This window comes from Nelumbo nucifera, chromosome 1 (assembly GCF_055504915.1).
Source record: "Nelumbo nucifera cultivar China Antique chromosome 1, China Antique-T2T, whole genome shotgun sequence".
NCBI classification, from domain to species: domain Eukaryota; kingdom Viridiplantae; phylum Streptophyta; class Magnoliopsida; order Proteales; family Nelumbonaceae; genus Nelumbo; species Nelumbo nucifera.
The window spans coordinates 113,412,262-113,556,440 of NC_142649.1; the positions used below are offsets into that span (position 1 = coordinate 113,412,262).

At 38.5% G+C, this 144,179-nt stretch overlaps 3 protein-coding genes and 1 pseudogene across 4 annotated transcripts; 1 reads left to right on the forward strand and 3 right to left on the reverse strand.

Moving 5' to 3' along the window:
- The first annotated feature begins 43,287 nt into the window (after positions 1–43,287).
- On the forward strand, positions 43,288–72,312 carry LOC104588186 (NEDD8-conjugating enzyme Ubc12-like). Of its 2 annotated transcripts, none has more exons than XM_088892792.1 (6): positions 43,288–43,456; positions 57,630–57,743; positions 71,112–71,220; positions 71,447–71,525; positions 71,637–71,753; positions 71,844–72,312. In XM_088892792.1, exons 2-6 carry the CDS (start codon positions 57,635–57,637, stop codon positions 71,979–71,981), a joined length of 552 nt encoding a protein of 183 aa, XP_088748918.1. In that variant the 5' UTR covers positions 43,288–43,456; positions 57,630–57,634; the 3' UTR covers positions 71,982–72,312. The 2 variants fall into 2 exon arrangements, with proteins under 2 accessions (XP_088748918.1, XP_088748923.1); XM_088892797.1 differs by lacking the exon at positions 43,288–43,456 and adding an exon at positions 57,517–57,567.
- Positions 54,723–57,440, reverse strand: LOC148803713 (mitochondrial import inner membrane translocase subunit TIM17-2 pseudogene; annotated as a pseudogene).
- A 2,578-nt stretch (positions 72,313–74,890) lies between the features above and the next one.
- LOC104588192 (aminopeptidase P1-like) lies at positions 74,891–102,084 on the reverse strand. The gene is made up of 13 exons (XM_088897269.1): positions 101,848–102,084; positions 101,420–101,483; positions 93,054–93,193; positions 91,345–91,474; positions 85,351–85,486; positions 83,003–83,069; positions 82,330–82,464; positions 81,727–81,807; positions 78,723–78,787; positions 78,491–78,582; positions 78,307–78,378; positions 77,320–77,444; positions 74,891–75,289 (listed from the first exon to the last, which is right to left on the reverse strand). Exons 1-13 carry the CDS (start codon positions 101,941–101,943, stop codon positions 75,128–75,130), a joined length of 1,365 nt encoding a protein of 454 aa, XP_088753395.1. The 5' UTR covers positions 101,944–102,084; the 3' UTR covers positions 74,891–75,127.
- A 1,077-nt stretch (positions 102,085–103,161) lies between these two features.
- Positions 103,162–112,996, reverse strand: LOC104588185 (putative NAD(P)H dehydrogenase (quinone) FQR1-like 2). The gene is made up of 2 exons (XM_010246025.3): positions 111,960–112,996; positions 103,162–103,642 (listed from the first exon to the last, which is right to left on the reverse strand). Exons 1-2 carry the CDS (start codon positions 112,502–112,504, stop codon positions 103,414–103,416), a joined length of 774 nt encoding a protein of 257 aa, XP_010244327.1. The 5' UTR covers positions 112,505–112,996; the 3' UTR covers positions 103,162–103,413.
- Positions 112,997–144,179: the final 31,183 nt, after the last annotated feature.

Below are 144,179 nucleotides of genomic sequence, written 5' to 3' on the forward strand. Positions count from 1 at the left end.
GTAGGAACTATATTTGTCACACCTTTAGGGGAGTTGATTCTTTATTAATTCTCCGTAACATCATTATGCTCAAATAATATTGCTGAGTATGAGGCAATTATTGTTGGGTTGGAAATTGCATGGGAGATGAACATTGAACACTTACAAGTGTATGGAGATTCCTAACTGGTTGTTAACTAGTTAAATGAGTTGTATGGGGTTAAGCACTTGAATTTAATCCCTTACTTCAGAAAAAGTCAAAGAACTTGTGACTCAATTCACCAACCTCTCCATTGGTTATATACCATATCAAAGAATGACAAAGTAGATGCATTGGCCAAGTTGGTTGCATCACTAATTTTTCCAAAACAAAAAGAACTGCAAATCACTTTTGGTGAAATATGTATCCTTCCATCTATAAATGAAAGAGATAAAGAAGTGGAATTTGTGAATTTCGTCACAATACAGTTAGAACTTAGAAGTAGAAACTACAAACTAGAAGGCACCCATAATCAATTATTTGCCATATGGGATTATTCCAATAGACCCCAAAAGGAGTGCTAATGCATGACACCAAGTTGTTCACTTCAGGTGTATAAATGGCACTCTATATAGAAAATCCATAAATAGAATTATCCTTAAGTGCTTGTCTGAAGTTGAAACTTTGCAAGCTCTCAATACATATAGAAGATTACAATGTACATCAAGATGTCCCTAAAATGGTAGGACACTTGGAAGAGTTAGGCTATTACTAGCCCACTATTATATTGGATGTTATATGCATCCTAAGGAATTGTGTCACTTGTCAAAGGCAAAGGAACTCATTACAAGAAATTGCAAATGTGAGCATGGTCATAGTTTATCAAATTCAGGAAGATACAAATTGGAGGCAATCTATCATTGAATATTTACAACATGGAAGGTTGCCTACTGACCCAAAGAAAAGGGTTGACATACGATGGTGAGCCCCTCGTTTTACATATTTTCGTGATACCCTGTATAGAAGATCCTCTGAAGGAATCCTATAAAGGTGCTTATCCGATGAAGAGGCAAAAAACGCATTAAATGAAGTCCATTCTTGCACACGCGGAGCCCATCAAGCTGGGCCAAAATTGGCAAGGCAATTAAAGAGGTTGGGTTATTATTGGCCAACCATGGTTCGAGATGCAATAAAATTTGCATCCTCCTGTAAAGTATGCCAATTACATGGAGATTTCATACATCAACCCTCTTCATCCTACCACTCTATCATGGCCATTTGAAACTTGGGGATTAAATGTGATTGGTCCTTTTAAACCACCATCTTCTAAGTTACATTCATATATTTTGTCTGCCACGGATTATTTTTCCAAGTGGGCAGAGGCAATTCCATTAAAAGAAGTTGGGGCAATAGATGTTGCCAACTTCATTCAAAACCATATCATATACAGATCTAGAATTCCCTCCAAAATTATATTGGATAGTGCCTCATATTTTAAGTACAAGGCCATGATAAAGTTAGCTGATAAATATAAATTCTTGCATGCTAAATTTGCAACTTATAACCCCTCATCAAATGGACAAGCAGAATCTTTCAACAAAGTTCTTTGCAAAATACTTAAGAAGATGGTATCAAAGAATAAAAGAGATTGGCATGAACGCCTCCTTGAAGCACTTTGGGCATATCGAACAACAATGTAGACAGCCATTAGATGCACACCCTATAGTTTGATACTTGGGGCAGAAGTTGTTCTTCCTCTAGAAATTCAATTTCCCTCTTTAAGGATTGCAACACAACTCATACATCTGGAAGAAAATGTAAAGATAAGGCTTACTGAACTTGAGGCTCTTGGTGAGAAGAGACTCATAGTTCAACAAAGACTTGAAATTTACCAATCCCAAGTTGCAAGTGCCTTTAATAAAAGGGTGAGATATCGGTCATTTGCGGTGGTAGATTTAGTGCTAACCGTCAGAAGGACTATCATAATCACAAGGAAGAATTTAGGAAAATATGAACCCGAATGGGAGGGTCCATACTGTTAGACAGTTTTGTATGCCCTTAGATTCAATCAGAATGATGTACTTTATGAGTTTATTGTAAATGAATAAAAGTGCATATTTGATTCATGTTCCCTTGCTATGTTTCTGTGTAATACCCTTAAACTGGACATTTAATGAGACTCGTGTTAGTTTAGAATGTTCACAGCCAGTGGGTCGGTCTGGGGAGACCTATCCTGATAAGGCTGACACTGTGGTGCCACCAAGTCGGTTGGGGTGCCCTGTCTTAGCTGCCAGGGTAAGACCCTAGGCACATACAGTGTAGAATAAATTGAATCTTTGAACAGGACCATATTTTCAGTATTGCCCTGGACCTTGGAGATTAATGGGCAAAACTAGAATGTAACACCTGACCCCTAGACTCGATTATGATACTGCACTAGGTGTCGGATTGGGCTGTCTTTGATGTACCAATCAGTGAGATCCTTACAGGGGGTCAAAACCTGGGTATGTTGAGACAGTCTAAGAATTCATCTGAGTGGGTGATCAAAGTGACAGGATCAACCCCTTTGTCGGACAAAGGTAATGATCGGGGATGCACTCTCACTGATGGAAACCAAGACTGTCGGCAGCCGATTTCAATCGTTGAGATTTGTTTTGCAAAGTATATTTTATATGAGATATAAAAGTATATATATTATGGTTTCTAAAAGGTTTGCAAAATGTTTTAATTCCCGGGATCCATATAAGAAGAGAGTGCAACACTGTTCCTTGCAGCTGAGGGAGAGGTCCTCTCTTGTCGGGCAGTGTATGATCATTATGGGCTGAGAGGTTATGTGTAAGACCATTGAGTATAATACCTGATGGGCTAATCTTGCATTTGCCCACAGTCCCTGGGTGTTACAAGGTGGCTTGGCTCAGGGACCACTTAGGGTAAGTGTTGGGCCCATAGAGCCCATTTGATGGATTTCAGGGGGTGCACTGTCCATAACAGTGTATTCGGCCAGGCCTTGTAACAAAGGCTGGGCCGAACCCATGTGGCTGATGTGTAGATCAATGCTTGGGTCCCACACCATACAAGGAAGCCCAACTGGGCAGCAGTTAGGAAGGTTAAGTGAGCACATAAGCTTAATGGGCCTAAAGCCCATTTCAAACTGGGCTATTTAATTAGTTAATTATGGGGTGAATTCTGAGATGGATTAGCAGATAGGATAGGGTCTTGACCCTATCCACTCAGAGAGTCCAGATCTGAATGTGATTCAGATCTAGAAACCTCCTAATGAGATTAGGAGAAAGCTAATCTAATCTGCAAATAAGATAAGGGTTTATCCTTATCACCTAAAGAGAGGTCTGATCCAAATATGATCTGGATAAGCAGCTCCTAATTGGATTAGGAGCTGATCCTTTGGGTTCACAAAAGAAGGAAGGGGTGGCAGCCTTTAGTAGAATGAGATATTCACATCCTCTTTAGTGCTGAAAAACACAGAAGAAAGAATTAAGCAACCCTGCAAAGATCTTTCTTGCTGCCTCCTTTCTACAGCCGCCAGACATCCAGTTCGATCTCCAGTTGTGGGAGAAGTCAAGATTCGATCTTGACATCAGTTCTTTGAGAAAGAATTGATAGCAACTTGTGCTCACGTGCCATCATGTTGTTTCTTGCGAAGGACAGAGTTCTTGGAGAAAAACACTGCTGATTCTGCTCAATCCTACACTACGCCATATTTAGTGGGAGCAGTCTTTGGATCCTTCCTTGGGCGTGAACACCTTCGTTTGGATCCTTCCTTGCAGAAGGTGTTCTACCCGATTTGCGCAGATATGGGTTCTAGGAAATTTGTTCCCAAAATTAATGGGTGAATAATCTGAAATTAATTTTAAATAAATCTGATTATTATTTAGAACTGTTCTTTATGATTTTCTTGATTTATGGGCTGTTCGTACAAGAAGAGATCGAAATCTTGATTTGCGAAAGGAACCTACGATTTTGCAGATTTTGGATTGCTTTATTACATTTGGTCTGTAAAATAATTTTTTTTTTATTTTTTTAGACTGAATGTATAGGTATTCGATCTGATGTAATTATTAATAGAAATTAGGATTTCTATTTATTTTATTTTTGGATCGAAGATGCCAGCGCAGAAAAGGAGATTTCGCAGAGAAGGAGATTTCGTACATGGGAGAATTACAATATGCGATTTGCAGTTTATGAAACTACAAACTGTGATCTAACCTCTGTTTTGAAGGATGGATTGTGCAAACAGCCCTGTTTGACTGATTCTTGTTTTTTTTATCAGTTTTTAATTTTAGATTATTTTCTTGAATTAAAGATTTAATTAAAGATCAATTCCCACTAATGGGCCTGAGGATTGATGTTTAATTAAATGGTTAATTTGGCCCAACATGTAAAGACCCAATTTAAAATAGTTAAAACTGCTAAAAGCCCACTTAACTCTTAAAGCTATATGGGCCGAACCAATCAACCCTAATCCGGCCCATATACCTAGATAATATTAATGGTTAATATTATGGATTCAAAATGGGCTTCAAATGGGATTTACACTTTGAGATCACTATGTTGGCTTGATCCAAAATGGGTATGTAGGCAGCCTAATATTTAGGTCCAGCCACATCCTTATTAAACATACCTTTTTTTCTCTTTAATTCATTGTAGGTTCTATATGATGATATACACTTTGAGATCACTACAACCTTTGATCAGTTCTATATAATAATCTATGCATTTAATCATCCATATTCTTAATCATTAATCATTATTTCCATGGATTTTTTTCTTAATTAAAGAAAATAAAATTCCTTGATTTTGTGAGTCTTAATGATGATCTTCACTTGGAGATCATCAAAACCTTTAGTTTTGATCATCTTCAAATCTTTGTTAATCACAATTTGATTCTTGATGGGTTATATGTGATGATCTACACTTGGAGTTCATCAAAACTTGTACTTGATTTTAATAATTTTTTTCGAAAATGTTTTAAATCTTTCTAACCCTTGATAGGTTCTATGTCTATATTATCAAAACTTTCAATCTTTGATTGATTTTGATCTTTAACGGTTCTATATAATGATCTACAATTAGAGATCATCAGAACCTATAAGTGATTTTAATCATTTGTTACAATAATTCTTAAAGTCTTGATAGGTTCTATATGATGATCTGCACTTAGAGATCATCAAAACCTGAACCTCAATTAATCTTTGAAATTCATTCATCTTGATCATTTTTAGCTTTGATGCTAATGTTCATTGGTTCTATGTGATGATCTACACTTGGAGATCATCAGAACCTGTACTTGGTTTTAATCATTTATTTCAGAAATGTTTTAAAATCTTTGAGATTAATTTAATCCTCGATAGGTTCTATGTCTATATTATTAATACTTTCAATCTTTGATTGATTTTGATCTTTATCAGTTCTATATAATGATCTACAATTAGAGATCGCCATAACCTATAAGTGATTTTTATCATTTGTTACAATAATGCTTTAAATCTTGATAGGTTCTATATGATGATCTGCACTTAGAGATCATCAGAACCTGGATTTCAATTAATCTTTGAGAATCATTAACCTTGATATTTTTTTTATTAATATTTGATGCTAATCGTCACTGGTTCTATATGATGATCTACACCTGGAGACCATCAGAACCACTAATCCTAATCATCTATACCATGATAATTATGTGGGTTTTTAATTCTCAATGAGATCATCAAAACCATTAAAGTCTTTCTGATCTTAAAGAATTTCTAATCTGATTTTCACTTTTATTTGTGATCTACACCTAGAGATCACTAAATGTCTTGAGCTAAAATAATTTTACCCTAATATTTTAGGGCGACCTTGAACATTCTCAGGGAGAATGGGAATGTTTGTAAAACAACCCCAAAGTACAATGTTAAAGATCAAATTAATTTTATTTCATCAGTGATAAAAAATCACAATTCTAAACATTAGATAAATAAATACAACTCCAGGATTAGGGGAATATAAGAACTGAATAAATTAAGTCTAAACATTAGATAAATAAATTAAGTCTCTTTCATCAATGATAAAAATCACAATTTTGTTGTTGACAGTAGTTAAAAAAAAAAAGAAAAAAGAAACAGAATCATATTCAGCCTCTTGTTGTTAATAGCAGTAAAAAAAAGGGAGGGCAAAATCATATTCGGCCTTTCTTTTTGGAGCCTACACATGAAAGGGATTGACTCAATAAGGCTGAGTCTCTTTTTTTTTTCTCTTTTGGTTGGAGTAATGAGCTAGGGAAGTTAGAAATGTGCTAGGCCTCTTTAGCTCCTATATTTATCTAAATAGAAGTCCTTGATGAGAGTAGAATTTATCATATTTTTATCCCCAATTATTCTATCTTTTATACTAAATTAGCATCTAATTGGACTTATATTTCTTGTATTTTGATCCAAGGTATGAAAGAAGGCATCAAGAGCAAAGAAAGACAAATCGGATGATTTTTCATAGTTTCGACATCGTTTAGTGATCTAGGCCTAATTCGCGTCTCCAAACTCCGAATGGGCTAGTTCAAAATCCACTGGAAAGATAAGAGAAAAAGCCACAACTTTCATGTTTTGGGATTTCTCAGATTCGGCCTGCATCAAAGTCAACTCTGGGCCTGAAGTCACGAAAAATTCATAGGAAGGCCCAATCTGCAGCTGAAGCCCAACTCGCAGAAAAGCCTGGCTGAAGCCCAATTCGCAGAGGAGGTCTACTATGAATCCAAGAACAAGAAACTAAAAAGAATCCTTCTAGATCCAAATTCTTGATGTAATCTTCGAGTGAAAAAGGGATTGAGTTCAAGAGATAAAGAGATAAGATTAGAATTAGGATAGGACTTTCTATTTTCTGTAAAGATCAACTTCAAGAGAAAGTAGGAGACCACCCCCTCCCCTTTAATCTATATAAAGGAGGGGGCGAACCAGCTTTAAGGGGGACTTGATCACTTGATCACTGGATGACTGAATCATTCAATCATTCAACTTCTTATCTGAATCAAGAAGCAAGGAACAATCAGTCAAAAAGGGTTATATTTATAGCTATCAAGTTTTTGGCGCCATTGCCGGGGATTTAATCCTAAAATAATATTAGAATTTGTTAACCTTGATTAAATTGGACCTTTTATTTCTATTTTTATTTTCTTTTTATTTCTGTTATTATTTTTATTTTTGTTTATTTGTTCGAAATCTTGCTGGTTCAGATTTATTAGTGCATGACATGCACTAGAAGAGAAAGACTAGCAAGATTCGATCCTGAAATAGAAAGAACCCTTCTTTATTTAAAGATATGCTTAGAGAGTATTCTCACCATGGAATACCATTTTGGTATCAAAATCAGACCTTTTATAATGGCATTACCCCCCCTAATCAATCTATTATTGATGCAGCCGCAAGTGGCACTATCATGAGAAGAACACCAGAGGAAGCCTATGACCTATTAGAGGAGATGGTGTCAAACAGCTACCAGTGGAGCAATGATCAAACTAATCAGAGGGGAGTACACCACATTGATTCCTTTGCATCCCTATCTGCACAAATTGCCAACCTAAATAAGAGACTGGATAATTTTAGTATTGCAGCCATGATTACACCATCTAGCATCTCATGCAATTTATGTGGTCAAATAGGACATACTAATTCTGATTGTCAATTAAATAGTCCTTTTATTTCCCATGAGAATGCTAATTTTATCTCTTATGCTGGCATGTCAAACTTCAACCAATACTCCAATACATACAACACAGGGTGGAGGAATCACCTGAACTTTTCATGGAGTAACAATCAGCAAAAGGCACCCATGGGTTTCCAACCGCAGCCACCCCCACAAGAAAAAAGAACAATCTGGAGGAAATGATCTCTAAGTTCATTAATGCCACTGAAGCAAGGTTCCAAAGCCATGAAGCATCGATTAAGAACTTAGAAGTTCAAATGGGGCAGATTGTGCATATGTTGTTGGAAAGAAAAGAGGAACGGCTGCCCAACAATACGGAGAAGAATGCAAAAGAGCAAGTAAGTGCCATAGCTTTAGGAAGCGGGAAGACAATTGGTGAGACCCAGAAGGATGATAAGGAAGCTGATGTGGCCGATCTGCAAAAGGAGATCATAGGGAGTACACCTAAACTAAGTTTAGATGCTATTAAACTTCCTCTCCCTTACCCTAAAAGAGTTTTGAAAGATAACTTGGATGAGGAAGTTAAGAAGGTCCTGAACTATTTGGAGGACAGTCAAGAAGGACAAGGTAATGCTCATTATATTATGTTGTTGATTTCTAATAAGAGACCGTTACCCTCTGTTTTGTAGGCCCCTGTTCCATATTTAAACCCACCCATGATGGATGGAAGGGGAGCACACCGAAAGCTGAAACCATGAGAGTTAGAAGATCTTATTCATGGTAGGGAAGTTTGTTTTTTTTTTTTCCTTTTTCTTTTTTTACATTTCTAGTTTAGTTTTGCTACCCTTTCTTTACATTTAACCTCACATTGGGGACAATGTAAGTTTTAAGTGTGGAGGGGATTTTGGATTTAGGTTAGAATTTTTTTGATTTAGGTCATTTTTTTTATGATTCATACAAAAAAAATCAAAACCTCAACTCTTTTGAAATCAATTGAAACAATGTTCTAGGAAAACTTTTGTGAACCTAATAATGAGGTACGCTCAAGGGGTACATGACTTATCTAAAGCCATTTCCAGTTAATCTAGTCCTAAATTCAGGTTTAAGTAAATGGGGTATTTGTTTTACCATTGCTACAATTGGTAGGATGGAGCATAAAATGCACCTACCAACCAAGCAATTCAATAGTAGGATGGAGCATAAAATGCACCTACTATCCAGCAAATTCAACAGTAGGACCGAGCATAAAATGCACCTACTGGTCGAGTGATCCAAAAGTGAGACAGAGCATAAAATGCACTCACTCCAAAAAAAAAAAAAGAGAGGTTTTCCCTGATTTACTACCTGGTTTGCAGTAGCAAGAATTGGATTGGCTGATAGATGAGTTGAGTATAATTTGGTTGTGTTGATTTAATGGTTTGCAATAGTTTACCTAAAATATTTGTGGAGAAAGATGAAGGAGAGTTGAGTTTAAAAATCGGTAGGAAAGTTAGTTTTTTCTTGCTTTATTTCTTGCTTGAGTTTTGTCTTGCCCGAGGACGGGCAAGAGTTTAAGTGTGGGGGATTTGATGAGAGTAGAATTTATCATATTTTTATCCCTAATTATTCTATCTTTTATACTAAATTAGCATTTAATTGGACTCATATTTCTTGTATTTTGATCCAGGGTATAAAAGAAGGCATCAAGAGCAAAGAAAGACAAATCGGATGATTTTTCACAGTTTCGACATCGTTCAGTGATCTGGGCCTAACTCACGTCTCCGAACTCCGAATGGGCTAATTCAAGATCCATTGGAAAGATAAGAGAAAAGGCCACAAGTTTCATGTTTTGGGGTTTTGCAGATTAGGCATGCATCGAAGTCAATTCTGGGCCTGAAGTCACGAAAAATTCATAGGAAGGCCCAATCCGCAGATAAAGCCCAACTCGCAGAAAAGCTTGGCTGAAGCCCAATTCGCAGAGGAGGTCTACTACGAATCCAAGAACAAGAAACTAAGAAGAATCCTTCTAGATCCAAATTCTTGATGTAATCTTAGAGTGAAAAAGGGATTGAATTCAAGAGATAAAGAGATAAGATTAGAATTAGGATAGGACTTTCTATTTTCTGTAAAGATCAACTTCAAGAGAAAGTAGGAGACCACCCCCTCCCCTTTAATCTATATAAAGGAGGGGGCAGACCAGCTTTAAGGGGGACTTGATCACTAGATGACTGAATCATTCAATCATTCAACTTCTAATCTGAATCAAGAAGCAAGGAGCAATCAGTCAAGAACGTTCAAGAAAGGTTCAAGAATTCAAGAAACTTGAAGAAGAGGAGATCTCAGCACTATGGGCGAATTCAAGAGTTCTTTCTTCCCCTTTGTTTGTTTTAATTCTTCCATTATGAACTGATTTGTTTCTTGCTAGGGCTATGGAAAGCCTAACCATGTTAATGAATATATTTTTATCTTTTTTATTTATCCAAGATTGTGATTTCCATATAGTCTATGAATTATTGTGCTTAATGCAATTAAGAGCTTAGCCACCTCTTAATTGATTTGGGTTATGTGAATGAATTGAGAGAGGAATTCACATAATTGACAGAATAATTCATAGTGTGAATTGAATGGTATATAGAAATACATATACATGATTCATCTGAATTTAATGGTTTTCTTGGACTTAATGCACTTCCATCTTGAGAGCTCTACTCGAGAGATCGAAGGGTTACCTGATGGGTGTAGGTTTAGTATATATCTCGAGAAAGAATATTAAATAAATTTGTGAAAATCGCAGCTTATGGGAATAACAATTAGTCTTAGATAATTGGACCCATCAATATTCATTGCATTGGTTAGGTGAACCAAAAGTCCTAGCGATTCCATCATTTGCATATTCGATTAGTGATCACCCTTGTTTTTATTTTCTTCATTCCAATTTTTATTTTCAGTAGTTCTTGTTTCTTAAATCTAAATTTCGACTGTCCAAATAATTAGGGAAGACTGTGATTCTAATACTTATTTTGTTAAATCCTCGTGGGAACGATATTATTATACTACTTGATAACTAGTGCACTTGCCAGAGTTATATATTCATAGCTATCAGTTCTAATCATAGTAGGACTTTTGTTTACCTAACTAATGGACAGTTGGCTGCCTTTTTAACTTGTTAGGCCTTTCTTTTAAGCCCATAAAGACAAGTGTGGAGTATGGGACCACACTTTAAATAATGGTCCACACTTAATTATTTAAAAGCTTTTAAGTCCCGCTAACATATTACTAAGGCCCATTTACCTTAAAAGCTTGTAGGCCCATTAACACATAACTTGGGCCAACTTCAATTTAAAACAAGGGACCACACTTTATGTATGGGTCCACATTCATAATTTTCTTAAGCCCATTTAATTATACTCTTTAAGCTTTATGTAAAAGCTTCTTGGGCCCATTGGATAATAGGCCACACTTAAGTCATACGGGCCAATAATAATAATAATAAAAGAACGCCTAACAATATATGTGTAGGCCCTTTTCTTTTACAATTTCTAGCCCATTGAAGGGGCTTTTATTTTCCACTTTAAGTCCTAATTAAGTCTAATTCAAAAAAATCTGGCCCGATCAATTAAAAATGGCTTGAGCACTACAATCTCAAGCTATTTTTTTAACTCACAGTGCTCAAGGGGGCATTGTTAAGTCCTTAAATTTGCTGGAATGGGAGTAGGTTATTAAGATACTCCTAGACATAGCTTAAAATAATAATAATAATGAAAAAAAAAGGGATTTCTTATAAGCCCAGTCAGTCTTATTGATGGGCTGAAACATTTTAGTATAGAAAGGGGCACACAGTCTAGTTTGGTGAGCAATAGGCCCCAAGTTAATTGGGCTTGCTTGTAATGCAATAAGCATTTAATGGGCCTGCAGTAGAGCCCATTTAATGGAACAGCAGGCCCTAAAAGAATAAATCTGTATTAATTAATTTCTTGTGACGTGTCCCAATTATTTATAAGGGGATGTCAATGTCCTATTCTAACGAGAGGACAATTTTCCCTCCTTTAACCACTTGAAGGGGGGGGGGGGGGGGGAGGACACATGTCACCCTAGGGGAGAGAGTTACTTTCCCTCCTCTAACCACTTTAAGTGGTGGGGGGGACACGTGTCACCTTAGGAAGAAGGATTTATATAAACCCCTCTCCTACAAGGAGAAGAGGCTAATGCCTTTTTGCTGGCTAATTCTATTTAATTGATAGAATTTACAGCAACAAGAGACAAACCAAAGGAGAAAGAAGAGAAGATTGTGGTGTGGAAGAAAAGAGAGAAGAGGAGAAAGAAGAAGGTAGGGATTGCCGTATTCCTCCTCCACCTCTTCATTATGATACTCCTACAACTTCCTCTATTAGACTTATGTCTTTCCTTATACTCCTTTCACACACTTTCCTTCTTTGTTCTTATTATTTCCTTTTTTCTTCTCCTTGTCTCATTATAATCATATGTGAGGGAGACAACCATCTACAGCCTTGTTCATTAAACTTGGCAGATTATGGTTCCTCACAAGCTATTAACCTATGTGTGAGGGGGAAAACCATCTACAACCTTGTTCATGAAACTTGATTGATTATGGTTTCTCACACCATGATAAATGCACATAATCACATTTTAAAGGCCATTTGTAGCCTTATTGATCAAATATGATTATTTATGATACATATTTACTTGTTATGTTTAAAAAGTTTGTTTTTTTATTTGCTAGTGTTTTTCTCAAACAAAGTAGGAATATAAACTATAATTTTCAAAGGAAAATTCTGTAGAGAAATGATACTTAGTTTAGTCTATTCATTTTTACTTCTGAATTAGAATCAAATGGTTTTCTCTGCCCCTAGCAGAGATGTAATTAAGGGACTATCTACGTCATTTCCTGAATGGGCTTACCCAAATAATAAAAAAAAAAAACTCAGTTATTAGTCTAATTGGGTGAATTATGTTATGTGAGAAATTATACTAAAAAAATTCCACTAACAACAGTGTTTGGGTCTTTGTACCGGCTGTAGTGAGTAACACTATCTAGACTGAAAGAAAAAGCAGGCTTTTCCAAAGAGCAATGGAATTCCACTAAGTACATAGTAGTGGTTAGTTTAAAAGAGTTTATAATTCGGTCTCTTGTCCTAGTGTTTTATGGTTTAAATGATGCATGATGAAGTGTGAGAATTCAGGGCTTCTTATGATAAGACTTGAATGGCATTTTTCCCAGAAAACGCCGTTCACCTTGTACTGATCAAAACAGTCCCAAAGACATGCCTTTAACAGCTCCAATAGGCCGATTTGAACACTCAAATAACAGTCTTAACAACCAAGAATGAAACTTTGCTTTGATACCATGTCATACAACCAGTTCGTACAAGAGAAGAGAACACTGTTCTGGGGTATAAAACCAAAACCATCAACTCCACCCCAAGAGCTAGGAATTATATATCTGAAATATTAGATACTTACACAGAAGTCCTTATAGGACTAAAGAAGAAAATAAATATTTACATAAAAGCCCTCGTAGGAAATAAACAAGAAGGAAAATACAGTACAACAGGGAATACAGAGTATGATACATCATTGGGACTCTTAACATGGGCAACATTCAGCTATTGGGAATAGGTCTTCGTGACACTATCCCACACTTCCTTTTTTTTTTGAGAGAGAGAAAGTAAGGAATAATTTGATTAATAAAACCAAAACAAGAATAACAAGTTGTTGTACAAAGGGGAAAACACAGTCGATGCCCATACATGAAGGGATGAGAGATCCATCGTATGGATGCCCAAATCTTGCGAAATAAGGTGGGCGAATTTCAAAAAAATTTCTCTCCCTTCAATTGGGAATCGCATTCCCTATTTAGAAAATCATATTTTCAACGATCAATCTTGAACCATGAACTGAACCAGATCTGAACAAAAGCAATAGGAGAGGATTATACTTGATACGGAGAAATAATATCTCTCAACGAAGGTGTTCACGCCCAAGGAAGGATCCAAAGACTGCTCCCACTGAAGATGGCGTAGTGTAGGATGGAGCAGAATCAGTAGTGTTCTCTCCAAGAACCTAATCTTTCGCAAGAAGTAGCAGGATGGCACGTAAGCACAGCTTCCTATCAGTCCTTTCACAAGGAACTGATATCAAGATCGAATCTTGATTTCTCCCACTGAAAAGGAGGTCGAACTGGCAGGTGAGGCGGCGGCAGGAAGGAGGTGGCAAGAGAGAATTTTCGCAGGTACGCTGAATTCTCTCTTCTGTGATTTCAGCTCTAAACACTTGCAGTAATCTGATGTTCTTGTGTTGTCTAAAGGCTGCCACCCCTTCCTTCTTTTGTAACCTTAAAGGATCAGCTCCTAATCCCATTAGGAGTTGCTGATCCAAATCATATTTCGATCAGCCTTCTCTTCAAGTGATAAGGATAAACCCTTATCTTATCTGTAGATTAGATCAGCCTTCTCCTAATCTCCAAGGTCCAGGGCAATACTGGAAATTTGGTCTGGTTCAAAGATTCAATTAATCCTACACTGTATGTGCCTTGGGTCTCACCCTGGCGGCTGAGACAGGCCACTCCAACCGACTTGGTGGCAAATCAGTGTCAGCCTTATCAGGATAGGTCTCCCCAGACTGACCCACTGGCTGTGAACATTCTAAACTAACACGAGTCTCATTAAGTGTCCAGTTAGAACATCCAAAGGACCATCCTTTACCAGCCTTGTGTTCCGGTCAACACCGATATGGCCAAGTCAGTAATACCACAGGCACGTGGGGTTAAGTGTATCACATACTCTTTTCTTGGGGATTTCAGCCGATGTAGTTTCGATTATGTTAGTTTCTAGAGAAGGATGTAGAATATAGAGACCGTTCTCTAGTTCCCCGTATGCGATGAATCTGTTGTTTCTTTTAATAGCAATTGTATTACTGAAAAAGACAAAATAACCATCTGCACACAATTTTGAGACAGAAATCAAATTTATTCTTAAATTTTGTACACAAAGACAATCTTTCAGTACAATAGTTCATTCTCTAAAAATTAACTCCACAGTTCCTATGGCCGCGGCTACAACACTTGTAGAAGTCCCCAAATAGAGCGTAACTTCTCCTTCACTCAGCCTTCTACTTACCTTGAACCCCTGCAATGAGTTACACGCATGAGTTGAAGCCCCAGAGTCAATACACCAGGACACAGAAGCTACCAATAAGTTGGTTTCTATAACACAAGATTCAAAATTACCTTTCTTGGATTCTAGGTAGGCAGGACAGTTCCTTTTCCAGTGGACGGTCTTCTTGCAGAAGTGACAGGCATCCAATGCTGTCTTTCTTCTGCTTCTTACCCTTAGTGGCTTTCTTCTGAGGCTTCCTTGCCTTTCTCTTTCTCTTGCTTGTTTTGCTAGCTTCAACAAGCATAGCTACAGGCTCATCCTTTTTAATCAGTTCTTCTACTCGTTGCAACATATTGCTGAGCTCTTGCAAGCTGACATTCAGCTTGTTCATGTTATAGTTCATGATGAACGGATTAAAGGAAGGAGGCAAAGAATTAAGGATGGTGTTTATCTGGGTCGCAAGGTCCAGCCCGGATCCAAGAGCCTCCAGTTCATTGATGTAACCCATCATCCGAAGACAATGGTCGTGAACTTGTTGGCCCTTGGACATCTGCGCGGTCATGAACTGTTTCAAGACCTTCTGCCGAGTAGAACAATTCTGCTCTATGTACATTGTCCTGACACTGTCTAATATGTCCTTGGCAAGTTCGATCTGATCGAACTGCCTCTATATTGGGTTGTCCATTGAAGCAATGATATAGCAGCGGGCCTCAGAAGCCCTATCACCCGGATGCTCCAGGGCAGGATTTTTAGCCACTTTGTCCAACTTTTCAGAAATCAGGACTAGCATAAGGTTCCTGTACCAGTCAGCATAGTTTGGGCCTTTCAGCTTGTTGTCATCAAGAAGCTTTGCAAATTGTCCATTTGCCATTTTCTAATAAAAGAGCAAACATCAGTCCACAACCTAATTTGATTCATGTTCATTACATAGATATGGCTTTTAATCTACATTCCAGTCCCATTTATTCATCTTTGAGATTTCCCTCCCTTCTCAGTGATGGAGACTGCGAGTTGTCTCTGGAAATGTGGGAAATCACATAAGGTGCATGGAGCCAACTATTTCAGCTACAAAACCCCACCACCTTTCTAGTGAAAGATCATATCCACTCATCATATGAGTTTTCCCTTTGGCCTCTGTCAGACAAGGTTCAGAGTCATTTTCAGGTAAACCTTTCTGTCCAGTGAGTGCTTACCCATCATATTCATGAACGCCAAGGTATCGTGAGAGAGTTCCCATTTTCTGGTGAAGCCCCTCCCACATCGGTCTATGACGCCCCTATTATCTTATGAAACACTTAGACAAGCTCAACAGCAAATGGATAGCCCATTTTCTGGTGCATTTCCTCATTACTGAAGGACCCATCCTCATGCAAATGATGGAAGGCCTTTAGAGAATTCATCATATGAATCTCCATATCACATGCACTCATATTAGCTGGAGGGAACAATAAATTATGCCCTAGTTTAGTCTAAGTCAAACCAAAGTGGCTCCCACTGACTTTCATAAAGCCAGATTTCGGTGGGCCCAAATCGGCTAGGGTTCCACACGTAACCTCTCCATGAGGTGTGGGGCCTACCACTGAGGGAGGTCATCTAATGACCAAAAGGGACACCATGGCAATGATGTGCATTCAGCCATGGTGTGCGCAAAAGCCACTATCGATTGAGCATGGGCCAAGCACTTATGGCCCATGTACGTAGCACATCACACATCCATACATCACATGCAAGGATAAATTGATCCAATCAATTAAAAATCTGTAAAGCCCATTTGAAGCCCATTTTTAATCCATAATATTAACCATTAATATCATCTAGGTATATGGGCTGAATCAGGGTTGATCGGTTCGGCCCATATAGCTTGATCTGCGAAGTGGGCTTTTGCAGTTTTAACAATTTAAAATTGGGCCTTTACAGGTTGGGCCGAATTAAGCATTTAATTAAAAATCAATCCTCAGGCCCATTTTGGGAAAAATTAGGGCTGACATTCAACCTTGATCGAACCCTAGATTTGGTCCAAACAATTTGAACCAATCTTGGTTCAAATGGGTCTAGGGTTCGATCTTTAATTAAATCTTTAATTCAAGAAAATAATCTGAAATTAAATACTGATAAAAGAAAATCAAGAATCAGTCAAACAGGGTTGTTCGCACAATCCATCCTGCAAAACAGAGGTTAGATCACAGTTTGCAGTTTCATAAACTGCAAATCGCAGATTGCGATCTGCGAAATCTCCTTCCTTGCGTTGTCATCTTCGATCCAAAATAAAATAAATAGAAAACCTAATTTCTATTAATAATTACATCAGATCGAATACCTATACATTCAGTCTAAAAATAAAAAAAAAAATATTTTACACACCAAATGTAATAAAATAATCCATAAACTGCAAATCGCAGGTTCCTTGTGCAAATCAAGATTTCGATCTCCTTTTGTACGAACAGCCCATAAATCAAAAAAATCATAAAGAACAATTATAAACAACAATTGGATTTATATAAAATTAATTTTAGATTATTCGCCCATAATTTTGGGAACAATTTCCCAAAACCTTTATCTGTGCAAATCGGGTAGAACGCCTTCTGCCCATTTGTGCAGGTTCAGATTTGAAAAGAATGGGTTTAAGATTTGAACCTGGCTCTGATACCACTGAAGGAATGAGAGATCCATCGTATAGACGCCCAAATCTTGTGGTATAAGGTGGGTGAATTTCAAAAAAAGTTCTCTCCCTTCAATTGGGAATCGCATTCCCTATTTAGAAAATCATATTTTCAACGATCAATCTTGAACCATGAACTGAACCAGATTTGACCAAAAATAGTAGGAGAGAATTATACCTGATACGGAGAAATAATATCTCCCAACGAAGGTGTTCACGCCCAAGGAAGGATCCAAAGACTGCTCCCACTGAAGATGGTGCAGTGTAGGATGGAGCAGAATCAGCAGTGTTCTCTTCAAGAACCTAATCCTTCGCAAGAAGTAGCAGGATGGCACGTAAGCACAGCTTCCTATTAGTCCCTTCACAAGGAACTGATATCAAGATCGAATCTTGATTTCTCCCACTGAAAAGGAGGTCGAACTGGCAGGTGAGGCGGCGGCAGGAAGGAGGCGGCAAGAGAGAATTTTCGCAGGTACGCTGAATTCTCTCTTCTGTGATTTCAGCTCTAAACACTTGCAGTAATCTGATGTTCTTGTGTTGTCTAAAGGCTGCCACCCCTTCCTTCTTTTGTAACCTTAAAAGATCAGCTCCTAATCCCATTAGGAGTTTCTGATCCAAATCATATTTCGATCAGCCTTCTCTTCAAGTGATAAGGATAAACCCTTATCTTATCTGTAGATTAGATCCGCCTTCTCCAAATCTCATTAGGAGGTTTCCAGATCTGAATCACATTCAGATTTGGACTCTCTGAGTGGATAGGGTTAAGACCCTATCCTATCTGCTAATCCATTCCAGAATTCGCCCCATATTTAACCACTTAAATTAGCCCTGTTCGAAATGGGCTTTAGGCCCATTAAGGTTATGTCTTCACTTAGCCTTCCTAACTGCTGCCCAGTTGGGCTTCCTTGTATGGCATGGGACCCAAGCATTGATCTACACATCAGCCACATGGGTTCAGCCCAGCCTTTGTTACAAGACCTGGCCGAATACACTGTTATGGATAGTACACCCCATGAAACCTATCACATGGGCTCTATGGGCCCAACACTTACCCTAAGTGGTCCCTGGGCCAAGCCACCTTGTAACACCTAGGGACTATGGGCAAATGCAAGATTAGCCCATCAGGTATTATCCTCACTGGTCTTACACTTAACCTCTCAGCCCATAATGATCAAACACTGCCCGACAAGAGAGGACCTCTCCCTCGGCTGCAAGGAACAATGTTGCACTCTCTGCTTATATGGATCCCGGGAATTAAAACCTTCTTGCAAACATTTTGGAAACCGTAATATATATGTACTTTGATATCTCATATAAAATATATTTTGCAAAACAAATCTCAACGATTGAAATTGGCTGCTGGCAGTCTTGGTTTCCATTAGTGAGAGTGCATCCCCAATCATTACCTTTGTCCGACAAAAGGGCTGATCCTATCACTATGATCACCCACTCAGATGAATTCTCAGACTGCCCCAACATACCCAGGTTTTGACCCCCGCTAACGATCTCACTGATTTGTACATCAAAGACAGCCCAATCCGACACTTAGTGTCGTATCATAATCGAGTCTAGGGGTCGGGTGTAACTTTCCAATTTTGCCCATTAATCTCCAATGTCCAGGGCAATACTAGAAATCTGGTCCAGTTTAAAGATTCAATTAATCCTACATTGCATGTGCCTTGGGTCTCACCCTGGCGGCTGAGACAGACCACCCCAACCGACTTGGTGGCACATCAGTGTCAACCTTATCAGGATAGGTTTCCCCAGACCAACCCACTGGCTGTGAACATTCTAAACTAACACGAGTCTCATTAAGTGTCCAGTTTAAGGGTATTACACAGAAACATACCAAAGGAACATGAATCAAATATGTACTTTATTCATTTACAAAAAACTCATAATGTACATCATTCTGATTGAAGCTAAGGGCATACAAAAACTGTCTAACAATACATTCCTACACCCCCACAACCTGCTTTACAAAAAGATTATCAAATATGAAAAATGAATTGAAATTTCTATCCCTACAAAGTTTGTTCATAGCCATCTAGGAAAACAATTTCCCCAAGATTTTTTGAAAAACCGAGTCTACCAATCTGCTTTTGTTTTTAAAAATCCTTGAGTTTATCTCCCGCCATACACACCAAAAAACTACTGCAAGAATAACGTTCCATGCTACCTTCTCCCTCTTATCATCTTTCCAGCTTTGTATGAAGTTCACCATCGATTCTGTGTTACAGGTTTGCACGTCGATAAATTTCCAAATCCTTGACCATATCTCATGGGCAAAATGATTATGCAACATCAAGTGGTTAACTAATTCGACATGCTTGTCACATAACACACAATTATTGGACTCTAGAGGCATGTCCCTCCTAGTCAAGTTATCCCTAGTTAGAATTATGTTATGGTAAGTGGTCAACACAAAGAAGGCTACCTTTGAAGGAACATTTTTACACTAAATGATGTTTAATGGAATAGTCTACTCTGATCTGGAAATGTAATTAAAGATTTGACTGTAAAAGTTCCAAATTTCTCCCATTTCACATCCTTCTATCACTACTCAAACTTCAACAAGTAGAATTTCAACTTGACTCAAAAAAAAAAGACTTGAACTAACATTAGAATTATGTTTTTCTTTTTAATGAGTTTTACTTTATTTTACTCAGTGAAAGATTGGTTTTCTAGTTTCATCTGGTTTGATCGGTTATTGGTGCAACTGGTTTAAGGGAATGCTGAATGTGCTATGCTTCTGTGCTTTGTCAACACTCTTACATCATATCCTGCTTTTTATTTTAATTGATTTGCCTTTTTGTTACAAAAAAAAAAATTGGGGTTTTTAGGCTGCACTCCACCTCAGAAATCCTAGCTCCACCGTACAGTTGAAGGTAGGTGTCAGCTCGGAATTGATGCCAATTCACAGACTGGTATGAGTTTTATAGGTGGAATTGTTTATAATTTTGAATTGTTGGACGTCTGTAGTTCAAATCAGATTTCTGAGGTGGAATGCAGTCTAAAAATCAATATTTTACCACTCCCATATAGTTGAGAGTCATATCCAGAAATGGTGCTTTCTTTTGAATATCCTCCTTGCCTCTCTTCATCACCACAATTACATCCTTCTTGTTTTTAGTCTTCTAGTTTTCCATTACACTGGTTGAGATGCTTGAGCTATCTTCTGAAGGCCTTGCCTCTTTCTTGTTGCGTTGTTAGCACAAAAGTATGTACCTGCATTTAGAGTAGTTTGTCATTCACTCTTTTATGACATGAAACATTTGTTGCAACAAATGTTTAGGCTTGCATACCTTTTTCCAATTAACCAAACTATATTTATTATCACCCTTCCAACCTCCCTTTAAGAAATCTCTCATTTCTTTTTTATTACATTTGCCACTCCAATTTGAATTGGGTATAACGATATTTGTAATATCCATCCACATGTAGTGCTGACTAATATGTAGTTGCATGGAATTTACCAACCAGCCTACTAATGTGTAATTCTCCTACATCCACCTCTCATAGATAGTATCATCTACTGTAGGTTTCTTCTTGCTCCCAATGATGTAACCCGATTTCCCTCTACTACACACATGTATTTATATAGACTAAGACCACACAAAATAATTAATTAGTTCCATCCAATTCTACAGTGGTCACTGCCCCTAATAGAGTCTCCACAGGCCCTCCGTGTCCAAACCCGAAATCTATGGTATATTTGATTTCTCCTTCAATTTGCTCCATTAAGTAAATGAATGCAAACAGAAATTAAATTAGGGTTTTACTAAACTAGAATTGCTAACCCAAGCAAGAAGCTACTCTTCACCCCCCCCCCAAAAAAAAAAAAAACTAGGGTTTCACAAGACCCAACAGGATGGGAGAACAAGAGAAAGTGCAACTGCTCCTACTAGAGTTTTCAAAACACTGTCCAACATAAATCAGCCTTAAAGGAAATCAAAAAGCTTCCCTTTGATCTCCAAGTGCCAACTTTAAACTATCTCTAGAACCCGTTGCAAAGTTTCTCCAGTTAATAGAAAGAATTGTCAATAGACCTCTTTAGACAAAAAAAAATATCTACATAGTGTTTATAAAACAAGTGTTTTTAACTAAAAATATCTATATAGTGTCTATGAAATTTACCCCTTTAGACAGAAATTTAACAGAAAGAATTTACTCATTTGGACATAAATTTACGCCATTAGACATATATTATTAACTATATATAATCAGTTTGAAATAGAAAGAAGCGCTCCTGAGCTAATTATTAATCGAGACCCAAGCCACAGAATGAGAACTGGCATAACTGGTTTTGCTGGTTTAGTTCTGTTGGATACTTAGCTATACCCGACTAGTTGATAGCTCTAATGGTTTCGAAGAACCTACTTGAGTTTTGAAAAAGCTGCAATTGTAGGTTGTATTAATTATTTGAAAGGCCTAGAAGAGAATATTGTTCTTGTGAGATGAGGATTGTATCTGTTGGTACATATTTAAAGGATTAGTTCACCATGCAAGGCAAGACAATAACTTTCCTTTGCTAATCAAGGGGAAGAATTCGTTTGAGAGGGTAAATTCTGGATATTCCATTTATACCACATATATTTATTTAATGCTTGCATTCCAAGGAATTTCTAGAAAACATCAGAATAATCATGCTTTATGTATGGGATATTGTAATTTGTAAGAGTAGATTCATCCTTCTAACTATGATTTTGAAATCTATTACTATATAAAAGAAAACAGATGCCCACTTTCATGAGAGGCTTCGATATATGCGAAAAAGAAAAGAAATGCATAAAGTGGGTTTCTTCTTTTTCTATCTGATATGAATATCATGTGCAATAAGCATGCCTTTCCCACTTGTAGTAATGAGGATAAGTAGAAAGGAACTAATGGCTTGGGGGGCAATTGTTAGTCTCTAGGTAGAAGGATTCTCACATTGCTTGGTGTAATGGTAAAATCTCAGGCTGATTAGTGTGTGATGTGATTTTGAATCTTAGAATGATCACTTTGTGGAGAAAATGCCAAAGGTAGGTTTGAACCTTAGAATATGCTAACCGTGGATTGTTAGTACCAACATTTGAGTAATGGCCCTTTTTATAAGGAATGAGAGATCTTTTGGACTACTTAAACTTCAACAAGTAGAATTTCAACTTGACTCAAAAAAAAAAAAAAGACTTGAACTAACATTAGAATTATGTTTTTCTTTTTAATAAGTTTGACTTTATTTTACTCAGTGAAAAATTGGTTTTTTAGTTTCATCTGAATGTACTATGCTTTTGTGCTTTGTCAACACTCTTACATCATATCCTGTTTTTTTATTTTAATTGATTTGCATTTTTGTTACTGATGAGACTAAAAAGTACCCTATTTTTATCCTCAAATATTCACTCTTTTTCATTAATTTATCACTTAATTGGTCCCATTACTCTTGTATTTCGATTCAGGGCAAACAAGAAGGCAATTGGAAGAAAACAAGGCAAATCGGATGATTTTGCACAATTTCGGCACCATTCAGTAATCTGGGCATAACTCTCAATTCTGGACTCCGATTTAGATAATTCAAGAGGCATCAGAAAGATAAAAGAAAGGCCCAAAACTTTTATGTTTTGGATTTTGACAGATTCGGTCTGCATCAAAGACGAAACCGGGCCCTAAGTTGGAGCAAGTTCATAGTAAAGCCCATTTCACAGCTGAAGCCCAATTCGCAGAAGAGCCTTGTAGCAGCCCAAGATATTAAGGCAGCCCAACTCGAATTCAAGAGCCTAGAGTCCCAATTTCGAATGTAACCTCCAGAAAGAGAGTCTTATTAGATTTAAACTTTGAATGTAATCCTATAAAGGTAAGAAGATTGGATTAGATCACTAGATAAGAGATAGGATATGATTAGTTCAAAATAGATCAAGACTTGAAGTTAATCTCCTAGAAGGAGTTGGAGAGAGCCCTCTCCCTCAGCTATATAAAGAGGGGGGTGGACCAGCTCTCAGCATCAATCAAGCATCCAAGAAATCATCAAGCAACTCAAGCTACCAAGAAGAACAGTTCGGCCTACTAAGAAGCAGAGCATGGAGGGATCGAAATTCATGAGCAGCTAAGCTTTTCTTTTCTTGTTCAAGGGGGGAGGTTCGATTGTGTCATCGTGAGGTTCTGTATTTAATTCAAGTTCTTACTTTTTAATTCAAGTATTCATTGGTTCTTGTGCATATTCTGATTGGATGTTAATGTTAATTAGTCGGACAAATTAATTAATGTTGATTTTCCTACTACTATCCATAGTTCAGTGATCCGTAATTGTCACGAATAATGGTACAAGTAGCAATTAGGTTAATATCTTTCTGGGTCAATTGTTCGTGACAGCCTTTGACCAATGTATTGACATGTTTTAACCTAAAGGGAATCGATGGAACAGAATTCGATAATTGCAGTTATCTCAATTATTGTTATTTTGGTTTAACTGTCTTCACAAAGCTTAATGCTATCACTAATTGATATGGAACGCTATCATACCCAGTTGATTAGTGATAAGTGTTGATCGAATGCTAGGTTTGGTCAGTTGAATTAGGAAAACACAAGGTTTATTATGGCTATCCTAATAAATCTAAGGTTAAATGCTTGAATTGCAAGACTACCGAAGTCTACCTATGATCGATGACCAATTGACTAACCTGAACCCTTGAATCAGAATTCGGTAAGACTGATTACATCTTGTTAGTTGAATTTGCTATTGCTTTCTTATTCTTTTAAATTTTAGTTATTTAATTCTCCCGCTCAATTATATTATTCATTCGGCTGAGAGATTATTGTTTAGCTCCTTGTGGGATTCGACCTAATACCACTATTACTACAAAAATTTTATTGTGGGACTAGCATTAATTTTGAGGGCTTCGACAACCCGTCAGTTACCAAAAAATATTTTACCACTTGCATGATGTTGAGAGTCATATCCACAAGTGGTGCTTTCTTTTGAATATCCTCCTTTCCTCCATCACCACTTCCTACACGCAAAGACACCGAGACTATGAATGCTCATTTTGATTGCCTGATACATTATCAAACATGAGTTAGTCAACTTCTACTCTTAGGTATCAATTAATGAGTATAATCTTATTACTAAAGAGGTAAACATCTTCATTAGCATTTCATTATATGATTCTTATAATATTCTAAACTAGTCACCATTTTTTAAGGGAAATTGAGGGAAAATGAACCTCATAATAATTATATACATTGCTGATGTGTCATGGTGTAACCCGTTTGACCCCAACTATTGAACTATTGGCCATCAACCCAGAGGCAAAAATGGTTCAGCCTTTGGGTTGGTTTCTAAAATACTTTGTTTATTGGTAAATGCATAAATAATAACAATAAATGCACAAATTAGTAAAATTAATGTTAATTGATGATATTCCTATTAAATAAGAAGAATTAATTTATCATTAAATTTAAAGGTAACTAAATTGATCCAACCCACAATTATTGTTCATAAATAACTTATCAATTAATGAATTAATTAATTATCAATAAATTCCATATTAATCAGTAATTTCTAGAATTCTGTAAATTCCATATTTATCGATATTAAATTAATTATAGAATTTACAATTAATTTATTGATATTAACTTACTAGTAATTTATCAGTAACTTCTGTTAATTACTGATGTTCTTGCTAAGTAGCATTAAGGCCCCGTTCACTTTTTAGTAAGTTACTTACCCGGGTAAATGTTGTTACCTGGGTAAGTTTTTCTTGGGAAACACTTACCTAAGTGTATTTACCTATGTTCTTTTATTTCCCAACTAAGCAAGTTTCCCATTGACCAACTTTCCCCCTCTCAAAATCCAAAAAAAGACCCGCCCCTTAATTATATTTTTTCCTACATTTAAAGTTAATTAGATTGAGTTAACATGCAATTACTATTAATGAATAGAAAAAAATATAATTAATCAATAATTAACAATTAATTCTATTTATTTTATATTAATAAAAATTATATAACATTTCATTAAAATTAATTTTTTTCAATTTTTAATTATAACCTATTAACAAAATAATTTAATGATAATTTAAATGGGGAGGGATTGAGTTAAATTGCACGAACTTTCCCAATGGTTATAGATGTGTATCCAAAACATAGAAGAAATAAATAACAAAAAAAAAGAATAGGGAAAGTGGCAGAGTGTTACCTTGTACTTGTAGTGGAATCAGGTCTATACCATATGGTTTATTATATCCAAACAACATAAGAATGTGGGAGTTAGGCTTATATAAGGGAAAGAAAATTAAGACCATAGAAAGTGGCATCACCTTGTTGACACCTCCCATGCTTACGACTCCTTCTGGTCCACTATATCAATCTTTATCATCAACATCGAATCAATGACTGAGTTCCCATTGAAGTTATGGTTAGCCATTTTTATAATTTATACTACTACAAATGGGTAGAGTTTTGATGGTAATAGAGACACTTAGTTTGAAATTCGAATTTAACCTTCGTCAACCACTTGGGCACATCTCACCTCCGCCATTGAAGCCAGGTTTGGTCCTTTAACCTTCTGTCAACCACCAAGCCTCCTTATTCAAACTCTACCAAACAACAACCGTCTCCGACTAACAATTTCCTAGCTTCCCCGTGACAGTGAGTAATAGTGACCAGCTCAAATGTTTCGGCCAATGCACCACAGTGCCCTTGGTCATATAGAACTTTGCCTTCACTGTCGACCTTCTTTCCCATCGTTGGGGCAAATATGATCTTAGGAATTCAATGGTTAAAAACCCTGGGGCCTGATACTACATATCACAATGACCTAACCATGGCTTTCACTCTCCATGCAAAGCCCATTAAGTTGTTTGGTCTCTGCTCATCCACTGAGCCAACCCAAATCTCCATTGGTCAATTCAAACGCATCCTTCAAACACAGGCTGTTATAGCTCTCTTTTGATTGAAGCTCAGCCTCCCAATTCCTCATTTCCCTCTCTACAACTCGACCCATTCACCCCACTTGATCTCGTCAATCTCCTTTAGTGTTTCTCTTTTGTCTTCATAGCACCAATAGACCTTCCGCCTTGTAGTCCCATTGACCATCAAATAACCCTTCATCCTACGGTGGCTCTAGCGAATGTCAAACCTTACCGCCTTACCGCTATCCCCATTTCTAGAAGGGTGAGATTGAGAAACAGATACAAGAGATGCTATGATTGAACATTATCCGTCTTAGCACCAATGCCTTTTCTGCTCCAATGCTCCTTGTAAAAAAGGATGGCTCCTAGCATTTTTGCATAGGCTACCGAGCGCTCAACACAATTACAATTAAGGATAGGTTTCCAATTCCAATGGTGGGCGAGCTTCTGGACGAGCTTCATGGAGCAAAGTTCTTCTCCTAGTTGCAGATCTTAGTGTGCAGTTTTGTTCTTCCACCTTGGCCTCATCCAGTTGGTAGGATCATCTGATTGTGTCATTAGTTTGGAACACCTTGGATCAAACAGCAACACATGTGTTGTGGGGTTGTGGAAATTAATGGAGAATAGTGGGAGAAGCAGGGAGAAGCAGTGGTGGTGGCAATATGGCAGAATAGAGAAACCTACTTAATAAATCTTTTAAAAGGGATCAGTTTCAACTTTCATGTTTCAGTAGATTACATGGAGTGGTCGAATTCGAAATTGAAATCATGTTATGTCTCATTGGAAAGAATTTCTGTGTCACTTGTCCGATAGGAAACAAAAAGGGCGGTGTTGGTGAGGACAAAGGGTTTCTCGGTGAAAACATGAAGAAGATGACCCATGTTATCCTCCACCAAATTTGTTTCTCATGGCTAGGCTAGATGGTCAAAACTTCTTTTTTATGACTAAATTTATAAAATAATTAAATAAATGAAATGGGCATCTTGAAACATCCGTTAAATTGTTCACACATGTGCAACACTCATAATGTGTGATGCTGATATGTCGTGAAGTTGTGTAGAACGGACTATGCAGGAGATCCGGATTCCTGTGGTGATAACCTAATAACTTTGTTTCACTATATTTTAAAATAATAAATGACTTCATGCCTCTTCCCAGCTGAATGGTACCTTAATAAAAGGTTTTTCTATTCTTTTATTGGTTGGATAAATATATAAGATTCCACTTGCCCCAAGATCGGGAACTAATTATTACCTTATTGGATCTATGTACAAATAGGGGAGTCAATATCCAATCCAATGAATATTTTGGATTGTCCAATTTAATGTCTGAACCATCCAATCTGTTCAAATTTGTTTTGATTTAGATTGGTTTCAACCCAAAACTAATCCATTAACACCTATATTCTTATCTTATATCAATGGACCAGATATTGGCTTAATCCAACCCAATCCAATATAAATTTATTATGGATGGACCAAGTCCAATCCAATCTAATAAATATTTTGGACCGGATTGGTCCAATCCAATATGCCTTGTTGGTCCATCTAATCCATCTAAATTGATTTTGGATTGAACCCTGAAAAACCAGTCCATTGACACCCTTATCTACAAATTAACATCTTGGTAGGTGTTTGGCATCATGTTGTTGCTTCAGAGATGTTTTCTAAGAAAATGGTGTTGTATGCACGAAGGTTTGTTGCACCTTTTTCTCATAAAATGGCTCCTTTTTTTTTTGTTTGGCATTGATGCTGCCACATAGGTTGTTTTCTGGGAAAATAGCACTAGTTTTGTTTGGTACCGATGTTGTATAATCGTTTTCAGCTGTGGACCAAGGTGCTAACTTACTCCTATTTTTGCTCCCATCACTTGCCAGTAAATCTAGTTCTCTTCTTTAAATCCCATAACCTCTCAACCCAAGCCGGCTATTAAGCATGAGCACAATTGATGCCATAGTGGGTCAATTATTTGGGTTTTCTTGAACAAATAAAAACCCAATATGGATGGATCTTATCTGAATGTGTTCCTTCATTCCAATCTCTCCATGCCTGCAATAATTCATATATGGTTACATTCATTTTAGTTGAATACCATATGTATTAGAAGTGTAAAACTGCCTCACAAATATAAAGTTGATGCTTGCCCTTGTTCTTGGTTTTTTGATGCAGGTCAGTCATACAAGTTAAATTGAGGGTTATTTGTTTAAAATATTAAAAAATAAAAATAAAATAGAGTGCATTATTTTGATTCATCCTACCCTTTCATTTAATTTAGTGTACATTCTTGTTTTCCTAATGGTCTGTTTGGTTGCCGAGAAAGGATGGGATGGGATGGGATGGGATGAGAAAGGATGCAATGAGAAGGGAAATTTTTTTTCTCAATCCTGTCACCTATGTTTGGTTACTGAGACCAGTTATCTTGCCAAATCTGTTTCCCAGTGCTTGATTGCTGAAAAAATTTTACAGGATTGTTGGATCCATTCCAGTTTGACAAATTCATGCATTCCTCAATTCCACATCACAAGACTTGTTTTGGGGACGACGTGGAACAATAGTATTTGAACAATGAAACATTGAGGTTGATATTGAAATTCCAATTAGTAATTAAATGGGTCCATGATATTCTAATTAATTTATCCTTTCAGCTGGTTATCTATTTAGGGCCTTTGTTTCAGCATCTTATACATAGTTTTTCAGTATGTACCAACAGTGTTTATTCTTTGCTGAACTAATATGTTTCTTTTATTTTGTTGTTCTGTGTAACTTGAATTATTGCAGGAGTTTGACTTTGGAAATGTGAGTGACATGAAATTGTTCCAAGGAATAATACGATTTTAACTTTCAAACTGGAGAAAACAACGGTATTCTGTATTCAAAAAGGATGATGTCCCAAATTCAAGAGATATAGAAAAGAGAAAATGGAATCAAGATGTATTACTAAGTTGGAATCTATATGAAACTATTTGTATTTTATTATCTCTTTTCCTCACTTGTGTAATTAATATAGTTATTATCAAATGAGTTTCACACCCATAAAACGCAACACATTCCCACCTTTCTCTGTTGGATCATTCAGGAGTTGCATTTAAGTGGAAAAACCAAAATCTTGGTTCCTAGAGAAGAAAGTATACATATTTCCTGCTCTTCTCAATTTCATTTCAAGTTATTGGCACCTTAACTGAGCATTTTTATCAATATATTATAGCTAAAAACCAAAAAATTAATATCTCAAGATGCCTGTAACCATTAAAAGCTATCTTACAGTTCCACAAAGAAAACTAGAAAAACCAGAAAATTAATATGGTAGAATAAATTATACCTAAACAAAGAATATGGTAAAAATTGGGTCGAACAAGCACAATAAGGTAAAGAATCAGATAAATATGTATTAGTGTTCAATATAAAAATAAGAAACAGAGCAATAATAAACATCAGTAGCTCAACAGAAAATTAAGAAATAAAGTAATATAAACATCAGTAGCTCAACAGAAAAATAAGAAACAGGGTAATAATAAACATCATTAACAGAGTAAGAATCAACATAAAAAAAACTGTTATAACCTTCAACAGCTTAACAAAAACCTGAGATGACTTGAAACAGAGCAATAATAAACATCAAACATCAAACCAGAAGATCTGGAACAATGAGTTCCCAACAACAAATCAAAACTAAAGTAGAATCACAATTACCGCTGATCTGGAACAAATAAAAAATAAAAAATAACATCAATGAGTTCCCAACAACAAAAAACGGTAGATCTGTTTCCCAACATTAATACTAGAGAGTTCCCAACTACAAAAAATGGCAAATCTATTATAAACACAACAAAAAATGCCAAATATGATGAGTTCTAACATTAAAATGCGAGATCTGGTGCTGAGATTTGGAACGATGGTGAGATGGCGCCAGAGATATCTGGTGTTGAGATCTGAAGGGGGATTTTGCTCACCGAAAGAAGATGAAGGGGGAACTCATAAAACGAAAGAAGATAAAAATGATACAAAAAAAGAAAGAAAATATTAAATGGATGCCAGATCTGAGCTAACTTTTGAAAGAAATCGTCGGAGATGGTGCCGGAGAGATGACTATTGGGCGGTTTGTAGGAAGAACATGACTGTCTTCGAGGTGCTCTCTATAAGGCTCTGTTTGGTTTGAGGGAAAGTTTGGGTGAGATGGGAAAGGGTGGGAGGGGATGGGATGGGATGGGAAAGTGTAAAAATTTACACTTCCAATGTTTGGCTGTGGATGTGGGAAAATAATGGGAAAGTGTAAAAAGCACTGTGACGAAGAGGAAGCCGTGGGGTGCTCTATTCATGAAGAAAAATAGTAGTTTGCCAGTGGAAAGCTCGTTGAACCCACTACTGTCATCACTATTTGCACATCTCGATCAATCGAAAGCTCGTTGAACCCAAATCTCTATAAGGACTGGGCGATATCCCCTCCTCCCCGAGTCTTCCTTTCACTCTCCTCCTCAAGATCCCGTAAGCTCCAAACCCAGCAATCCCGACAAAGATCAAGTTTGCTCCTACTAGCAGAATGATCCCAATAGCATAACCCAACAGCTGCAGTTTCTGTCGCAAAAACTCTAGCATTCTTCCATAGTTGTCATCTTTTCATAAGCCATCAGCTCCTTGTAAGGCAGCTCAATGTCGTTCCTCCTCAAAACTCAATGTTGCTCTGCTTCAAACCAGAGAAGTTATCGTCATTGCTTTGCTTCGAACCAGAGAAGCCACTACAAACAGGGAAGGTAGCCGAAGAAGAAAGAGAAGTTGTCGCCACCAGTAATAGTTCGTCGTTGGTTCTCTACTTCAAACAAGGAAGGTAGTAGTCTCTGCTCTGATTCTCTGCTTCAAACCAGAGAAGTTGCCGCTGCTTCGAACAGGGAAGGGAGGTAATAGTGATTTCTTTGTTGTTGGTTCTCTGCTTCGAACCAGAAAGGTAGCAGATTTGGTTCTCTGCTTCGAACCAAGAAGTCGCCGCTGCTTCCAACGGGGAAGGGGAGGCACCGGTTATTCGTCAACAGTGATTTCCCAAATTTTTCCACCAGGGTCGCAGGTTTTGGTGTAACCCCAAATCCATGATTTTAGGATCTGACATCTCACACTTTTCTCACAAATTGCCAAGTTTTCTTTTCCCAACGTATCGATTTTTGGGAACCCGCATCCCACCTCTTTCTCTCTCAATCCCAACTTTTCTTTCAAAACAAACACATGGAAAATGGAATATTCTTTAAAGATGTTTCCCATCCCATCTTTTTTTTAGCCAAGCGAACCATAAAGAAAGTCATTTTTTTGGGTAAATTAATTGTTGAAACCTCACCTGAAGTTTCTAACCATTGCTGAAACTTCACCTAGAGTTTGGTAATTGCAATTACCTCCCCTATACTTTTTGATATAATTGCAAATAAATCCCTTTGTTGGAATCCACTAATAAGAGGCACAAAAATGTCCAAAATACCTATCCAATTACTACTAAGGCTGATCTCTACAGAAAAACAACAACAACAACAATAATAAAAGAGAATTTAAAGTTGCAACTTTATTTTTGAACGTTTGATATAAAGGGCAAATTTGAAAAAAAAAATGAATTTCAGAAAAGAGATTGGAAGGATTTTGGGATAGAGCATAATTCATAATTTGAAAAATAAACATCTTGGTGAAAAGTAAATGCATGGGTTTTTTTTTTAAGATTTTCATGCCTCTTTTTAGAGGACTACATGATAATTTTTTGATGATGATAGTATATAATATATTTTTTTCAATTTTTTTATATTTCTACATCTATAAAAATTATTCTTATTTATCACATTTATTATGGTTCATTAATATAAAGATATGTCCAAATGAAATTCTTGCAATGGTAACGAGAATTAATAAAATTCTTATTATTCTTTATTTATCATTAATAAAATTCTTATTATTCTTATTTATTATGGTTCATTAATAAAATTAATAATTTTTATCAGGTACCTTCGTTAGAATTTTATTTGAATTTTTGTTACCTTTGCAAGAATTAACTTCTATATGATAAATCCAACTTCAGCTCCTTCAACTTCAACCATTGAAAACCTTACAATGAGATGCTATAAAAAATATCACTTACTCATATCTTTTCATCCAATGACGTGGGCTTTAAGTTAATGGAAATGAAAAATTAACCCACCATACGGTAGGAATAAAGAAGAGAAAACCATCTGCTAACTTAATGATCAAGAACTGAACCAATGAAAATAGTTTAAAGAATAAATTGCTCATCCATTTGCAAGTTGAAAATCTCTTCATGGTGGTTAATGTGGCATAACATTGGCTATGGAGAACATAAGATGTACTTTTAGTTTTTTTAATTTAAATAAATGAAAAGGTAAATTTCTAAAACTTCTCATAAATTTTTTTATCATTGTTGACCCCCCTAAAGTTTGGTAAATGCAATCACCTCCTGTGAACTTTTTGATACAATTGCAAGTAGACCCTCTGTTACAATATTCTAACAAAAAGCACAAAAATGTCCAAAATACCCATGTAGTTATTTTTGACCAAAATGTTTACTTTCCAATTTTTTCTTCATATCAATCACTACCTCAATCCCTTCTAATCTCTTTTTTGGAATTGATGTATTTTCCAAATGTCCTTCATATTGCTCAAAGGTAAAATTGCAACTTTAAACTCTCTTTTTTTATTGTTCATAACATTTATATGATTTTTTATGTATAAAACAACCTCAATAATAATTACATGGGCATTTTAGACATTTTCATGCCTCTTGTTAGAAGATTTTACAAAGGGAGTTTACTTGCAATTATGTCATGAAGTTTAGGGGAGGTGATTGCAATTACAAAACTTCAAGGGAGGTTTGGGCAATGATTAAAAACTTCAAGGGAGGTTTCAACAATTACCATGATTTGTTTTCCAATTATTGAAAGGGATTTTTGTGTATTTTCCCTATCAAGCATTAAATGGGAATGTTAAATAACATTATTGCCATTGACTTGTTTTACAATTATGAACAAAAAGAATGAAGTTTATGTTAAAATACAAAAACCTCCCTTGAAGTTTCTAACAATCATAAAAACCTCCCCTATAGTTTCATTTTAACAAATACCTCCCTTGAACTTCTAAGAAACTCAACAAAAACCTCCCTTCCGTCACTGTCCCAGATGGAAAACGTTAGATTGATGCACTGGTTTTCTCCAAATACCCATTCTACCCTTTTATAAATTATTTTACATACAAAATTAATTACTAAAATAACTCCATTTTAACTCAACAAAAACCTCCTTTAACGATCATCTCAGTAATTTTGCATACAAAATTACTAAAATATGTATTTTTGTTGAGTTAAAATGGGATTATTTCAATAATTTTGTATGCAAAATAATTTATAAAAGGGTAGAATGGATATTTGGAAAAAAACTGGTGCATCGGTCTAACATTTTCCATCTGGGATAGTGGTGGAAGGGAGGCTTTTGTCGAGTTTCTAAAAAGTTCAGGGGAGGCTAAAATAAAACTATAGGGGAGGTTTTTATGATTGTCAGAAACCTCAGGGGAGGTTTTTGTATTTTACCCTTTTTTTGTAATTAAATGAGAAAGAAAAGTCATTTCCTGACGGGAATTAAATGGGAAAACAAAATTACATATTCACCACTGCTCCTTCTATGATTCAAACATTAGAGATAGGTATTTTAGTCTAGTAAAAATTTCAGAAACCAACCACATAACTATTGTACTTTTGTAAATAGTACAGATTTTAACAAAAGGGGTCTACTTGTAACTATGTCATAAAGTTTAGGGGAGGTGATTGCAGTTATCAAACTTCAGGGGAGGTTTCAGCAATAACCAAAAACTTAAGAGGAGGTTTCATCAATTTACCCATTTTTTGTATTACACAACAGTACAATACCCATTGTAGGGGACTCTTGGTGGGGAGAAAGGAAGACTGATTTGAGGTCCACTGACCATACCATGGAGCCTACAGTTTTGCATATTCGAACATCCACTTCCATTTTGGAGGGGCAACGACTGGGCATCTCAACTATTGGGTCATTTGCAAAATATGTTTATTCTGATCAAAATACAATGGGATATTTATTTCAACCAATATTTCATGATTTCTTCTAATGTTTTGGGATTTCAATCATTTATTTCTCTTCTAAAACCAAAGTGTTATTGAAATAATATAGATTAATAATATAAAGGGTTCGACTATGATATGGAAAAGATATTATATTTGAAAAATTTATGACTAGTCAACTGAAATCATAAACGTGGTAGCCAATTCAATCAGGTGTTATATATCAAAATTCATGGGTGGATTTTGATTGATCAAAACTCTTCCCATACCACATCTTTTCTGCATCATAGATTTTTCCTAATATAAAATATAATCCTAACATAAAAATGCTAAAATATTTGATTACAAATTAGAATTGTAAAATAATCCCATATTTCTACATTTTTTGGAAAACAAATCATTGACTAAAGGGTACAAAATGAATCAAATTTCTGGAATATGATGCCGATATGATCAATTTGGGGTCTAGAAAGAGAAAATGGAGTATATCAAATATGGCTTTAATCAAATAAGGTTTGTATGAATTCTTCGTTAACCATATCTAGTCCAATGCTGACCATGATCACTCAGCATCCGACATGAGATCAAACTCATATAAAGGCTCTATGTGACCTCACGTGTACTATGCTCTATTCACACTCATTAATCTCACCGTAATGTATAAAAGTCCAATAACCTATGGCCAGGTTTAGTCGTACAGTTCCAAAGAAAAAAAAACTGAGGCATTTCATCATTTTGAGCATAAAATGAAAATGTAAAACTTATGAATTATAGCCATTTAGTAAAACATATTAAAGTTATCGAAATATTCTCAATAGGTACCTTGTACTTAGGGGTGGTTGCGAATCGAACTTTTCACGAGCTATTCGAGTTCGGGCTGGCTCAGTCCAGACCAAGCTTCGAACCGAATTCGAGCCTAAGTATCGAGCTCATTTATTAATTGAGTCAAGCTCAAATAGTATACAATTCGGTTCGTTAGGCTGGCGAGCCTATTCGAGCCCTATATATATATAATTTTTATATTTATATATAATATTCATATATAATTATACAATTTATATTTAAGTTTATTGGTGTACACCCACTTATATTGTGGTCCCTATTGTATTTTATATTTTCTTACTTTGTCTAATGGGATGGGAGGGAAAGAAAAAATCCTCATAACATTCGATTGAATCATGAACTGCCGAACTAGTTTGAGAACTTGAGAAGTGAGAAGAGAAGATTGAGAACACAAAAAGTCACAATCTCACAGACGAGCAGAGAGCAAGTGCGACTGTGCGAGTGTGCAACATGTGAAGATGCCGCCACCGAAGAGGATTGATTACCTATTGTTTGCAACTCTACGATTCCAGGTCTCCTCCTCCTCCTCCTCCTCCTCCTCCTCCTTCTTCTTCTTCTTGCAAGTTGCATCCACACCATTAAAAAGGTATTTGAAATCTGTAATTTTTAGTTTAGGGCCTTTAGGTTCAACCATTCATCTTATAGATTCTTCTGTAATTCTTATGGGTTCTACAGGGATTTCGGTTCATTTCACAGATTCCTCTGTAATTTTTAGTATTTAGTTCCCAGACTACAGACTAAAACATAGTATTCGAGCTCGGGTAAGCTTGGATTCGAGCTCGAGTAGGCTCAGTTCATTTCAAGCTCGAGCCGAACCAAGCTCGAATACAAGTGTTTTTTATTCGAGCCAAATTCGAACTGATATTTCTAGTTAGAATCGAGCTCAAGCCTGAATTCAAGCTTGATATTTTATTGTAGAGTTGAGCTCGAATAGTCAAATATTCGGCTTGACTCGGCTCGTATCCACCCCTACCTGTACTTTAAGTTGAGTGACAATTTAGTACCCGAACTTCCAAAATGCGACAATTTAGTACCTACCTTTAACCAGCCGTTAAGTATAATGGAAAAAGACATAAATGCTCTTCAAGTGTCATCTAATTTTCTTTATCAACCATCAGCAACAACTGTGTAAGAAATGCCCTTCTTGGTTTTTTCCTTCGAAGATTGATGAGTGCTGAGATGCGTTTAACTCAAAGACTGATGACTCAATGTTTCTCGTTGGCCTAAACTACTGTTCACCGCCACTGTTCATCCTCTTCAAGCTCTCGAACAGCGGCAGTGCATAGTGCTCACCACGGCCATTATTCTTCCTTCCTTTTTTTTCCTCTCAATGGGAACAGTTGTCGTTTTGCCATTTTATACCCTCATGGTTCTGGCACCTAAAGCTGAGCTGGTAAGCTTTCTGTGATTCTTCTCTCTCTGATTTATCAACAAATCTCTAATTTATCCTTTAATATTTACAGAATGGACCAACATATTGTATTTCTTCTTGGAGTTGTATTCCAAATTCCTTTTTAACTTTTGCCTTAACCAAGCCAATGAATTCAAGCATCTCTCGGGAATTTGAGCTGTCGGTATTGATGAAAAAGTTAGCATGAACTTTGGAAACCTCTGCACTGCCGACTCTGAAGCCTTTCAGTCCAGCCTTCTCAATAAGCTCCCCTGTTGAAACTCCCATGCCAGGAGGATTTTTGAACACCGATCCAGCAATTCGTTCCAGCACAGGCTAAGACCATCGCCTCCTGTAAATAAAACCATATCCCATTGGCATCTCTGAGGAGAACAATGAAGAATTCAAGAAGCAAAATTTGAAATCCTTGTTACTTCTTCAAATATGCTTGTTGATGCTCCTTTGTTGATGCTGAAGGCAACAGATGAAATGTTACAGCCACAATTGCTGTCAAATCTTGCATCGCTTGAAAGGGTGACATGCGGTACCCAAAGGCAAGATCACTTCTGTACAAAATTTGATGCCTCCCATCCACTGTAACAATCTCAATTGTATCAATGGCATCGACAATCTCCTATATAATAAACATATAAAAGATCATAGACCCTCACTGGTGTGGTTTCTTGACAAACAATTCCAAGCAGGTCGGAGAAGGATTACCTGTCCATTGTCTCCAACGTTCATGTAAACAACTCCACCTACGGTCCCAGGAATCCCAGAAGCAAATTCAAGACCAGAAAATCCTTCATTAGTGCACTGCACGCCTAACCGATTGAACAGGTAACCACTTCCCATTCTGTAGACGCCGGGTTTGATCCTCTCTAGGAAGTCAATCCGGTTCAGAATAACACAACCTTCAAACCCAGAATCATCGAAAAAGGCAATTGGAGCCATTACCGACGATAATTAAAGGGATGCAATGCAGCGCTCACAACAATATCTGTCGTTTAGCGTATGGTCTGGATTGTTGAGAGTTTGGGCTCTGTTTCAAGAAGATAATGAACAATGTGTTTTATTTTAAGGATAATTTTGTCATTTTCAAAAGTCTTAAATAACACATGAGGTAACGTGATATACATAACTGATGGTAGGTGCTAAATTATCACATTTTGAAAGTTCGAATACTAGATTGTCACATTTTAAAGTTTGGATATTAAATTAGCATTCAACCTAAAGTATAGAGTATATCTATCAGAAATTTTCCCTAAAGTTATTACACAGGACAAGTGATGAGAGGTAAGCAAACTGTAGCTGTTCGGAAGGATCAACTTGGGTTGTTTTGGGAGCTTTTTGTGCAGGCTCCACTCAATTTTTTTATTTGTCCTATATTGATTGTAAATACTCTTTTACCCCACGTCCTCCATGATAATGTGTAATGCATTACAAACATTCAAAAAACCCATTTTCCCTTGGAGTCCAGATCTGCTCCTCACAGAGCTTCAAACCAATCTCACAACTTATTCCAGTTGCACATTGGAAAATGGAAACATCTCCCATACTTTGTGTTATTGTTCATGGGGGGATGTTCTCAATACACTGTGGAATGGGCTGTGAGGTCGGTGCAAGGTTCAAAATATTGATATGTGGGCGTATCAGGCGAATCGATGCTGTTTTTTTTAGTTTTTTTTTTTATTTTTTTTCTGAAACCGGTTCAGGGGGCCGGTTTAGGTCTCCTCTATCCCCTGAACCGGTCAGACCCCCGATACACCCACTATAGGGGCATATTGAAGGGGTCCCAAAACGATACGTATCGGCTGATATATGTCCATACTTTGAACCTTGAATCAGTGTAATGTGGGCTCTATTAGGAGCAAATCTCGATTTTTTCCCTTGATGGTTGTGTAGGTGGAGTGAAGCACTATTATTGGAGAACAAATTAGCTAAACTTGATAGTTGTTTTCCAAATTGTGGGACCAACCATTTTTCTCTATGACAGACACAAATGCAAGTGAGAGATAGAGTGGTTGTGGGCCATAGGCTGTTGTGGAGAAAAATGATTGGTCCTGCACCTACGCAAACACCACTATCAAGTTCAGCTATTCCTATCTCTTATTATTGATTAAATAACCGCCACGCAGCCATCAAGTGCAGCTAATCCAGGTTTACAATTAGCTTGTTAATATTCAAGGTCCGTTTGATTTTGTGGTTGAATTTGGAATCACCTATTTTCCCTACGTGTCTGGTTATAGGAATTAGAATTAGATTTCATAAGATATGTACAACTCATAAAGAGAGTTAGCATCTAAGTAAAGAAAAATAAGGTTTGGAGGGTTTAAGTCACTTGTTTCTCATCACTTTCTTTCTGTTCGTTGAAATGAGATTCTCATTCCTAGGAGTGGGAGGATAGAATAGCCATTTCCTCAAATGGGGGAATGTCATTCTACTAGAAACAGGAATCAAAATCACATTCCAATTTTGATCCCAGACTCCTATTCTCGTTAAAAAGATACCACAAAGAAAGTGGCTAGTGAAATTGAGACCCAAAGATCCTCCTCCTTCACTGTTCACTTGGTTCCATTTGATAGTGAAGTTGATACTCAGAGATGACAATGTGCATCAAGGATTTGAACGGTTTCTATTCATTACTACAAACCTTTGATATCCAATATAAAAACATATAAAGGCAGTAAAAAAGGGGTTTTTATTGTTGAGTCCATCCATAAACTTTAGTATTTTTTTTTCTCATTAGGAAGAGGAAATAGAAGGAAGAGGTATTGGAATAGAAAATGTATCTCCTTGGAAAAAGCTGTCCATGATTTTCTAAGGAGAGGAAGAGGTTTTGGGAAAGGAAAGACTTAATGACCTAGCGTGTTTTGTTTTAATATATAGAAAAGCTTTATATACTATAGGTAAAGTAATAAAGTATGATAGAAATAATTTGAATGTAAAACCTTAATCTCTTTATAAATTGGGAAAATTTAAGTTTATTATCCGAATTTTAAAATGTGTCAATGCAGTCAAGGTTTTTAAAATCGACCCGGAGAACGAACCGGTTAGGGCACCATTTTTCGGTTTGGCGATTCGACCCGTGATGTTATAAATAAATAAAAAAATAAAAAATATTTATATATAATAAAAGATACCATAGAAATTTAAATAAAATATAAAATATACACAGAAAATATAGGAAAAAGAACAACATATGAAAAAAATAAAAATATCTAAATATAAAAATAAAAAATATATATAGAAAATTTTCCAAAAAATATAGAAAATTTTCCAAAAAAGCTTGGGTTTAGACTGCAAGTTGCCGCTGCAAGCCTGCAAGTGCTGGTGAGTCTTTTCGCCGTTGGACGCTGCTACAAGTGTTGGAGAGGGTGAGTCTTTTCGTCGGGCACCACTGCAAGTGTTGGTGAGGGTGAATCTTTTCATCGCTGCAAGCTCACCGGTTGTTGTCAGTCGGTGTGTGTCACCGTCGGACGCCAGAGGTGCTGGCCGTCATAGGTAGTTGGTCGGTAAGGTGTGAGGGTTGAGAGGAGGGAACTCGGGAAGGGTTAGAAGTTCTAACCCTAAAGCTAAAGGGAGTAAGGGATTCGAACTGGGTTGGGGATATACTAGGTATTTTATTTATTTATTTTTATTTAAAACATTGAAAATAAAAATACAAACCCGCGAACCGCTACTCGGGTCAACCGGTTTAGCAGTCCGACCGCCTGGGTTAGTGATTTTCTGACCTTTTCAACGTTTTTTAACAATTTCCAGTTTTTAGTAAAACCAGACACCGGGGGCTGACTTGTTACCGGTTTTTCCTGTCCGACCGTCTAGTCCGATCCGGTTTTGAAAACCATGAATGCAGTACACAAACTTTTTAAAACTATCAATTTAGTCTAAAATCATTAACAGACGTTAAATGGCATGTGAAATGACACAAATGCCCTTTAAATGCCATATAATTTTCTTGTCGCCATTCCTTTGTTTTCCACAATTCGAATCAATTCCAATTTTCCCTAATTTTCTTGTTTAGTTTTCTCCGTTTGTAATCAACCAAAGTTTTCTTGTATCTAAGTATCGACAATCTACTTTTTTAGTTTGGATCAACGTTTTTGAACTGCCGTTGACCCAGACAGTCAGACCATTCGGCTTAGGAACCGTCCAGGCAACCGGTTCCATTTTACCTCAAACCCGACATCTAGTAAAAAACCGTTGAAAAAGTCAACAAACCGTTGACCCGGGCGATCGAACTATCAACTCATTGACCCATTCAATGGTTTTTTACTGTTTTTTTTAATTATTTTTTAATTTTACTGTTAGAACGGGCTATTTATTCGAACTGAACAACCAGACTATTGACCCGGAAACCGATGGCAGAACAGTTCCGTTTCCGGGTCATTTTTTAAAACGTTGGTTTGGATAATGCAAACGGAGTTTCAACGAAAACGGGATCAACTTCAGCAGCAGCTACCGATCATGCTAGTGACTTAGTGAGTATAAGCTTACTAAATTACCCGATACTTCTTAGCAAAGCAACTCATCAAAACCTGAATTTTCACACAACTTACAATCATTCTACTAGTAAACCAACGATTTTCCTTCACCTTATTGCACTGACGGCCTGACGCAAAATAAACCATTGAAAACAGGAAAATAGGGTGAAGTTTGTAATTCTAATAGAAAGAAGCTAAGAGGAGACAATGAATCGGGGACGCTCCACCCAGTTGGCAGTTGCCCTACTCGAACCCTCTCTCATTAGCAGGCAGTTGCCCTTCTTGTTGCCTTGTTTGTAGCATAAACAACAAACATCAAATGAAAATGTGCATTTTTTTTTCTCTTTCCTAGGGAAGAAGGTAGATGAGCTTTCAATAAAATTCCAATAGAGAGAGAGAATAGAGTGCAGTAGAAACAAATTAAAGTAACGATAGGGTAGTTCAATGCCCCAAATTGCGACTGCAAAAGAAAGTGAGAGAGAAATGTCGCATGGATTTATTTAGAGTTTCCAGAATGGAGGACAATCTTCCTGTACATTGCGCCAAACACACCAAGAAATGTCTTATACAGTTTGGTACTTCCACAAAGAGCTTTTAATTTTGAACGTATTGAAACTTCCAAAACAAGGAGTCATGATCCACGCAAAAAAAGCAAATCGGACGGCCAGCAGCTACCAATCGTGCTAGAGAGTATAAGCTTACTAGCTCTTCAATTTTCTTTTAATTCAGACGTCTGAAATCATTTTCAGGTTTGAAATAATAAGACATGGGTTAGGTGTTGAATGCCTTCAAATACGTTCCAGACCTGACCAAAAGTCCAAAATACCCTTGAACTCCCACCTCTCTCTAGATCTCTCTCCTTTCTTCTTATTTCTCTCGCCGTTGCAACTCCTCCAACGAACCGGCAGCGGCGAGTTCTAACATTCTCTCTCTCTCTCTCTCTTTCTTTCTCTCTCTCTCTCTCTCTTCTTCTTCTCTTGCCACTGCAACCGAATAGTCTAATTTATGGGTAAAATAGTAAAATTATTGAATTTCAGATGCTGAAAATTTAATCCAACCAATGATTAAAGTATCGGTATCAGGTATTGTATCGAACAACTCAAATACAAATACGCTTTTGAAATGCATGGATACGGACAAAAAATATGAAAATGCGTGAATATGTTAGGAAAATACATACAAATTCCATAAATACAATAATATCATTAAATTTAAGATCAAAATAATCACAAATAGTATATAAATACATAGAAAACGTATATTTTAGTGATATATATGAAGAAATATATTATAATTAATATATCAAGATGCATAGATATCATATAATTTTATTTATAATGCATCAATCAATAGTCTAAGTCACTAAACATATGCATCTATTATATTTTAATTATTATATAAATTAATTTTCTTTTACTTTTTTTTTTAAATTTTTTAACTAACAAAAAGTCAACTAAACATTAAATTCTCAAATACAAATTAAAATATTAAATAATAATTTATAAAAATCTAATATTAACTTAAAGTATATCAAATTTGTTAAAATATATAATATATATCATATAAAAATTTTTAATTTTTAATTACTAAAATAATTATTCCTTTATTAATATTTTATTTATAATATTTTTCTAATGTGAAAAATAATTTTTTAAAATAAATATATATTAATGAATTTAATAAATTCAATTTAACTTTTCAAATTTCAAATTTTAGATTTAGACAATGTTTTTTTAGAAGGATTATTTTAGAATTTCAAAATGTTATTATATGTAACATCATTAACTGACGGAATATTCACAACGGATAGTAACTTGTAACACTACCGCAAAGTTCATGGTACTAAATTGAAAATTTTCTTTATAAATAAAAAATTATAGAAAGATGGATCGTAGAAGCTTCTTGTAATCTTGTTTGTTGTTTAGAAACCTGGGGTATTGTGCACATGGTTTGTGAGATATAGACACGTACTATCAATTATCATATAAAAAAATCCCAATCCAATGGTTTGTTCACAGAGATTATTCTACGACAATGTTACGTGTTAATGGATCTTGTTCTCAGTCATCACGTGGCGTGACTCCACTAATCTCCTCAGTCCTCAAGTCCTGATTGATGTCAGACCGGCGTAAGTGCGTTGCAGGCTGATGGGACACCTCCGTCATTGCACGTAAAAGGGAGGCGATCCTCGTCAAATAAAGATTGCTCCAGTGCATGACGGGACCTGTCGATTATCGAATATCGACTCGGATGGGATGATATCAAGAGAGAGAAGAAGGAAAGAAAGACAAAGGAGAAGGAAGGAAGAGAAATGAAAGCTTTTTAAACAGAAGACGCTTTCCAGAGTCATTCCCAAAATTTTCACCTTTTTTCTTTTCGTCTGCCGTCCGGAGGCTGTGATCATCTCCCTTGTTTTTCGCGGCTTTTCCTCGAACAGGTTAGCGTTATCTCCCATTCATCTCTGGTGCTCTGATGGATTTCTATTTGTTCATTTTTTTTCCTCTTTCATCGGTGTACTGAATTTAACATTTGTTCTATACGCTCGAAACCCTAAAATTTGACAACATTCTACCAGAAAAATTAGTCAGGTTTACATGTTCGTTTTAATAATTACTATCTTTCCTTTTCCTGTTATCTGCGTTTGATGGATCCTTCTTAGGGTTTGTGTAGCTCGATGTTGAGTTTCAGAGTTTCAATTTTAACTTTAATTAATTAATTTATTATGATCGTTTTTATTTTGGACGCTCTTCAGGGTCTCAAGTTAAATTTGTTATAATATTTAAGGTTCTCAAATTTTCATCTTCCTGTTTTGATTTGATTCCCCATGCGTTACTTTTTCTTCAATTCGTAAATTATTCGTCTTATGCTCTCTGCACGGTGTTTATTGGGTTGATCCATTTTAGGAGACATGTCCTACCTATTTGGATTTTCCTTTCAGTTTATGCAGACAAAGGTTCTGATTATATTTACAATGAGTTTCAGAGGTCTATCTAGTTTATTGTATCTTCCACGGCTTTGGAAGGTTTGGGTTGTTTATGGTTGGAATTTTTATCGTTTGAAAAAGAAAATTCTTTGTGAAGTATCAGTTTTACATGGATACGGCCGTGGGAATTGGAATACAAATCATAGGCAGACAGGATTCTGACTCGACAAGTGGGAAAAACATGGATTGACAGGCATGTCTACGGAATAGTAAAATATTATTGAAACGGTCCATGCTTTTCAATTGTTAACGTTGAGAGTTAGGGAATGAGATTTGAGTTGGATGTGGGATGATGGAGCGGCTGTAGTCTGTGGAATTTCTGAAAGTTGTAGTGAATGATGAGATTTGAGTTGGAGAATGAGTGGTGACTCCTGATCTGGCGATCAAGGGAGTTAGGGTTCTACTATACTGAGACAAGGGAGGAGAGCGAGACTATCCTTGTGATGAGAGTGGCAGTTATGGTGGCTCAGATGCCTTATGCTTGAATATTGTGATGATTCTGAGTGTTTTGAGTATGCCGAGTGGGGTCTGATCTTTGTTTTATTTTTGCTTCGGGAACTTCTCAATTAATCCTTTTTATAGTTGATCTTCTCTTTTGCGCACCTTTAGGGTGTGCAAGAAAAGCAAGGACACGTTTAGCACGGGAATATCCTTGTCAGAAAGGTATCTCAGTTAGTTATGCCAGGCCAACTCAGGTAGTTGCGGGAAGGGCACAAGGAGACTTGTATTGGACAGAGTGTCTTTCCCTGATCCACTTGTGTTTCTAGGATTCTCTCTGATGCTGGTCCTGCCATGTGCAATTGCCTGCAATACTATTTCGCATATCATGGTGTGTTATGAGGTGGTGCTTTGCAGGGTTTCAGTAGCTTGGGTGGCTGTTACATGCATTCGTTTGCACTTGCCCGTTATTTTGGACATATTGCTCTTACAAGAGAAAAAGATGAATGTTAGGGTTTCAGTAGCTTGGGTGGTTGTTACATTCATTCATACTTGCCTATGATGTTGGGCATATCCATTATCATACAAGAGAAAAAGATAAATGTTACATAAGTAGCATTCATCATGGGTGTTAGATGATCATTTTATATAAAACAAGGATAAATAGGTTAATGTTAAATAAATTGGATGGGGATTGCATCTTTTTCTGGGATCCTTAAATGGTGCCTTCATATCCTCTATCCCATTTGACTGTAGGTTGTGGATCCCATCACCTGATGGGATATATTCTCCATATTTTCTCCAAAGCTCAGTGGCATTCAAATAACAATCGAATTTCTTGTTAGAAAGATTTGATTCTCTATCTCTTCCTATCTTGGATTATTTATATGTGAAGTTACATGTGTAAAGATAAACCTGTCTGATATGATGCAAAGAAGAAGAAGATACAACTGCAAGTATTTTTCTCTCCACATGCATTCATCCCCTGCTTGAAAGTTGAGGAGTCAATCAACCACTTGTTCCTTCACTATTCAGTTGTAGTCTTGAAGAGGACCTGTGAAACTTTTACCTAAACTTGGTTGCGCTTCAATAGGATCCTCTTCATGGTGCACATGACTTCAGGAATTAGAGGCTACAGGTACTGGATGTGAGGCAAAAGGTGTTTTGGAGACCACCCACACTGTCACGTGGGTACCTTGGGAGCAAAGGAACTGAAGAGTTTTTGAAAATAGACCTCAGCTCTTGGGGTCATTCAAGACAGAGTCCTTTATATGTCGGCTTTAGTGGCCACTATTCAAAAAGAGTTTAGGAATTGGAGGCCACAGGTATTGGATGTGAGGCAAAATGTGTTTTGGAGAGTAACCACCCACAGTCACGTGGGTACCTTGGGAGAAAAGGAACTGAAGAGTTTTTGAAAATAATCCTCCACTCTTGGGGTCATTCAAGATAGAGTCCTTTATATGTCAGCTTTATTGGCCACTGTTCAAAAAGAGTTCCAAACCGTATCTCTGATGACATGCAGGACTGTTTTTGGTAGAAAATAGAAACATATACAACAATCTCTTGGTGGTTCTCCAATGATGACTGTCTCCACTGGGGAGAGTTATACAAGAGCAGTCATTTCCCCCAAACTTCACTTTAGTGGCAGTTCACTAGGCAATATTGGGCCTCCCAGTGTAAGGACTTCATTTCCCATAGGTAGAGCATATGGTATGGGTATTTTAATACTTCTATTGGTAATGCTGACCCCACTGATATAGCACATGTTGTGTTACTCTAGAGCTTTTTGATAGTCGTAATGTTATTCCTTTTGTAAGGGTGACACCATTGATATAGCAAGTCTTTTTTTTTTTTCTGTATTTTTTCTTTATCGTTCATCATGTACATCTCTTTTTGTAATTTTTTTATTCACTTCGATGAAGGTTTTTGATCATTGACTCATTGTTTTTTAATAAGTAAGCTTTTTGATCGTTGTTGGTTAAAAATCTTACTTAGAACTATCCCTCAAGAATCTATGTGGTGGCGTTCTAGAAATAAGGTACCTCAAGGTGTGAGGCATATACCTTGTATTTTTAGGAACAAGCTTCAAGGTTGAGCCTTATGGTCTTCTGTTCAAGATTCACCTCAAGGAGTAAGACTCACACGATGTAGTGGTCATGCTTTTAACTTGAAAGGAATGATCTTATGGAGCTTGATCCTGTTCATGACTTGCCTAGTTTATTTGGGAAGTGCATAATGCTAGGGTATAAATCTATGCATAATATTTTTGGAAGGTAGTCGATGGCATTGCGACACTCATTTTCCTTGGTTAAGCTGTGAAGCTTTTGAAAATCATGCTTTTTTTTGTTGGGTTGACTTAATACTTCCCAATATTATTTCCTTTCTATGCTTCATATTTAGGGTTTCTTGCCTATAAGGGAAACTTTTGGGGGTTAATATCCATTTAGAGCATCAATAGAGGGGAATTACTTGGGATGGGCAGCTTTTTAAAAATAATAGCAAAAAGGGGCATTACTCCCAGTTGTCTATATACGGTATGGATTACTGTAGCTATATACATTTATTATTCCAAAAATGTCCCTATAAATACAACCAATGTTTCTAACTTTTTGATGAATGATAATAAATTTATTAATTCAGAAGTAGATTTAGAGTGAGTTCATACAACATCCCAGGGAGGCGCGAGCTGCAGCCCCTCCTTGATTCTTACAAGTAAACTAGGAAAGAAAAGCAAGAATCACAACTGAGCCCAAAACAATTCTTCCCTATTTACCCCTTGCTTAGCTAACACATCTGACAAAGTATTTGCTGATCTCCCCACCCATTGTACAGCGACCAACATATTCCTTGTCAACCAACTAAATTTCTTCATTTCATTCTTGTAACGCCACATAGCCTCTTCAGGATTTTTCAACCAACCCACCACCACTTTCGAATCCCCCTCAATTGTTAGGTGTTGTACCCCTAGTTGGTTTGCAAATTGCACCCCTTGTACAGCAGCTAAAAGTTCTGCCCTGATGGAGTCCCCAATTCCCAAGGGACCTTAGTAGAGCAACAAAATCTCTCCCTTCTCATTTCTCAAAGCAACCCCCCATTCCGGATAATCCTGGATTACCCATGCTACTTCCATCAAAGTTCAACTTCAGGGAGCCTTCGGATGGAGGAGACCAACTTGTAATTGATTTGTCCTTTAGAGATGAACACCTTGCTACTGTTGACCAATTTCTCCAAAGGTCATTAAAGGAGAATTGATGAAAGATTTCCAAGGTCTTCAGCCAAGGTATTGCCCTATTTAACACACAGTCTTTCAATTCCTGACTGCTCATTTCTTTTTCTTGAAAAATTTTAATATTCCTTTCTTCCCAAAGAGTCCAAATCAAGGCAACATGAGCACATCTCCACATAATTCTCCCTATTGTTTTTTTTTTTTTATGAATAATAATAAGTTTATTGATTCAGAAGCAAATTAGAGTGAGTTTATACATCATTCCAGTGAGAGGCGCGAGCTGCAGCCCCTCCTTGAAACTTACAAGTAAACTAGGAAAGAAAAGCAAGAATCACAACTGAGCCCAAAATAATTCTTCCCTATACCTCTTGCTTAGCTAACACATCTGACAAGGTATTTGCTGATCTCCCCACCCACTGTACAGTGACCAACATATTCCTTGTCAACCAACTAAATTTCTTCATTTCATTCTTGTATCGCCACATAGCCTCTTTAGAATTTTTCAACCAACCCACCACCACTTTGGAATCCCCCTCAATTATTAGTTGTTGTACCCCCAGCTGGTTTGCAAATTGAACCCCTTGTACAACAGCTAAAAGTTCTGCCCTGATGGAATTCCCAATTCCCAAAGGACCTGAGTAGAGCAACAAAATCTCTCCATTCTCATTTCTCAAAGCACCCCCACTTCGGATAATCCTGGATTACCCATGCTGCTTCCATCAAAGTTCAACTTAATCGAGCCTTCAGGTGGAGGAGACCAGATTGTAATTGATTTGGCCTTTAAAGATGAACACCTTGCTACTGCTGACCAATTTCTCCAAATGTCATTAAAGGAGAATTGATGAAAGATTTCCAAGGTCTTCAGCCAATGTATTGCCCTGTTTAACACATAGTCTTTCAAATCTTGGCTGTTCCTTTCCTTATCTTGAAAAATTCTGAGATTCCTCTCTTCCCAAAGAGTCCAAGTCAAGGCAGCACGAGCACATCTCCACATAATTCTCCCTATTTTTGTAGGCCAATAAAAGGTAGAATGGTTGAAGAGCATGTGAACTTCTACTGGTAGACTCCAACTACCCCCAAACAACGAAAGTAGCCAAGCCCAAAGGTCTGCAGAAAAGGGACAAGATACTAATAGATGGTAACAATCCTCACCGTGAGCTCTATAGAGGATACACCAATTAGGAGAAATACAGAGAAAAGGTCTTCTCTTTTGTAGGTTGTCTAAAGTGTTTACTTTCCCATGGAAAACTTCCCAACAAAAAGCCAAAATTTTTGGGGGGACTGGCCTACACCAAATTTCTTTTGACGGAAAGGGTTGGTGAGTAGAAAGTTGAGAGATGGACTTGAAAAAAGAAGCACAAGTGAAGGTTCCATTGGGTCTAGGAGTCCAAACCCTCTTATCTGGCTTGGAGGGATCCAAACAAACCTGATTAAGACACCCAAGCTAAAAAGAAAGAGACTCAATTTCAGCATCCCTAAGTCCTCTACGAAAACCAAAATCCCAAGTAGGATCTAAGGGTGTTCCCAAGGGTGAAACAAATTTTGAGACCACCTCTTTTTTGTACAAAGAAATAGAAAAAAGCGAGGTGAACAAATCCTTTAACGGTGAGTCTCCTACCCAAATATCCTCCCAAAAAAGGATAGAGTTGCCAGAACAAACTTCATACTTGATAAAATTGAGGAATTGAGGAAGAGTGTTGTGAATAGCCTTCCAAGGTGCTGCTAGGTTAGCTTGCCTTGATACACCAGCATCCCATCCATTCTCTGACCTCCCATGAATGCTTCCCACCACCTCATGCCACAATCTCTCTCTTTCCAAAGGCCATCTCCACAACCATTTCCCTAATAGAGCTTGATTCTTTCTAGTTATCCTCCCAATTCCCAAACCCCCTCTTCTTTACTTCTGCACACAATTTCCCAATTAACCAAGTGATCCTTTTTCTCTTGTCCCGGCTCCCATAAGAAATCTCTCATCAACTTCTCTAGCTTTCTAGCTTCCCTAACTGGTATCCTAAAGACAGACAAATAATAGGTAGGTAAGTTAGCCAAGGTAGCTCTTATTAGGGTAATTTTTCCTCCTAAAGAGATATAGTTCATCTTCCATGAGGCTAATCTCTTCTCAAATTTTTCTAACACTGGGGTTCAAAATCTACTGTCCCTAGGATTTGCCCCTAAAGGAAGCCCTAAATATGACATAGGCCAAGCAGAGGTGGAACACTCAAGACACTCCGCAATAGCCTCGACCTCCCCTACCTCCAAATTTATACCTGCTACGCAACTCTTTTCCAGATTTATTCTCAAATTAGAGACACTTTCAAATCCTTTTATTAGCTCCTTTAGGTTTGCTACCTTGTCACTAAGACCTTCACAAAAAATCATTAGGTCATCTGCAAATTGAAGGTGGGTGACGAGGACTTGGTGTCTCCCTATTCTCCAACCCCTAATGGCATCTTCGCTGTCAGCCTTAGTAATGATCCTACTAATCACATCAGCTACTAAGGTAAAAAGGAATGGTGAAAGTGGATCCCCTTGCCTGACACCCCTGCAAGCTGGAAAAAAATCCCTCACCGTACCATTTACCAGAATAGAGTAGTGACAAGTACTGATACACCCAAAGATCCAACTACACCACTTGTCCCCAAATCCACCGTTTCGCATAACCTCTAATAGAAACTCCCAGTCCACCAAATCATAGGCCTTTTCAAGATCCAATTTACAAATGAATCCTTTCCTACTAGACCTTTTCATTTCCTCCACACTCATTCTCCCTAATGTTGTAGGCCAATAAAAGGTAGAGTGGTTGAAGAGCATGTGAAATTCTGCTGGTAGACTCCAACTACTCCCAAACAACGAAAGTAGCCAAGCCCAAAGGTCTGTAGAAAAGGGACAAGATATTAATGGGTGGTAACAATCCTCACTGTGAGCTCTATAGAGGATACACTAATTAGGAGAAATACAGAGGAAAGGTCTTCTCTTTTGTAGGTTATTTAGAGTGTTTACTTTTCCATGGAATACTTCCCAACAACACGCCATAATTTTTTGGGGAACTGGCTTGCACCAAATTTCTTTTGACGGAAAGGGTTGGTGAGTAGAAAGTTGAGAGATGGACTTGAAGTAAGAAGCACAAGTGAAGGTTCCATTGGGTCTAGGAGTCCATACCCTCTTATCTAGCTTGGAGGGGTCCAAACAAACTTGATTAAGACAACCAAGCAAAACAAAAAGAGATTCAATTTCATCATCCCTAAGTCCTTACGAAACCCAAAATCCTAAGTAGGATCTAAGGGTGTTCCCAAAGGTGAGACAAATTTTGAGACCACCTCTTTTTTGTACAAAGAAACAAAAAATAGCGAAGGGAACAAATCCTTTAAAGGTGTGTCTCCTACCCAAATATCCTCCCAAAAATGAGCAGTGTTGCCAGAACAAACTTCATACCTGATAAAATTGAGGAATTGAGGAAGGGTGTTGTGAATGGCCTTCCAAGGTGCTGCTAGGTTAGCTTGCCTTGATACACCAGCATCCCATCCATTCTCTGACCTCCCATGAATGCTTCCCACCACCTCATGCCACAATCTCTCTCTTTCCAATGACCATTGCCACAACCATTTCCCTAATAGAGCTTGATTTTTTCTAGTTACCCTCCCAAGTCCCAAACCCCCCTCTTCTTTACTTCTGCACACAATTTCCCAATTAACCAAGTGATCCTTTTTTTTCTTGTCCTGGCTCCCATAAGAAATCTCTCATCAGCTTCTCCAGTTTCCTAGCTTCCCTAACTGGTATCCTAAAAACAGACAAAAAATAGGTAGGTAAGTTAGCCAAGGTAGCTCTTATTAGGGTAATTCTCCCTCCTAAAGAGACATAATTCCTCTTCCATGAGGCTAATCTCTTCTCAAACTTTTCTATCACTGGGGTCCAAAATCTACTCTCCCTAGGATTTGCCCCTAAAGGAAGTCCTAAATATGACATAGGCCAAGCAGAGGTGGAACACTCAAGACACTCAGCAATAGCCTCGACCTCCCCTACCTCCAAATTTATACCCGCTATGCAGCTCTTTTCCAAATTTATTCTCAAATTAGAAATACTTTTAAATCCTTTGATTAGCTCCTTTAGGTTTGCTACCTTTTCGCCAAACCTCCTTCACAAAAGATCATTAGGTCATCTGCAAACTGAAGGTGGGTGACGGGGACTTGGTGTCTCCCTATTCTCCAACCCCTAATGGCATCTTCACTATCAGCCTTAGTAATGATCCTACTAATCACATCAGCTACTAAGGTAAAAAGGAAGGGTGAGAGTGGATCCCCTTGCCTGACACCCCTGCAAGCTGGAAAAAAGTCCCTCACCATACCATTTACCAGAATAGAGTAGTGACAAGTACTGATACACTCAAAAATCCAACTACACCACTTGTCCCAAATCCACAGTTTCGCATACCCTCTAATAGAAACTTCCAGTCCACCAAATCATAGGACTTTTCAAGATCCAATTTACAAATGAAACCTCTCTTTTTTTTTTTTTGATCAATAACATCAATTTCATTAAATTAAGAGAATAGAGGGAAAGGAATACAGAGGGAGATAAAATAACTTAGCTCCCCAAAAAACAGAAAACTCAGGGAAAGCAAAGAAAATTAAAAACTAGCCCAGAAAACAGCCTCCCTAGTCACTCCTTGCTTGGCCAACCCATCCGCAAATGAGTTGGCACTCCTCTTCACCCAGCTGTACTGAATCTCTTTGTCCCTACCCAGCCATAAGAACTGTTTTTTCTCATTGTTAAAGTTCCACAAACCACTGCCCTCTATCTTCAACCAATTAACCACCACCTTCGAGTCACCTTCCAGAATCAAACGACTAATATTTAGATCTTTTGCTCTTCGAATTCCTTCAAGCGTTGCAAGGATCTCAGCCCTAAGAGAGTCACCTTCTCCAATAGGGCCAGAGAATAAAGCAGTAACAATCCCTTCCTCATTCCTGAAGACTCCTCCAATCCTAGAGGGCCCTGGATTCCTTACACTGCTGCCATCAAAATTCAGCTTTATAAAGCCCGAGGGGGAAGGGGACCAAAACGGACAAAGAGTCCTCTTGCATCTTGCAATGGAAGCAATCTCTTTCCAGTTTCTTAGCAAGTCATCCATAGGACAATCTGAAAACGACTCCAAAGATTTTAGCCAGTGGACCGCTCTTATAAGGATTTGGTCTAACAAGTCTTCCAAAGTTTTTTCCTTGTCAGAAAATATGCGTGAGTTTCTTTCTTCCCACAAAGACCAGCAAACCGCTGCCCTAATACACCTCCACATAGTCTTCCCTCGCTTCTTAGGCCAACTGAAAAGAGATGGGGAAAACAAACCTTGGACAGTCTCCGGAGGATACCAAGAACACCCAAAACGGGAGAAAACCCACTCCCAAACAGATTTAGCAACCTTACAAGAGACCATGAGGTGGTAGCCAGATTCCCCATCAGCTTTACAAAGAGCACATCTATTAGGAAGTAAACAATAGTTGGGTCTCTTTCTTTGGAGTAAGTCTAAAGTGTTGATTCTTTCCAAGAAAATTTCCCAACAAAAAAACCCCACCCGAGGAGGAATAGGTCTGCTCCAAATATCCTTAACTGGAAAGGACAACCCCAGGGGGGTAGGAGGCTAAGTTAAAGTTTCAAAGAAAGAAGCACAAGAAAAGGTACCAGAGCTAGAAAGGGTCCAAAATCTGGTGTCTCCTTAGCAGGGTTTAGGAAGACACCCTCAAGGGTGGCTAGCAGAGCTACCAGGCTATCCAAGTCCGTATCCCTAATTGCCCTACGCAGGCCAAGGTTCCAACCAAAGCCCGAAGTGGAAGCTGAAGGGACTAAGAAAGAAGAAATGAGTTCATTTTTCAAGTCTGAAAGAGCATACAAGGAAGGAAACTTGTCTTTCAGAGGAGAATCCCCGACCCAAAGATGTTCCCAGAAATTTATTCGGTTACCAGAGTTTAGACCATACCTGATCCAAGGGAGAAAACTGGAAGCAGATTGTGGATGGATTTCCAAGGAGAAGCTGCTGAAGCCCTTGCCAAGATTCCAGGATCCCAACCATTGTCTTCCAACCCATGAATGCTAGCCACAATCTTAGTCCACAATTTATCCCTTTCCAAAGAGAACCTCCACAACCACTTCCCCAGAAGAGCCATGTTCCTTTTCTTGAAATTACCAATCCCTAGACCTCCTATTGTTTTACACCTAGAGACCACCTCCCAACTCACCCTATGATCTCTCTTCTCCTCTCCAGGCTCCCAGAGAAAGTTCCTTATTAATTTTTCCAAAAGGTTTGAAACCTTTGAGGGGATCTTAAACACTGACAGAAAGTAAACAGGAAGGTTAGCTAGGGTAGATTTAATGAGAGAGACTCTTCCACCTAAAGAAAGATAACTCCTCTTCTAGGCCGCTAGCCTCTTCTCAAACCTCTCCACTACCGGAGCCCAAAAGCTGACACTCTTAGGATTATCTCCTAAAGGGAGGCCCAAGTAAGTCAGGGGCCAATCCGTAATAGCACAACCTAGCTCATCTGCAGATTCCCTTAGGTCTCTTTCGTTCACATTCACTCCCGCCACACAACTCTTGTCAAAGTTTACCTTGAGGTTAGAAATCTGCTCCAAAAGTTTTATTGTCAACTTTAGATTCCGGATCCAACTGAGGTTCCCTCCTTCACAGAAAATGATAGTATCATCTGCAAACTGAAGAAGAGTTAAGGGAACCTCCTCCCTTCCTACTCTCCACCCTCTTATCAGATTCCTCGAGCCTGCTCTATGGATCAATCGCCCAAACACATCAACAATAAGGGTGAAAAGAAAAGGGTAAAGAGGATCTCCTTGTTTTAGACCTCTCAACGCCGGAAAGAAGTCCACCACAGTCCCGTTCACCAGGATAGAATAATGGCAAGTCCTAACACAGCCCCAGATCCACTTGCACCACCTGTCACCAAAACCAAAACTCCTCAACACCTCCATCAAGAATGACCAATCAACCAAGTCGAAAGCCTTCTCCAGATCCAATTTGCAGACCACTCCCTTCTTCTTTGACTTTCTAAAGCTCTCCAAGCTCTCATTTGCAATGAGGATCTGATCGGTGATCTGTCTTCCCTCCAGAAAAGCACTTTGGTTGGGTGCAATAATAGAGGAAATGAATGAAACCTCTCTTACTAGACCTTTTCATTTCCTCCACACACTCATTCGCAATTAAGATCTGATCTGTTATTTGTCGCCCTTGAATTAAGATCTGATCTATTATTTGTCGCCCTTGAATTAAGATATGATCTGTTACTAGACCAATGTTTCTAACTTTCTAATGCTTTTCTCTCACTTTACACTTTTGAACTTGAACTTCAAAGTTTACTGTAGTTTTCATGGAATCGAACCTGGAGAACAAAGTTTTCTCTTACACTTACATCTCTGAAAGAACCATTCTATTTCTCCTCTTTTTAGCTGGTTTTATATGTTTTTGTGAACTTATTTTCTCTCTCTCTTAGGTTTTTATCTCCCTTCTCCTTAACCTTCATGTTAGTGCCCTATCTCCTGCTTCTTTTTACTGCCAAATAACCCCCAAACCAAGAAGAAGAAGAAGAAGACCTCTCTATTGAAGTTTCAAGAGTTGGAGTTTGTGTCAGTTTCTGATTCGAAAATTTTCCACTAAGATACCCAGGAGAATTAAATGGGTTGGGCACACTGGGTACTGGCTCCTCCAATGGATGAAAATTCTAAGGAGCACCAAGAACCTTGCTTAGCATGATTCCAGTTCCTTTGATCAAAGCAAGCAACACCCCACTACAATACACATAGGTGCTGCACCGAAACCTTGACACATGCATCTGGAGGAACCTGCTGCTGGCAGCACCAGCGATGATGGAGTTCCAAGGGTCTTCCTTCTATCGAATATAGACCATGGTGCAATCAAAGACGGAAGATAGACCGCCCTAGACGGTGAAGCTACCACCGATGCGGGGAGCGTTCATGTGAACGGCTTGAGAACCGCCGGTTAGACGCTCACCTTTTGGGGAGTTGTAGACGCCTTTGAAGGTGGAAGACTGATCTGCCAGCGGAACCCATGCTAAAAGATCTGCTGACATCATCTAGGATTCATTCCGGGCTAGGGCTCTCGAGAAGTCTCCAATGTCCCCATCCGATCAGATGAGAGAGAGAGAGACCTCGTATCTTAATGTTCCTATATGATATTTTTCACAAAAAGTAACCTTGAAATTGTAATTCTTAAAAAAGTGTTACTTTTGTTGCTATTAGGGGCAAAAAGTTGCCCTTATCTGCTAGAATCCCTCATTTATTCAAATCTCCACCCATTACCATTACTCAATGTTGGTCCTAGCCATCTGGGATCTTGGGAGGGGTTGATGGACCTAAGCTTTGACATTCTTAGCTCAACCTCAAATGGATATTTTCGTGCTTGTTGACATGAGATTTAGTCGAATTCCTACTTTGCCTATAAAGCAAAGATAGGACAAACTTCAAAGACTAAATAGCCTTGATTCCTTCTTCCATAACCTGAGCTCTCAGAGAAGAGATAAGAGGGCCCTATGGAGAATGTGGTAAGAAATCCATAATAGAGTCCAACCACCACAGCGACCAAATTGATTATCTTCATACATAAGGAGAATAGTTTACCTAGTGGAAAAGATTTCAAAATCATAAAAATCTCCCTTTTTCTTTTTTATTGTATTTTCTCAATTACTTCAAATACAAAATGGCCTTCTATCTCTAACTCAATTTTAGTTTGCCATCTATTGTGCGTATCACTTTGCCTGCATTGTGGATCTAAAAATTCTAGAAATACTGATATGGAGGTTTCATGTGTCATGCTGAATTGGTGGTCCATTTCAGGATTGATATTTACAAGTTATGTTTTATCCTATTGATCTTGAATAGTTAAACTTGGCTTTGCACAAGTATGACAATTACTTGCCAATGCTGTTATTTTTTTAAGAGTTCAGTACATGAGTCTTACCCAGCTAACATGGAGTCCTATTTTTTATCATTATCCCTTCTCAAGAATTGACAATTAATTTTTCTTAGTGTTGGAGGATTCCATGGAAGTCAAAATTGAATCACAAAATCCTATAATGAGCACCCAAAAAAATAAAATAAAAGGGAGGCTGATTTGCTGACTTGGGAAGAGCTATTCTTTTCTGGGCAGCTTTGTAATATGAAGTAAACTTTCAGGGAGGATTAAGAGATTTTACCCTCCCTCCTGTTGTATCCTCCTTTCTAAACTCTTTATTAATAAAAGTTTCTGTTATCTATCAAAAAAAAAAGCTCAGTCAAGTAGGTCATCAAAGGCCCTGTACTGGGTCTGCTCTGATTGCCCTAATATTTGTGTGCTTGAGTATCTATATGGTGTTTTTGCTGGGAATCTTTGTTACAAATGATTTCATTGTTTTATTACAGTGAACCTTTGACTTGGAGAAAGCAGTGCTTTATACTTAAATTACTATTCATTTTTTCCTAGTTGAATGAATAATGGCATGATTAGTAACTTACGTTTAGCTCTCCTGTTATTCTTTTGATCACTACTTTTTGAACTGTGATTTGTGGCTTTCCTTCATTTTGTATTGGAATGTTGTTCCCTTTATACACTATTTTATTAAGATAGTGTTTGATAACTGCTGAATTGGGTGCTGAAAGAAGAGCTTGGAAAGTATTTCAGACTTGTAACAGTTTAAATGCACAGGTATTATTGGTATATGATAAAAATTGTAAGGATAAATTAATCCTTCCAATTCCTGTGCTGTCATCATTCTGCAAATAGGTAGTCTGCAAGTTACTAGAATGCTGAATTGAGCATTTTAAACTTGGGAATCTCTTCCTTATACTGCTTTTAGTGCCTATTTCTGCAGTTATCAAAACCAACCAAGATTTTCAAAGTTTTAAGAAAGGTAAAGTTCATATGCTATATGCCATGGGATGCTTTAGATACTAATTTCTATTTTAATTGTAGGCATAATGATTAAGCTTTTCAAAGTGAAGGAAAAGCAAAGGGAGATGTCAGAAAATGCCAATGGAAGGGCACCTGTCAAGAAACAAAGTGCAGGGGAATTGCGTCTTCATAAAGGTTTCTCTTATAAATGTTTGATTGCCTTTTCATTTACAAGTTATATGGTCCATATCAAATGTTTTAATTATTCTTAATACTATCATAAGTAGTTCATTCTTAATAATATCATAAGAAATAGGTGCCAGCGGGTCTATTGATATTGCAATATGCAATTTTCTTTTCATCTCTTTTTTTCTTCATCTTCTCCTCCTCTCAAAGCATAACCAATTTACAATTCTCTTTGTTTCTATTTTTATTAATTGCTTAAGGCAGAGGCCACCTTGGAGTATCTCTCTGCTGTCAAATTTAAAAACGAGTCCTTTCTAATATTGTACTTTGAGCAGTTCTATATTCCTAGTTTGTTAAGATATTTGAACCATTATCTAGTCTTGTCAACTATACATATGCCACCCACAGGTAGCAGACACCATGCCTTATGGGTCCTCAACTTATATGTGAGACAGTTACTTCCATTCATATCCAATAGAAAGATATTAACTGGATGCTGACTATTGGTGTCATCCATGGTTACTCAGTTCATTACTAGATGCAATTTGGCTCCTTAGAGACCCAACTCGAGTCAGCTTCCGTGTTTCTGTAAATACATATACATTTAATCCTTTATAATAGGAGAATATCAATGTTACATAGATAGAGAGGATTGAGCAGACTTCCAAACCCAATTCATTACTAGATGCAATTTGGCTCCTTTGAGACCCAGCTTGAGTCGGCTATGAAGGGGCATGTGAAGACTGAAGAAACAAGAGGAGGAAAAGGAGTGCAGGAGCTCATTGAACAATTGGATGGTAATATTGTGGGAAAGGGGATAAAAGAATGAAAGAAGTGGTGAAGCTGTTAACAATAATCCAATAGGTGAAGGGGCGGGTAAAGAAAGAAGAGGAGGAGAAATAATGTATGGCATGCTTCTTGTTTCAGAGTATACAACAGAAAAAGAAATTATTGGACAAGGCTTTTAATGGAGAAGGTTGTAGCTGAGGATGATAGAGATCCAAGTGAATCAACTGAAGATGAGGTGATAGATGAAACCCATGAAATTAAAAAATAGGTTGATTTGGAAAAGGTTGTAAACATAGAAGTAGAAGTGTTTAAATCAATGGGACTACTACTAGTTGTAGGAGGAGAGGAACTTGTTTGGAAGAAGTTTAAGGAACTGGATGAGAATTATCCATTACCTCTGAGTGTGATTGGTGTTAGCCATGAAGAAAGTCTTTCAGGGCCTGAAGACATTAGTGTTGGACAGAAATCCGCTGGAATTTCATTTTTTTCTTTCTTTTTTTTTTGAGAAGAGCGCAGCTAGGGATCGGAAATGATTAACAAGAAGATTAAGGATTTGTTGGAGCTTATGAAGGATAATTTTTCGGTTAGAAGATTTAAGAGTAAAAGAAAGGTAAAAGACTTAAAACCTCCCCTAAGGTTTAAGATAAATACTTATACCACCCCTATGGTTTCTGATTGGACTTAGACCTCCCCTCCCCTATCAACAAGATATATTGTCATATTTAACAGATTCAATAAAATAACATTTTTGCCTTCCTTTGTTCTTTAAATTTTTAAAGAAAGTCTTTCAGGGCCTGAAGACATTAGTGTTGGACAGAAATCCGCTGGAATTTCATTTTTTTTCTTTTTTTTTTTTTTTTTTGAGAAGAGCGGAGTTAGGGATCGGAAACGATTAACAAGAAGACTAAGGATTTGTTGGAGCTTGTGAAGGATAATTTTTCGGTTAGAAGATTTAAGAGTAAAAGAAAGGTAAAAGACTTAAAACCTCCTCTATGGTTTAAGATAAATACTTATACCACCCCTATGGTTTCTGATTGGACTTAGACCTCCCCTTCCCTATCAACAAGATATATTGTCATATTTAACAGATTCAATAAAATAACATTTTTGCCTTCCTTTGTTCTTTAAATTTTTAAAGAAAACCACCAAACCGTAATTAAAGAAAAATACAGGACAGAACAAAGAAAGATCAGGCTTACAAATCCAATGAGAAGATTATCTATCTCGACTAGCACTTCCATGATGTTTTGAGAGATTAGAATCAAATACACATTTTTTAATTATAAACTTTGTTGTGGCCTCTGTTGCTTTAAGCCAAGCCTGTTAGTCTTGTTCAGAAATCAGAACCTTCTGATTAAATCATGGCTTATTTCATGAAATAGCCTCTGTTATCATGCTATTTTCTTTGATTATTTTTACATCTTTACTACCATTATATCCTCCAACTATAATTCTGATTCAAGTATTTATTTATTTTGGTTTTTTTTAGGTTTTTTTATACCAAAATTAAGTTTAGGGACCTCTGACCTTTCCTTGCCCCATGTCCCACCAATCAGTCCATTTCCTGAGAAATAAACAAAAGAATTAATGTCAGAATTTGAAATTGAACTCAATGCATTCAAGCCGCTAGCACTCCTAATCTAAATATTAGAATTTGAAATTGAAGGATCCACTAACTATTTTGTTCAAGACAGAGTAGCACCACCGCTGGCACATATGCGAGTCATGGAAGATGCAAGAGCAACTCGTGGATATACTACTTCTGAATTATGCTCCAGGCGGACAAAGAAAGAATATATAAATGGACAAAATTGGGTTTTGAAAAAAATTAACTAGCACATAATGTGATGTACAAATGGATCTGGATGGAGTGTTAATGGAGGTGTAGTATTTGTCCAGTGACCTCACTCAATGAGGGAGGTGAGGTCTTAGTCCAATTTAAAAAAACAGGGGATGTTTCAGTATTTAGGAGAAACCCCAAGGGAGGTATTAAGTCTTTTACCCAAAAAAAAGCACCAAAGTGTTGTTTCAAATGTCTTTGCTATATTAAAAGGAGGGCTATTTGGGATTGAACCAAATAAGAAGATGATGGAATACAGGAAAATCCAAAAGAATTAGAGAATTTGCTGCTTGTCTTGTTCTTGTTCCTTTCGGGATGTTGGATGGGAAGCACATATTGTTTTTTCTTTCATGTTTTTTCTATGTTTAGTAGGCTGGTTTTGCTTGAGTTTCATTGTTGTAAAGATTGATTGTGGGGTGTGGTTGTGTTTTGTGATAATTTATTGTTTTTTTTTTTTTTCATCTTTGCTTTTGGGAAGCTTGGTATTTGATTTTCTGGTTCATGTTTTGATGGACTCTAAGCTGGCAGAGCTTCTTCGAGGGAGAGAAAGAAGAGGAAGAGAGAAGGAAAACAAGGTAGTTATGATTCTTCTCTCCATTCTGTTCTAATCAATGGCCATATATAGGCTCTCACACTAATCAGCTCTTCATGACTTCGAGCTCTGCATGTGGGTGGTTAGGACGTGGCCTACGGTTATAAACAAATCGCAGGGGAGGTTTGTAATGTTTGGCATGTGCTGCAGCTGCTCCTGCATGGGCTTCATGACCCGTGTGGGCCTTGGCTTTCCTGCACCGAATGGGCCCGGTGACCTGATGGTGGGTTATTCGCCTGGGATCCATCATCTCCCCCACCCTTAAGAACGACCTTGGCCTCAAGGTCCATATGGGGAAATTGTTCTTGCAAGCGACTGATGTCTTCCCAAGTGGCATCTTTTGGGGACAGGTTCGTCCATTGAACAAGGGCCTTCTCCACTACTTTGCGACCTGTCTTTATCCAACGGAAGTCAGTGATGACACTAGGCTCAACAATCATCTGCCCTTCACTAGTAAACTCTGGCAATAGTGGTTTTACTAAGGCTGCATCTGTCCGACATGGTTTGAGGAGTGAGACATGAAATACTAGGTGGAGTCGAGCAGTACTTGGCAGGTCTAATTTGTAAGCCACAGCTCCCACTCTCTCTGAAATGCGAAAGGGACCAAAGAAGCGGGGTAAAAACTTCTGCCACACTCTTTTAGCCAGTGATGATTGTATGTAAAGTTGTAGTTTCAAGTAAACTAGGTCCCTCACTTGGTATTCCACCTCGCGATGTTTCTTATCATACTGCATCTTCATGTAATTTTGAGCCTTGAGTAAGTGATTCTTGAGTGATTGAAGTGCTTCATCTTTGGCTTCAAGCTGCTATTCCACCTCTGCAATTGTTGAAGTGCCCTTCTCATAGGATAGCACTGAGGGTGGATCTCTTCCATACAGGATCTTGAATGGGGTGGTCCTTGTAGTAACACGATAAGTGGTATTGTACCAAAATTCAGCCCACGGGAGCCATTTCAGCCAAAGTCGGCTTTTCTCCTGCAAAACATCTGAGATAAGTCTCTAGACAGATGCCTCCCACCCGAAGGACTTTAGGCCAATTAGCTTGGTTAATAGCCTGAACAGGATCATTGCTAAGGTGTTGTCATTGAGGTTGAAGGAGGTTTTGGCAGACATCATCGCACAAAATCAAGGAGTAGCACTGAGGGTGGATCTCTTCCATACAGGATCTTGAATGGGGTGGTCCTTGTAGTAACACGATAAGTGGTATTGTACCAAAATTCAGCCCACGGGAGCCATTTCAGCCAAAGTCGGCTTTTCTCCTGCAAAACATCTGAGATAAGTCTCTAGACAGATGCCTCCCACCCGAAGGACTTTAGGCCAATTAGCTTGGTTAATAGCCTGAACAGGATCATTGCTAAGGTGTTGTCATTGAGGTTGAAGGAGGTTTTGGCAGACATCATCGCACAAAATCAAGGAGCTTTTGTGAGTGGAAGACAAATCACTGATCAAATCTTAATTGCTAATGAGAGTGTGGAGAACTTTAAGAAGGCTAAAAAGAAGGGAGTGGTCTGTAAGTTGGACTTGGAATAGGCTTATGACTTGGTGGATTGGGAATTCTTGAGGAAAGTTTTGATCAAATTTGGGTTTGGTGGTAGATGGTGCAATTGGATCATGGGTTGTGTTCGGAATTGTCATTATTCAATGCTAGTGAATGGGACAGTGGTAGAGTTCTTTCCAGCCAATATGGGTATAAGACAAGGAGACCCTCTCTCTCCTTTCTTGTTCATACTAATTGCGGAGGTCTTGGGGAATTGATTCACAGAGCAGACTCGAGGGGTCTCATTAGAGGTTGGAGAGTCGGGAGGACGGAAACCCCCCTCACTCACTTACAGTTTGTTGATGACACGATTCTATTCTGTGAAGGTGGCAATGTGAGTTTTATCAGGAACTTGAAGTTGGTGATACAACTGTTTGAGCAAATGTCTAACTTGAAGGTGAACTTTGGGAAAAGTTGTGTAGCAAGGGTGAATATGGAGGAGGGAGAGATCTGGGAGAGTGCAGAAGTGTTGGGGTGTGAAGTGTCAGGGTGGCCATTGAATTACTTAGGGTTACCATTAGGTGACAACCCTACGAGGGAGAGCTTTTGGAACCTAGTGGTGGAAAGGTTTGAAAAAAGATTGGTCTCTTGGAAAAAGAATTACCTCTCTCTTGGTGGAAGAGTTACACTGATTAAGGCCACGCTTGCTAATTTACCCATCTACTTCCTGTTTGTGTTCAAAATCCCAGTGAAGTTATCTAATAGGTTGGAGAAGTTGATGAGAGACTTCTTGTGGGAGCCGGGAGAGGAGAAGAGGGATCATAGAGTCAGCTGGGAGGTAGTGTCCAGGAGTAAAATTTGTGGTGGTTTGGGGCTCAGGAATGTTAGGAGGAGGAATATGGCTCTTCTAGGGAAGTGGTTGTGGAGGTTCCCCTTGGAGAAGGAGAAGCTATGGGCTAGAATAGTGGCAAGTATACATGGGCTGGAGCACAATGGTTGGGATGCTGGAATCAAAGCTAGGACCACAAGCTTTTCTCCTTGGAAAGCCATTCACGATTTGCTTCCAGTATTCTCCCCCAATATCAGGTATGATCTGAATTCTGGTAACTCTGTAAAATTCTGGGAACAAACTTGGGTGGGGAATGCCCCTCTAAAGGATCAACTTCCTTTTTTGTATGCTCTATTTGAACTTAAAAATGAGTCAGTTTCATCCTTCATTACCCCGTCCTCTTCCAATTCTGGGCTTGGGTGGAATTTGGGTCTCAGAAGGGCCTTGAGGGATTCAGACTTTGCTAATATTTTGAGCCTCTTGAACTTCTTGATAATGTTGTCTTAGACCCCACAAGGGCGGACTCTAGAATTTGGACCCCTACCCCCACTAGCTTCTTTTCTTGTGCTTCCTTTTTCAAAGTCCTAAGCCAATCCACTAGTCCTGTAATCCCCCCTTTCCCTGTTGATGAGGTTTGGTGCAGAGCAATCCCTCCTAGGGTTGGTAGTTTTTGTTGGGAAGCCTATCTGGAAAGATTCAACACTAGTGATCTACTCCAAAAGAAGCGACCCAATACTTGCTTGTCACCCCATTGGTGTGTTCTATGTAAAGTGGATGGGGAGACTGGTTTTCACCTACTAGTGTCTTGTCATTTTGCGAGGTCAATTTGGGAATGGGCTTTTTCCCTCTTTGGGTATAGATGGAACCCTCCATTAGATTTGTAGGGCCTTTTTTCCCCTTCTGTCTTCAAGTGGCGTAGGAAAAGGGGAAGGACTATGTGGAGAGGTTTGAGGGCTGCAATATGTTGGACAATATGGGAAGAAAGAAACTTCAGGATATTCTCAGCGGCTGAGAGAGGGGTGGAAGAACTAAAGGCTATCATTCATTTTAGGGTTGTACAGTGGCTGAAATCTTTGGAACTATTCACAGGTTACAGTGGATGAAATGTTGAGGAAGTGGGTGAAATAGCAAAGTGCACACAGACCAAGTCAGTAATGAGTGTGTCTTAGACACCTCCACCTACTGGGTTTATGAAATTAAATTTTGATGGGAGTAGTAGGGGGAACCTTGGACAATCAGGGATTGGGGGTGTCTTTAGGGATGAGAATGGGGTCATTTTTGCCTTGTTCTCAGGTCCAATTGGAGTAGGTGACTCCCTTAGAGCTGAGATCTTTGCAGTTATGGGAGTCTAGAAAGCCAAGGAGATGAACATCAGAAAACTCTTAATTGAAGGGGATTCAGAGGTGGTGATAGGGTGGTTGAATGCTGATAGCAATGGTTTATGGAGGTACAGTAATCAGAGGAGGAAATTTGAGTGGCTGGTGCGGGAGATGGAAGTTAAAATGTGCTGGGTCAAAAGATCAGCCAATTCTCTAGCTGATGGTTTAGCTAAACAATTGGTAGAAAGGGATTCAATGTTTTGGGCTAAGTTGTAATTTTTTGTCTCTACCTATTCTTTTGTTTTCTTGATTGTACTTGGAAGATAAGTGTGTTTGTCTTCCTTATGTAACCTCTTTGGTGAATTAATGAAATTGTTATTGATAAAAAAAATAAGTCTCTAGACAGTGGTTAACCACTTCCAATTACCCATCAGTCTGCGGGTGGTAACTGGTGGAATGATAAGTGTAAGTACCCTGTGCTCGGAAGTATTCTTCCTAGAATCGGCTCACAAAAGTGGGGTCCCGATCCGTGATGATAGTTGTTAGTGTTCCATGAAGTTTTGCCACTTCACGAGTGTAGGCCTGAGCTACTTGAGATGCTGTGTATGGGTGGGACAGCGCAACAAAGTGTGCATTACTTGCTCAATCTATCCACAACAACCAGTATAACAGACTTTCTTCCCGACTTGAGCAACCCTGTAATAAAATCCATAGTTATCTCATCCCATACCTGGTCTGGAATAGGTAGAGGCTGTAGCAATCCAGCTGAGGTTTGGGCCTGTTATTTCTGGGTTTGGCATACAGAGCAACCTGCAACAAAATCCTGTACTGCCTTATTCATTCCCCACCAATAGAAGTGGGCTGCTATGTGCCTATAGGTTCTGATCATCCCAGAATGACCTCCTACCGACTCATGGAACAACTTCAAGAGGTTTGTGTGGAAAACAGATTTGGGCGCTCTCACCCGTCGCCCTTTGTAAAATAAATCTGAACCCACCAGGGAGTACCCTGCTCTTTGGTTTGCTCCTGAGACCAACTGCTCTCGAATTAGTTTTAATTCCTCATCTTGTTGAGCTTCTTCCTTGATGTGATCAAGGGATGGATAGGTCTATAAGCTGTTTCTGGATAAAGCATCAACAACTGTATTGGAGGAACTAGGTTTGTATTTGATGGTGAAATCATAGCCCATTAACTTGCTGGCCCACTTCTGCTATTCAAGGTTGAGGATCCTTTGTTCCATCAAATGTTTGAGACTCCTTTGATCAGTCTTTATTGTGAATTTTCGCCCTAACAAGTATGCTCTCCATTTGTGCACAGAGAGCACCAAGGCCATCAGCTCCTTGTCGTAAGTAGACTTTAATTGGGCCTGGATTGACAAGAACTTATTGAAATAATCAATAGGGCGTCCCTCTTGCATCAGAACTGCACCAATTCCTCTGCCCAATGCGTCACACTCCACCACAAACGACTTGGCAAAGTTGGGTAATGCCAACGTAGGCGGTGTTGTAGTCGCCTTTTTTAAGGATTCAAATGCCACTTCTGCTTGTTCTGACCAAGAGAAGGCTTCCTTCAACAGATCTGTAAGAGGGACGACTAGAGATGCATAGCCTTTTATGAATCTTCTATAGTAACCGGTGAGGCCTAGGAAACCCCGCAAACTCTTAATGGTTTTGGGCCGAGCCCACTAAGTCATCGCCACAAATTTCTCGAGATCGGTCATTACAGTCCCCCGAGAATTTATGTGCCCCAAATACTGAATCTAAGTCTGGCCGAATGTGCACTTGGAGGACTCGGCAAATAATTGATTTCGCCGAAGTATCCCAAGGGTTAACTCCAGATGTTCTAAATGAGAAGCCCAATCATTGCAATAGACCAAGATATCATCGAGGAACACCAAGATAAAGCGCCTGAGGTGGGGTTGGAAAATATCATTCATGAGGCTCTAAAAAGTGGAGGGTGCATTAGTCAACTCAAAAGGCATGACCAAAAATTCATAGTGGCCATCTATTAGACATTTATGCCCTTAGCTCCAATCAAATTGATGTATCTTTTGACATTTATTGTAAATGAATAAAGTACATAGTTGATTCATGTCATTGTGGCATATTTCTGTGTAATACCCTTAAACTGGACACTTGTGAGACTCGTGTTAGTTTAGAATCTTCACAGCCGTTGGATAGGTCTGGGGAGATTTATCCTACCAAGGCTGACACTGATGTGCCGCCAAGTTGGTTGGGGTGGCTTGTCTTAGTTGCTAGGGTGAGACTTGAGGTACATGCAGTGTGGATTTTCTTGAAACCCTGAACTGGACCAAATTCTAGTGTTGCCCTGGACCTTGGAGATAGATGGGCAAAACTGGAATGTTACACTTGACCCCTAGATTCGATTATGGTACTACACTATGTGTCGGATTGGGCAGTCTTTGATATGCCAATCAGTGAGATCCTTAGAGGGGGTCAAAACTTGGGTATGTTGGGACAGTCTGAGAATTCATCTGAGTGGGTGATTATAGTGATAGGATTAGCCCCTTTGTCGGACAAAGTGAATGATCGGGGAATGCACTCTCTCTGATGGAAACCTAAACTGTCGATAGTTGATTTCAAACGTTGAGATTTGTTTTGCAATATATATATATATATGTGTGTGTGTGTGTGTGTGTATTATGGTTTCAAAATGTTTGCAAAAGGTTTTAATTCCCGGGATCCATGTGACTAGAGAGTGCAACACTGTTCCTTGCAGCCGAGGGAGAGGTCCTCTCTTGTCGGGCAATGTTTGATCATCATGGGCTGAGAGGTTAAGTGTAAAACCATTGAGGGTAATACCTGATGGGCTAATCTTGCATTTGCCCACAGTCCTTGGGTTTTCATAAGGTGGTTGGACCCAAGGACCATTTAGTGTAAATGTTGGGCCCATTAAGAGCCCATGGTGATGGACTCAGGGGTTCACTGTCTCCCACAATGAATTCGACCAGGCCTTGTAACAAAGGCTAGGCTGAACCCATGTGGCTGATGTGTAGATCAATGTTTGAGTCCCACGCCATACAAAGAAAGTCAACTGGGCAGTAGGTTAAGGGTAAGTGAGCACATAAGCTTGATGGGCCTAAAGTCCAATTCGAACTGGGCTTAAATTAGTTAATTAAAAGGAGGCAAGATTTGATTTATAATCTGATTAGGATTAGCTGAAAGGATAAGACAAGTTTTATCCATTTAAGAGTCCAGATCCAAATATCAGATTTTGATCAAGAAACTCTCTCCTAATTAGATTAGGAGGCTGATCCAAAGAAGACTATAAATAGGGGGCGAATTTCTCAGTTTTAACATACACAACAACCTGTAGAATTCTCTCCTATTCTTGCCATCCCTACCCAGTTCGTTCTCCTCTTGTGGAATAGATCAAGAAAGGTTATTGATATTGTTTCTTGGGTGAAGAAACAATCTGAAGTCATGCTCACCATCTCCTATTCGATTCTTGCTGAAGAATCCTGGTTCTTGTTGAAGAGCCATCCTACTGATCCTACTTTATCACACTCTGTGTCGTCTTCAGTGAGAGCGGGTTTTGGTCTTCTCCTTAGGTGTGAATACCTTCATTGGGAGTTACTGCTACTTCGTATCAGGTAGATCCCTCTCCTCTCTTTTGGTTTCAGATCTGATCCGGTTTTGGGTTCAAGATTGATCATTGAAAATGCAATTTTCTAAAATAGGGAATGCGATTCCCAGATGGGAGAGAGAAATTTTTGAAAATTTGCCCAACCTTCCTGCAGGGTTTGGCCATCCATATGATGGATCTCTCATCCCTTCACCATCATGGGTCCTGAAGGCCGTTTTGTGGATGTGTTTCGGGTGGACCCAGATTTGATGGTAGTCGGATCGTAGGTCCAATTTGGAGAAATAAACGGCATGGTTCAATTCATCAAATAACTCATCTATTAATGGGATTGGAAATCTATCATTCACAGTGATGCTATTGGGGGCCCGATAGTCAGCATAAAATCGCCATGTTCCATCTTTCTTGACGAGAAGGACTGGAGAAGAATAGGGACTGTGGCTAGGTTGTATGAATTGATTGGACAACAAGTCAACTACTATTTTGTCAATTTCAGCCCGCTGAACATGCAGGTATCTGTAAGGCCTAACATTGGTGGGTTGGGCTCCCAACTGAATAGGGATGTGGTGATCATGAGTACGTACGGGGGGGTAGCCTGTTGGGTTTTCCAAAGACATGTTGATACGCTGCTAAGAGCTGTTGTAAAGTGGGATCCCCCGTCACAATATGAGTTTTGTGGTCACCATAGATTGTGGGTCCTACTCCCAATGAGCCCAAATAAACCAAGGTCGTTGCACTAGAGTGAAGACTATAATTGATAACATGTTAGGCCGAACTTGTTGCTGGTTCAATTGGCCCATTTCCCTTCAAATGGCATGGCTTCCTATTCATCCAAAAATCCATAGTCAAGAGGGTCCAATCACATACTGTTGGCCCAAGGAGTTTCAGCCATTGGATCCCCAAGACTAAGTCAGCCCCACTAAAATCCAAAGGGTATAAGTCCACACTGAACATATGGCCTTAAATTCTAAGGCCCACAGTCCTGCACAACCCATCACATGGAATTTGCTGCCCATCAGCTGCCTTAACAGCAAAGGGAGTAATCGCTTGGACCTCTACGCCCAATTGTCGAGCTAGGTCCAGAGTGATGAAGTTAAGGGAACTCCCATTGTCAATTAAGATGCACACTTTTCTACCCTTAAGTACAACATACACTCTCATGGTCTCAGTGGAGTGAAGCCCAATCAAGGCGTGGAGTGAAATCTCCGGGTTTTCTTCAATGGAGTCTTCCGCCTGGTCAGAGACCATGGGTCTAGTGTCCACATCTTCACTCTCATCTTGGTTGTCAACAATTTGGAGGAACATTTGTTGGGCCTTGCACTTATGGCCCGGGGAGAATTTCTCCTCAATTATAGCACAATCCTTTTTCCCAACGGGCCTGCATCTCAGCCCAGGTGAGTTTTCTCATAGTTGAGGCCGACAGGGGTTGTGGTCGAACCGGTGTTAGCTCGGTTCTGGGTGTCAAGGGTTTGGGAGCCAGTCGGAGAATTCCCGACCGTAGATTCCTCTTAACTCGGTTTAGTTTGTCTTCATGTAGTCGGGCTAGGCTCACAACGGCCAAAACAGTAGAGGGCTGCAGGGCTTTTCACTTCCAACCTAATGTCTTCCCTCAGACCACCAATAAAACAACCAGTGAGTGCATGTTCTGGCCATCCATGCACTCTCCTGGCTAACCGCTCAAATTCAATTTGATACTCTCGAATGGAGCCTGTCTGTTTCACTCTAGATAAAGCTTCGTCAAAATTTTCGAAGCTGGAAGGTCCAAATCTTATTTGCAGGGCTTCAATAAAATCTAACCAAGACAGTTGTGGGTGTGAACGGCGGTACCATTGGTACCAAAGGCTAGCCTCCCCATCAAGATGGATGGAGGCAATTTGTACTCTCTGGCCGACCGGAATCTCATGGAAATCAAAATACTGCTCTGCGCGGTAGATCTAGGGGGAAGGATCGTCACCTGAGTATGTGGGAAACACCAGTTTGGGGCTGAGAAGGTTGAAGGTGCTGTTCAGTTGAAGACCGCCGCTGCTCGATCCCTCTTGGTCTGCCTCCTTGCTCAGCTGAGTTGACATCCGTTCGAGCTGAGACACCACAGCAGAGAGGGCATCTTTGATACCCCTAGGTTCTCCCTCCATCCGATCTATTCTTTCTTCTTGTGATTGGTTGCGAGTGGTGGACATGGCGGATCAGGCGATCTGATACCAATTGATGGACTCTAAGCTGGCGGAGCTTCTTCGAGGGAGCTCCTTCCTCCAAAAACAGAGATAAGAGAGATATGAAAGAGAAAGAAGAGGAAGAGAGAAGGAAAACAAGGTAGTTATGATTCTTCTCTCCATTCTGTTCTAATTGATGGCCTTATATAGGCTCTCACACTAATCAGCTCTTCATGACTTCGAGCTCTGCATGTGGGTGGTTAGGATGTGGCCTACGGCTATAAACAAATCACAGGGGAGGTTTGTAATGTTTGGCATGTGCCACAGCTGCTCCTGCATGGGCTTCATGACCCGTGTGGGCCTAGCTTTCCTGCACCGAATGGGCCCGGTGACTTGATGGTGGGTTATTCGCCTGGGATCCATCATGTTTGGTCAGTGTATAATTTGATGGTGCTTGGGTAGATTTGGAACTCTTTTGTTTCAGTCCCTGTCGGGTGACTTTTGGTCATTTTCCTTGCACTTCTTTTTATTTTATTACCATAAAATGTCGACGTTACATGAGAGTTGTGTGTCCGGATAGCTTATTACAGTCATTCCTTAATATCTCATCTAGAAAGCCCTCCAACTTCAATAGTATTAGTTTCTTATCCCAGTTGTTTTCATGCATTTCTATTCTTTGTACATGTTCAAAGTATTTTGCATTTCTAATTTCTGACATCAAATGTAATATTTTGGAATTCATTATGTATGTAATATGTTTAGCATTTCTCGTGTTATAGATATTGGTGAGCTGAATCTACCCAAAACAACAACCATATCATTCCCCAATGGAAAGGATGACCTGATGAATTTTGAGATCACTATTCGACCTGATGAAGGATATTATTTGTAAGCTTTTTTTTTTTTTTGATCAGCCATATTATTTGTAAGTTTAATCTTATGCAGATGCAATTTTCCGTTTTGGTTCTTTTGGACAACACTGTGTATTTATGTATGTATTTCTTTTAAGAAATCAATTTAAGGTAGAGAGGCTGTTTTACTGTTTAAACGTTGTGGTTGCTTCCTATATATGGAAATATTATAATTTAGATGATACTTGTATTTTCTGTCACAGGGGTGGAATATTTGTGTTCACCTTCCAAGTCTCTCCTGTGTACCCTCACGAGGCCCCAAAAGTCAAGTGCAAAACGAAGGTGGGCATGCAGTCCTTTTGCTTTACAATCTTTGTTTTGTTCAAGTTTCTTCGTTGGACTTTTCATCATTATGGTATGAGATCCTAAATGGCACCAAACATAAACATACAGGTCTATCATCCTAATATTGATTTGGAGGGAAACGTCTGTCTCAACATTCTTCGTGAAGATTGGAAACCAGTTCTGAATATAAACACTATAATCTATGGATTGAATCACCTTTTCACGGTAATATGTCATTATTTTGTTAGTAGCTCTTTCTGGTTTGTGATGACTCTAATCTCTTTACTTTGCAATCTTGTTTATGTATATACTTAGCAACCCAATCATGAGGATCCCCTCAATCATGAAGCGGCCGCAGTCTTGAGGGATAACCCTAAGATGTTCGAATCCAATGTTAGAAGGGCAATGGCTGGTGGATATGTGGGTCAAACTTTCTTTCCTAGGTGCATGTGACAGATCCTGGTGACAAATCTCAACTGCAATAATATTTTCGACGCTTGAAGGTCCAAAAAGCTGTAAATTTGGTCGAAGAACATCCTTCGCTGTGGCCTTCTTTCAAGAAGGTTATTGATTTCTCAGAACCCCCCATCCCCCCCATACAACTGAAATCCACAGAAAAGGTGTTTGAATGCCGTTGTAACTTCTTTATGTATTTGTGATAACTGGGAAAGACGATGTTTTCCTTGCTTTTTATTTTGATCATGAATATGGAGTGAACTTGGGCTTGAGACATAAGACATGTATGCCTCTTTATTGCAGCTCTTTGTTACAATTCTTCTGGATATTTCTGCATGTTCTCTTTTGTTTTGTGGTGGCGCGTTATTACCTTCGCAAATCGCAATGCAAAGATAATTCCGCATGCACCTTTCGCAGCCAAAAGATAAAAAGAGGGTTTCTTAGCTAGAGCACATTTTTTAATATAAATTTTTTATTCAATTTTCTGTTTCTACTAACGTCTACAGCCGGATGATCCAGTATATCACTATTTCTGTGAAGGGATCCGAAGGTAATTTATCCGTTCAAGGGGGTAGCTGGCTAGCTGAAATGCACTTAAATTTATTAAGTCCAACCATCGTCTCTGTCTGCCACACGACTGATAATGAAATAAGGGTGGCAATATGCAATTATGCATCTATGCGAGTCCGGGCCTCAGCGAAAAAAAAAACATGTGAACACGAGTCCGGATTTCCTGAAAGCAAACAATTAACAAGCGTGTGAACATGCTATAGGATTATTTCCCAGATTAGATTTGTATGTTAAATTCATATAGAGATCTCTTGATGTGCCGCTGAATGCCAGTGTGTATATATGCATTTTCTTCTCATTCTTGAAGGTTTAGAATGTAAATATGATGGTTAATGGTGAGGGCATGTTTGGTAAAAAATATGAGCGGCCATATTACTACTACGTGCAACCCAATTTACTAAACAATGAAGGAATTTTCTTATATAGTCTGCAATCTGCTATCAACATATGGATCCACAAAGGAGTGTGAGAGCCAAACTCCAACAGACTTGTAATCACAATTGTAGAATTTCCCTTAAGAATGATAAAAGAGAACCCCAATTCTAAAGCAAAAGTCAGAGCTGCATGAGCAGCTTTAACTTCTAATTCTTCTGGGGAAACTTTAGGAACTTTAATAGATCTGCCATAGATAAAAAAAAAGTCACGGATCACCACACCTAATCCCACATCTGACAACGTTAAAGCACTATTGAACTTAATTTTTTACATAGGAGGGATAGCTCTTTCAAAAGCGGGAGGATTCATTCAGCCTTAAGATGGTATGGACAAGGTTCAAAATTTCATCACGTATCGGCCGATACGTATCATATCGGAGCCTTCCTGATACACCCCTACAGGGGATGTTTCGGGTCAGCAAGTGATTCAGAGGGTAGACCGGTCTTAAACTGGCCCCTCTGAACCAGTTTTGAAACAAAAAATACTTAAAAACAGTACCGATACTCCCTACCGGCATATTGCCTCGTATCGATATTTTGAACCTTGGGTATAGATGTTGAATTCACTGTGATAACGGAAAGACATGGTATTGGAAAAACTTATAACAAAATTCATGGTCTATGGATGTTGGATTCAACTATGATACTGGAAAAAACATGGTATTGGAAAAACTTGTAACAAAATTCTTTCTGGCTGCACGATTTTTTCCATAAATGTTTCATTATAATGGTTATGTCACTTATCAAATAAAAAGGGCGAGTATGCAATATGCAGGTTTTTTTGTATCGTGCACCTTGATACTTTGAATCTTGTTCCCAACTACATCTTCCACCGGTTGAATGCCATTGAACTGTGTCATCCATGGTTCCTGCTGCCGTCCACTGTCGTATATAGTATCCACCATTTTGCATGTATCAATCTATCCCTTTCTGTTGGGAACTTGGATTTGCTTCCCATAGAGTGCACCCCGAAGTGCACATAGGGGTGCTTATTATATGGTTTAGACAGCCAACTGCACCAAGTCAATTCGAAATTGACAGTTTGGTCTGTTCTAGTCTTAAAATGGTTTGGTTTGATCTAAGAATTTCCTCAAATCATAATTTTTTTATTTTGTTTAGCTTTTAAAATTTTAGAAACCAGACCAAATTGTAAACTGAATTAAACCATATTAATAATATACTGTCAATTTATCTATATATGATATATACATTTAAATATATGTATGTATTAACATTTCATACATTGTTATTGTTTGTTTCAATTAACTTGTAATTTGATGCCTTTGGAGCTGTTTATGTTTGAAAAGTGAATGTAATTTATATATAATAGTAATAATTGGCACTTATTAACATTTTAATTTGATATTTAAATTATATTTGTTATTTATGTAAGCATGCATGTTATTTGGGCTTTCTAATTGGGTTAAGCCCAATAAAATGGTCCAAACTTTATTAGAAACCAGACCAAACTGTAGCAGAACAGTTGGTTTCTATGCTAAAATGATTTAATTTGGTTTAAAAATTTCTCAAACCATAATTTATCAGTTTAGTCTGAAATCTTCTCAAAACCAAACCATGAACACCCTAGCTGCACACTGGGAACATCTCCGATTTCCGGTATTTGTATGTTGCCATTCATTAAGACATGTTCTCCCAATGAATCCTATTATACTATAACAAAAAAAAAAAAATCTTATTATATTATAACATATTAAATACCTGGACCCCATTATTTTAGAAATGCATTTTGTAGGTAATGCGATTTATTGATTGGAGCATAGTTCCGTCCACGGCGTAATGCACGAATTTACAAAGTAGAAATTTTAAGAAAGTGCAGACAGAGATTTGATGCACATCTTATTGTTGATATGAACTCTACATTACTGTGGACAGCACATGTAGGGCAAATAATCAAGGGGTGAGCCGTTCCTTAAATGATCCATTTATCGCATATTAAGCATTCGTAGGCTCTGAAAAAATGATCTGGTTTATGATTAATGGTTGCTTTGGACCAGGGTACAAATGTTTCAATGGAATATAAGTGAGCTTTTGGTATCAGCTAAATTCGGAAATCCTACAATGATTGCATAACAGCACCAACAATGGTGGATCACACTGTCAAAGGGCTTCCGGTGCCATTTACGCACTAATGGGTTCAGTGGCTTTCTTCAGCCATGCCATCTCGGTTTCATCCAAGAATGGTTCCAAGACTTCCCTGCATCTGGCATGGTATGCGTTCACCCATTCTATCTCTTCAGGTGTTAAGAGTTTCAGATCCATCAACTTTTTCTGATATGGTGCCTGCGGATAAAAGAAACACTCAGAAATTAAAAGATACTACATCAGACTGACAGATTTCCCCTTGTATAGTAAAATAAACACATAGTAAGCAGGGTCATCTAGATTTCATCATATGATTAATAAGCAATTCTAGTAATTTATCAAAACATTAACAATTCTAGTCAAGAGTATCTGATAGGTTAAACACAAGATTTTATTTACTAATCTTATACAACTTATCACATTGTTTTCAATGATGTGATGAGGCTTGTCAATGTGGAATTAGAGGTGCAAGTTTTGATTATTCAGATTAATGTCATCAAAGGGAGAGGTAACTCTGGCTACAGTTTAACACATTGTGAATACTCGGCTGATTCTTGACTTGCCTTGGTAGAATTGTTGGAGCCTATTTATCCTTGTTGATCTATTTTACCATATCAATAATACTCGTCTAATTCTTCACTTGCCTTTGTGGCATTGAGAGAGATGAGCTATACCTAGTGACAAGGATAAGAATTTACATAATAGCTTAGCTGTAGGGCCATATTGAGGCAAAAACATCATCTGCACTTTTATCTTTAGAAAACCCCTTTATTTTTGTCCTCTTTCATGTTCAGACGCAAGTCTAGGTACGATATCATCTAAAGCCACTCTACACCAAGAAAAAAGCATGGGGTGCCTCCATGTACCATGTTAACTCTTGTTGACAGAAAAGACAACTTGGACCACACCAAAACAACTAGAGTTATTAAAATTTGCCAATGCCTAGCAACCAGTGTTCCGTGACTTGTAAAATCTTTCTACAACTAGAGTAATTGATGTTAAAAATTAATCTAAATTCATAGGAAATCCAGGAAGGGGTGGTCACTAAGGACACCAAAGTGGTTTCTGACAATGCCACAAAAGCAAAAGCCAAAAATTGGAGAAGTATTAATGATATGGCAAAATAGATCAACAAGGATAAAGAGAAGAGGCCCCAACATTATTACCAAGGCAAGTTAAGAATTAGCCAAGTATTCATAACGAGTTAATGATTTGACGGCAAGCAAATAATTAACCTAATCTACATGACCACTATCCTAGTACAACCATGCTAAGGATTAAATATTTGTTGTTATACACTGAGGAGGCTGCTAAGGATGGCAAGCTTCTCACAAAGGTAAAAAAGACGAGCTAAGAATTATTCAAATATTGAATTCCTCTATCGATAGACACTGAAGGAAAATCAATTGATTAAGAATATGTAAGCTGTAGGGAGATTAGCAAAAGGAGTGCCAAGACATCAGTTGCTAGTATCAAGGCTGTAAAGCATTGAGGTTGTTGGGCACCTGGTTATCAGGCATCAGAGTTGTTGAAAACTCAACAGATGATAATGAAGAGTTCATTATTGAAGTGTGTATTGTCCATGATGCTGCCAAGACATTCTGTATACCTTACTGGTGCTCATTGATCTAGAGTCAAAAACCAAAAACCAAAAAAGTTCGATATATAGTTATGAAAATCCAGTTTTATTCAGGACATCACCACTAATGGGTCCTAACCTGCATGGGTTCCATTGTAGGGCGCAAGCAGGACCAAACAGCTCAGCAGATGGAAATTTAACCTTGGGAAAACTAATTAACTTGGTGGATTTCCAAGCATTTAAACAAAATATTGTTGTTTAGTGAAAAGAGTACAGGTATGATAACCAATACTCCACGAGGAACCTTAAATACTGTGTAATTTGCTTAAGGTTATTTTTAAGACAAAAAACTGATACAAGAGAAAATGAAAAATGCTTTCTCCCAAACCTCAAAGCCAATTTTCTAACAAAGAAGATCCTTATATGCCTCCAACCAAGTGCACAGCTTGAAAGGCTCTCCTGGTTTATGAAGAAATTATTTCACTTATTAATTTTTCTACTTATCCTTCATTAAGTTTCACTCAGAAGAGGTCTATGGTGCATTTAAACTACTAGCACATAAGACAGAGATCTAGTGGTCCTGATACATCAATAAAATTATGAATTGTAAGAGAATTACATGGTAACCAGAACAAAAGGTCAAACTTACCCAAGTTATGTGCTCAAATGATAAGTAGCTTTTATCCCCAAAATTGAATTTTGTATCAGCCTCCTTAACTATAAGCACATTTTCCAATCTTATACCGAAGTTCCCATCTTCATAGTAACCAGGTTCTGGAAATCCAAATATAAAGAGAATTATCAACCATCACACAAATTTTGGTTCTTGAAAAGACATGACAAAACAAATATGTTATACTTGGTACAGAATCAGCAGTTTATGCACCGAATTAATTGTGGATAGACAAATAATCACCAAAATTTCTGCTCCATATGCTATTGGCTATCCTAAAACCTCAAATTGCATCATGCTTTAATTTTATTGTTTATTTACATGTATGCTATGCCTATTTATCCACTGTCAGTAATCCCATTAAACGATTTCAATTCTCAGCTAGAGTATTACCACCACATTCTAAGGAGAATATTGGCCAGTTCAGTCCAAGGTAAAAGTTAAACTACTGAGATGGCAGAAAAATGTGGGATGATAGATACATTTATCCACCAAAGTGTGAAACTCTTGCATCTCTCTTCCACCATTCAATTGGAAAAGAACAATATGTGAAGACACTCTATCTTTCTTTGTTCAGGATGAGGAAGAGATTATGTTGAAGAGAATAATAAGGATGCAAAAGAAAAACTGCAGGGACATGCTGACCAATTGCAACTACATTCATTTTCTGACAAATGCATCCATTCCAAGATCCCTTTTGTCCAGGATGAGTAAGAGTTTCTTTATTGGAACTTTTCTACTAATCCCTACAGCCAAGCATGTCCTAAGAGAATACCAGATAAAGATAAAAAAACGCAGGTATATGTAAACCAATTTCAACCACCTTCTTTTTCTGACAGATAGACATGTAATTAGAGCCCAACAAACATAACCAAATGGGAAACGATCAAAGACATTATATGAGTGATATTTTTCAAACCTCAAACTCAAACCAGAGTATACTAATTAATGGATTATACCTACCATCTGTTACGGTCATCGATGCTTGTAATGGCACATTTTTAGCTTGTAGTCTGAAACTAATTTGATGAGGTCCTGCATTATAATGAAATTAAAAGGATCCATCAGATCACAATCACATCAAGTAGAGATAATGTTACAGAAGAAAAAGAAAAACTAAAGCACTGTTAAATAAAAACATATATACCTTCATGAATATTAAGGTAAGACCCAATCCCATGACCGGTACCATGTCGATAATCAAGACCATCCTTCCACAATGGAACTCGAGAGCATGTCCTATAACAAAGCAATTTGCAGTTAAAATGGATAAACTTCAACTTAGTAGATGGACATGTTATATGAAACATTGTATTGTTGTGAAGTATTTACCAGGTCAATAAAGACTATAAAGTTGAGGGAAAGAGAAAAATAAGTACTTGAGAATACCATTTGTCCCATTAGGAAATCTTGCAGTGTTCAATGCAATATGGCCTTTGAGAACCTAAATCTCCAGTCAAAATAAGCAGACATTACTAAACCCCATTTTAACTAGCAGGAAATTATTTTCCTAAAACAAATGATAGATATGAGACTTTAAACATTGTAAATCATTACTCATTAGACTTTGAAAAAGGTAAATCCTTGATGCTGTTGGGACAAGGAGAAAAACTATAAGGTTTTATACACTTTAGAAAAGGTCAGAATGAGACCATGTATTCATGGTCATTAAAGCACTTGAAAGAAGAAGAAGAACTGTTTACTGTATTACAGGTTTGAAGAGAAGAGAGAGAGAGAGAGAAACAGTGAAGAGAGGAGAAAAGAATGAAGGGGTTCAGTAGTGAACAATCTGCTGCCCCATACACTCCTTTGTTTATAGCTTTTAGGATCCTTACAAGAATTGGAAATAAACAAAAATTAGAAACAATAAGGCCAACTTCCTCAACTTAACAGAAATTAGAAACTTCTAATAATAGAAATTAAAAACTAAAGAAATTAGAAACTACTAATAAAAGAAATTAGAAACAACTAGGTGTGGGTATGAAACCACACACACTAGAGCCTGAGTGTGGGTATGGAACCCCACACTCGTGTCTAACCAACTATTTCTTCACTCCCCCTCAAATTGGGAGTAGATATTTGTCATGCCCAACTTGCATAGATCTGTCTCCAATTTGCCTTTTGTGACTACTTTGGTGAAGAGATCAGCTAATTGCATGTTTGAGGCAATGTAAGGAAGGCATACTTCTTGAGATGCGACTCTACTCTCAGATAAAATGTCTGTCAACCTCGATATGCTTAGTCCTGTCATGTTGTATTGGGTTGTGGGCAATATTAATTGCAACTTGATTATCACAATACAACATCAAACGCTTCTCATAATCAACCTCCAACTCATTAAGCAAGGATCTCAACCATAACACTTCTACAACACCATTGGCCATGGATCTGTATTCCGCTTCTGCACTGGAGCAAGCAACAACATTTTGTTTCTTGCTTCTCCAGGAAACAAGATTCCCCCCCACAAATGCACAATATTCAGAGGTAAACCTCCTATCGTCAACACATCCAGCCCAATCCGCATCTGTATACACTTCTATTTTCATATGACCATTATTCTTGAAGAGTATACCTCTCCCTGGACATCTCTTTAAGTAGGCAAGGATCCTTTCTACTGCAAGGAGATGGGTGGTCCTAGGAGAATGCATGTATTGACTGACAACACTGACGGCATAAGAAATATCTGGTCGGGTTAGACAGAGATAAAGAAGTTCCCCAACCAGCCTTTGGTACATAGCCCTGTCCTCAAGGAGTTCTCCACTTTCTGCACTTATCTTATGGTTAGGCTCAATGGGGGTATCGGCAGGTTTCACTCCTAACTTGCCAGTTTCTCCCAATAAGTCCAGAACATATTTCCTTTGGGAGATGAAAATGCCATGCTTAGATCAAGCTACCTCAATTCCTAGGAAATAGTGTAACTTTCCTAGGTCTTTCACTTCAAATTCCTTGTGAAGGTGTTGTTTAAGGGTTTCAATTTCACTAGTGTCACTTTTTGTTATCATAATGTCATCTACATAGGTTGCAAGTAGAGTCAGGGAATGACCTGTCTTCTTAAAGAAGAGAGTGTGATCTAACCGAGCCTATATGTATCTGAATTTGTCCAAAGCCAGTCTAAACCTATCAAACCAAGCTCTCAGGGATTGTTTCAACCCGTACAAGGCCTTCTTCAAAAGGCAAACTTTCTTTCCTGCTTTTGTACTATAAAAACCAGGGGGTAACTCCATGTATACTTCCTCTTGCAAGTCTCTGTTGAGGAAGGCATTCTTAACATCCAACTGAAATAGTGGTCATGAGAAGTTTGCAGCAATGGATAGAAGAACTCTGATAGTGTTCATTTTTGCAACAGGTGCAAGGGTTTCTGTATAGTCTATGCCATAAGTTTGTGTGAATCCCTTTGCAACCAATATGGCCTTATACCTCTCTACAGTACCATCAGCATTATATTTCGCAGTAAACACCCATCTGCATCCAACAAGTTTCTTCCCTTCAGGCTAGTTAACTAGTTCCCATGCGTTGTTCTTGACAAGAGCATCCATCTCTACTTGCATTGCTTCCTTCCATTCAGGTATCAAAAGAGCTTCTTGCACTTTTCTGGGTATAGGAATAGCAGAAATAGATGCCAAGTAAGATTTGTAGGATTCTGAGAAACAATTATAGGAAAGGAACTTGGAGATGCAATGGGCAGTGGATGAGGTGCAACGGTGCTTCCCTTTACCAATAGCAATTGGAAGATCAAGGTCATTTTTCAGTGAAGGCTGAACCTCTGTAACAGTGGAATCAACAGTGGGAGCAGTAGTAGTGTCTGAGCAGAATCAATGAAAATTAGTTGCTGATCTTTTTTATTAAAAGGAGACAAAGATTACAAAGTGCCCTTTTCAAGAGCAACAGACCCGGTCCAGGGGCCTAGGAACAGAATTACAACTCAAATAAACTATAAGTTCCCAGTTGAAACCCAAGCAACTTGCTTTGGAGACCTTTTACAGCAGCTGTCCAGGAGATTAGCCTCCCATTGTGTCGCCATCCATTCTATTTAAAGCCATATCCGTTCAATTATTGGTCCTTAAATCATTTCTTACTACTTCTACCCATGTCCTTTTTGGTCTACCCCTAGCTCTTCTAGCCCCTTCCACTTATAAAAAACCACTTCTTCTAACAGGAACTTTTGGTGGTTTTCTATGCACGTGACCAAATCATCTTAGTCTACTCTCTCATTTTACTCTGAAAAAAGATCAGCAACTAATTTAAGAACGAAAGAAGGAAACATACAAGCACAAATACAAATTTTCATTGATTCATGCCACAAGATTAGCAATTATTTGTCATCAAATAAAGCAACAAAAAAAGAAAAGAACAGATTGAAATTATTAATGATAGTACACTCACAGCAGTATAACATGCTTTCTCATGAGCAGAAGGCTTGCCAAAATGAACCGTCCGTGTTATATCAGTTATTCCATCTTGATACTTCGAGATCACCATTACCAATTTCAGTAAAGTAAAATGCTAGAAGCACAAACTCAATCTAGAATAAACAAAACAAAGAGGTACCTATTCCACATGGCCCATGTAGCCCTTTGAATGGGCTGGGAAATTACATGTAAAAGACCATGTGGAGACCTTAAAGTAATCCATTGTGGAAATTTTCAAGTTAAATAGCTCTATGCCATAAGGGAAAAAACATGCCCTTTCTCTCGCCTTCTCTTATTTGCAAATTTAAAATTTCAATACTTATTATTTAGAGGCAAACATGCCAGCGTAGGTTGGAGAAGAAGCTGACATGTCCAAACACTAAAGATATGGTCAATTTAGATCCTACCCATAAGAATGGTCTTGATGTAGTCATCCATAACTAAAACTACCCCATTACCATATGCAGATGGTAAATCAATATTACTTCAGACAATGGCTTTATAATTCGGTTCCCTACTCCCCCTCCCTCCCCTGGAAAAAAAAAAGTTTTGAAGCCATTCAACATTAGGAACAAACCTGTGCTCCTGAATCAAACAGGTAGATACTATCAGCATCAAGTTCAGAGCATGTTTCTGCATCTGGGGCATAATGGATAATTGCTGCATTTGGACCAACAGATGAAATAATAGGGAAACTTAACCCTTGGAAATGCTGCAGTAAAACCATATGCAAATGAAATCAGAGCAAGACAGAAATATGTGGTGACACTGGAACAGGATTTGGTGGTAATTAGTTCTAAATGAACAAAAAAGAAAACATTGAACACATATACATACATACAGAGGAAGAAGGATACAGAGCTAGCCCCTACTGAATCTAAGCAAGCCCAGGCTGGGTTAGTGAATTGTGGGGATTACCTCAAGGAGGGGCAAATGATATGTAGGTCATGAGTTAGTGAATTGTGTGCTCGATAGATTTGCTGGCCTATACTGAGGGGGTGCAAACTTGTTTGTACTGTATAAATCACATATAGCCAGGATACAATTGAAGGAAGTCTGGGATCTTTGAAAAGAACACCAAAAGAAAAGAGTCATTTGCTAATCTAATAAAAAATAATATAAAATTACAATGAAGGTCCAACCAAAGAAACAGATATCTGATATATATACAAAAGCATAAAATTTCAATTACTGAAGATTTACTCTTGCTTGTCCAATATAGATCATCAAACAATAAATAAAATCATTACCTGTTTTGATGCACGGAAGCCCTCTAACTTATCACTTGCAGTTACCTCTGTTAGCTTCATGGTTTCCCTGTCTCATAAATAATAAAATGTGTCAGTCAGCAGCAGTATTGCATTATGAAGTTCTTATCTCTTAGGGGGAGAGAGATGCAAATGGAAACATACCAAATTCCTTCTCAGATTTCAATAATGTTATATTTCATTCAAAGAGTTAGCAGAATCACAATGGAAAGTGGACAAAGCCCAGGGGACAAACTTCAGGACACTATACTTCCTTAATGATGAAGCAAAAAACTGGAAAACAGGACATAGTTGATGGAAGCCTAAGCTAATACTTTGGGTCCCAAAAGGGTCTCCTACATTACTAACATCTTATAGGTTGTGCAGTACCCTTGATGTGTTTTCTCTGGAAATGAGAATCTCTATTGCTATCTCTTGATTTATTTAGTTATTAGCTGATTTGATCAGTTTGACTAGTCAACAGTCCAACAAAATCTGTTTTTAGTTCTTGTCTTTGGTTAAAAGATTCCTGTCTTAATTCTTAGGCAAAAATAGCAAAGATTTAGAACTAGAAAATCCTAATCAGGAATTGATTATTTCAGTCCTAGTTTCCTTTTCCTTTCTTGCTCTTCCTTTAGTCTAGACTCCAGAGTGAAAAGGTCTCATCGTCCCCATTATGAGAGTAGATTGAATGGCTGCAACAAAGAACTTCTGAATTTTCTTTTATTGATTGGGAAATAGGAGAAAGCATGTAGGTGCAGAACCAACACTAGATGTTGGGTTTGGGACAGATATGGAAAATTCTGTCAGGTCTTTCTTCTACCAGTTGAATGGGTAAAGGATCGTTGGGTTCCCTCAAAGAGATTTGGAAACCACCAGTCCCATCAGAGGTAGCTTCTATGGTCTGGTCAGTCTCTTCAGAAAAATGCCTCGTGAAGGACAAGCTTATTAGTAGAGGTAATGATAACATTTGAGCATGGCTGTGTACTTTGCCACCAGGAACTAGGAACAATAGATCACATATTCATTAACTGCCCTCTCAACTCTCTGCTTTTTGCGCATTTTTGGTGAATCTAAAGTGGTGCAGACCAAGAACTATAATGAAATTGCTGCAAGAGTGGAAAGTAAATGGTCTAAACATGAGAGATAAAAAACTGTGAAGCACTGAAGCACCATCCCTCTATCCATCTTTCGGATAATTTGGAGAGGATCTTGTCAAAGGATTTTGGTGCTCAGAATGGCCCTTGCTACAGTTCACTCCTGGATAGAAGCACACAACATATTCAAAGGTGTTCCCCATCATAGCTTGTTTGAACAATTTTTTATCAGCATCATAGTTTTTTTTTTTTTTTTTGGGGGGGGGGGGGGGGGCATGTCCCTGTCATATAGAGCTATTTGTTGTATAATGCCTTATTTTACATGACCTACATGCATACTGTTCCTATTTAAAAAAAAAGGAAGCTTCATGACTCTACATGATAGAACAAAGCTTGATGCTGCTGTCCAAGACCTTCATGGACTCTCCCTCACAAGACCATCCACAATGAAGTTGGCCAATCTAGGAGCCCAATGGAACAAAGGGGTTCACTCAGGATGCCAATGATCTTAACCCCCTTTCACTATAAATAGTCCCCAAGGGCCACTGCATCTACTCCCCTTCACTAAGAAGCATTCAATATGATATCTTATAGATACTAATAGCCTAAGCCCATGTATCAGTGAAAGCATCTCAGATGTTCCTGAAGAACTTTTCCTTTTAGAAAGAAAATAGATCCTCTCTCAAGAATACCTCAACACATGTGGTACAATCCTGTTAAGAATAAATACTGATGCAACTCTATTTATACCTAAAAAAAGAAAGTACAAAATCTTCTGTTCACCCTCTTGTATTTCTCTTGATTCTAGTAACCACTTAAAATTATAGTTCTTACTGCTCTAGATTTGTTCTCTGTGTCTAGTTGTCTTAAATTTTTTGGTTTACCATAAAATTCTGTGTTGGGTTACTGCCCAACTCAGGGACCACTTCGAGGGGGTTCATCTCCTACAGAAACAAAGGGAAAGAGGAAAAAGAATTTGGAAAAATCTCTTGGCATATCACTCTCTTCTGCCGCTAACATTACTTATAGCATCTTTTCATTACACTCATTACCCACCACTCCTCCCATAACTGATCCTGATTTCGCATGTGCAGATCCTAACCGATTATGCTGATGTGTTCTTCTGCCTTCGGGTGTATACAAAACGAACTGGGCACGGGACATTCTTCGCATCTTCCACTGCTATTTCCCAGGTGGCATTGTCCAGAAGAAACCCAGTCCAGGCGATTAAAACTTCTTGCACAAATTTCTTACCTCGCTTCACCCAACAGTAGTCTAGCACCTTCTGGTAAGCTACTTTGCCTATTCATGCTGTTACTCGAAATGGGCCGTAGTAGCGGAGGGAAAGCTTCTGGTTTGCTCTTTTTGCCACAGCCAGCTTCCAGTAGGGCTGTAATTTCAAATAAGATGAGTCACCCACTTGGAATTAAACCTCTCTATGCCTCTTATCATAGTGGAGCTTCATTTGTGACTGAGCCCGGCGTAGATGTCCTTTAATATTTTTATAACTTCATCATGTTCTGTTAAGTGGGCGTCCACCTCTCCAACTGCTGAGGACTCTCTTTCGTAGGGTAGAATAGAAGGGGGATCCCTTCCATATAATGCTTGGAAGGAAGTCATGCCGGAAGAGGTGTGGAAGGAAGTATCATACCAAAGCTCCGCCCATGGGAGCCACTTAGTCCACTGTTTAGGTCTGTCACCACTGAAACAACAGAGATAAGCCTCTAGGGACCTCTTCACCACCTCCGTTTAGCCGTCAGTCTGGGGATTGAAATAGTCCTTCCAAAATTGGCTCATGAAAGTGGGGTCTCAATCTGTTACAATGGACAGTGGTGTGCCATGAAGCTTGGCAACATCCTGAATGAAGATCCATGCCACTTGCGATGCTGTGTAGGGGTGGGAAAGAGCAAAAAAATGGGCATACTTAGTGAGCCAATCAACAACCACCAGAATAATTGGCTTACCATAGGAAGTGGGGAGCCTGGTGATGAAATCCATGGTAATCTCCTCCCAAACCTTGTCTGGTATGGGGAGAGGTTGCAAGAGTTCCTGTAGGAGCCGGGCTGTTGTATTTATTTTGCTGATAGACATGACATGCTGCTGATAGGCCCCCAGTTAACCTTACGTATGCTAGGAGAAAGAAAAGGCAGCATAAGGGGGAGATGATTAGACATGGGGCATTTATGGAGGAGGTCAGAAGGGAATAGGAAGAGTCTTGGGGCATTTATAGCTATGTCAGTTATGAAAAAAAGAAGAATTTTTGGGCATTTATAACTAGGCCAGCTGGGCATTTATAGAGGGAGTCAGTTATGCTATCAGAAGGGTATAAGAAGGGGCTTTGGGTGATGGGGGGTGGCATGTTTTTCTTTGAGTAAAGAATATTGTGAGTGTTGGGAGAGCCGGCGGTCTCTCGAAGAACCGACCAACTGTTAATGTTTTCTGCTGAATGAATACTAGTCTCTTTTGTTGATGTTCGAGTGTGTGTGAACACTGCTGTGAGTCTGTGAACTGCGTGTCAAATTTCTGGGTCATATCAGCTGCTACATAGTCCCACACTTGTTTCTTCATGCCTAGCCAGAAATAATGGCTGGAGAGGCGTTTTTATGTGCATAGGATACCCAAATGCCTAGCAGTGGTTATGTTGTGGAATAAATTGAGGAGCTCCTGGCGGTATTCAAAAGTGGGTGCAACCACCAGTCGGCCTTTGTAGAAGAGGTCTCCTTGCTGAACGTAGTATCCTGGGACTGAAGAGGGGTCTTGGGCCTAGAGCTCTCTTATACGGTCCAAGGTGGGGTCCTACTAAGCCTCCCACTTAAGATTGTCCAAATAAGGGATAAGTGGACCTTAGATATTACGGTGTAATGGAACTTAGGTGCTTGTGAGAGAGCATTAGAAGCTCGATTCGTAGCTCCCGATTTATATTCAATATGATAGTCAAAGTCCATAAATTTGTAGGCCCATTTCTGTTGCTCAAGTGGCAGAAATGGCTGGTCCACGAGGTGTCTTATGCTCTGTTAGTCTATCCGAATGATGAACCAATGACCAAGAGATAAGCCTGCCACTTGAGGACCGTTAATACCACCACCATTAACTCCTTCTCATAAGTGGACTTTGTTTGGGCCTTAGGGGAGAGGCCCTTACTGTAGAAGGCTATAGGTTGGTTGTCTTTGATCAAAATAGCCCCTAGACCAGTCCTTGAAGCGTCAACTCAACAATGAAGGTCTTGGTGAAGTTGGGTAGTGTTAGGGTGGGGGTGTGGATATTGCGGCCTTGAGGGCCTCAAAGGCCTGTTTTGCTGAATCATCCCATTTCAATGCCTCCTTTTTAAGTAGTCGGGTCAAGGGGGCGGCCAATTGTCCGTAGCCTTTAATAAAGCGGTGATAATAACCAGTTAACCCCAAGAAGCCTCCTAAGGCTTTTTTACTGAGTTGGACCTAGCCCACATCATCATGACTGAGGTTTTACCTGGGTCAGCCATGACCCTTCCCCTTTCAATTATATGGCCTAGAACCACTTCGAGGGGGTTCACCTCGTATAGAACTAAAGGGAAAAGAGGAAGAAGAAGAACTTGGAAAAATCTCTCAACATGTTTCTCTTTTTTGCCACTTAAATTACTTATAGCATCTCTAGATTACAAACGTTACCCACTACTCCAATAATTGATTCTAATTCCTCCTCCTTATCCCCCCTCCTCTTAAGTAGGCCTACGCCTCCTTGTGTTCGGGAGGCTTACGCCTCACACCTCTAGGTAGTGGAGCGCCTCACATCACGCCTTCGCGTTTTAAAACATTGGTTCCTAGATCTCTTTAGGATGTTCTTCTCTCTCCGGAATGGAAGAGGGCAATGAATGAGGAATTTCATGCTCTTCAATCTAATCATACTTGGGACCTCACTTCTCTGCCTCCAAGGAAGAAAGCAGTCGGTTGTCGGTGGGTTTACACTATTAAGCACCTTGCCAATGGTAGTGTGGAGAGATATAAAGCACACTTAGTAGCCAAAGGGTATACACAGACCTATGGCATTGATTATACTAATACTTTTTCACCGGTTAGCTAAAATGGGTTCAGTCCAGGTGCTTATTTCCTTGGATGCACACTTTGATTGGTCGTTGTTTTAGTTGGGTATTAAAAATGCATTTCTTCACGATAACCTAGAGGAGGAGGTGTATATGGAGCAACCTCCATGGTATGGTGCTCAGAGGGGAGGAATGTAAGGTGTGTCAGTTGAAGAAAGCAATTTATGGGTTGAAGCAATCTCCAAGGGCCTAGTTTGAGAGATTTAGTAGTGTAGTACTACAGTTTGGGATAACACAATGTAGGGCTGATCATTTAGTGTTCAGTAGAGATACTACCTTTGGGAAGATTGTGTTGGCAGTCTATGTTGATGACATTATTATCACAGGAAGTGATGAGCATGGAATTAAAAAGCTTAAACAATTCTTACAAAGCTAGTTCCAGACCAAGGACTTGGGGCATTTGAAATATTTTCTAGGTATAGAAGTAGCAAGGTCAAAGTGGGGAATCTCTCTCTCACAAAGAAAGTATGTGCTTGACTTGTTGGAAGAAATTGGTCTTCTAGGGGCAAAGCCAATTGATACCCCTTTATAGATTCGAATGTGAAGATGCCTGATAGTAAGGGGGAGCCCCTAGCTGATCCTGGACGGTACAGGAGAGTAGTTGGCAAATTGATTTATTTAACTATCATAAGACCAAACATTTCCTTCAGTGTTGGATTATTGAGCCAATTCATGCAGAACCCAAGGACAATCCATTGGGAAGGTATTGTTAGAGTTCTATGCTATTTGAAGGGTGCTCCAGGTAAAGGGTTGTTGTATAAGAAAGGGAGAGAACTTTCCTTGGAAGGGTACATAGATGCTGATTGGGTAGGGTCAGTTACTGGCAGGAAATAAACAATTGGTTACTACACGTTTTTGGCAAGAAATTTGATTACTTGGAAAAGCAAGAAGCAGAATGTGGTGGCTAGGAGTAGTGTTGGGGCCAAGTACAGAGCCATGGTCCACACTACATGTGAGTTGGTGTGGTTGAACAAACTGTTACAGGAGATGGGAATATCAATCACAACCCCCATGAAGCTATTTTGTGACAACCAGGCAGCCATTCATATCTCCTCCAATCTAGTGTATCATGAGAGGACCAAACACATAGAGGTGAATTGTCACTTGTTAGAGAAAAGGTGGTTAATGGAGAAATCATTACCCCATATGTGAAGTCTAAAGATCAACTAGCTGACATGTTTACCAAAGGCTTGAGTGGTGCTCAGATGAAATACATTTGTAACAAGTTGGAGTTGTATGATATATATGCTCCAACTTGAGGGTGAGTGTTAAAACACAATTTTTGTCCTAGGGTTTTTTTAGTCTTTTCCCTTCTTTTAAACCAGTTTTTTTTGTCTCTGCTCTTAAGTCTCTGTATACAGCGGTAATATTGTATTTTTACTTTTCATTATAAATTAAGCATACAGGGGCGACAGTTCTCTCTCTCGTTAGAGACTGGTTAGCCCTATTCTGTTTGACTTCTTCTTCTCCTCTTCTTTGTCTTCATCACTTCTCCTTCTAGACTCGTACCAGAAGTTTTCTTTTATTTATTTAACTAAATACAGGCCTGATAACATATGAGAATAGCTAGCCTGTGTATCAGGTTTACAAGAGAATAAAGCCACGTCAGCAAGAAGTTAGACCAAGTGGGAGTGTCGTTAAAACAATGTAACAAACCTCTCTTTCCTCATACCTCAGGAGGTTTGTTCCCTTAGACGAACCCTGAGTTAGGCAGCACCTAACAATAACCAAAGTAGGCATGGTTGAACTATCCTATCATAACTTCTATATTGTTTGCTTGTGCTCTAGAAAAGTTTGAATCTATGTGAAAAGCAATATCCATTTGATCATCCAAAAAGGGCCACTACCCAATGTTGGTCCCAGCTAGCTAGGGTCTTGAGGGGTAAACTGGAAATAATCCTAACCTTTTGGCATTTTTTTTGCACAGAGTGACCATTATCAGACTTGGATCCACATCCTCATGCTTGCTACAACTTCCATATCTTTCTCCTTTTCTTTTCCTTTTCCATAATCACTGGTGAAATTTATAACATGGGAATAAAATAAAACAATAAAAGAACTCCCCATGTATTTAAGTACCTTGCGTGGAAGGAAATGCACAAAAGACAACGGCACTTTCAGGGGTCAGGGGAGAGACCGGCTTTGTGTATAGACCACACCTGCCTGATTCGAGATATAATTCCATTACAGCTGAGATGGTGATGTTTCTCCAGGGGCTAAGATTTATATAATCCCTGGGTTTTGAATGCTTCAAGATGGAGAGTGGTAATCAGGTGATTGGGGACTAGATGGGAGGTCATAGACCCTTGGAGTCTGAGACACTATATTACGGAAGCAACAGATTCAATACTTCAAGTGAATATTTTGTTCAGATGGATCCCTAAACTGCTACTTGTTTGCAGATGGTCTTGCCAGGGCAAAGCTGAGAAGGAATAACCATTCTGGAGATCCTTTCTGCCAAGATAATCAATAAATTTGTTTCTCTGCTTGCTTCTTAATATTTTTCTTCATTTTTTTTATCAGCAAAGGAGAATTTTATTTGAAATTATAGTTAAAAAGTGTTACAACTTTGTGTATGCCTGTATCCAAAACAGTTGGTACCTCAATGCCCCTTGTTTAGCAAGATAATCAGCTAGCCCATTTGCACTCCTTTTAACCCATTTAAATTCAGCCTCTACCTCCCTTGCGATCTCTTCCACTTCCCTTATCACTTGTTTGAAAGTCCACGGAGTAGTTCTATTGTTTTTAGCCCAAGAGATGATCACCTTGGAGTCCCCTTCAACCTCAACATGCCTCATTCCTAGTTGCTTACCTATCTTCAATCCTTGTAGCAATGCCATTAACTCAGATTTTAGAGAGTTGTCCATGCCGATAGGTCCAGAGAACAATGCTACTATTCTCCTTAATTTCTGATTACTCCCCCGATACCTAACAGTCCCGGATTTCCAAAGGAGCTTCCATCAAAATTCAGTTTAATCCTGTTACCATCTAGAGGTTTCCGTTCCATCCTCTTTCACTCTTGAAGATTGCGCTACTTCTGTCCAAGATCTTATAATGTCTATGACTGAGAACTCTTGAAAGATATGTAAGGATCTTATCCAATGAGCTACTTTAACTTTAATTGTGTCGATTACCTCCTCCCTTGTTCTACTCTTATCCAAAAATATTCTGTTATTCCTTTCTTCCCATATTACCCAACAAATAGCTACCTTTGTAGCTTTCCACATAACCTTCCCTCTTTTCTTTGATTGCCTCAAAAAGTCTCGGTTGAAAAGTCTTGCCACATCTTGAGGGAGAACCCACCTGCAACCAAAGAGAAAACAAAAAGAATCCCAAATGTGATGCACAAAGGAACAAGATAATAATAGATGTGTCAAGGTCTCACCACTTTCCTTACAAAGGGAGCACATGTGAGGAGAAAGGCAAGCAAAAGGCCTTCTTCTCTGCAGCATATCACAAGTATTAACCTTGCCAAGGAAAATTTCCCAACAGAAAGGCTTGAATTTTTGGGGGAATAGGCTTACTCCAAATTTGTTTTACAGGAAAGTCCCCTACCGGGTTGCTAGGTGTGGCAAGAATACTAAAGAAGGAGGAACAAGAGAAGAGGCCATTCTAGAATCTTCCAAGGGAAGTCCCCTACCGGGTTGCTAGGTGTGGCAAGAATCTTTTTTCCTAATATCTCCAGTATTTTTCCAATGCATTTGCAAAACTTCATTGATAGACAATACATTTAAGATTTAAAGTTTTAGAAATACCATTAGAAACCGTCTAATATTTCATTAAAATCATCATAATGTTTAATTTTTTCCCCTAAAAGAACAAATAGGGATTTGTAATTGCAAGATTGATTTATTATTCTAATATGATTCACTAAGTCACTATAATTCAGAAGAAAATGAAAAAGGCACACAACTACAAAAGTGGATTCTCAATCTGATCAAAACATAACAAAAAGGATAAAAGTCAAAATGACAAGTAATGACATATGTAAAGAAGAGAATATGGTTAAAAGACTAAAAGGGAGACTAAGAGAAAGATACCTATTTAAGTCTCTTAATCTTCTGTTATTTGATTCATGTGGTTGCTTATTATGGTTTTTTGAACCTTAAATGTGCGACTATACTTTTTCTAACAATTCTTTGAAGGTTTGTTAACTAGTTCATGTTTTTAAAGAAACTCCTGATTATTTAGATTTTCCAAATATCTTGGTGAAAAACTGAAAATAGCAAAATGTCTCCGAAAGTTCTCCATCTATGTATGGTAAAATGTCAATCAACACCAACCTGCCTACTGTTAAACTTCATTTTTCTTTTTTGATAATTTACTTTTAAACTTCATTTTCCTTTCATATGCTATCAAGATGGGAGTCTTTTTCTTTTTTTTGAAATTGCAAAAAGAAGAAAAGACAATATATGTATCTCATACCTAAAAAGTTCACTAGTTTTCAAGTTGAATTTAAATATATAAAACTCTAAATACATGGTTTAATGAAAGTTCTGAAGCAAAATTTATAAAGCAAGATGTAGCATGAAATATTAATTTCTCAGAAAAGACTATTCCTCTTTTTGAATGTTTGAAAAATGTCTTCAGATTCCTCAGATATCAGAGGTAGTATCTTCTTATGAATGCTACAAGAGCAACAAGAAAAAGACTGAGACATTGTAAGATTGCTTACACAACTATCAAATATGAAGTATCTAAATAACAAAATGAACAGAATGGGGTTCAATTGTATGTGTTATAGATCAACATCAAGGCCCTAACAATTTGAAAAGTTGTTATTAAGCATTTACATAGAAAAAGAATGTAAACAGTGTATACAATTAGACAAGTCCCCTCTACAGGACCAATTTACAGAACTTCCAATAACATGGTCACTCACATCAGCTATCCAAATCTCCAAAGATGGGTCTTCTCCAATACACATGAGCTTCCACCGGTCACTTAGCTGTTGTGTTGCCTGCAAGAAGTACCGTCCATCAGTCCATAGCCATGCCTCATTCGTTGTTATAAGTGCCAAACCTGAATGAAAGGTTCAAATCCAACATAGAAGCTTGGAAATATATATATACTTAACCCAATAAAAACTTGGAACAATATAGATACATCTAGCCAGCACCTAATAACTTACAACCCAAGACATTATTTATCTAATTACTACTACTAGCAATTCTTATACTTCCTTTTAAAACGAAACTAATTGTACTGCTAAAATGAACTGAACCAAAAATTCATTTCAGTGGTCATAGGTTGGATGGGATCACAATCTGAAAGCCCTAGGACTCTATGATCATCTAAATCCGTGCCAGAGGGATTAGCAAGGGATAGAATATACAAGAGCAAATGTATTGGGGGGATGGACTGCCATTATTATGATCAATGTTTTAAAACGCGGAGGTGTGACACGAGGCATTCCACTACCTAGAGGCATGAGGTGTAGTTCAGAACGCAAGAGGCGTAAGCCTCCCGAACACAAGGAGGCATAAGCCTCCTTAAGAGGAGGGGGGGTTAAGAGGAGGATGAAAAGGAAGGGGGGATCTCATTTTTTTTCTTTATTTTTAATAAAAATCTTTTATATTAAGAAGAATAAAGATGCATAACATTAGTTGAAAGGGGGGTCTTTTCTTCCCTTCCCTTTCCTTTCCTTTCCTTTCCTTTCCTTTTCTCTTTTTTTCTTCTCTTTCTTTTTCTTTCCCTTCCCTTTCTTTTCCTTTCCTTTCCTTTCCTTTCCTTTTTTTTTCTTTTTTCTTTTTTTTTTCTGTCTTTTTATGTCAGATGTGCATGAGGCGCATGAGGCGTACGCCTCTAGCACGCCTCATGAAAAAAGCACAAGAGGCGTACGCCTCTTGCACCTGAGGCATACGCCTCAGAGGTGTCAACGTCTCTGGCATACACCTCAAGGCGTTTTGGGAGCGCCTCGCCTGGAGGCACGCCTCCCACGCTTTTTAAAACACTGGTTATGATGTGATGCAGATAGATATAGGGATTTTGGTGATTGTCTTTTATTATTGTATGCTCTTCCCATTTTATAAGCAGGAAGTTTTCTTGTACTCTTTGCTTCAATTTTCATATAATTAATGAAATGTATTTTTAAACAGACACCCATTATCCTACACAAGGTGTGTTTTGTAAAGAGACTGGGTCGAATGGGTCCTAATATCTTCTCTTGTAATATCTTTTCTTTTATTGTTGGCTAATGGGCCTCTCTTAATGGGCCTGTTATTTCTTTTTGTTTAATCTCTTTATGTTACTGCCTAGCTGGCCGCCCACTTAAGGGCATACTTGTCATTACTCTAACTTTAATTCTTAATAAAAAAATGATTAGAGGAGAAAGGGAAGATAATTCAATTCTTCTTCTTCTTCCTTCTCTTTTCACCATCTTCTTCTCTTGTGTTGCTGCTCTTACTTCTCTTCTTCCTTTTTCTTCTAATCTTCAAATTTACACCTAATATTTGAGGACTGATTTACATCTTGGTATCAGAGCAGGTCTATTTCTTCCTTTTTTTCTTTCTTCTTCTTTTCCCATACACCCTTAGATTAAGAGAGTGTATGGAGAGATAGATTCTCTATAGTTCAGAGGATCTTTGGCCTAGTTGGTAGAGGGTTTGGAGAGTTTAAATCTAGCTAGATATTGCCAAGAAGCGGTGTTGTTCTGTTGCTGCCCAAAAGCCTAGCCGATTAGAGATTTTCGAAGGTACAGGTAAAGGTGAAGCTTTGGGTGTGCTGCTCTATGCTTGGGAGGTGTCTTGTGACTCCTAAAGGAGGGCGGTTCAGGTTTGGAAGAGATTGGGAAGTTCTGGTAGGAGCGGCTGCATCTTCTCTCTTCCTTCCCAACAGCTGGACGGAGTAAAACCCTAGTTTTCAAGCATCTGGGTTCTGGTTTGACTTCAAGTAAGTTTATATAGACAAAATTTCTGGTTCTTTGATTTTCGTTTGATTAATGGAGCCATACGGAAGTGAGTTCAAGCAAGTATCGGTTTCTAGCCTTGGCTCGGTAGATTCCGTTTTGACTGGTGTAACCACAATCAAGCTAGATGGGACAAATTATCTTGCTTGGGCACAGTTTATAAGAATTTATATTTGTAGTAGAGGAAAACTCAGGTATCTCACAGGTAGTAAAGTGAAACCCGAAGAGACAGACCCTGAATTTGAGAAATGGATGCAAGAGAACTATACTGTCATAGGATGGTTGGTCAATTCTATGCAACCTCATATAAGTCAGCATTATCTCTGGATGTCTTCGGCTAAGGAGATATGGGACAGTGTTATTGAGACCTATTCACAGAAGTTGAATGTAGCCAGAGTCTATAAGTTGAAAAGTGATGTGAAGAACCTAAGACAGGGGGAGAAGAGTGTAGCAATCTGCCACTCTATACTGAAATCCCTATGGCAAGAAATTGATGTTATGGAGACAGTTGTATGGGAGAGTAAGAATGATGCTGAAATGTATAGGAAGTTGGTGGAGAGAAATAGGGTGTTTGAATTTCTCACTGGACTCAACCCTGAGTTTGACATCATTAGGCAAAATATCCTGGCCAAAGATGAGGTTACTCTTTCCCAGGCATATGCTATGATAAGCAGTGAGGAGAGTAGGTGGCAGGTTCAGTTGTAGGGTCCACCTACAGAACATTTTGCACATGCTGGAATAAAGCCAAAGGGTCTTACTGAGAAAAAGGAGCAGATATGTGAATATTGCAAGAAACTGAGGCATACAAAGGACACTTGCTAGAAGCTTCATCCTGAGCTTCTTCCTAATAGGTTTAAGAATAACAACAGCTCTAAGAAGGGCAGTCAGGTAGGAAAGCCTAAGGCAGCTAATGTTGCTACAGTACCTGAAGGAGGAAATAAGGAGAGTGAAGAGAAATCAACCATTGAACAGTTGGCAGCAATGAAGGTGGATTTTGAAAAGTATGGGAGGCTACTAAATCACTTGAAAGCTATTGTTTCTTCATCTCACTCTTCCAGCAACAACACATCATCTTCATCAGCATTTGCTCACTCAAGTATTCGTGATTCTACAAATCATGCTTCAATTTCAGGTAATCATAAAATCCCTTGGATTATTGATTCCGGTGCATCAGACCATACGACCAGCCTATCTAATCTCTTCTGCTCATACCACCTTCTCTCTAGCAAAGAGAAAATATCCCTTACTAATGAGTCTCTTGCTCCCATCTCTAGTAAAGAAGATATAAAGACCTCTAACAGCCTTTATTTATCCTCTGCCCTTCATGTCCCTAAACTTAACACAAACCTTTTATCTGTTAGCAGCTTAACTAAATCCATGAATTGCAACATAACCTTTTTCCCACTCATTGTGTTTTTCATGACCTGCAATCTCAAAGGATGATTGGGAGTGGCCATGAGGCGAACGGAATATACTTGCTGGACACACCAAATCGAGCTTTGGAACCACCTCATGGAGTCGCCTTAGAGTCAGTTTTGTCAGAGTCTGTTAATAAAGTCTTGTTATGTCACTTTCGGTTTGGTCATTTGTCATTTTCTGCTTTGAGTCATTTGTTTCTAGATATGTTTAAGGGAGTGTCTTTATCGAGTCTTCATTGTGAGTCGTGTGAACTGGCAAAGCATTGTAGACATTCTTATTCAGTAAGCAATAAAAGATCTCTATCTCCTTTTCATATTGTTCACTCTGACGTGTAGGGGCCATATCATTTGCCAACTATGGGGGGTTACAGGTACTTTATCCTTTTTATTGATGACTACTCTCGTTACACTTGGATTTATCTCATGAAATCCAGGGATGAAGTACCAGCTATTGTGCAAAAATTTCATGAACTCATCATCACCCAGTTTAACAATCGTATCAAAATATTCCATTCTGATAATGCTAAGGAGTATTTTGAGAGAACCCTCTCCACCTATCTTGAAACTTTTGGAGTTATTCATCAAAGTTCTTGTTCCTACACTCAATAACAAAACGGGGTGGCGGAAAGGAAGAACTGACATGTGGTTGAAGTTGCCAGATCCCTCTTGTTTGCATCCCATGTTCCTATAAAATTTTGAGGAGATGTTCTTACTACTTTTTTTATCAACCGTATGCCCTCCCGGGTCCTTGACTTCAAAACCCCCTTTAGCCTTCTCTTCCCAGATGAGGATATTTTTTCTCTTCCTCTCTGTGTTTTTGGGTGCACTTGTTATGTGCATATTCACAGTCATCAAAGACACAAGTTTGAACCTAAGGCTCATAAATGTGTTTTTCTGGGATATGCTTCCACACAGAAGGGATATTGCTGTTTTGATCCAGTTCGTGGCACCTGCTTTGTATCTTGGGATGTCACCTTTGCTGAGTTGACTCCTTTCTGTAGCATTTATCCTGAGGGGGAGAAATCTGAAGAGCCCTTTTCTATGTCTCCAGCTATTCCTCTTCCCATTCCTCTTGAGTCCTATCATGAGGTGTCTACTTCTCCCACTGGACCTACCTCCGATATTCCTATTCCTCCTCCTCCTCCACCTCATTCTCCTATAATTCCTCCTCCTGTTCTCCAAAGGTGGTACCAAAGGCAAAGATTCAGACATGGTCAGGTTGTTTCCACTCCTACAGAAGAGCCTCTTGCTCCTCCCATCATTACTGAGGTAACAAGTCAGCCTTCTTCTGACCCATCTACAGCTTTCCTAGACCTTGACCTTCCTATTGCTCTCCGCAAGGGCAAGCGGAAGTGTACAGCCCATTGTATCTCCAAACACCTGTCTTACAGCCTTCTCTCTCCTTCCTACTACTCTTTTCTTGCATCTGTTTCTTCCCATGTGATACCCAGGTCCGTACCGGAAGCCTTATCTCAACCTAAATGGAGGGATGCTATGATGGCTGAACTGGATGCTTTGCATAAGAACCATACCTGGGATATTGTTGACTTGCCTGAAGGGAAGGAACCAGTGGGTTGTAAATGGGTGTTTACCATTAAATATCACTCTGGTGGCTCTATTAAGAGGTTTAAGGCTAGGCTGGTTGCTAAGGGCTACACTCAAATGTATGGCATTGACTATCTTGAGACATTTGCTCCTGTCGCTAAGATGACCTCAGTCAGGGTTTTGTTATCTCTAGCCGCTACTTTTGACTGGCCCCTACACCAGTTTGATGTTAAAAATGCCTTCTTGAATGGAGACCTACATGAAGAGGTCTACATGTCTTTGCCTCCAGGGGTGTATGGAAAGGAAATGCAAGGCAAGGTGTGTAAACTGCAGAAATCTATTTATGGTCTCAAACAGTCTACTCGGGCTTGGTTTGAGAGGTTTAGGGCTGCTCTTGTCTCCTTTGGCTACACACAAACTCAATCTGATCATACCCTGTTCTTGAAGAGAAATGACTCTCTGGTGACCTTCTTGATAGTTTATGTTGATGATATTGTGGTCACGGATAATGACACTCAAGAGGTCAGTAAACTAAAAAGGTTTCTCAACTTTGAATTTGAGATCAAGGATTTGGGAGATCTTCGGTATTTTTTGGGCATTGAAGTTGTTAGATCTAAGGATGGTATCTTTATTTCTCAGCGTAAATATGTCCTTGACCTCCTTGTTGAGACTGGTAAACTTGGAGCTAAACCAATCTCCACTCCTATTGATCCTAATCATAAGCTTTCTGCTATAGATGGTGAGCTTTTATCTGATAAGTGTTATTAGTCAATTTATGCATTCTCCCAGAGATACTCATTTAGCTGCTACAGAAAGGGTTCTGTGTTACTTGAAAGGTACTCCAGGGAAAGGTATTCTATTTGCTAAACATGGACACATGAAGCTGGAAGCTTTCACTGATGCTGATTGGGCAGGATGTATTGATGATAAGAGATCCACCTCAGGTTATTGTGCTCTGGTCGCTGGGAACATTGTGTCATGGAGGAGTAAGAAACAGTCTGTAGTTGCTAGATCCTCAGCTGAAGCAGAATACAGGGCAATGGCACATGGTGTGTCAAAATTACTGTGGCTACGATCCCTTCTAGAAGAATTGGGGGTTGACTACGAGAAACCAATGATGCTCTACTGTGACAACCAAGCAGCTATCAACATTGCACATAATCCTGTTCAACATGACAGAACTAAGCACATTGAGGTTGATAGACATTTTATAAGGGAAAGAGTTTCCTCAGGAGAAGTTTGTTTGCCATTCATCACATCAGACGAGCAATTGGCTGATATCTTGACCAAGGGAGTTCCAAGAGGGAAAATGACACACTATATAAGCAAGCTGGGCATGATTGGCATCTATGCTCAGCTTGAGGGGGAGTGTAAAGAGACTGGGCCGAATGGGTCCTAGTATCTTCTCTTGTAATATCTTTTCTTTTATTGTTGGCTAATGGGCCTCTCTTAATGGACCTATTATTTCTTTTTGTATAATCTCTTTATGTTACTGCCTAGCTGGCCGCCCACTTAAGGGCATACTTGTCATTACTCTAACTTTAATTCTTAATAAAAAAAGGATTAGAGGAGAAAGGGAAGATAATTCGATTCTTCTTCTTCTTCCTTCTCTTTTCACCATCTTCTTCTCTTGTGTTGCTGCTCTTATTTCTCTTCTTCCTTTTTCTTATAATCTTCAAATTTACACCTAATATTTGAGGACTGATTTACATCTTGTTTAAACAGACAACTGTCATATTGGGACTTGCAGATGTATGTGGGCCTAGTTTTTTAATCCATTAGGATCAAGCCCTAATTTTCTAATCATCAATGATCAGAGACTATTAGATTCATGAGAGAACCCACATCAACATTCACCGACAATAGAGGTACTCAAATTTCTAAGCAACCCACATTCCTCCACTTAATAAGATGATATTTTTTGTTCAGATGCCCTCCTTCCGGTAGGAAGTTCCTCTTAAAATTCTCAAATGTTTCCACCAAAGTTGCTGGCTCCTTAAAGAGTAAGACAGAAAATAAACAAGAAGATTATATCATGTGCCTTTGATGAATGAAATAATGCCTCCAACAGGCAACATCTCTTCCCACAATCAGACTCTTACCAAGTAAAAACTGGTAACGCCTTTGAATTACAACCTAAAGGAGTCATCAAATATTTAAATAACCAGTTCATTTTCCACAATAGCCACTTCTAAATGCCAAACTCTAGCATACTGGCATATTTTCTCAAATCCTCCCTACCTTTGCAATCATTCGCAATTTCCTATGAGGGAATTCTTACCAAATTTATGTTGAACCCAAAAACAATTTCATTACACAACAGAGTACTCTTTAAATGAACAGTGACCCCTCTGTTTGCCTCAAGGAAGAGAATGTTGTAATAAAAAAGGCCATTATCTAGTGTTGGTCTCAGTTATCTGGGGTCTTGGAGGGGTGGAATGGATATGGGCATAACCTATTGCATTTTTGCACAAAGTATCCACTCTTAAACTCAAACATGTTTCTCACACTTGACAGCCCGAGGTTTTTTTTCAGTAACAGATCAATTGATTTTATTAATTATACAAAAAGAATAGTGCATTTACAAGTGCCAAATGCCAAGCACTCTTAGCTTGGTCCGGCATTTACAAGTGCCAAATGCCAAGCACTCCTAGCTTCCTCAGCCCTTGATTTTTGCACAAGAGAATGCTGCAATCTTGCATCTAATATTGGTATACCTCAATCCTTTTCCTTTTAGTTTGAAAACCTTTCACAAGTTTTGGACTAAATGTGTCTACTAAACGGTTACCACAAAAGAAAATACCAAAACAGAAACAAAAAAAACGAGGAAAAAACGGTTATGCTTTAAAAGCTAAACTCTCCCGGATCCCTTTTCTTCTTGCATATTAGAACTTGAGTTAAGGAGAATGCACTGAACTATAGGCCTCCATCATTTCACTCCAGAAGTTCATTTAATCCAGATTCTGTCTGGTATGATTATGAAGACTACGACTCATATTAGAAGCAAACAATTAAGGGAGAAGCCCCTGGGCATATACACAAGGGGTTTAAATATATTGGCTGCTGAAAGAGACACCTCTAAAGCCTAAAACATTACGAGTTTTAGATATTGGTCATTCAAATGGAAAATTTTCTACTATAGCACGTAAAGGGTTTTAAATATGAATTATTTTGCAGTTAAATATTTATAAATGCAGAGCATGTTTTTGATATAGCCAGAGAAACATTGTATGAACGTATCAAAATAAAGGGAGACAAAAAGAATATTGGTTTTGAAGGGCATAAAATATTGTCGGACACTATTAATTGCTCTGAAAAAGGCGTTAGTACTTTTGTTCGAATGGAACAAAAATTAGTAATAAAGCTAGACAAACTCACCAGCGCTGCCAGTAAATCCAGAAACAAATTCGCGCCTTTTGTCCCGCGCAGACACATATTCACTCTGCCACAGATGTCCATCAACAGAAGAAGCATAAATATTAAAAACTTACCAAATTGGAACACAGACAAAAAAAAAACTAAGTGGATTCATTGAGATCAAGGATCGGACTTTTATTAAAACAAAAACTGAACAGCAAATCGATTGCCACTGAGGTATCAAAAAAACAAAAAAAAATATATATATATATAGTCGACATAAGTTCCTTATGTCAGATATTTGGATTATTATGGTTCCATTGCATTTGTTTCTCCGCAATTTTCCTGCCCTCTATTTTATTTGATTTTATGTAAACGGCAAGAGACAAACACAAGCACGCCCTATTAAATTGGATACCATGAAGTAAAGGGGAGAGGGTGGAGAAGACCTGGTGATAGTCTTCAGAGGGAACGATTAAGGCATCGAGAGGGGAAGAATGAGAAGCCATTAGAGGCCTCAAAGCGTCAAGAGGATCTCCTCCCATCGTCTTTCTCTATCTCTCTGACTTCTTTCGGCGAATTTCCAGCAAAGGCGACCTGTATTATGCTAATGCGGTGATGCCCCTATCAAACACAGACGAAAACGAGAGCGTCCCTCGCGGGTGAGACACCCGTAGTCCAACAAGTAACTTATATATATAATTATAAACTAACAAAGAAAAGATCAAACAATGTGGGCCCGTTAATGGTGATTATCATTACACATTTACACCCAGTTCCGTAATTAGCTGGAACAATGATAATGGAGTATGAATTGCTTGTACGCTTCTTGACAGACTATTTACGATCAAGATCAAATATAAGGAAGTTTGTTTTGTTCAGAAATATCTTAGATCTGCTCAGAGGAGCTTTTGGAATTTGGATAAGCTATGTTGCGAGTTCACCACTCACCAGCCGAAGCTCGTGTCATGCTGCAGATTGAAGCAACTTCATAAATCTTGGGGTCTTGGACAAGGCCTTATTTCATATTTTAAACATTGGAACATGTTTATCAAAGAAAGGTGCTGACTAATAGTGTATACCTTCAAGAGGCTTTGCAACCTGTGTGGTGGCAATTGGCAAAAATGCCTTCACTCTAAGCTGATTGCTATTGTTAGAATTCATCTCTTGTGCTGGTATTCTCCCCAAATTGCTTTTATTCAATTCTTCTTGAACTCATAGATCAAAAATGGTCCAACTAGGAACCTCCTGACTGGTCTATGGCAACATCAGATGAACCACCCAGCACGAACTTCTTGCTAGCCATTAACCTTTTTCCTTGTCCTCTGTACAGAGTTTTGGTCTATGGACTATGGTTATCCTGAAATTTGAGCACTCCCTGCATACAAGTTTAGCCACTGGTTGGGTTGTTTATTTGGTTCGACAATTGTAGGATAAGGGCTTAGAATCCATTTGTAGTGATCTGAGTAGGTTGAAAATACAATCAATTATTTTTGCAAAACCATGCAAATGCAATTTATAATGTAGCAAAGAGAGACCCTGTTTTAATAAATCAAAAAAGAGATACTCAGCAATGAAAAACGAAAAATGGAAATACAAAGGAGCAAGGCCATTGTTCTGTAAAGGAAGAACCACGGTACGAATACCACCCATTGCCATGAAGAACCCCTCTCTGTAGTATTTCATAGCCGCTGATCAAATTGTATTTACAGTTCAGCATTGTCTTCAAATGGGGTAAATGTCTTAATTATTCAAGAGCAATGTACACAAACGAACACATCCAACAACTTCATTATTATTAAAAATGTAATGAAACGGGGAAAAAGTCCTTCAACCATATACAACTTTCTCAACAAACAATGGCACACAAAAGTAAAAAAAAAAAAAAAAAAGGAAAGTATCAAATCAATGGCAGTATATGTTCAGTCTAGACTCTTCAAAACATGAAATTCCATAAAAATCACAATATGAATTTTTTAATCAACAAGAAAAGAGACAAGGGTGTGGTCAACACATCATGCTCGGCCAAGCCTCTTGACAAATGCTGCCATGTATTTGCCCTGATGTTCTGCAAGCGCCAGCTCTGTCTCACTTGGCTCCCTTGTGCCATCTCCTGCAAAAACTCCAGCACCATATGGAGAACCTCCCCTAATGGAGTCCATTTTGAACATCCCGGCTCCAAAAGTATATCCAATGGGAACAAAGAGCATCCCATGGTGAGCTAACTGGGTGATTGCTGTCCAACTGCAACAAAAAATGGAAAAACAAAGAAAGGAGACAAGGTCATTGAATAGATCACAATTCCAAGCTAAATTAGAAATTATTATACATCTCTAATTGCAGCTATAGCTAAAGACTGGAACGGGCCTAGGATCAGCACAGAACTTCACAACACAAAAATGCTCTTTGAATCACTTGTAATTTGCAAAATCTATTGGAAGATGAAAAAATGGGGGAAAATGATATTTACAACTTATTGAAGGCTTAGTAAATTGTGAAACTTGTATATGGAAAACAAGGTGGTTTGTATTGCCAGTTTGACCATAGCTGAGTTTAAAAGATTAAAAGATATGACTTTGGGTGGGGGTGGGGATATTTTGTCTGTGGCATCTTCTGTTCTCAACTTCTCAATTAATACTAAATAGCTAGTGAAGGGATGCAAAAATCAGATATTAAATTTCCCTTCCACTTGAATTATCATCTTCCTTATTCATAAGTAACTAAACAATTTCATCTTTTATGAAAATGAGAGATCCTCAATATTTTTATTTTACGACATGAGAATGGAAGCAAGAGTTTTCTCATAAATAAATAGCATTTAAGCATATTTTGTATGACTTTATTCATATTTCTATAAAGAAAGAAGACAGATACTCGGTACCTACACTGTTCAGGAAAAAAAAGAGGGATAGTATGATATCTTTTTAGCTATATATATCCTTTCACTCAACAAAAAAAAAAAAAAAAACTATTGATTCCTGAATTAAGATTTTTGTATTCCACTAAAAAGACCATGAATGATATTTGTATTGTTCCTTTGAACTACTTTGTGCTCAAAAAATTCTCATGTTCCTTTCCTGTGAAAGTAAGCAACATATTATATAAAGCAAACAAGGGAAGACCCATTGAACTCTTCTTCCCTTCAGAGAAAAGTATCTAGTTGACCGTATAGAAATAATTTCCAGAATACCATGGGGAGATACTATACCCATAGCAAAACTTTCAAAAAAGGACCACAAGACCATTTTTGACAATGAAGCAACAATTTCTTAGGTGAGGAACTGATAGCTGTTTATTTTTGTATATGATACACATATTAGGGATGAGCAGTTCTTCCAATATCAAATGGTTGAATGCTAGGATCTTATCCATGCATACTTCCAACACGAAAAACGCAATCTTGGTTGGAAAGCAAGTCTCCATGTGAAGTTCACCGAGCAGGAGCCTCTATACAGCCCCTCTCACCAACTGATAAAGCACAGGTATGTCATCGGGGACAAACTCTTTGATCAGACCAACAAACCCTTCTAGCATTCCTATGATGAAGGAAAGACAAACTCAAGTCTAGCAGAAAAAATACAGCCAATGAATGTATTTCCAAATCCCCCAATGTTTTTGCAGAAGCTTGGGAATCCATACCACATTATCAGCCAGGGAGAGAAACATATGGTTTTCTTAAGAAAGCACATTACAGAAATATGTTGGTACAGGTTTCCCTACCTTTCTTTCAAATCAAACATAGCCTTAGAGATGCAGTAAATATGGTCACTTGGTACCCCTCCAAATAGGAGGCATGGGATCAAACCCACAGAACAGCAGGCTCTCCATAGGTATGGCCAGTTGCCTCACGTGCACGTGGCCACAGATCTAAGGGTGCAAGACAGGGAAAGAGACCCAAATGGTTTGGTTGTGTGCAAAGAAGACCGTCTACAGCACCGGTAAGAACAAGTGATATGTTACAAATTGAAGGGGCTAATACAACTAGGGGCAGACCAAAAAGGACATGGTTGAAATAGTGAAAAATGATTTAGGAGCCAATAAATTTACAATGGATATGGCACTGAACAGAACAGAATGGTAGAATAGGATTCATGTAGCTGACCCCATATAGTTGGGAAAAGGCTTTGATGATGATGATATAAGATAAGGGTGCAAGACAAAAGAAAATTAGAGGTGATTTGGTATTGTTCCTTTGCCCCACAGATCTGAAAATATTCTTTGATAATTGGAGGTCATATGGTACAAAAATAGAGCAAGATTGATGTAGACTAGTATCTTTGTTGTTTTTAGCTTTTAGATTCAGATCTAGGTATTTTACTAACAGTAACAAGTCTAGGAGAACCATTAGTTGTTTCCTATTATTAGCAGGATTTTGACACTAAAATGTTTACCAGTTGTAAAACGTTCCTTCAACATTCCCATTTGCAGTAGGAATAAGTTGTTTGGTATAAACATACGCTTAAAAGACAAATTCTTGTGTATGTTTCCTTTGATCACCAGATATCTAGATACAAAGTATTTTTCTGGGAAAAAATTTGTTTTTCCAATTACCACTCAGGATCTGTTTGTTTCCAGTGCAATTCTAAATGGGATAATTTTGCACCAAGTCCAGTTCTGCATCCATTTGTTTATAACCATGATTAACAGTCCTACCAGATACAAAATTTGTACTTTTTGTCTCATTTCCACTCACTGGAAGTACAAATGTTGCATCCCAAATCATCTTGCTTCCTACCTTACTACCAAACAAATAATCCTCCTTTTACCTCCATTCCCTTTCATATGAGGTGGGGACTACATCATTTTACTTTTACAAACAAACAAGACAAAGTCAACTCTGAACCTAGCCTATTTGCACTCCCATGCATTTACACCAGTGCAAACAAACTGAGCCTCAGGAACATAATCCATAACCTTGCAAATCCTTCTGGCTTTCACCTTGCACTAGGATGGATAAAAGATATTGTTCAATATATAACTCAAGCATTATTAATAACCCAAATATATAAATTAAAATATTAGATCGAGATAATTCATGTAAAAAGCAAAACGAAATACCAAATTAAAAATGACAAAAAATGATAAATTGATAATCGACTTTCTTTTTTGATAATCAATGTTGACTCAGTAATGAGAAATAATCATCATTACAGCAATAAATAAAACAAATTGAAAACTCTAAATAAAACAACTCTAACAAAAGGTTATAAAAGAAGAATTTGATGGTACTACATGTTTATTCACCACTTAATTAAAGGATAGTCAACCATCATGTCTGAATGTTTTAAATATTCCAGTCCAAAGTGCAAAGCACATAATAAAAAACAATTCAAAGAAGAAAGAAATACCAAACCAATGCATTTACAAGCAAAGCATGCTAAGATAGGTCAGATAGCCCATGGAGATAAAGAAGAATTTTTCCCTGTTAGTATACATGGTTGAGAAACAAAGGAAATCAATCTTAACACTGGACGGGGATTAACATATACACCAAAGAATGAAGGAAGCTTAGGCCTCTGCAAGCTTGAAGCCTGGAGCTGCAGCTATGCCGCACACTTCTGCTATGTTACCAAGCAACGAGTGTCTTCCTAGATAAGAATTTCTGGAACTTAAAAACCTCAGCTGAAGACTCTTGATCTTTGGAAAACAATATATGATCAGTAACAAAGATCATGAATTCCATTTATAAATAAACAAACAAGTACAACAAGAGGTTGTGGATTTACAATTCATTGGGATTTTGTTAACATAGCCCCTTGTTTAGCCAAAAATCAGCCAAACTATTAGCCAATCTTTGAACCCATTTGATTCCTAGATGCATATCTCTTGAAAACCATCTAAAGCATCTGGCTTCATTTTTATGGCTCTAAACGGCTTTACTACCCTTCATTAGCTAACTGATAAACACTATGGAGTGACCTTCAGTAATCAATCTTTCAGCTCCCATTTCCTTAGCTTTTGGCACCCAAACATACTGTCATACATTCTGCCCTGACTGAATCTCCTTCACCTATTGGACCTTAATACAATGTAAATAAATCCCATTCTCATCATCCCTTGTTACTTCTGGATGGTCCTGGATTACCCAAATTACTTCCATCAAATTTAGCTCCAACCACCCCCTAATTTGTGGTGTCCAATCCCTCTTTACTCTGGTTTTTCAGATGATGACCCTGCAACCGCCTCCCAATTTCTGAAGAAATCATCCATTGTGAAGTCTAAAAACAAGTCCATCGTCTTCACCCAATTTGCTATCCTCACTGGAATGATTTCAATTATTGCCTCCTTACTTATTTCTTTCCCCTCAAAGTTTCTTGCATTCCTTTCCTTCCATAAAGTCCAAACCACAGCAGCTCTTGTGTATCTCCACATAATTCTGCCTCTTCCCACACCTGAGCATGGTCACATCAAACAACCTATCCAAGCTAAAAATCTTTGGAAGAACAATATGAAGGCCAACTCCATGCTAATTGCCTCATTCAAGATCATGTTTAGTGGGATAGATGTGTGAAGTCTAGTAAGTTTCTGCAAAGATAGTGAAAGGTTACTTGTACCAGTTGGTTCACCATAATATGAAAACAACAATGGAAATGGTTGCTACCTTTTTTGATCAACAGGAAGGGGAGGAAACATTTCAATTGGTTCATGCCACAATAATCTATATGGAAGAGTAGTTATGTTGAAAATGAAGAATAGAAGACTATTATTCCAATTCTGCACAAGGAAAAAAGTACATACAGAATGAACTTTTTTATGAAATTCATCTCTATACTATTTCTATCCAAATTTGTTTCTTTTCTTTATGTGGCTTGCTGGGATTTAGGTTGCCCATGCCGCCAGTCAAAATGATGAGCCAAAGCAAGAGGTGGAGCAGGAAGAGCAAGCCCCTGAACTTTAGGTGGACCCTAGAGATCTCAATTGTGTAGCTGGTGGTCTTGCCAATGCTGGGTTGATAAGGATTGTTTGTATGGTAATAACATTATGCCTTTGTAAATCTGGGGAAGATTTTGTTTTTGGATTTTGGTGGTGAAGATCGGGGGCTTTCCTCTTGTCCAGATATGGAAACAGTATTACCATGAAATGGCCAAAAACATTACTGTTGACTTAGAGCTTGATACCAATACAGACATAGAAATATTGTTGAAGCACTTGAACAACTTTTCTTGTTGGAGATGCAAACAATACACAAGAATAAGGTTTCAATCTTACTTACTTGAGAATGCTAAAATGTCAAGTTTAAAACAAAATAATAATTGGTGCCCTAGGAAATCAACTCTTATTAGAGAAACTATTTAATAAAATTGAGCCCTCAAAACCTCAATCCTACAATTGAGTGGTAAATACTCCTACACCAAAAGGTACGTGTCCCCTCAATTCAACATGGAATACTATTAGAACTCTTCCAATTGCTCCTTGAAGTTTTTTTTTTTTTTTTTTTGATCAATAACAATTTCATTAATTCAACATAAGAATAATTACAAAAAGGAAGACAAACTTTCTTATCTTCCAATTACAACTTGAGCCCTCAAGAAAAGAAAAGAAAAAGGAAAGGAAGAAACAATAAAATTACAACTTTGCCCAAAACATTGATTCCCTTTCCACCCCTTGTTTAACTAATCCATCAGCAAAAGAATTAGCTGATCTTTTAACCCAACTCATCTTAAATTCCATCTCTTGCACCAGCCACTTAAATTTCCTCCTCTCATTGCTATAATTCCATAAGCCATTGTTGTCTTTATTCAGCCACCCCTATCACCACCTCCAAGTCCCCTTCAATTATGAGTTTTCTGATATTCATCTCCTTAGCTTTCTGGACTCCTTCCATAACTGCAAAGATCTCAGCTCTAAGGGAGTCACCCACTCCAATTGGGCCTGAGAACAAGGCAGAAATAATCCCATTCTCATCCCTAAAAACACCCCCAATCCCTGATTGTCCAGGATTCCCCCTACTGCTCCCATCAAAATTTAGTTTTAAGAATCCAGTAGGTGGGGTGGGGGTGGGGGTGGGGGGGTCCAAGACACACTCATTACTGATTTGATCTGGGTACAGTTTGCAATCTCACCCCACTTCCTCAACATGTCATCCACTGTGTAATCTGTGAATAGCTCTAGGGATTTCAGCCACCGTACAACCCTTATATAAATTATAGCCCTCAGTTCTTCAGCCCCTCTCTCAACTTCTGAGAAGATCCTGGAATTTCTTTCTTAATGATCATCATACTACAACCCTCAGTCCTCTCCACATAGTTCTTCCCCTTTTCATACGCCACCTGAAAAAAGAAGGGGAGAAAAGACTTTACAAGTCTGATGGAGGGTTCCAACTACACCCAAAGAGGGAAAAAGACCACTCCCAAATTGACTTTGCAAATTAGCAAGACACCAGTAAATGAAAACCAGTCTCCCCATCAGCTTTAAAAAGAACACACCAATGAGGTGACAAGAAAGTATTGGGTCTCTTCTTTTGAAGCAGATCACTAGTGTTGAATCTTTCCAGATAGTCTTCCCAACAAAAACTACCAACCCTAGGAGGAATTGGTCTGCACCAAACCTCATTAACAGGGATGCTCCTTGAAGTAATTTGGTTATAGAACTATATACTTATGTGAAGTTTAATGGGAAACTCCCCTTGATTAGATCCCTTTTGATGAGAACAAGGAAAAATCCTTCCACTTGACCTTAAATAGATCCACTTATCTCCTCGGAGTCAAATTGCCATATTTGGCACCCTACTCCTTGGCCTTTTTTCAGTAAATTCCTTTTTATTTTTTGCATTACAAGATCAAGAGTTTAATTAATGATTAATAAAATGATTGTATATGCTCAACTCTCCAAAAGGGAGAGAGGGAAACAGCAAATGCTGGCACAAAGAATCTAGTACATATAGTAATAAGCTACCTGAAAATTTTGCCCCAAAATGGAGGTTGTTCCCACTCCACTAGAAAGCCAGTTGTTGGCCTCTTCTTGGTTAAAAGTTAATAGTTATCTATTGCTCCACCAAGTGTATTCTTTTTCATGTGAAGAAAAAAAAAAGCAGCTTGCAGCAAACTCACCACATCTTGCACTAAATAAAAAAAAAATTACAATTTATTTTCCCCTTGCTTGTGTCATTTGTATGATGGAGAAGGACACTTCACTAGCCTTCTCCTTCATTGTATAGGCCTAGGCAGGATTCTAGATCCCTTGTCAATGGTAGGTTTGCATGTCAGGTCTAATTGCTGCTTGTATTGGAAGGCCTTTTTTTTCTTTTTTTGCAACCCGCATCAAATAGAACATGCTGAGCAAAATCTTCTTCATGTAAAGCTGCTCAATTTAGATCAGGAAAATTGCACAGATTTTATGAAACCATGTTCTATGGCGCGAATCTGTAGTCAATCCTATTTCCGATAGGAGCAGTTGACAATTGAATCTGAAGGCTAGTGTCCATGTTTTTGTCTGGGTAAAATGAAGATGAACAAAAGAACTTTTGCATGTAATGCGTACATGCAGATATACAAATTGAGGCTTCAAGGAGGTAAACTCTATTTCTTCTTAGTTCACATGTGATGGCCTCTACTTTTTCTTTGTATTTTTTTATTGGTAACTGCAAATGGCCTCAAGTAAATTCAAAGGAGTCTCTTAATGAAAACTCGAGGGGAAGGCCTCACCTTCCCTAGGGAGTGTGGCACCACCTGGAAAAAAGTAAGGCCTTCCTCAACAAGGACGACAGGATATTTCAGGTCATTATTGGACTCATCTGCAATGTAGACAACTAAGGCAGAGGCGGTTGCTCTTTGATTCAGGCCCAGATTGCCAAGTGATCTAGATTCTCTTCTGCCAATGCTATTCAATGAAGGAGTAAAAGGTTAGGTCCAGATCAACTGGATCTTAAGAACAAACTCAATTGAACATGGCTTAGCTAAATTAGGTGTGGAAAGGCCTTTATTGAGCACAAAAAGCAAAATGGATAATTAGCTTTTGGTCAAGGATTGGGTCATATAGTCCTCTCTTTGGCCTTCATTATATATTCTCCACTGCACTCTCTTTTAATCTTAATGTAACATAATTTCACATCTTATTGCTTTGTCATACAAGTCTCCCTCACCCAGCAAAAGATAGTATCACATTCCTTTTTCTAACCCTTTTTCAGAGCAAGCAGGTTACTGGACAATGTTAAAAGCTGATGATGAATTTCTAGTCTAGGTGAATGATAACAGAACTTACCAAATCAACAGGAGTATTACCTTACCTTACACGAAACTTGCATCTAATCCAATGATGGTTTTATTAAATATTTCCCAATTTTCTATCATCCGGTCTTGATAGATATACATCAGTGCTAAGTCACTTATTTTTAACTTCAATTGATTTCTCAAAGAACTGGTTCTTATAATCAGGAAATTCTGCATATATGTGAAAAAAACAACAACAACAAGAACGGAGACCAAAGAAAGACATGATCAGCCTAAGTAGTTGCATGTGTTCTCTGTAATATATTAGAATAAAAAATGATTAGCTCTCTTTCTCAGCCAATAGAACAACCAAGATTAGCAAGACTGGAGATGGAAGTTAGAAGTAGCCTTACGCAGTAGTTTCTTGTCCTCCTCCTTGTGTACCAGTGCTCACAAAGAAACCAGCTGGCTTGCCTGCAAGCTTCTGTTCCTTCCACAAATGCCCTGTAGAATCGAAAAAAGCCTTCATTTGCGCAGCCATGCATCCATACCTTGTAGGAAATCCAAACAGAATCCCATCAGCCATCGGCAACTCCTGTGCAGATATCACTGGAATATCCTCATCTTTAGGAGGGACCTTCATCTGCTCTAGAACCTCTTCTGGCAATGTTTCCTGGACACGAAACAAGACCCCTTCGACACCTTCAATCCCATCCACCCCTTTCTTCATCCGTTTTGCCAACCCCTCAACATGCCCATACATTGAATAGAAAACAATGAATATCTTAAATTTCTGTACAGGCTGAGGTGCCGTATCTTCAACTGAAGCACTGGCATCAGTAGTCGGGCTCTTGTCCTCGACGGGAATTGGCGCATCTCTCGCCGTTTGTGGAGGATCATCGGAAGCAACTAGTGGCAACCGCTTTTTACTTGGCACACAGCCTCCTCCTTTTCCCATAAAAAATCCAATCCAGTAACTCAAAATTCAAGAAATCACCACAAGAAATGTTCGATTAGAAAATCTTGAGCTAACTCGTCTCCTTCCGAAGATCTAACTATTTCCACCCATAAGATCCGCTTTCGTTTAAAAGATCCAATTCGTCTTTCTTCGGCCTGAAAAATAAAAATTCGCTTCTTGGGGATGTCTTAAGCTTCTGCAGCAGCGTATGAAAAGAACCGAAGTGATTTGACTTGAAATCCGAAGCGTGACTCGATTTTACAGGCCTAGGAGTTTCTGACCGGTCGCATATCTAAAAACCATTAATCCAAACGGTTTTTATATGCTTTTGTTCTCATTGCCGCCCAGCTGGATTTTGGATTTCTGTAGCTGGAGAAGGATCAGTTCAGTCCCCAGTCCCCACTCCGTCCATTTACAATAAAGAAATCCTATCATACGCCTGGTGTGCACGATACCAACACCTTACTTAGGGGTGGTGACACTTTACTCCCCTGAACTTTTGGATTCAGCACTTTGCCTCCTTTATGGGTGAAAGAATTATGGGATAATAGCATATAAGGGCAACTTTTGGGTACTAATATCAATAAAATTAATATTTTTAAAAAATAGATTAACTTTTTAAAAATAATATTAATTAAAGGTAAAATCACTATTTATTTTCTTCTTCTTGCAATCTGTTCATCAGCATTGAGGTGGGCGGAAGCAGAGGTGGCGGCGGTGGAAGTTGTCCAAAAGCGACCATGCAAAGTATCCCTTCACCTTCACACCCTCCCTGTATTCCAAAAAAAACCAACATTCGTTCACTTCAGTCTTTTGCATTAATGTTTTCCCAATACCCATCAATCTGTTGTAGTTTCAATTTCAATGCAAGGATGAAATGGAAGGGGAAAAGAAAACACACAGAAAAGAACTAAAGAATATTATCCCAACTCACTGGATGGCTCTTTGAAGGAAATAGAATATCGACGATGATAGTCTATTCTCAAGTCATCTCTCAAGGTTTCCTCCAACGTTAATGTACTGTTGTCTACCTTTGAAACTCCTAACAAACAAATTTGATGATGCGCGAGCTGAAAGCTCCTAGCTAGAGAACTGCCTGGACGTACTCGCATGGCAAGCTGGATCAATCTGTAAAACAGTGCTTAGAGGGACCGGGGTGGAAGGCCCGGTGAGGTCAATTTGATGCTTAAATTAGTATTTTGTGTGTTTGCGAGCTAAGTATGAATGTTAGAGAGCTTGAATGTGAGTAATTGTAAGTACCTTTGCGTTGAGGATCGATGCCCTTATATAGTTGAGTAGCCGTGAACCTTACGAAAAGGCTCTGGGATCCCCAGGCTGCATAGATAAGATCCGTTCCGTTTCCGAAGGAGAGCAATGCGCCAGTTGATAAGGTTTATCACTTTCCTCCGATTCGGACGGGGTGAGGATGAGCCCTGTTACTAGACGTCGTGGTCCCAGGAGATTCAGAGTCTGTTGGGGAAGCTTCTGGAGTCGCTTACATGGCGCTTTGGTTCTTTGGTCCCGAACTGGCACCTCGGTTCTTTGGCTCCGAACTGGCACTTTGGTCCTTTGGCCCCGAACTGAATTAGGTGTCGAGGTGCCTTTATGCTGAGGTGCTCAAGATCCCGAGCTCCTGAGTTGCTGGCGAGGCTCGCTTGCTGAGTTGTCACCCTACTGGCTGATCGCATCCACATGTACCTCAGTCGCTAAGTCAGGCCAAATTGCCCCCCACTCCCCATTTCATGGGTTGCAACCCTGGTGTGGGGAGTTTACGGTCAGCGCAAGCAGGTTGACCCAATTTCTTCTTGGCTCACCTCCCGGTTTTATGGTCAGACCGATGTAACCCATGTAGCTCAATGGAAAAACCAGGTCACGTATCGGGGATGCGCAGACGCGACGCAGTTTATAAACTCCGCGGATGCCAAAAATCGTGCTCAACTGAAATCTTTCCTCGAAGAGAGTGCGGACAGTTTTCACAAGAGCCGTAGGATCGCATCGATCGGAGTCGTCAGTTCCCGGATATTGTGGCTATAAATAGGGGGGACCCAGGTCCCCTTTCCTTTGTCTTTCGAAGTGCATCCGAGAGTTGAGGTCGCGCATCCGTTCTTCAGCTCGCGTCTTGTATCTAGGGCAGTTCGCTTCCTCTTTCGTCTTTCGGTGAGTTTGTTTGTTTCCTTTTTATTCGTTATGTCTGGCCTTAGTTTAGATAGCCTTCTAGATGGGAGCGGTGAGTCCGCTGGGGCCGAGGTGGGTACCTCAGTACAGACTGTGGAGCCTCATCCTGCCGAGGTGGGCACTTCGACACAGGATGAGGACTCCAATCCGTTCAAGGTATACTCACATCGGCGAGAGCGGGAAGCTTATGGCAAATCGGCCTCCTCCTCACACCGAGGTCGCTTGCTAGACAGTTTCAGCCTGTCTACAATGACAATGAACAGGCTCCTCTCCTTAGTTGATTGCTATAGACTCCCTAACGACCTCATTTATAGTATCCCCTTAGGCAATTTTCCTTGGGATCATGGTCATGACGAGATTGTGGTCTTCGAGGAACAACTCATAGCTGGCCTTCGTTTTCCACTCCACCCTTTCATAATCGAGATCATTAAATTTTTTGACATTGCCATAGACAAGCTCCACCTGAACTCCATTCGCAATATTGTAGGTACCATCTCCCTTTTTCACGACTATAACTGACCTCTTGACCTCGACATTTTCTCCTCGATCCTTTCCATCAAGAAAATTTCTGCATGTATTCTACCCGAGCACAGGCATAGTTACTACATGTCTCCTCTCCCCGGGTACAAGTTGTTACACGAGCTCCCCAACAAAGTCCTGGCTTGGAAGAAGCGTTACTTCGTAGTCCATAATGCGGAAGGGTGGCCTTTTCCAACCCACTAGAGACCCGCCATCCAGGACCCCGGCGTTAGGCTAGATAAAAAGGTGTGGGAGGAAGTCTGGGCTTGGGTGAAGCTAGGCTTGATGTTTGAGAACTTCGTGACTGAAGAGAAGCTCTCACAGGCCGACCTAAGTCCTCCCAGTAGGTCGCTAACCGTTGTGCTCTTTCACTTATTTTGTTTTACTTTTGTGTTGCATCTGACTCTATTCGTTGCTTTCTTGCAGTCATCATGGTCGACTTCTCTGCCGATGAGATCTTCAAAGGCATGTAGAAGGGAAAGAAGAAGAAGAGGGCCTCTAAGAAGGCCCGCACTCAAGAGGAGGTTCCCACTTCGGGTGTTGGTGTCACCACCTCCAAACCCCCAACTAACACCGAACAGCCCCCGGTAATCGACCTGGTCGAGGAGGACCAGGATAGAGCTTCCCCACGCCAATTGCCCAAGGAAACTACATGTTCCGAGGCCCAGCAAGCTCAGGAGGCTACCCCATCGGGGGGCAATATCCCAACTCGGAGTGTCTTGAGCGCGAAGCTTGGTCTCCTCAAGAGAAAAGATGCGATCTTCCCTAAAGAGGTTACTCAGTGGGCCGAACTATTTTTCTCAATACTTATGTCTCGTTTCTTCTCTTGTCAGGTGAACTTTTCGATCCATTCCATGGTCTACCAGTCCGAGATGAACTTGAAACGGGCTCTCGAGGCCGAGGAGTCATCTCGCAAGGCTCACTCCGACCTGAACTTGGCTCGCAGTGAGAACAACAAATTATTGAGGGATGCACAAGCTCAGAAAGAATTGTTGACTGTTCTGATGGAAGAGAAGGAGGAGATGAAGAAGCGCAAGGCGACCCTTAAGAGAGAAGTCTAGAACCTCGAGGAGCTGGCGAAGGAGCGGACTAACATCCTGCTTCGTTCGATGGAGGAGGCAAAGATCAAGGCCATCCAGGAGTATAAGTCTTCGGCGGAACAACACGAGCTGCTCTTCGAGACCGAAATGGCGGGCTACCGCAAATGCTTCAAGCTCAGAAGGTGGTTGACCCGACGTAAGTTTCCTCACCTCGACCACAACGCTATCACAACATCAAAGATCACCGAGGAGATGGCCCTCGAGGAAGCTAAGGACCCTGACTCTGAGGAGGAGGAGAGCGATGACTTCCTCGATGAAGAGACTGTGGAAGGGGAAGAGGGAGGTGACGCCGCCGCCGACCACATGGAGACCGATCAGCCTACCGATAATGCTACTGGGGACGAAGGGCCCTGGATTGATTGATACCTCTTGCATCTTTTCTTAGATCCCCCATATATAGTGTATGTCTCGGGCCTCTAAGTTCGGTTGTAGTTGTTTTTTTTTTTCCATGTACTTGGAACTTTTTGTTAATGAAGCATAGTGATTCAAAGAACCTTTTGTGTGCAAAAAAATTTTCTAAGTGTTGGTTATCCCGAAATTTTTTCTAAGTGTTGGTTATCCTGAAGTGCCAAGCTAACGAGCTGGACTCCAAGTAGGAATAACCCGGTATTATTGTATGCTGAGGTGGATGGACACTGTAGGGTATGTACCCGACCCATCTATGCACGGGCTACTCTCTTGCCCAAGCCGAAGAGGTGACTAGGACTTGTCGCCCCTATGCCGAGGAGGCGACTAGGACTTATCTGCCCATGTCGAAGAAGCGACTGGGACTTGTCTGCCTGTGCCAAAGAGGCGACTATGACTTATTGTAGTGCCGAAATCTTCTGTCAGCTTGGCACCGTGGCCTTTAGGCTTCTAGGAGTGACTCATTGTCCTCTCTCCAGCTCATCGTCTTTTTGACTAGTTCGGTGGTCCCATGGACTTAGGGGAATTTTACCTTGGAGTCGTGGACTCATAAGTAGTACCTTCTTAGGTTGTTGATGTTCCATGCTCGAGGTACCAACTTCCCTTCCAAAGTCTCGAGCTCATACGTGCCTTCCCCAAACACCCGTCTTGTATAACACCCAGGTGTTATAGTACCGAGCTACTCTCTGCGGCCAGGTCTTGCACCTCCTCTACCAGGTCCAGGTTGGTAAGGAGCTCGTCGTCGTTTACTTCCTTATCATAGGCCTCAAGTCGCAATGTGGGTACCTCGATCTCTGTCGGGACCACCGCCTCTTTACCATACGTGAGGTTGAAGGGGGTCTCACCCGTTTGGTAGGCCCAAAGGACATTGGACAGCTCATCCACCCACAATCCCTTTACTCGGGCTAGGCGAGCTTTCAATCCGCGAAGTATCGCCCTGTTAGTTACTTCTGCTTGTCCATTCGCTTGAGGGTGTGCCGTCGAGGTGAAGTTTTGTTGAATCCCCATCTCGGCACACTAGTTTTGGAACTTAATATCTTCGAACTACTTCCCATTGTCGGATATTAGCACCCGGGGTAGTCCGAAGCGGCATACTATGCTCCTCTAGAAGAAATTCTATATGTTACGAGATGTGATGGTTACCAGGGGCTCGACTTCCACCCACTTCGTAAAGTAATCTATTGCCACTACCAGGAACCTCCTTTGCCCGGTTGCTAGCGAGAAAGGACCGAGGATCTCGATTCCCCACTGCACGAAGGGCCACGGGCTGGTAAGGTACTTCAGATCGATAGCAGGTTGATGGTGAATATTGGTGTGCCTCTAACATCTGTCACACTTCTCGACGAGCTCAAGTGCATCTGCCTTCATTGTGGGCCAATAGTAGCCCTGCCTTAACACTTTCTGTGCGAGGGTGCGTGCCTCTGACATCTGTCACACTTCTTGACGAGCTCAAGTGCGTCTGCCTTCATTGTGGGCCAATAGTAGCCCTGCCTTAACAGTTTCTGTGCGAGGGCGTTGCCCCCCAAGTGTTCACCGCACAAGCCTTTGTGGGTGTCGTGAAGTACGAGCTTAGCTTCTGAGGGTTGCAGGCAGCACAGGTAAGGGAGCGTGAAGGATCTCCTGTACAGCCATCCGTCTATGAGGATGAACTTGGCTGATTGTCGCTCTACCCTCTGAGCTGCATTGCGTTCTGCAGGTAAGATTCCGTGGAGCAGGTAATGGGCGAGCGGGTCGATCTAGCTCGGTTCCGCTTGCAACACGGGAGCAACCTCTTATGCCCCCCCAAGAATGTTGGGCTGAGGTAGGTCCTCTATGTACACAGTTTGCATAGTATTGTTGCTCGTGCTTGCTAGGCGTGATAAGGCATCGGCCTCAATGTTCTTGGACCTCGGAATTTTCCTAATGAAACAGGAGCTGAAGCTATGTAGGATCACTTTGACTTTGGCTAGGTAAGCTGCGATAGTTGGGTCGCGGGCTTCATACTCGCCAATGACTTGGTTGACCACCAGTTGTGAATCGCTGCATACGATAAGGTGCTTTGCTCTCATTTCCTTTGCTAAGTTCAACCCAACGATTAGCGCTTCATACTCGGCCTCATTGTTCGACACCTCAAATCCGAACCGGAGAGCATACTCTAGCTTCACCTCGCTTGGGCCGTACAGTAGCAGTCCCGCAACGCTTCCTCGCTAATTGAACGAGCCATCAACGTGGAGGATCCAGGGTTCCTCGTCCCAGGTCAGTACTACTTTGACCGGGTCCGGTGCCGCACTGGTTGACGCCTCCGACGTGTGAATGGGCTCGGTCAATTCAGGGGTCGGTGCACCGAATGTGCATGCTGCTACGAAGTCTGCCAAGACTTGGGCTTTGATTGCTGGTCATGGCTCGAACTGGATGTCGTATTCGCTCAACTCGATGGACCACTTCGTTAATCTTCCAGACACCTCGGGCTTAAGCAAAATCTACCTCAGGGGTCTGTTGGTGAGAACAACGATAGTGTGGGTCTGGAAGTATGGGCGTAGTTTCCAGGCTTCTATGACTAGTGCGTATGCTAGTTTCTCGATCTCCAGATACCTAGTCTTTGCATTCTGCAAAATTTTACTAACATAGTAGATGGGTCATTGGACTCGATCTACTTCTTTGATCAGTACCGAACTAACTATTTCGTCACTCGCAGAGAGGTATAGTTTTAACTCGTCCCCTTCTTCAGGTCGAGTTAAAACTGGTGGGGTACTTACGTACCTTTTCAACTCGTCAAAGGCGAGTTGGCACTCTTCGGTCCCTTCGAAATTCTTGCTCTTTTTTATTGCTTTAAAAAGGGGAGGCATCGGCCCGCCGATTTAGACATGAACCGGCTTAGGGCTGCTACCCAGCTAGTCAACCTCTGGACTTCTTTTATTTTCCAAGGTGGTCTCATATCTAGGATTGCCTTTATTTTTTTTGGATTGGCTTCGATGCCACGTCGGTTGACTATGTAGCCTAGGAATTTACCCAAAGTGACTCTGAAGACACACTTTATTCGGATTTAATTTCATACTATATCTTCTCAAAATTTGAGAAACATCATTTAAATCAATTAACAAAGAGTTTGAAGACTGGGTCTTCACGACCATGTCATCAACTTAACATTCTACTTTATTGCCGATCAATGGCTCAAAAACTTTATTTACAAGGTGCTGGAATGTTGCCCCAGCGTTTTTCAATCCAAAGGGCATAACCCTATAACAGTATAGCTCGAGCTCAGTTACAAATACGGTCTTTTCCTGGTCATCAAGATCCATCCTAATCTGGTTGTAACCGGAATAGGCATCCAGAAAACTCAGCAACTCATGCCCGGAGGTCGCGTCCACTAGGTGGTCAATTTCAGAATCTGGGTTGGGGACGGGGAGTATGATCCCCGCCCCGTTGCCATTCCTTCACACCTTATAGTTTTACATATTTACTTAACCTACCTTATAGTTTTCATTTTACTAAAGCATCCCATATATTTTACAACTTATTTACTTAAACTACCTCATAGTTTTGTCATTAGACCCATGATTTTTTTACAAAAATACCCTTAACACCTTTTTGTATAGAAAACAAAATTGACCAAATATCATGGTTTTTAAAAACGAACCAGTGACCAAATCGGTCAGGGGTTCGGTTACCGGTTCGAACAGTTCGACCGTTCGACCCGAACGACCGTCCCGTTCTGACAAAAAATAAAAAAATAAAAAAATTGGAAAACGGTCAAAACTGTTCAAATGGTTAACCGGCTGGTTCTACGGTTTGCTGACCCAAATCAACAATTTTGGGGGAAAAAGCGGGTTTGGGGGAAAACGGAACCGGTCAGGTGACTGGTTCTCGTTTTATCCGGTCCGGTCTGGTTTTGAAAACCATGCCAAATATAGCCAATATAGTGGTTGCCCGTGTCTTATTAAGGGCAAAAATGGTATTTTTATTTTTATTTTCTTTTGATTAAATTTATTTAAATGAACATTAGGGTCAACACTGTCATTTTCCACTGTCATCTAATGGATGATCGATTAAATCCATTGTAAATTATAAGTGGTGTTTTAATAAAATGCTAACTATAAGGTAGATTTTAATAAATCCATGAAACTATTAGAGATATTTTAGTAAATGACCATTTCTATTATTTAACTTTCGTTTAATAAATCCCATGCATCGCACAGGTCCCCACTAGTGAAAATGAAATTGCACCGGAAGACCTTGTCAATTTGTTATCCGTCACAAGAAAAAGGATTCAATTTTATTGCACCCCAGTGATAAAGTTTATCGGGCTATCATTAAGGCTGTTCATAAGAATGCCCAACCCGACCAAACCGACCAACCTGGACCGACCCAACCCGAGTCGGCCGGGTTTTCATCCGTAACGGTCGGTTTCGGGTTGGGCACATACATAAACCGAAATCTCAGGTCGGTTTCGATTTTCTTGCGTGAAAACCGAAACCAACTCGACCCGAACCGAACTAGTATTCTACTAGTTTGGTAGTTCCTACTTCCTAGTTTGAGTAGTTTCTTAATTCCTACTAGTCTTCTACTTTTAGACTTCTACTAGAACTAGAACTCTAGAAGGCCCATTAGGCAATTACAATTAGAATTCAATTAGGTGTCCTTTTTTAGTTTTTTACCTAGATTAGAATTTAGAAGGTTTCTAAATTTTTATTTTATTGATTTACCTAGTTTTTTACTCTAGAAGGCCCATTATTGACACTTGTTTTTACATGAAGAATTTATTGATTTTATTCTTTACCTGAATTAAATTTAGATTTATCTTGGACTCTTGAATATCAAATTATCAACTAATTCAGATTTTATTTGGCTTTGTACAGGAGCAAAACCGAAACCGACCGAAACCGACCCAACCCGACTCAAACTGACCAGGTCGGTTTGGCCTATCAGTGGGTCGGTTTCGGTTCCCACCTTAGCTAACCCGACCAGGTCGGGTCGGTTGGGAAAATCCCAAGAAACCGACCCAACCTGACCCGTGAACACCCCTAGCTATCATCCATTTGTAACCATACCCCAAATGATTAAGTTGTCTTTACTTAGGGCTAGTCTTGTATTGGTCATTAACCAATCAAACTTGTCTAATTTATACCCCTGATTTATTAGAAAGAGTTAAAATGAATTCCAAATGATTTGAGAGGAAATGAGACATTTAATGGAGAGGAGAGAAGTTACAAACATTGACTATTGGAGAGAGAGAGAGAGAGAGAGTTTTAAGAATGGTTTTATCGAAACAACAATGATGAGTTTTATTAGAGAAAATTAAGACATAAGAGGGTTTGTGGCTTATTATATTTTAATAATTTATTTTAAACAATAAATAACCTTGTGCGAGAAATGAGAGGAAGAGGTTTGTATGAGCATTGAGGTGAGAGGACTCTTAGTCTCCTTTATTCTATACTAGTAATTAAGCATGCATTGCACGTGAGAATTTTTTCTTCATATTAATTACTTGAATTTTAGATATATCACGATTAAGATAGAAAATGAAAATTAAAAAAAATAACAATATGATTAAAAATAAACTTAAATGCTTGTAGTAAATGTGCACATGAAACTTTTAAATTACAATAAAAATTATTATTATTATTATTATTATTATTATTATATTTTGTATTCCATTTATGCCATAAATAAATAATTTTTATTTAATATGATGAATATAAAACATTAGAAATGTTCCCAAATATTTTTGACAAAATTCTGTACTTTCTCATTTTTTTGTATTATATATATTTTTAAATATTTATTATTCAATTATGACATAATGAGTTTCTTTGAAAAGTTGGATCATTGACCCACCATTAGGATAAGAAAATAGCTTTGCTTTCAGGTCAATTTGAAATTATATATTTTGTCTATATTATATAAATAATTTTTACTTATCGTGTTTTATTTTAGTTTGACATAATTACTATATAATTTTTTTTATTTATTATTTTCATTATTTGTACTTTTTTGTTTTTTAAAGATTTATTATTTAACTATTATATCATCGATTAATCCATTTGACCTAAACCATTAATCCACCACCCAAAAAGAAAAATAGTTTGACTTCTAGGTTGACATTAAATTTTGTATTATATTTCCATCATTGATAAAATTATTTCTTATCTATAATACTTATTTTTGTTTAATATAATGAATGTATAATATTAGAGATGTACCCAATATTTTATTTTTTTATAGATATGTGTCCAAATCTTTCTCTATTTTTTTATTTTTGTGATTCTTTGTATTTTCTATTTTAACAAAAAATTATTATTTGACTATTACATCATTTAATATTTGGGTTGATTTTAAATTTGGCATTCCATTTTCATTATTAATAAAAATACTCCTTACATTTCATATTTATTTTTGTTTAGTATAATGAATATATACAATATTAGAGATATGCCCAATTATTTTTTTATATTATATATTTTATATATTTTACTTTTTTATTATTTAATTATGGCATTATTTATTAACCCATTTGACCCTAAATGGTTGAATTGCTTACCCACCACTAGGAGAGAAGAAAATGGTTTTGTTTTCAAATTACTTTTAAAAATATTTATTTTTATATTATTAAAATTTATGTTGTGGGTTTAATTAGTAGAATTTAATGATGAGAAAAATATATCTTAAATATAGGATTTAAGGAGAGAATATACATTAGATATGAGATTTAATGAGAGATAATAGGAAAATAGTTTTATTTCCATCATCAATAAAAGCATTTCTTATTTATTATACTTATTATTGTTTAATATGTGGAATATGTGATGTTAAAAATGTTCCTATTTTTTTTAATTTCTATATTTTTTTTGCATTTTATCCATTTTTGAATTGTATTAATTATTTAATTGTGGTACCATGGATTGACCCATTTGACCCACAATGGTTTAATTTCTTACCACCACCTAATGAAAACACTACCTTTTTCCAGGTAGATTTTAAAAATATGTTTTTATGTTATTGTAATTATTAATTTATTATGTATGGATTTAATTAATAGAATTTAATGATGAGAAGAAACAAAAATGCCTTAAATATATGATTCAATGAAGGTGAATGCAAGTTAATACCTTAAATGTTGGATTTAATGAGAGGGAATTGAATGCATTAATTCCATTGAATATCTTAAAATTACCTCTTTTCAACTCATTTAATATCAATAACTGATTACCCTATTTGCCCTCATTTTTTATCAATAAATTTAAACATAAAGGGGTAAATTTTGTTCTCAAAAAATTCCAAAAATATTCTTGAGGCTATTCGTGCTTTTTAAAGTATTATAGATTTGCAATCTCCTCTTATTTCTCACATATGTCATCATTTTTTACTTTAATTATTAAAATATAAGAAGTTATAATAAAACACTATTAGGTCATAATTTTCTCTGAAATTGGATTGCCTCAACTTCTGCATTGGCCTCAAAAACCGAAGCGATGCTAAGCGGGATGATCCCAATTCATCACTCCTCGCCAGGCTTGACGCTCCCAAACCGACGCTCCAGCATGCATCGAGTTGTGACCTTTACCAATGGACAAAGATGTGGCATAGCATTGGAAGAACCACCAGGCATGACAAATTCTCTCTCTACTTCCTTCGCTTGAGGCCGAGACCAAGACCAAGACCGCCCAACCGACATTCACCTTGGCCTCGACCTCGGAAGTGGGGGGCAAATGAAATATCCAATATTCACCACGCCACCAATTCAAGACATGTGGCACACCTCTGAGGGCAATCTTGTCATCTCATGGACCCTAGGGGCATCCTCATCCTTTCACAGTTGGGTTAATGTGGAGCCTTAATGACAAGCATTACGACCTCGGCTGAGCTTCTCCTGGTGCATTTATGAAGGGGTTACGCTTGGCCATTTGGTCTATGCCTTAATTGCCTCCCACTTAAAGACGCCCAATGTGTGGAGCCATTACCAAGCATCCACCATGCACACACTAGGGAGGCTTCAACCATAAATTGAGACTCAAAGCCAAATGTAACTCTCTTATGCAATCTTAACAACCTTACTGCTCTTGCACTCCCTACACCTTGGCTTTCTCGAGTCCTCAGCTAACTTGACTGTCAAAGTCCTCACCCCTAGGACCACACCTTGGGGCTTTTGACCTTGTTGCCATCTCTAATAGCATCAAAATCCATCAATATTACTCTCTTCAATAATATTGTTTTCTCTCTCCAATTGTCAATGCTTAAATTTCTTCCTTAGCCTACTAATTCTTCCTTTCCTCTTAAAATTTCCAACCCCTTTTGTCTCTCTCTAATAAAGTAGAGGTATAAATTAGATGGACTGGATCAAGTTAAGAGCAAAACGAAGAAGGAAAGTGCTATAAGACCTATTGTGATAGACTCCTAGACTCCCACACACTCCTCTTTCTATTATATATATATATATAAGGCCCTGTGTGATGCACGAGAAAAAGATGGTAGGGTTTATTGGGCTTAAAACTTATTGCTTTATGGGGCTACACAACCCAAGGGTAGGGATGGGATTAATAGGAATACCCAATTGGGGAAGGGGAGAGGGAGTGAAGTCCACACCCTACATCGACTTCAGTTATATATCTATTTATATTATATTAAATATATAATATGATTTATGTATATCAAAATATATTTAAAATATTGTTTGCATTTTAATTTTCCCTTTATTTTAAATAAATACCTTTTTGAAAACAAACTTTAATTAAAAAATTCAGGGATTTAGGTCCCTGATGGGGAACCCATCTTTGTTAGGGACTGGGGATGCAAGCTAAATTTTTTCCTGATGGGGATTAGGGTTAGAGATGGGGATTAATTTAAAATTTGGGGTCAAGTTATGGAGTATGACCCCCACCCTGAACCTGCCCATTGCAATTCCTACCTGAGGGGTCATCCCCCAAATCCATAGCACCCTCTAAACCCATAAGTATTGTTCCAAAAATTATGGTAATAATAGTGTAGTATCCAATACTTATGGAAATTATATAAATTTTCCATTTTTTATTTGAATAGTTTGAAGTCTTATAATTTAACTTCACTATATTAAATTACCAAAATTAGTAAATTTTAGTAATTAAGTTACCAAAATAGAAAAATCACTAATTACTACTCAAAATTTATAGTAAATATCAAAATTACTAAAAATATAAAAAAGTTTATATTTTATTTAAATTAATTTTCTAGTGAAAAGTTTTAATTATTATCATATAGTATGATTAAATATTAATAAATTTCCCAAAATTACTAAAAATATCAATAACTACTTATTACTAAAAATTTACTGATAATATCAAAATTACTAAAAATGTAAAAAATAAATTTATATTTATTGAAATAAAATTTCCAATGAAAAATTACTTATAATTTTTAATAATTAAATTTGTCTTTATTAATATTTTAATTAATTATTAATTTTCATTAATTATTGATTTCAATAAATAATTTTCAAAAATTTCTAAAATTAAATTACCAAAATCAGTAATTTCAATAAGTAAATTTTAGTAATTAAACTTACTAATTTACAAAAATCTATGGTTTAGGTGTTGATATTTACTAAATAATATTCAATAACATTAGTAATTATTGAAAATATCAAAAATATTTCACAAATTAATTTAACTACCCAAATTAATTTAACCATGTTTTAGGAGAAATTTTAGGTGGAAGAGATAGTTTAGGAAAAATTTTAGGAGGGGATTGGCTAAGTGAATAGGAATATGAGAGAGAGAGAGAGAGAGAGAGAGAGAGAGAGAGAGAGAGAGACTCTGGTGAAGAAGAGAGGGCTGGCAGGTGATTACATGGAAAGGCTAGAAAGGCATGAGGGAGAAAGGAGAGAGCGCTAAGGAGAAAAGAGAGAAGGGACAATGGGAGAAGGAGAGGGCTACTGATGTGGTCTATGTTGCTATATAATATAGTAAAGATATTATAATGTGCCTATTATAGAATTATTTGTAGAAACATGTTAGTGGATGATACATATAATTTTATCATCAACGTCCAAGCCTTAACGCAACTATATGGGAATGGCTACATGCCTATAACTACATGAATCCAATTTCACCATTCCATTTTGTTTAATGACATATCCATTGTCAAATCATTATACTTAAATCATTTCTCACTAATGCGTTTCTTCACCTAACCTTAGCTCTTCTGGTCCCTTCAAATTGCAATAAAACACTTCTTCTTACAATGCTATCACTAATACATATGATTACATAAAGTTTATAATCAATAAATTTAAAAGATTCTTTAATCTTTATGTATAAGTGATAAGACATTTTAAAGGGTAATCTACTAAAGCACCGCTTATAGGTAGTTACAAAAAAAAGTACCCCTTATACTTTTGCAACCAATTTATTTAATCGACCTGAAGTGCAAAATGACAATGTTGACCTTAACATCCCCTCGAACAGATTTAATCTACCATAAAAAATGAAAACGTTATTCATATCCCTAGTAAAATATGGGCAACAACTTATTCGATAAAATTTGATGTCTGTTTGAAGAAAGAAGACATATCACATGCCATTGCTGACAAAGAACTCTAGATGCCACTGTTCTTCTTATTTATTGTAGTAAAGCTAAACATTTTTGTTTGATAGATTTGAAAATCAAACCCTGTTTCTTTCTACAAGCTATATATGAAGTTCTAGGGGTACTTTTCGAATAAAAAAGCATAGGTTCATGCCTAAATTTTCTACTCTGTTTACTCGACCTGTTCAGAATCTAAAAATTAATCTCATATTAGTCGGACTGTTTGAATTTTGATTAACTCCCTTCACAATTTAGATCATGTGATTTTTTCTCCCAAACATTTCAAAACAGGATTAAAATTTTGGGAAGACTAGTGGTTAGTAGGAATGGCAAAGGGTACCTATGCAAATTGCCCTATCCATTCTTGAACCTCTCTATGTATCCCTGATTCTAAATTCGTCTAACTTTTCCTATCAATTTTCCAAACCATCCCCATTAAACCCGTCCCACCCATTAAACCGCTTGACCAAAAGTTTTTCTACTAAAAACGTGTTCTTAATGCTTATAGTGTGACTTGAACCCAAATCAATTTATGATAACACCAAATTTCTTAACATTACTTTAAGCCACTAAGCAATCTTGCTTTTTATGTTATTTAATGAAATAAAATAGATTTTATTAACTTTTGTGTTCATCAAAACAATTTCAAATAAAAATTAAAAGAAATAATATTTAAAATTAGCATTTTATAACTAAATGAAATAAACAATCTATCAAAACCAAATTTACATCAAATGATAATTTTAATCCCAAGAAATTTATACAAATAAAATATTAATAATAAAATAATTATCTTAGTACTTAAAATTTATAAATTTGTGCATGATATATAATATAATAGGTTCATATTTTTGCATCCCAGGTATTAGGTATCGGATACCCTAAAGTCAAAACCCAAACCCGTCCCAAACCCTATAGAATTTTTATCTAAAATCTCAAATCCATCCCAAATCCTATAGGGTTTTGATAAACGGGTCCTATTAGAGTCTAAACAGATGAAATACCCGAAAATTTCTATGAAATTACCATCCCTAATAGTTAGTGGCCTTGGAGGAATTCAAAGATAATGGGGCCAAAGCCAAATCATTCGAACTAGTTTCTTGACCATCTTCAGTTGGAAGTGCTTTTGATAGGTGGGTAATATTCAATTGGAAGTTGATTAGTGAGATCCCAACCTCGCCAAAAAGAGACTTTTTTTATTTGAAAAATCATCTACGATGGGTTAGCTGTCGATCACAATCTGTATAAATGATGAATCCTGTGGAGTATGTGGACTGTGGTCTGTGGAGGGAAATCGGATCAGGTACGAATGTAAATGTGAAAACTTAAGGGGGTGTTCGATAATATCATTGGTTTTCTTTTTGAAAACTGCCACATCGGAGGGCCTGAAATTCTATGATCCTTGAAGGATTCTTGGTCATCTTTGTAGGGTCTACCTCAAAGATCGGAGAAGATAGTGAAGACTGAAGACATGACTGATAACCTCCCCACTCGTCTTAGAATCATCATTAATGGGCCTTAAAAGCCCCACCATAAAGCCTTTTTTTGCTCTCCACCAAGTGAGTTTCTCATTGTTAACGACTTAACGCGGATAGTGGCTTTAGCCAATCAAAGCATGTTTTGTTTTGATTATTATTATTTTTTTTTGAGTAAAAAACACTATAACCCCCTACGTCATGGGAGGTGTTTCACACTTTCACTTAACAACTTAAATTTCATTTTGTGCCAAATTTCCCCTTGAACTATCACAAGTTAAGCAAATAAATACCTGTCTTGACATTTGGTCAAGAAAATAGATGGAAACTGCCCGTGTATAGGAGTGTCAATGGACCAGTTTTGAGTTGGATCCATCAAGATTGATTTTGATTTGGATGGATTAGATGGACCAATAAGATATATTGAATTGGACCAGTTCAATTCAAAGTATTTATTGGATTGGATTGGACCTGGTCCATCCATAATGGATTTATATTCGATTGGGTCGGATTGAACCAACATCTGGTCCATTGATAGAAGATAAGAATACATGTGTCAATGGACCAAGTTTGGGTTGCGACTTGGGACTAATCTAAATTAAAACCAATTTAATCAATAGATTAAACCTTTCAAACATTGAATTGGACTGATCCAAATTCCAAAATAGTCTAGAATATTCATTGGATTGGATTGGACCTCGACTCAAATTGGACCGGATTGGATTGAATAAAATCCCGTCCAATTGACAACCCTACATCTACACATCGCGTCATGTGTTAGACATTTTTAAATATTCAAATTACCCTTTTAAATGATTTTGCCCCTATGAACTTCATTTGGTGTTCCTTGTCACTAAACCAGTTCAATGAAATTAAACATGGAATAGACAAGGGTAAAAACCTTCAAAAGGGTAATTCGGAAATTTAAAAAATGTCTAATAGACAAAGTGATGCACATGGGACTATGGGAGCATTTCCATTCAATTTTCTAATGGAATGCCAACAGATATGTTTATTTGCTTAACTTTTGATAGTTAACGGGGCATGTACGATACAAATGAAGTTTTTTGTTTTTTTGGTAAACAAACGAAAAATTTCATCAGATCAATCAGAAAAAGAAACAATAGAAGTAAGCTACACTAATTACTTCAGATTGGCTCGATAGGAAGTGAGCTATACTATTTTACTTCTCCTCCAACAAACTCAAAAAACAACTTCCTTGAAACACTGCTTCTCTGCGAAATTCATAACCGGACAAAATTCATATGAAGGGTGGAAAAATGATGAATCCTGTGCGTTCAATCAAACACCTAATCAATAAATCACAATCAGATTTCACAAAAGCTACTTGTTTATGTAGCCTTTTTGCCAATCTCAAGCCAAGCAATATTGCCTTAGCTTTTGAAAACACAGACGACTTTGGCTGTAAACCAGCAGTATTTCGGATCAGGTGGTAGGCACAACATTGTAAGCATGTTCTATGAATACTAAAAAAATTTTTTGACATCTGTTTCTTAAAATACTTTCAGCCTATCCTTAAAAAAATTAAAAACAACTTTTGACAGTTGTCAGAATATTAATTAAGTGCTCATTAAACGTGCTTACTATATTATACCTACTAAATCAGGTCTCGATTAACACATGTAGCAGCAATGAATTCAGCTTTTTCATCAAAACAAACAACACTAGCACCAGCATACCAATTATTTATGTCCACCAACATATTAACAAAACATGTGTGTAGCTCCGTGACAGTAATATCTGCTGTTGAGTGTTGAACTTTGCTTGATAACGAAGACAAGGCCTGTTGAGTGCCTCCAAATTCAACACTTAGGCCCTGTTTAGTTTGTGGGAAAAGGAGTCTGGAATTGGAATTGAAATGGGCTATTCCAATTTCAACTGTTTGATTGGGAAAAATTGGAATCCCATTTCCATTCCTGTTGGAATGGTATACCCCTATCTGAGGGAATGGCCATTCCCTGCTCCTCCCTTGGGAATGAATCCCATTCTTGCTCGCTCACTCCAATTTTCATTCCCCTTTCTATCTGAACCAAATAGACTATGAGAATGGATCATTCGGATTCTGATTCCAAAAGATTTCAATTTCAATTTCAATTTTTATTCCGACTGCAAACCAAAATGACCCTTAAAGAATTAATTTATTCACATTGCCAATGGAAAAGATTGGGTCAAGAACCTTACCTAGAAGCACAAAGTCATTCTTATTATTCAGAAATACAAACATAACATGTTTTTGTCAAATTTAGATAATGAAACATCATTGAGCCGCAGCAAAAGCAAGCTACAAATTGATATATTTGAATCATTTCTAAATCTGAAACCCATTTAAGAACCAAGCCAGACGGGGTTGCATAAGAGAATAAAGTGCATGATCAATGGATTTAGCATGCATGCACAAACAAGACACAAAGAGTTGTTGCTCATTCTACACTCGACCATCTTCATCATAACTGGGAGACTGTCATTAATGACATACCATCCTTGACCCGAATGGTCCGACCATTTAGCCCAGAAATTGTCTATACATTTGATTCTGTTTCACCCTTAACCCATTTTTTTTAAAAAACTGTTGACTTATTCAATGACCAGCTGACCTAAGTGATCAAACCGTCAACCCGTTAAGCCTGAATAATAGTTTTGGCCATTTCTTATTTTAATTATTTTTATGTTTTAAATTAGAATGGACCATCTATTCGAACCAAACAGTTGAACCACTGATCCAAAAGCCGATGGCCAAAGCAGTTCGGGTTTGAGATCGGTTTTTAAAACATTAATTAATAATCTGCCACATGAAAAACTTAATTCTAGGAATATCACTGCTACTCTAAAATAAATTTCCAAATTATAGAATCATCTAAGCTTGCTGACCCTCCCCTTAAAGGCGAGAGTCTATTAGATTCAGACTCTTCCATCTTCTCTTTATGAGATAAACAATATGCCGATCTAACTGAAAAAGGACTCGCTCTTCTCAAAAAGCCAGATTAGTTTGTCATTCATTTATCACTGCGAACTTAGATATTTGCTATTTCTTCTACTAAGTGTCTTAGCCATGAGTCAATGGATTTAACAGCTCATACACTTTCTCCATCCGACAATCCAAAGGTTTATAAAAAGGAATTCTAAAGTTTGGCACCGTTGGAATCTGATGAGGGCGGATTTGGCCCTCCAATGATGTTGTGACACATGGCACCTCAGAACAACTAGGTGACACTTGGAACCACTCAGGCAACAACTTGCCAAGTTGATGGTGTCCAACCTGTCGGCCTGGCCCAGGCGCGACCTGGCGACCTGGCACATGCGCCGACCTGGCGACCTACGAGATGTGCTCGCCGACAAATTCGGCATGCATACCCCACGATCCTTGGAGGTTGGCCCTCGTTCCGGAAGATGGTCAACGTGCATGGAAGTTACCTCCGAGGATCTTGGACCAGTTAGACACAACCTCCCGGAGATCTCGGGGGCGGTACGTGAGCAAGGCCTATATAAAGGCACCAACCCCAATGACAGCGGGGGGGGGGGGGGGGGGGCAAGTAAGCAAATTCTAGCTCTCATACTGTGTGATTTTTAGCTCGCAGTCTACTATGAGAGTACTAACTTAAGCATCGGAGCGACCTCGCCGGGTTAGCCACCCCGGGTCCTCTAACATTTGGTTCCTTGCAGGTCTCTAAAGAGCAACGAATCTCATTAATTCAGCTCACCACCAGGCAGCTCGGCACCTGGTCAGCCCGGCACCTTACAGGCAACTCGGCACCTGGTCAGCCCAACACCTCACAGGCAGCTCGGCACCTCACAGGCAGTTCGGCAACTCACAGGCAGCTCGACACCTAGGCAGCTCGGCACCTCATAGGCATCTAGGTAGCCAAAGTTCTCCACTTCGGCCTGAATCATCGGCCACTTGGAAGTAGACCAAATGACGAGGTACTTAGCCAAAAAATCGATACTTAACCAAAAATCGATTCATCAGAATCCAATGGTCCAACCAAATATCAATTAAGGTACCATTATCCATTTGCCAAATCACTCCCTTGTCAAGGATTTTTTTGGTAAAATGAAACACCGATTGATGTTCTCCGAGCAAAGGTGGATGGGTAGAATATAAGGTGTCCAGATGAATTAGACGAATTGAGCTGGATTCAACGATTTGTGGACATAGAAGGTCAGAGGCCTTGAGGTGGTTCTCTATGGAGGATTTGAACACTCAAATTAGTAAGTGAGCTTGGGTGATCGATTAAATCAAGTTAACTAGGACGAGCTAACAACTTAGCTATAGAGATCAAGAACCTAGAGAGTAAGAAAGCAGAAAACAAGAAAGCTAGAGTGAAAATGTAGAAAAAGAAGCGTAATTTGGATGGTATGCCCTTAAATATCTGTTGGGAAGTGCCATTATGCTCCTCCCTTAAGGGACACTGTTGTATCTTAGGCTGTATTTGTTTGAGGTGTAAATGAAAACTGAGGTAAACTTTACATCTTGGTCCGTTTCGTAGAGGTATTAACGTATCTTGTAAATTGGTGTAAAAGTCCATTCATGTCAGTATTTCCCTTGAAAATCAACGAAAAGTTTACATTGATTTTATGCATGTAAATTTTACCTTCTTCTCCATCCAAGGGTCACCTCTACCTTCTTCTCCTCTTTGCCCTACAATGATCTCCTCTCTTCCATGATCCGATTCATGATGACCCCATGTCTACCTTCCCTTACCTCAAGATGCTGAAAGTGGGGGTTTTATTGAGTCTGCACTTATTTCTAACAGCGGCAAGCCGGTGGTGGTTGCCAGTGAAGTCATTTGGTTCATTTCTGCTACTTGGATACTGCTTCTAAAATGCACAAATAAACGAAAATAAACCTACAATGTTAAAGGAATTCGAACAAAATCAAAAGGGAAACTGAAATTACTCAAAACAAGAAAAAGTTCTCTTCATTCATTTACACCTACATGGGTATCTCTGAGTTTTTCTTTCTTCCTCTTCTTCTGTAAGCCATTGCCGTTTGGGGCAGCCCATCTTCGGGAGCTGTGATTTGTGACCATAAATTGAGCCCATCGTTGGTTACCAAAAGCCTTTAAATCCAACTGGTTCAATGGCTGGGAGAGTTTTAGAGCAGAGGAGTGAGAAGGCTTTCACTTATACACTGTGACTACCAAACAACATTAGCATTAAATTCAAAAAACACCCAAGTTTCATTTTCCATTGATCACTGATTTTTCAATGGTGTAAAAGTGAATTTACACCTAAAACAAACACAACCTCAAGCTCATGCTCGATTGACGTTTTAGGAGTGTGTTTTGCACTTCTCAGCATAAGAGGAAACCTGAGAGGAGTTCAGACAACGTGCCTCACACCAACCCCATATCACGTTTCAGCCGGGCATTGGGAACATCGAACATCTCCCCATGAATAAAAATCTATAATTATGGAGATATTCCCAATGCACTGCTGAAATGTGTTATAAACTCTGCGTGAGGTGCCCTCTGTGAGGAGGAGCAAGTTTGGTCTCACCCAAGAGGTGTGAGCCATTGGACTTCACTTAGCATTTGCCACGTGTCATCGCTAGTCTGAGGTTTAGAGCAAGCACTTGCACGTGAATGAGTTTTTTTTTTTGGTGAATAAACTGATGAGATTTCATTAAAACACAGAGAAAACATCAAAGGACAGGCACTTACACATCACAGATTCCACTACTAACAGAAAAAAAAAAGAAAAGAGGAAGAAAAACAAAAAAAACATAAGCACACCACACTACTAAATCCGACTACAAAAGGCTAAGTCTAGATTTACTACATCAGAGAGACATAAAGGACTTGCAAAGCTGGATTTAAAACTCTTAGAAAAATCACATTTGGCTACCACATGAGCTGCTTCATTTGCTTCCCTTGGACAGAACTGGATCTTATAGTTCCTTCTAGATGTGATGTTTTGAATATCCTTGCAACGAAAGAGGATATCCGGGTCTTTATAACCTTTAGTGTCATTTATCATTTTAACAAGATAATCACAATCTGATTCAATACAGAGGTTTGACAAATTCATCCTATCTGCAAAAAGACTGCTTCTAGAAGGGCTTAAGCTTCTGATTTGAGAGACGATGAAGCTTTAATTGAGCCAAAACCCATACCCCAACAGCATCCCAAATAGTCTCTAATTATGAAGCCAAAAGAAGCCTGTCCAGATGCCTCCAAAAAATCACCATCTACATTGATTTTCCTGATTTAGTGGTAACCAAAAAGAGTTCTTGATCTGGCTAGTCTTGGAAGAGCCTTCTGATCTCTGCTGCTAGAGATGATATCTCTCCACTATTGACCTGCAAATGAAGGAGATAACTACAAGAGGATTTGAATTTTTGTTTTCAAAGTAACTAGTATTCTTGTCTTTCCAAATGCCTCATAACACTAGGGCAATATCTGCTAATTTGTCCAGATGGGTCTTTCCTAGTTGAAGGAATACATTCATTAACCAATCTTTGAAACTGAAAAGTTTTGGCCATTGTTTGGATTAATGCCACAGCCCAATCCAACCAAAATGCATCCTGATTTATCACACAAGAGCAAAGCATGTAGAATTGATTCAGAATCTTTTCCACATCTTTTACAAGTACTAGAGTTTCCTAATCCTCTTTTAGCGACATTTTCTTTGACTGCTAATCCATTAACACAAAATCTCCAAAGGAAATGTTTGATTTTCGGTTCAATTGGGAGACTCCAAACAAGATTCCAAAATTTTTTATTTTGCATTAAATCCTCATTATTTTTTAAACCCTAGCCAGATTAATTTATTGTTTAGCTAGGAAGTAAGCAGACCTAATTGAGAATTTTCCATTTTTACACCCTAGCTAGATTAATTTATCATCCCATGGGTTTGAAGGAATCTCCATTTCTATGATTTTTTGGGCAAAGGCAGAAGGAATATAGGAATTTATCATTTTAATGTTCCAACTTCTATTATCTTGATTAATTAGATCTGCCACTCAAAGGTTCTTATTATTTTTTTTGCCTCAGCCCCATTAATTTGAATCCATTTATGTTTGGAATCCATGGATCATCCCAAATTTTAATACTGGTGCCACTACCCACTTTCTAGCAAATTCTCTTTTCCAAAATTTTTCTTCCTTCCAATATACTCCTCCACCCCCATGATGGCTGGCTTTTGAGCTTTGCATGGGTAAAATGGTGCTCATGGTAATATTTTGCTTTTAGCACTCTTGCTTATAAGCTTGTAGTATTAGAACAAAGTCTCCATGCTAGTTTGGAAAGCAGAGCAAGGTTAAAAGCTTTAGGATCTCTAAAGCCTAACCCCCCATCTGATTTGTTTTTACAGATTTGTTTCCAGTTTACCCATCTTATCTTTCTCTTATCCTTCTCTTATCCTCTTTATCTCCCCACCAGAAAGACTTTTGGCTTTTTGTCAAAGAGTTAGAAATGCTCTTAGGAAGTAGGAAGAAAGACATGTAGTAGGTTGGGATTGCAGTCAGAACTGACTTTACAAGGACCTCTTTTTTCTGCTTGAGATAGCAGAGATCCCCTCCAACCTTTGGCTTTATTTGAGACCCTCTCAGAAAGATATTAAAAAATTTGGTTCTTTTTTTCCTACTAAGAGGATGAAATCCCAAATAGGTAGATGGTTTATCTACTTTTTTAATTTTTAGCACATTTGAAACCATCTTTTTCAGTTTGGGGTGCATGTTATTGCTATAGAAAGCTTATGATTTTTGATAATTCACCTATTGCCTGGAGGCTCTTTCAAAAAGGGAGATGGCTTCCACCAGAGCACTAGCTTCCTCAAAATTTGCTTAAAAAAAAAATAACTATCATCTGCAAAAAAAACAAATGAGATACTATTGGAGCTAATTTGTAGATTTTGATTCCAGAGAAGTCTTTTTGTGTCACTTTTTGTTTAATAATAGATGAGAAGACTTCTGAGCACAAGAGAAAGAGGTAAGGGAACAAAGGGTCTCCTTGTCTTAAGCCCCTTTGAGGGTAAATTCTCTTTGAATGGGAGCCATTTACTAAGAGTTGGTAAGTAACTGTGGATACACAATTCATGATCCAAGAAATGAACTTATCCCCAAAGCCCATTTTCTCCTTGGTTTGTTTCAGGAATTCCCATTCCACTCTGTCATAGGCTTTGCTCATATCTAGCTTAATTGCCATGAAGCCCGTTTTTCCTTTTGTATGAGTCATATAATGCATTACTTCATGAGCAATTAAGATGTTTTCAGAAATGACTCTCCTAGGGATAAATGCACTTTGATTTTCCAAGATAGTATTATTCAGAGTTGGTTTCATTCTGTTTATTAAAATTTTTGCAATTATCTTGTAAACAGTATTATAGAGATTAATTGGCCTAATAATATTATTCAGAATTGGTTTCATTACTTCATGGGCTGCATTTTATGGACTTTTGATTTTAGGGATTAGAGCTATAAAAGTTGAGTTGAGGCTTTTATTCATCTCTCCTATGTTAAAGAACCTTCTTACATCCCTTACCACATCCTCCTTCACTAACTCCCAAAAGGATTGAAAAAAGAGGTTTGGAAAACCATTGGCCCCAGAGCTTTCCTAGGGGCCATTTGGAACAAGGCTTCTTTAATCTCTTCTTTTGATACATCATTTTCAAGGCTTTCATTGATTTATTCATTTATTACTGGCTAGATTCTGTGGGACAAGAAGATGTATAAATTTTTTAGAAATGATTTTTCATTATATTTTTTATATTTTCTTTTCTTTCTATCCGCTCTCTATTTTCAATTTTCAGCTTTAAAATCCTATTTTTTGCTATCCTCCTATTGTTTGATTATGAGAAAACCTTGTATTCCTATCCCCAAAATTAATCCAGTTTATCCTATTTTTTTGAGCCCACATGATTTCTTCCCTTCTTATCCATTCATCTAATTGCTTTTCAATTTGATTAATCTTTTGTTGATCATAATTTAACCCCTTCTTTCCCTCTCCATAGTGAGCTCCCCCAGAGACTTTCAATCCACCACCGAACTTTCTCAAATTCTTTTTCGTTCAAAGTCCTCGGAAATCTGCTTAATTCTTCACATTTGTTTGGAACAATGATCTCAATAACCTTTACACAGTTTTTATGGGTAAGTGTGATGTGATGTGATGTGAGGTGTGGTTAGTGGGGAGCAAATTCATGATTCATGATGAATGTAAGAGTGCCACGTTATCGCCTTCCACGTCAGCTGAGCTCAGTGCTCATCCCAATCCACTGTATTGGCCATGTATCGTTGATGGATGTGGAGCTTTAAATGCAGTTTGGCTTGATGTGTCAAGAACGTACTTTCAAGAGAGGAACTAAGAACATTCCATCATTCTCACCTCTCGCGGCGACGGCTCAGTTAAAGACGAGCACTCATTGTTAATATCTGATTCAAATGTGAGCTTACCTATCATCTCATCTCTACCAAGGAATTGAAGGAGCCCGAGAAGAAATTCGCAGCTTAGGCTGCGTTTCTTTACGAATCATCTCATCTCTACCGAGGAATTAAAGTAATCTTTTGCACTCTCTTTCTTATTGATGTAAACAAGATTTGTCGTTCGTACACTTTGAAGACCACCTCGAAGAATCTATTGGAAAAGCAACTACAATGGTGAAATCCAGTCTCAGTTATTTTCCTCGGACGAACTCTGAACCTGCAAATCCAATCAATGATGTAAGACACTGATGACTTCTTGCTACATCGGTGGCTTCTACATCAATTTCCTCTGGTTTTCTGGAAGGTAAGGGATTTCATAGTTGATTCCTTTGATTTTATTTGGAAGAAATCAAGATATTAGAAGCTCCAACAAGTGAACGATTGAACGCTCTTATTCAACAATTGAACTCTGCTTCTGAAGAGAGAAAATGCAAAAGAAAGGAGAATAAGTCCCATAGTTGCAACTGACAGGATTGAGTGGGTTTCTTTGAATTTCATTCAACAGTCAACACCAATTGTAATGATTCATTTAGATTGCAACTGGAGTTGCTAATCAATTTCAATCTGTCACAGAAGACTGCTGAAATTCACGAAGGTTCTTCCATTGTAACTTGTGAGTTGGTTATATTTTGGTTTGGGTGTTGGTGTTGAAACCACCAAATTTGATGAATGCTATTTACTTGTGAACTCTGTTTCTAGGTAAAAATCAAATGCTAATCGGTTCGAGAACTAAAACTCTCTTTTTGAATCTTTCCGATAAACCCATCTGTTTAAATCAGAACAGAGCCAAGAAACATCGGTCAGAACTAAAATTGGAACCGTATATTTCCGGCAATGCAATCGAGTTTCCAATTGTTTTCATGTTATAAACGAAATTATAACAAAAGCTCACAAAACTACATCATATTCTATATCATTAAATGCCAAACAAAAAGAGAACTAAAAAAAATCAAAATCTGATTCCATTTTTGTATTCACTTAAATCGGACATCTACTACTTTGCTTGGATCCTGATCATCTACTACTTTATTTGCCGGTTCTGCACGCTTTATCCTTCCCAATTCAGGACGACGAACAGGAAGATTATGCTCATATGGTTGGGTGGTGAAGAGTCGAAATTGTTCAGTGTGGGAGGTTTCTTACTTTCTTTCGAGGGCAATGCTCTCCATTCTCTAAGATGGCTTTTTATTGGGTTAGTGAGTCGCATCGTTATTCTCTTCTCATGCCGTGGATAAATTGGCGGTGTCACACAGCGCCCTATCAGCAAATAACTCATTAATTACATTTGTGGTATTGAATTTTATAAGAGCAAAATTCGATTTTTATGCACTTCTAAAACTTCCTAAAATAGGTAGGCATTTATTAGCATTTTGCTGATGTCTGAGTCTTCTCGGTTCTCCGGTTCTCCCCCCACCCAAAGGCAGAAGTCAAGTTTCACTGGTAGGACCTCTGACGTGGTGGGAAAATCTACCATCTACTTTGAAGCATAGGTTTCTTAGAAGAATTAGAAAAAGGAAAAGCGGCTACAGACGGTCAATCCAAGCCAATCCCAAGAGTTACGGGAAGAACTAAAGCCAAATCTACCTCTTTAGAGTTTAGAGTGCTTTGGTAGTTTGGTGACATCTATAAGAAAATAAATACCTAAAATCAATCTCAACCTTTTGTCTAACAAAAAATTTTTGGAATAACCAAAATATCCCCAAGTAAAGAATCTCTTTAGAAATCGTTGTCTGCTCGTAGTTTGATCGTCAATTCATTTCCAGATGTAAATCTTGGGTTAAGTAGATAGAAAATAAACTTTCCAACAGTACCAAAATCAATGCACTTGGAGATGTATTGACAGTATACCGAGGCCAAATGTCAAGTCATTTTGGATGTCATGTTTCGTGGCTCATTCTGTAGTTTTTTTTTTTTTGATAAATGCTTATTTTGTTGCTAATCAACACTACATTTCTCTTGTTAATTTCTTTTGCATCTTGGCAAATTCAATCCCATCAGGCACCCTGAAAGTCCATATTTTTGTTTCCTTTTTTCCCCTTATTATTTGTTTTATTGTTTATATGAGTTGTTCAAAATGTTTGGTAGGGTCTCAGTGCCCCTTACTTGCACATAGCTTACATGATTTTTTTTTTCATTCTCATACATTTCGTACAAATTTGTTATGTAAAACATGTGCATCTTTTTTTCATATATATATATATATATATTAGTAGTTAAAAAACGGTCATGATATTTTAAAATATATTTAATATATCTTGAGGTTTGCAGGAATAGGGTTCTGGAATCGTAATGGCAATTCCAAATGTTTGATTGGATAGAATCAAAATCTGATTCTCATTCCTTGTGGAATGGCATTCCCTCTCCTTCCCTTAGGAAAGAAAATCTTATTATAGCTAATTCTATTTCCCATCTGAATCAAGCAAATAGAAGAATAGACCATTCTGATTCCAATTCTAAGGGATTTTAATTCTAATTGCAAATTAAACGGACTCTTAATTTTTCAATCAAGCTTAAATAAGATGTTGTGATAAATTTTGTCAAGTAAAAATTACTTGACAAATGGTGTGGAGGGACACCACAACCATTTGGACCTCGTATGTGGTAGGTCCCTTGCCTTTTGCAACAAAAGGCACATCTTAAAAGAAGATATACCGCTCAAACACAATTGTTTTTTGATAATCAAGAAAATTTTCATAAAAGCAAAAAAGTTGCAACTGATTTTTTTAATATGTTACAACTTACAACTGTTTTTTTAATAAGTTACAACCCAATCAATTTTGCCTACTTCAATCTAATTTTTGGAAGTTGCAAAAAAACTCACCTAAAAGTAATCCCAAAAATTCTAGTAATAGCAACACCCAACCAATGAATCAATTATCATCTGTCCAACATGGCTACACAGCCGGCCCCGTCTTCATTTCTATCTTTTGTTCAGAAACTCTTCCGTTTCTCTCTTTCCAAAATGAAATATATAGCTCCAAACAAGTTTCATAGTATTAAATTATTAAAACACCCCGATCAGCAGAAGGGATGTATCGATACTTTGAACATTCCGCATTTAATTTTTTAGTTTTTTTTTTTAATTTTTCTAAATCTATAATATTTTATATATTTATTTATTAAAAAACATTTCTCAAAACTCTCTTTAAATAGGCGTATTGGGAGTCAAAGGATTTGATAGATAAACCTAATATGGGGCATATGGATACTTTGAACCTTGGCTTTGCCTTTTTGCTACTCTGAATTCTTGGCAGTCGGCATGAATCAATCAATTCTTTTAATTGCTGTTGTTTTTTTTTTTTGATCGATAAACTTTCAATTGTTCTGGTTGTTTGGTTTTCCTATGGTTTTTTTCTAGTTTGTGATTTTTATTGATGTGGCGTAATTCAGCTGCTCTCTATCGGAGACGATCTGGCAAACAGCAACGACGAGAACTGAGGTTTCTGCAAGAAAGGAGTCAGAGATTCCGGTGTGGCTTACTTGGCGGGGACACTCCGATGGCTAAGTTAGCACTCAATAGTAGTAGTAGAGAGCTTGAAGATGATATCAGTGCGTTAGAGAGCAAAGATTACACATACACACATATAAAAAACATACATTCGCCCCTCGGGGGTGAAGTCTTTATATACCAGAGTCCCTGTGGGTTGGTGGAGCGGTTCTTGGATCCTCACTGTGATGGAATCCGTTTGCGTGTTAGGTGGGTAAAATGGCACCAACCAGTAAGGTTGCCTGCTCCTGTCTGAACCGGGGAGTGGGTGAGCTAATATAGCCGTTAAGGTACGATCCCGTGAGATGCGGGGTACGGTTATGAGCTCCTCGGGGTTGTCACGTGGGGGTCAGTCTGACTAGGTAGCGAGCTGCCTGTGAAGTGCTGGGCTACTTGGTGGCGAGCTGCCTAGTGGAGAGTAGTCTGAGCCCGTGTCCTTCAGACCTGACCTGCTCTGAATGCCGAAGTGCCTTAGTACTGATGATCTTGCACCGAGATAGGCTTGTCTCGAGGTGGATTCTTTCCGAGGTGGTCCATCTGCCTGGGTTTCACCTGTAGCGAACTTGATACCGTTTACCCTGGTCACGATTTGATATCGAGGTGATCTCAGTTCGGGATTGCTTCAGTTAGGGGTATCAGGGTACCCGAGGTCGCTTTGTAAAGAACTGATCATGCTGAGCTGTCACTTGTGTTGAGTCACGTCCACGTGTCAATATGATCATGTTGAGTTGTCACTTGTGCCGAGTCATGCCTACGTGTCTCCCTGTTACGAGGTCGGGCCAAATTTCCCTTCATCAATTAGCTCTTCTCTGAATATATTCATGTGAGCTACTAATAATTTTGCAACTTGCAGATAGTTGTTGTACTTATTAATCATGTTTGGATGTCTTTATTTGAAGGGGTTTTAACCGTTCAGTCCACCCCGTAGGGTGGAGCTATGTGATTTTACTTCTCTATCAATTTGTGAATCACATTGAGGTGACAAGATTACCTGTATTACTCTATACTACCCTACAAAGCAAGAAAAAACAGATCCAAAACTTTATGGGGAGAATGACGGTTCAGCCTGGGTCAGAATTTGTAGGCCCAAAGTATTGTTGGGGTAGGTGCCAGCTTGGACTTGGTGCCAATTCACAGGTGGGAGTTGGTGCATTGAATGTGGGTATTTGACATTTTAAATGTTTATAGGTCTATAGTGGGATTCATAAATTTGCATTAGGCTTGTCCATATTTCTCCGAGACTGTATGCATAATATTTGAAAGTCAATCCTTGGCAACTAAGGAACCTGAAAATATTTAGAGAACCTCATGATTAATCTATAAGGGCAAATTTCTTAAACCACTCCTATTGTTTAACTAATGGATTAACTATACCCTTACTGTTTAGTTATTGTCTTAAAGTACCCTTAAGTGTAAGTGGCAATTATTTTAAAATTCCTAAAATACCTTTATTGTTCAGTAACCTCCTAGAAGTCAGTTCAATAGAAGCCTCGTAACCTTCAGAAGTCGGTTCAATGACCTCCCGGTGTGGTGATCGGGAATGAATTTTGGATTGTGAACGGTTACATCAAGGAGAACCAAGGGGTTTTCAAGGTAAGAACTGAATGTTACAAAGTGGAAAAAGGTCAGTGGCAGCGAGTGAAGGGAGTGTGGGCAACAGGTCGGTGCTCAATGGCGTGTGTTGGGGTGGGCAAAGAGGGGGAGTTGGTTTCTTGGGCTAACTTCGAGTCGATAGTTCGTGTCAGAGCATGTGTGGTTGGGTGAGTAGACCTTGGTGACGAGATTGGCGAGCTGGCATTTTCAGGGCATGTCCTTACCTCGTCTCTTTTTCTTGTAAATCCACCATGCGCTCACCAGGATTTTGAAGCGGTAGTTGCAACCTCAATACACCTAGAAAACAATACCCTCATTGTGGTCTCACAAGAACAAAGAGGGATTTTGGGGGTTTTTTGTTATGTTGAGAGAAAATGTCATACCTGAGCTAAGGTGAGATAAAGGTGAAAATAACTTCCTGTTATAATTTTCTGAGGTAAGGCCCCGTTCGTTTCTTTCTATGTTGGGGTGGGAAAGTTGGTCAATGGGAAAAATGACCAAATTTCCCATGTTCTTTTGCAAATACATGTGGGGCTCATGGAAAATGCAGATTCCCCCGGGTAAGTATTTTGGCCATTTACCTGGGAAAATCTTATCCACCTCTGAGGTGGATAAGTTACTTTCCCATCGTGGGGTGGTTTTGTTCAGTCGAAAATACCCCTATTAACAAGCTTAGGGCAAACATTAGCTTCTTCCTCAAACCTTCTATTTAGGAAGAACATCCACCGCCAGAGAGAACCCCATACCTCTATAGTTTTCAATTCACAAATCAGTCTACTAAATCAATCTTTTGTAATTCGTGAAAGAGGCTTCTACTAAGTCCATCAGTAAGTGTTCTTATTCCCCTATAGAAAACAAATCAGTCCATCACTAAGTCCACTCCTACGGTTTGTCGTCCAAATCTTAAAACTTCAAAGACTAAAGAATCAACTAAGCAAACCAAGAA

What these genes read in the sequence shown, in the direction of transcription:
- LOC104588186 (XM_088892792.1), top strand. Translation starts at nt 57,635, where the DNA reads ATGATTAAGCTTTTCAAAGTGAAGGAAAAGCAAAGGGAGATGTCAGAA. An exon ending in AAGTCAAGTGCAAAACGAAG is followed by an intron (nt 71,526 to 71,636) that starts GTGGGCATGCAG and finishes ATAAACATACAG; the next exon opens with GTCTATCATCCTAATATTGA. An exon ending in GATTGAATCACCTTTTCACG is followed by an intron (nt 71,754 to 71,843) that starts GTAATATGTCAT and finishes GTATATACTTAG; the next exon opens with CAACCCAATCATGAGGATCC.
- LOC104588192 (XM_088897269.1), bottom strand. Translation starts at nt 101,943, where the DNA reads ATGGGAGGAGATCCTCTTGACGCTTTGAGGCCTCTAATGGCTTCTCAT. An exon ending in GCTTCCGTGCATCAAAACAG is followed by an intron (nt 82,465 to 83,002) that starts GTAATGATTTTA and finishes GTTTTACTGCAG; the next exon opens with CATTTCCAAGGGTTAAGTTT. An exon ending in AGAAAGCATGTTATACTGCT is followed by an intron (nt 78,788 to 81,726) that starts GTGAGTGTACTA and finishes CTGGAGATTTAG; the next exon opens with GTTCTCAAAGGCCATATTGC.
- LOC104588185 (XM_010246025.3), bottom strand. Translation starts at nt 112,504, where the DNA reads ATGGGAAAAGGAGGAGGCTGTGTGCCAAGTAAAAAGCGGTTGCCACTA. An exon ending in GGAGGACAAGAAACTACTGC is followed by an intron (nt 103,643 to 111,959) that starts GTAAGGCTACTT and finishes TTTTTGTTGCAG; the next exon opens with TTGGACAGCAATCACCCAGT.